This window comes from Trachypithecus francoisi, unplaced genomic scaffold (assembly GCF_009764315.1).
Source record: "Trachypithecus francoisi isolate TF-2019V2 unplaced genomic scaffold, Tfra_2.0 Lachesis_group4, whole genome shotgun sequence".
Lineage (NCBI taxonomy): Eukaryota > Metazoa > Chordata > Mammalia > Primates > Cercopithecidae > Trachypithecus > Trachypithecus francoisi.
The window spans coordinates 29,905,802-30,049,636 of NW_022681469.1; the positions used below are offsets into that span (position 1 = coordinate 29,905,802).

Here is a 143,835-nt window from a genome sequence, read left to right on the forward strand (position 1 = left end):
TGAAACGCAGCAATTTCGTAAGAAAAAGAAACAGTACCAGTGGCTCACACCTGTAATCCTAGCACTTTGGGAGGCCGAGGCAGGCAGATCATGAGGTCAAGAGATTGAGACCATTCTGGCCAACATGGTGAAATCCCATCTCTACTAAAAATATAAAGATTAGTGGGGTGCGGTGGCGTGTTCCTGTAGTCCCAGCTACTTGGGAGGCTGAGACAGGAGAATCACCTGAACCCAGGAGGCAGAGGTTGCAGTGAGTGGAGATTGCGCTACTGCAGTCTAGCCTGGTAACAGAGTGAGATTCTGTCTCAAAAAAAAAAAAAAAAAGAGAGAAAAAAAAAGAAAGAAAGAAAAAGAAACAGCACAAAGAAATGCTTGGTCATCTATCTTACTACAAATGGTCATAATACATTCTATTGTGCACCTGTGGTTGGCAAAATAATAGGTCCTAAAGATATCCATATCCTAATCCCCAGAACCTGTGACTACATTACCTCGTATGGCAAAACTGACTTTACAAATGGTGTGATTAAGGTTACATCCCTTGAGACGGGGAAAGTATCTTGGATTATGCAGATGGGCCCAACCTAATCACAGGAGTGAAGAATCTTTCCTGCCTACAGACAGACAGTAGTGTGAAAAGTACCTGCCCTGCCCTTGCTAACTTGGAAGATGGAGGAAGGGGCCACCAACCAAGGAAAGCAGGTAGCCTCAAGAAGCAGGAAAAGACAAAGAAATGTATTGTCCCTGGAATCTCCAGCAAAGAATTCAACTCTGCTGATGCCTTGGTTTCGACCCAGTGAGACTCATAGCAGACTTCTGACCAACAGAACATTAAGATAAGAAATTTGTGTTATTTGTGTTGCCTTTTTTTTTTTTTTTTTTTTTTTTTTTGATATGGAGTCTCACTCTGTCACCCGGGCTGGAGTGCAGTGGCATGATCTTGGCTCACTGCAACCTCTGCCTCCCACATTCAAGTGGTTCTGCCTCAGCCTCCCAAGTAGTTGGGATTAGAGGCATGTGCCACCATACCTGGCTAACTTTTATACTTTTAGTAGAGACAGGGTTTCGCCATGTTAGCCAGGCTGGTCTTGAACTCCTGACCTTAGGTGATCCACCCGCCTCGGCCTCCCAAAGTGTGAAGATTACAGGCATGAGCCACTGTGCCCAGCCAAATTTGTGTTGTTTTGAGTGCTTAGTTTGTGGAAAGTTGTTACAGCAGCAAAAGAGAACTAATACAGCATCTTACTCTGATTCTAGCTTTTCTATTAGCTCTGCTTGCAAGCAAGAGAAACCAGTTGAGCTTCCCTAAGCAAACAAAACAGGCTTTACTGTAAGCAGACAGGGAAAGCAGTGCCACTGCAGAAAGGTTCTGGGATCACAGAGGAAAGGCACTTCCAGGAGGACTCCTCTTCTTCCTCCTCACCTCACCCCACTCCTTCCTTTTCTTCTTTCTGGGAATAGACTTTCTCCATAATCATTCCCCGGAGCCTAAGAGGGCTGGCACCTCAGCCTCCCTTTGCTTTCTTTCTTTATGAGACCAACCCAGGCTGTGACTAGAACCTCATTCTCAATTCCCAAGTCCCAGGGAAATAACTCTGTTACTGTTTGGGTTAGGTGCCTGTTGTGGGTTGAACTGTGTCTTCTCAAAAAAGACATGTTGAAGCACTAGACTCCTGCACCTCAGATTGGGACCTTATTTGGAGATAGGGTCATTGCAGCAGTAATTAATTAAGATGATGATACAGAGGCCAGGTGCGTGGTGGCTCCCACCTGTAATCCCAGCATTTTGGGAGGCCGAGATGGGCAGATCACCCGAGGTCAGGAGTTCAAGACCATCCTGACAAACATGGTGAAACCCCCGACTCTACTAAAAATACAAAAATTAGCTGGGCGTGGTAGTGTGTGCCTGTAATCCCAGCTACTAGAAGACTGAGGCAGGAGAATCGCTTGAACCCAGGAGGCAGAGGTTGCAGTGAGCCGAGATCGTGACACTGCACTCCAGACAGAGCAAGACTTCATCTCAAAAAAAAAAAAAAAAAAAAAAAAAAAAAAAAAAAGAGATAAGGATACTGGAGTACAGTGGGCCTTGGTCCAATAAGACTGGTATCCTTATGAGAAGAGGCAAATTGGGACACAGACACAGGCGGAAGATGAAGAGGGAGGCAGAGTCTGCATTTACGCTGCCGCAGGCCAAGGAATACCCAGCTACCAGAAGCTGGAAAGGACAAGGAAGGATCTTCCCCTGGAGGCTTCCGGGGAGCATGGCCTGGTCAACACCTCGATTTCAGACTTCCAGCCTCCAAATCTGTGAAACAATAAATATCTGTTGTTTTAAGCGATCTATTTTGTGGCACTTCGTGATGGGAGCCCTAGGAAACGAATAGAGTGACTGAGCTGGATCCAATCAGCTATGCCTAGGGGACCAGGCCTTTAGAGGATAAATATGGCTACTCAAGACTCACCTCTGTGGCTTGAGGGGTGGACACTAGTTTCCAAAGAAGAAGGAACCATTGCAAGTTGGGCAGATACACTGAAAAGCTGTCTACTCTAGCTTCCTAGAGCTAGGACAGATTGATATTCCCATTTTCTTGTTTGTTTTACTTTAAAATCTTAGCTCTTTTACCCTTCTGGAATGCTTTGCAGTGCACAGTGTGAGGTAGAAATCTGTTATTTATTTTCCACACTGTAATAATTCATTTGTCTAATAGCATTTATTAGTGATTACAATCACAGCTTCTTCTCAACATTGCATTGCTTCTTGTTTATTAGACAGTGAGCGCCGATGTCCAAAATATTTCTGGAATCCCTTTGCTATTTCCATTCATTTGATTGATTTTCCAGGTTCCCGATATGGTAGTGAGAAGACTCTGGAGGCTTAATTTCCAACCTGAGTTCTAGACCGTGGTTACCCCTTACTTTATTCCATCCCCTAAGTGCTTTATCTATGATGATTTGAAAGATCTAATTACTTTTATTTTTGGGGGTGGGGTGGGCGTGTTTACAAAATAGAACAGAAGAATTGCTGGTAGAAGAAGCTATGCTGCTTGCTGTTTTTTTTTTTTTTTTTTTTTGAAAGAGTCTTCTTTCTCTGTTGCCCATGGTGGAGTGCAGTGGGGGTGACCACAGCTCTCTGCAGCCTCAACACCCACCTCCCTTCCTCCCACCCCCACCCCTACCCGCCCCCAGGCTCAAGTGATCCTCCCCACCTCAGCTTCTGAAGTAACTGGGACTGACCCAGAAGGCTAGATATCAAGAGACAGTAGAGGCCAACATGTCACCATGCCTGGCTAATTTTCGTGTTTTGTACAGACAGGGTGTTCCTATGTTGCTCAGGCTGGTCTCAAACTCCTGGGCTCAAGTGATCCTCCTGCCTTGGCCTCCCAAAGTGCCAGTATTACAGGCATGAGCCACTGCACCTGGCCTGCTGTCCTTTTTGAACCTGGTCTCTGGCCCTGTTAACATATCTGGTCTTCAGGATGAGGATAAGTCAGAAAATAGCAAAGGTTGCATATTAAACTTCATAATAAATATGTGCCTGGTGCATAGTAAGCACTCGATATATGTTACATAATTATCAGAACAAAGGCCAGAGAACACCTCAAACTCTTGCTAGCATCCAACATCAGCTCATTCCCAAATGCCCTGCACCTGAAGGCATGCATGAGGCTGAAAAGGGGGATGTAATGAGCTAAATCCTGCCACCCCAAAAATGTCCACGTCCTAAATCCTAGAACTGATGCATCTCTTTCCTTACATGGTAAAAGGGACTTTGTAGACGTGGTGAAATTCACGATCTTCATTGGGGAAGGGTGTCATGCGCGTCCGTGTGAAGAGACCACCAAACAGGCTTTGTGTGAGCAATAAAGCTTTTCAATCACCTGGGTGCAGGCGGGCTGAGTCTGAAAAGAGAGTCATCGAAGGGAGATAAGGGTGGGGCTGTTTTATAGGATTTGGGTAGGTAAAGGAAAATTACAGTCAAAGGGGGGTTGTTCTCTGGCGGGCAGGAGTGGGAGTCACAAGGTGCTCAGTGGGGAAGCTTTTAAAGCCCAGAAAAGGACTTTCTCTAGGTAATGTCATCACTTAAGGCAAGGACCGGCATTTTCACTTCTTTTGTGGCGGAATGTCATCAGTTAAGGCAGGGCAGGGCATTTTCACTTCTTTTTTGATTCTTCAGTTACTTCAGGCCATCTGGGCTTATACGTGCAAGTCACAGGGGATGCGATGGCTTGGCTTGGGCTCACAGGCCTGACAAAGGGCATCCTGGATAATCTAGATGAGCCAATACAATCACAAGGGTCCTGTCAGGGGGCAGTATGAGAGTCAGAGAAAAAGGAGATGTGATGACAGAAGTTGGAGAAAGGGGACCACCCAAAGGTATGCATGTGGCCGCTGGGAGCAGGAAGCCCCAGAGAAGGAACACAGCCCTGCTCACACCTTGATCTTAGCTCAATGAGACCCATTTTGAACTTCTTACTTCCAGAATGTGAGATAAATTTGTGTTGCTTTAAACTACTAAATATCTGGTAATTTGTAACAGTAGCAATAAAAAATTGATAGGAGGAAATCAGAATTTCACTGAACATTCTGCAAAATTTGCTCTTCTGGACACAAGTCTTTGTTTAACTGCAGGGCTTAAGGCCCACACAACTTAATGGTGCCTTACTCGGCGTGCCACCCTGCCAGGTTTTCACCATCCTTCAGGCCTTTGTCTCCACCTCTGTCTGCGTACCCAGCCTGATTTCTGCTGTCCCCAAGAATCTCCTGTCATTCAACCACCTTTGTGGCCTGTATTTGATTAGCTATTCTAAAGCAGTGGTGTCAGAGACGTGTGAACCAGAGCAACGCCATCTTCAATAGGGGCTGGGGTGAAATACGGCTGAGACCTACTGGGCTACATTCCCAGGAGATTAAGGCACTCTAAGTCACAGGATGAGATAGGAGGTCTGCACAAGATACAGGTCAGAAAGACCTTGCTGATAAAAACAGATTTCAGGCCGGGCGCAGTGGCTCAAGCCAGTAATCCCAGCACTTTGGGAGGCCGAGACGGGCGGATCATGAGGTCAGGAGATCGAGACCATCCTGGCTAACATGGTGAAACCCCGTCTCTACTAAAAAAAATACAAAAATCTAGCTGGGCGAGGTGGCGGGTGCCTGTAGTCCCAGCTACTCCAGAGGCTGAGGCAGGAGAATGGCATGAACCTGGGAGGTGGAGCTTGCAGTGAGCTGAGATCCGGCCATTGCACTCCAGCCCGGGCGACAGAGCGAGACTCTGTCTCAAAAAAAAAAAAAAAAAAAAAACAGATTTCAGCAAGGAAGCTGGCCAAAGCCCACTACAACCAAAATGGTGACGAGAGTGACCTCTGGTCATCCCCACTGCTATGTTCCCACCAGCACCATGACAGTTTACAAATGCCATGGCAATGTCAGAAAGTTACCTGATATGGTCTAAAAAGATGAGGCATTAATAATCCACCCCTTGTTTAGCATATCATCAAGAAATAACCATAACAATGGGCAACCAGCAGCCCTTGGGGCTGCTCTGTCTGTGGAGTAGCCATTCTTTATTCCTTTACTTTCCTAATAAACTTGCTTTCATTTTATGGACTTGCCCTGAATTCTTTCTTGTGTCAGATCCAAGAACCCTGTCTTGGGTCTGGATCAGGACTCCTGTCTTGTAACAGTGTGTGCTTGGGAGGAGAGTTACTAGAAATAGGTAGAAATTCAAGGAGCAAACATGAAATATAAAACTTCACGCATTTTCTTCCCCAGCATCAGGCCGAAGAGAAAGAAAGCTAGAGACTGAGAATCAGGGACATTGGCAATTTGCAATCTAGCTAGGAACCCTGAACTGCACTATACTGAACATTTGCTCTATGCGTTATAACGTCTGGGGCATGAGCAGAAGTTCCCAGCTTTTTAGTCCAGACCCAGCAGGCTAGATATTGAGAGACAGTAGAGGCCACGGTGAAAGTGTAGTTTTATCCAGATTTGAATGATCATTCTGAGGGTCAGGGTTCCTGGTCTCTTACTTCCTCAAAGGGGCCCCAAACGGAGCCCGCTGCAGGGTAAGCTCCTCAAAGCCGCTGAACCCAGAGGGTGCATCACTCTGGCCTCTAATCCAAGACATCGACTTCTGGGTCCGTGTCACTTAAAGAAGTTTATAAAGTGCACGTCTCTGGCACTAAGCAAGAAAGGCAAGTTAGCAAGAAAGCGCGCTTTTTAACTGTCCTCTCCCAGAATAAAGGACCCTTACTTTTTATTCTAGATTCTAGATGATTTTATTTTTTCTTTCCGTCTGTTACTAGTTGGGAGCTAAACACTGGCCGGGGTCCCAGGCGGCTGCTGGAAAGGCTCCTTCCTAGGAGCAGAAGGCTCGCTTAGGAGACACTGGGGGCAGGGAGCGAACTCGCGGCTCTTTGTCCCCCCAGCAGTTCGGTCGAGGCTTTCCCCCGCCAGGCCGAGCCCCTGGTCTGAGTGCCCCATAGCGGGGTGAGTCGAGAGACTCCGGGAACACTAGGTGGGAAAGCGGCTCGCACAGTCCCCAGCTCCTCCGGGTGGAGAGACCCAGGCGCGGGCAGAGGCCGCCGCGGGGGCGGGGACCACCCACGAAGCCCAGCTCTCCGCCCGGGACGCGCCCGCCCCGCCTGCCTCGCTCGCTCCTCCCGGCGCCAGGAGGTCCAGCGCACCGCGCCGAGCTTCCTCGGAGTCCTCCCTACAGCAGCCTGGGGGAAAGGCGTGGAGGGCCCGGGTAGGGGAAAGGGCCTTCTTCCTCCTCATCCCCCGTCCTGGCCCCAGTGGAGTGCTCATGTCCCTCCTCCCCATCCCCCTCCTGTTTTGGGTGACAAATTAATTTTAATCAATTTTAATTAGAAAAAAACACATCAGGTTTTGGAACAAAATTATGCCGTTCCTAGATCGGAACTGGGACTCTTTCGACCTAATTTAGAGCTGAGGGCGAGGCTGTGGGAGGGTGGCAATGCATCCGTTGAAGGAGACGCGCGTGTAGGGGGCAGCAAGGGGGAGGTGTGTGGCGTTTAGGAGTCTCCAGTGCCGTCCTCTGCAGGGCCCTTCTACTCCTCCCCTTCCAGTTGCCAGAATGGAAAATTCATGGAGTCCAGCGTAGCCCAGGTCAACACGTTTTTTATTGCCACTTCTGGCTCCGCTCGTCCCAGCAAGATTCCTACCTCTTACCCTGCAGGAATACTGAGCTCCGATGCAGGGGAATGGGGTGGGGATGTTACCACTTCTCCTCTGCACACTGCCAAGTTAAAGAAAACCCCACTTGCTGGAGAGGGAGGGCCAGACAGGGAGGAATTCAAGGGCATGTATGGCTCAGTCCCACTTCTGACTGCAGAGTATAGGGACCAGGGTTCCAAACTTTTTTTCAAAGTAGAGGAGGTGGGGAAGAATTTGGCTGCTGCTGTACCCCGTGCCCTAGCTGCTATGTTTCCATGGAAATGAAGGCGGGGCAGGATGTAGCTCACTCTGACTACCTGGGAGGATGGCAGGGCAGGCATTTGGTAAACATATCCCCCTCCACTCCCAGCTAGCACATACGGCTGTCCCCAGCCGGCCCCCAGGCTCGCTCCTCACTGTCTGCTCCACTCCATTCCCTTCTGGAGCTGGTATCATGCCAACTGAACTCCAGGCAGGGCTGCCAGTGCAACTCTCCACAGCCAGGTCTCACTGGCACGTTAGGATCTAAGTATGTCCGCCAAGCTCAGGAGCATCCCTGATAGAGCTGGTGGTGGCAGTGCCTCGGTGAAACGGCAGCAGCACTACACCGTAACTCTCTGTGCAACTGCTGTTTCCCAAACAAAACTAAAAACATAAACCCAAACACTTAAGGGTATCACTATCCCACAATGCTGAGGGCTGGGATGGGGGAGAGGGGGCACATCCTCCTGAGACCGGAGCCACCTGTGCACCCTGCCTTCTGTCCATCTGGAGTTTGCTTCTTCCCACTGGGCTGTCACTGGGGGGCTGGAATCCAAATCTCCATTTGGTGCTGTTCTTAGCACCCGCTGCTGTTGGTTGATGAGGCTTGCCAGTTGCCATGGTGAGGAGGTGCAGGATGGATTCTCAATACCATGGGTCAGCCCGGTGCTGCTGGTTGTAGAGCTGTAGCTTGATCTGATCTTTGATCTGATTCACTAGGATCTGGGACAGCAGAATTCCCACCAGCTGGGAGAGGCAAGAAGGAATTGGGCCCTCAGCAGTGAGTGATGGTTTTGTTTTCCCTGGCTCGATCTTTCCAGTGCGGCCAGCACTATCCCTTTCCCCACCCTCAGCCATGTCAGTGCCTGACACCCTCACTGATCCCCGAGGGCCTTCCCCAAAACAAAGGAGTCTTTACAGAGTGTGTGGGACCCACAAGTCTCACAGGGTAAGTTACCTGGGGGATGGCCAGGCCTAGAGCCACACCACCAAGTAAGAATAAGTTGCTGTGTATCCAGTTGACCAACTTGTCAATACAGCCATTGGTGTAGATGACTTTGCTAGCTTCCAAGTAGTCAAAGGCCTGCATACCTTGGCCACACATAGTGTTGATCACTGCCTGGGGAAAGAGTTGAAAAGCCAGTTGGGACTCTAATTCCAATAACTTTTTGTTTGGGGCCTTAGCTGATGGGCTTCCGGAACACCCTTCCTAAACTCCTAAATTGTCAGGGAATATATGTGGAGGATGTTGGGATGGAAGTTGCCAAATGCAGACTTCCCTTCCTCTGAGAGGTCAGGGTCCAGGTCTATTTGCTCTGGGTGGTGAAATAATCTGTGCAACAAACCCCCAAGACACAAGTTTACTTGTATAACAAATCTGCACAGGTACTGAACCTGAACTTAAAAGTTAAATCTGTATCTTCTGAACTCCATGTGGGCTACAGGAGTGCGAGTTTAACAGAAGCATCAAGCTGGGGTGAATGGGAACACCTGACACCTGTCCCACATGACTGGTTAAGCTGGGGGATGGATATTCCCAATAGAAGCTGCCCCCATCAGAAAGTGACTCAGCTCGCTGCCCAGGAGGAAGTGAGGTGGGATGCTGGCTTACCTGGTCAGGGGTAGGCAAGCAACAGGAGTAAGGCACAGAGCAGCGCTCTCGACTGGGGTTGTCTTCCGAGCAGTTGAAATACATGTTCTGGGACCAGTCCTTGTAGGAAATCCCTCCACAGCAGCTAAACTGCAACAAAAGCCACCAGAGGTTAACAATTACCCACCCCTCACACTGAGGTGACAAGGGGAATTCTCAGAGCCACCAAAAGTCTATAGGAAGCTCCCACTGGGAACTTTGGCTTCCCAGTCGCCTTCGCCTGAAGATATTCTCACTTCTTAATTTCTATTACTTTGTATATCTGGTTATAACTTACCACTGTGCTTGTTGGTATTACAGTTGTACATATATTTTGTTTTACATAGTCAGCTATAATCTTCTTAAGAGAAGTTTTTGGCTTTGCAGGCAAATGGAAGTGATCAAAAGTATTGACTGATATAATTAAAGGATCAGTGCTGAAAAACTTCTCCTTAAGATAGAGAAAACACAGGAGAGGAATCTTCAATATTGTGAGTCCATCATTATTCCATGAGAGCAAACTGGATCTCAAAGTCAAGTGTCTATTGCACCAGAGAAAGGGGAACTCAGGACTTGTCTCAAAGCACTTTTACTTAAAAGTTAACTTTTTTGGCCAGGTGCTTGGCTCACGCCTGTAATCCCAGCACTTTGGGAGGCCGAGGCGGGCGGATCACCTGAGGTCAGGAGTTCAAGACCAGCCTGGCCAATATGGCAAAACCCCATATTTACTAAAAATACAAGAATTAGCTGGGTGTGATTTGGGGGGCACCTATAATCCCAGCTACTCAGGAGGCGGAGACAGGGAGAATCACTTGAACTCAGGAGGCGGATGTTGTAGTGAGCCAAGATCATGCCATTGCACTCCAGCCTAGGTGACAGAGCAAGACTCTTTCTGGGGGGGGGGGAAGTTAGCTTTTTATTTTTTACTTATTTATTTTTGAGACGGAGTCTCTTTCTGTCACCGAGGCTGGAGTTCAATGGCACGATCTCGGCTCACTGCAACCTCCACCTCCCAAATTCAAACTGTTCTCATACCTCAGCCTCCTGAGTAGCTGGGACTACAGGTGTGCGCCACCAAACCCGGCTAAGTTTTGTATTTTTGGTGGAGACAGGGTTTCATCATGTTGGCCAGGCTAGTCTCAAACTCCTGACCTCAAATGATCTGCCTGCCTTGGCCTCCCAAAGTGCTGGGATTACAGGTGTAAGCTACCATGCCTGGCCTAAATGTTAACTTTTGATTCATAGCAGCCTTGTTCACAATAGCCAAAAGGTGGAAGCAACCCCTGTCTCCACTGGTGAAGGAATAGATAAACAAAATGTGGCATATACATACAGTGGAGTATTATTCAGCCTTCAAAAGGAAGGAAGTTGTGGCACATGCTACAATAGAGATGAAACTTGAAGACACGCTAAGTGAAATAAGCCACTCAAAAAAGCATTAACACTGTAAGTCCACTCATTTGAGGTACCTAGAGTTGTAAAATTTACTGACAGAAAGTAGAATAGTGGTTGCTGGGGGATAGGAAAATGGAAAGTTAGCGTTCAATGGATACAGAGTTTCAGGAGAGGAAAATGGGGAGTTAGTGTTTAATGGATACAAAGTTGCAAGAGAGGAAAATGGGGAGTTAGTGTTTGATGGATACAGAGTTTCAAGAGAGGAAAATGGGGAGTTAGTGTTTGATGGATACAGAGTTTCAAGAGAGGAAAATGGGGAGTTTGTGTTTGATGGATACAGAGTTTCAAGAGAGGAAAATGGGGAGTTTGTGTTTGATGGATACAGAGTTTCAGCTGGAGAAGATGAGCGTTTGTTCAGGTGATGGTGGTGATGGCTGCACAACAATTGAAGGTACTTCATGCCACAGATCTGCATGCTTAAAAATGGTAAATTTTACATTATGTAAATTTTATCACAATTTTTAAAATGTAACTTTCTTTTTTTTAGTTTAGTCAAGTGCAGAAGTGGAATGGGGAGAGGGCGGAAGAGTAGAACAAGGAGTTCAATCTGTAGCTGACAGTGAACAATCAAATGAGATAACTCACTCCCTTCGGACCAGCCAAAAATGTCACTTTCGAAGAGGTAATATTCAAGAATCTGCGCAGTTCCTCATCCCCCTGTAGGTAACCACTTATAACACAGTAGATTACAATATATACTGTTCCGTGTCTTTAAAAGTACGTTTAAAGCACTCTGCTACGTATGTTTTTTTGCCAAACCCCTTCCCAGAAGCCATTACCTGGCAGGTAACGAAGAGCTCCACAGGCATAGAGGGTGAGGCAACTCTTGGGAAGACGTTCACTTTTACCCACAGTCCCCCAGACCACTTGGCTGACCCATACCTTTTTCTGGCCAAAATCAATGAGGTTCTGCAGATCCAAGTCATCACGGTAGTGCACAATGGCATTGTTGATGATCTCACTCACTTTCCCTCGAGCCTGCCGGAGACATGGGCAAGGAATCAGAACAGAGGACTAATCCCTAACTTGCTCCTTCCTGCAAAAATAACAGTAGACAGGGGTCATCCTTCTTAATTGAGTCTGCCTTGAAATCAGAACTGAGTCCTAATGGTGGAAGACAGCCAGTTCAGTTCCAAAGCCCATCCATCCCAAGGCCCTCAGGTACCAGTGGGCAGGAGAAATGCTGGACCTGCTGTTGAAGCTTTTCAGAGACACATTTCAAGATATTCCAATGCATATCTATCTCTGAATGCTACTATCACAAAATACTTGTTGACTGATGAAAACAAATTGATTTTTAATTTTTTAGCAGAAAGTAGCTTACTGAGCTGAGGCACTGCCCTCTAGTGGACACGAGATAATTGCATCTCTTTAGACTCAGCTATTAAATACATCATTTCAGGATCTTTCTAAGCCAGGAAGACTAGGAAATTCGGAATTAACTCAGCGGCTCTCGATTTCATAATTTTCTCTTCTCCCCTCCCCTCCCCTCCCCTCCCCTCCCGTCCCTCCCCTCCCCTCCCCTCCCTACCCCTCCCCTCTTCTTTTCTCTTTTCTTTTCTTTTCTTTTTTTTCTTCTCTAGAACACAGTTTTACTGTCGTCCAGACTGGAGTGTAGTGGCGCGATCTCAGCTTACTGCACCTTCCTTCTCCTGGGTTCAAGCGATTCTTATGCCTCAGTCTCCTGACACCCAGCTAATTTTTTTGGTGTGTTTTGGTAGAGACAGGGATTTGACATGTTGGCCAGGCTAGACTCAAACTCCTGGCCTCAAGTCATCTGCCCGCCTCAGCCTCCCAAAATGCTGGGTTTACAGGCATGAGCCACTGCGCCTGGCCCAATTTCATAATTTTCTACCATAGTCTCTTCCTTCCTGCCCCACTACTTTTCTCAAATTTTCTTTCCATAGTTTTGTACTCTGCCCTTGGCAATCATTTGCCTTTTGGGAAAGGCATTCTGGTTCTTAAAAAGGAATGTCACTGAGTGGCAGACCATTTCCAGATATGGCAAGCATTGTTCAAAACATTTTCGTGGCCAGGCGCGGTGGCTCACACCTGTAATCCCAGCACCCGAGGCAGGTGAATCAGGAGGTCAGGAGTTCGAGACTATCCTGGCTAACATGGTGAAACCCCGTCTTTACTAAAAATACAAAAAATTAGCTGGGTGTGGTGGTGGGTGCCTGTAGTCCCAGCTACTCGGGAGGCTGAGACAGGAGAATGGCATGAACCCGGGAGGCAGAGCTTGCAGTGAGTCGAGATTGCACCACTGCACTCCAGCCTGGGCAACAGAGAGACTTCGTCTTAAAAAAAAAAACAAAAAAAAACTTTTCTTAAGCCAAGCGTGGTGGCACATAACTGTAATCCCAGATACTTAGGAGATGGAGGCAGGAGGATCACTTAAGCCCAGGAGTTCAAGGCCAGCCTGGGCAACCTAGTGAGACTCCCATCTCTCAAAAAACAAAAACAACAACCGCCCCCCTCTGCACAAAAAAAAAAGAAGAAAGAAAAAAGAAAAAAACCTCAAAACAAAATCTTGTTCTCTTCCCCCTTCCTTCCTTCCTTCCTTCTGTTTATCTCAATAAACAATTTTTAAAAGAAGTAAGAGTGGCCCACTTGATTATTGAGTTTGATTCTGTCATTTGCCATTAAAGTTTCTAAATTATTTTAACTTTGTGTTTGTATAATTTACTTCCCTGTTAGCTTCTCAGATTGTCAGAGGAAAGCACCTTATGATCTTAAAATTCTCTTCAAATATGATGAGCTTACAGGCTATTCATTCACCCTTAACGAACTTTTCGATGGCTGATGTTTCTCAAGGAAGGAGCACTGTGGTTATTAACCAGGCTAAATATGGGCAGGAACTTTCCTTCCTCCCTCTGGGTCACACCTGAGGAGGCCTCCTGGCTCCCAGCATTACCTTGTCTGAGAAGACGAAGCCCAGGATCCCAGCGGCCAGCTGCAGCAGGAACACGGCGGTGAGGCAGAGGGAGAACTGTGGAGCAGCAGGAAGAGGAGGTGTCTGGGACCACTCAGGGCAGCGGCCCTTCCCAGGGCCATGAGGATGCTGGGAGCTGCCAGGCAATTCTCCCAGATGCCCCACACGTGAGAAAGGCAGCTGCCTCTGGGACACTGTCCTGGGGGTGGCCACCCTGTGCTGGGTCACCTGGGCTGAGCTCTGCACTGAGGAGTGGACAGCACAGGCCTGGGGGTAGGGTGGGACAAGGAAACCAAAGGGCCCTAGGAGGCTAAGAGGCATGATGGGGAGAGGGCCAGGGTCTTTCCTGTGGGGCCTTGACCACTCACCGTCTGCAGGAGGCAGATGTTCTCGCGGAGGGACCCAATGCAGCCACAGAAGGTGAGCAGGAACATGAGGACACCCACCACGACCAGCAGGATGGCAGGGTCCACCGCCAGGCAGGCTAGGGCTGCTTCTGGAGAAGGAGCCGGACCTCAGCCTGAGCCCGGTGCCCACTGAGGAACCCATGGAGGGGGTGGGAGGGTGCCCCAAACTGTTCTCCTTCCCCTGGTGGGGGAATCTCCAGTATGGTTGGATGAAGGTTAAGGGGAGGCAGCACCCCTGTCCCAGGGGGAGAACCAAAAAGGGGCCAGAAGGGTTGTGGCATTTAATTTGAGAAACTAACGAAATAAAAGCCTTCATTCCTGGGCTTAAGAGAGGAGGGGCTGCTTTCCCTCTAGAAAAGAATTAGAATGGCATTAGCCTTACCAGCTTTGCAGATTCTATTTCCTGGAGACTTGTGTGGTGAAATAGGAATGGTGGCTGGGTTTCTCCAGAACAGAGCTAGGGACGGGCTAAAGCCCTTGATGACTGTCTGCTCCCAGGGGCCTAGCTTCTTTCTCAGACACTTCCTAAGTCTCAAATGTAGGCATATCCTGGAAGACTCAGAGGGGCTCAGGGAAATCCAGGGGCACTGGTATGGAGGGGGTCTCACACCTAAGTAGACCATGAAGATTTGGCTCCAGGGAGGCTGCCTCCTTCAGCACCATAGCTAATGTGTGAGGGCCAGGCTGAAGGAGGCAGAGGGGGAAGGGGCATGGCACAAGGTGGGGCAGGGAGGGAGAGCTACAGCTCACCTGCATGCTTCATCAGTCGAGCGTAGACACCCACAGCCACCATCACCATGGAAATCACCTGTGGAGACAGGGAAAGAACCAGACCCTGAGATTCTGGAAACCACAGAGCCCTGAATGCCGTGAGTAACCGAGGAGAGCAGAAGGACAACTTTCCTAGGACTCAAAGGTGAGCATCTTTCACCTCCCCAGTGATTCTGCTGATAGAATCTGCCAGGGCTTTACCTCCATGAGACTTTTTTTTTTTTTTTTTTTTTTTTTGAGATGGAGTCTCACTGTGCTGCCCAGGCTGGAGTGCAGTGGCGTGATCTCAGCTCACTGCAGGCTCTGTCTCCCAGGTTCATGCCATTCTCCTGCCTCAGCCTCCCAAGTAGCTGGGACTACAGGCGCCCGCCACCATGCCCGGCTAATTTTTTTTTGTATTTTTAGTAGAGACAGAGTTTCACTGTGTTAGCCAGGATGGTCTTGATATCCTGACCTTGTGATCCGCCCGCCTCAGCCTCCCAAACTGCTGGGATTACAGGCGTGAGCCACCACACCCAGCCTCCATGAGACACTTTTACTCATATTATATTTTTCATTATTCATTCAGTCCTCACAACACAATTAGGTTGTGAGGCAGATATTATGCCCATTTTACGGATGAGGACATTAAGGCAATCCAGGGTTAATACTAAACAGTGATTAGGAATATGGGCTTCAGGCTGGGCATTTTGGGAGGCCAAGGTAGGAGAATCAACGTGAGGCCAGGAGTTTGAGACCAGCGTGGATAACATAGTGAGAGCTTGTCTCTAGATGCAGACACAAAATAATAATTAGCTGGGTGCAGTGGTGTGCACCTGTAGTCCCAGCTACTCAGGAGGCTAAGGCAGAAGGATGGTTTGAGCCCAGGAGTGCAAAGCTGCAGTGAGCCATGACTGTGCCATGGCACTCCAGCCTGGGTGACAGAGTGAGACCCCGTCTCTAAAAAATTTAAGTTAAAAATTAAAAAGAACACAGTCTTCAGAGCGAGTCAAACTTGGGTACATAAAGGGTAAATTTCTGAGCCTCAGTTTCTGTATCTGAGGATGGGAAGTAAGAACAAACAACTGATAAGATTACTGTAAGAATCAAATAAAATAATGCATAGAAAGCATTTAACACAATGCCTGACAATAAATATTACCTATCATTATTTATAGTTAACTTGCCCAGGGTCACATAGAAATGGAAAAGTTTTGAATTCAAATCTATCTGCATCAAAGGGCAGGTTTTATACCTAAAGCAGGCTTGGGTGGTTGCATATTCCCAGCTCTCTAGCCCTCTTAGATGTCAATATCGTGTCAAGTACAAAAAGAAAGTGCACTCCAATGTGAAGGACTGTGTGTGAGTGTATGTGTGTAAGCACTGGAACTGCCTTGGCAAAGGAACCTTTATCTTCACAAACTCTGATTCCATTGTGGAGGAATAGAGAGGAGTTTAGATCTTTCAAATTTTGTGGCTTCTCCCTGAGAGAACAAACCCATCAGAGACTAATAGGAGACCCCAAAGGGGCCTTATCTGCCCCCTAACCCCCAGGTCTCCAGGGGTGCAGGGCAGCCCCAGTGCCTACTTCCCTTGGCTACCCTTTTTTGTGCCCAGTCTCCAGGCTGGTGCTAAGCAGCAGCTGGCTGTTGCCATGGCAACAGATGGGGCCAAGCTCTGGCAGGAGAGAGTTCTCAGCAACAGGGTCTTGACCAACTCAGTGGGGAAGGAGATGGCTGGCTAGACACCACTGTCCTGCAAGACAGAAAGTAGCTGGAAAGAGCCACCATGGGGCTTTGGTGGAAGAAGGGAGCTAGGCCCCCAGAACAGGTAATAGGGTCAGATGAGTCCCTCGGTACAAAGACATTTTTTCCTGTAGGACTCCTTGTTGAAGGTTCTCTGCTATCTGGCAGGGGATGGCAGGTGCCTTCAGCAGTAAATGGCAATCATTATCCAAAACCACATCTTCCAGAACTCTTCTCTGCCTGTATGTACAGCCCCCTCTTTTTTGCAGGGTGGGGGAGCAGGGTCTTGTGCTATTGCTCAGGCTGGAGTGCAGTGGCATGATAATAGCTCATTTCAGCCTTGACCTCCTGGGCTCAATTGATCCTCCCACCCTAGCCTCCCAAAGTGCTGGGATTACAGGTGTGAGTCACGGCACCCGGCTAGCCCCGGTCTCTTCCCACCTCACATCATTTGACCATGCCTCTAACTCAGGGCCCAAAGTGTTATTGCCAGCCTTCATACTCTTTGTCCAGGAGGGAGGAAGCTGCTAGTAGAGCTGCAGGTGCCAGCTGGCGCCTTGTCCCACAGCACTGCCAGGCTCACAGAGCATGGGGGAGGCAGGGAAACTACACGACAGAGATGCCAGTCATTCCCCAGGCCTGGTGGCCAGTCCACCGCCACAGTGAGTGAGCATCTCTGTCAGCCATTTAAAACCCACCACAGGCCGGGCGCCGTGGCTCACGCCTGTAATCCCAGCACTTTGGGAGGCTGAGGCGGGCGGATCATGAGGTCAGGAGACTGAGACCATCCTGGCTAACACAGTGAAACCCTGTCTCTACTAAAACTTCAAAAAATTAGCCAGGCGAGGTGGCGGGCGCCTGTAGTCCCAGCTACTTGGGAGGCTGAGGCAGGAGAATGGCATGAACCCGGGAGGCAGAGCTTGCAGTGAGCCGAGATTGCGCCACTGCACTCCAGCCCGGGAGACTCTGACTCAAAAAATAAAATAAAATAAAATAAAATAAAATAAAATAAACCCATCACAGCCAATTACAGTTCTGAGTGTCATTTAACTGAACTATTGAAAAATGTGTATCTGCTCTTGATTTCTGTTGCTCCCAGGTTCTCATTGTTTTTCACGTTAAATTTTCACCAGGGTGTATAATTTTCCACAAAGATGTTCTCTGATTAAATCGTAGTATAGATAAAACAACAAAGGCCAAACAAGCACTCTTCACAATAGCAAAGGCATGGAATCAACCCAAATGCCCACCAACAGTACGGGATAAAGAAAATGTGGGGCCGGGCCAAACGTGGTGGCTCACGCCTATAATCCCAGCACTTAGGCCAAAGTGGGTGGATCATGAGGTCAGGAGTTTGAGACCAGCCTGGCCAACATGGTGAAACCCCATCTCTACTAAAAACACAAAAATTAGCCGGACATGGCGGCACATGCCTGTAGTCCCAGCTACTCCGGAGGGCGAGGCAGGAGAATCACTTGAACCTTGGAGGCGGAGGTTGCAGCGAGCCGAGATCGCGCCATTGCACTCCAGCCTGGGTGACACAGTGAGACTTCGTCTCAAAAAAAAAAAAAGAAAAGAAAATGTGGGACCGGGCACAGTGGCTCACACCTGTAGTCTCAACACTTTGGGAGGCTCAGGCAGGTGGATCATGAGGTCAAGAGATCGAGACCATCCTGGTCAACATGGTGAAACCCCATCTCTACTAAAAATACAAAAATTAGCGGGGCATGGTGGCACGTGCCTGTAGTCTCAGCTACTCAGGAGACTAAGGCAGGAGAATCACTTGAACCCAGGAGGCGGAGGTTGCAGTCAGCCAAGATCATGCCACTGCACTCCAGCCTAGAGAAAGAGCAAGACTCTGTCTAAAAAAAAAGAAAAGAAAAAAGAAAATGTGGTCCATATACACCATGGAATACTATGCAGCCATAAAAACCAATGAAGTCCTGTCCTTGCAGCAACATGGATACAGCTGGAGGCCATTATCCTAAGCAGATTAACCCAGGAACAGAAAACCAAATTCCACGTGTTCTCACTTGTAAGTGGGAGCTAAACATTGAGTACACATGGACACATGTACTTGAGAGTGAAGGGCAGGAGGAAGGAGAAGATGGAAAACTACTTATGCTTATTACCTGGCTTATGAAATATCACCCTATGACACACAATTTACCTATATAGCAAAACTGCACATGTACCTCTGAACCTAAAATAAAAGTTGAAAAAACGGGCAAAGTAAAGAGATGCCACACATCATAGAGTAAGTTAACTCTATTTATGGGCCTGTAATTACAGCAGCTGCTCTGTCTCTATCTATGGTAGAGAGAATAATGTCCCCTCAAAGATGTCCATGTCCTAATTCCTGGAACCTGTGAATGTGTTACTTTTCACGGCCAAAGGAACTTTGCAAATGTGATTAACAATTCTGAGCTAGGGAGATTATCCCCGAGGACTCAATACAATCACAAAAGACCTTCCAAGAAGGAGGCAAGAGGGCCGGAGTCAGAGAAGGAGATGACAATGCAGGCAGAGGCTGGACTGCTGTGGTGCTATGGATGCAGGAATGAGGGCTGCCTCTAAAAGCTGGAGCAAGCGAGGAGGCGGGTCCCTCCTAGCACTTCCTGAAGGAATGCAGTGCTGCCATATTTTAGCCTGGTGAGACCTGTTTGATTTTAGCCCGGTGAGACCCGTTTTGGACTTCTGGCCACCAGAAATATAAGAAAATTAGTTTGTGTTGTTTTAAGCCACTGAGTTTGTGGTCATTTGTTACAGCAGCAACAGGAAACTAATACATTATCCAAATCCAATTCATCTGCTGCTATTCAGACAGTACACTGAGGACCCTTAATCCATGTGCTATATGGTGGAGGGGCAAGAGCATTTATAGCTGAAAGCATATGCTCAACTTTGGCTGCCATTAGAGTCGCCTGGGACTTAGGGTTGTTGGGAGAGAGGCTTAAAAAACTGCTAATGCCTAGGCTGCATCCCAAACCAAGTGGATCAGAATCTTTGGCATTGGGACCCAGGCAACAGTATTTCTGAATGTGTTCTCGGTTATTTCAATGTGCAGCCAAGTCTGAGAACCTACAAGCCTAAAGAACAATCAGCCAGGGATCTAGAGCCACAGATGCAGGCTACATTAAAATCAAGATTAAGTCGGCCGGGCTCAGTGGCTCACGCCTGTAATCCCAGCACTTTGGGAGGCCGAGGCGGGTGGATCACAAGGTCGGGAGATCAGGACCATCCTGGCTGACACAGTGAAACCCCGTCTCTACTAAAAATACAAAAAAATTGGCTGGGCATGGTGGCAGGCACCTCCCAGCTTCTCGGGAGGCTGAGGCAGGAGAATGGCATGAACCCAGAAGGCGGTGGAGCTTGCAGTGAGAGGAGATCACACCACTGCACTCCAGCCTGGGCGACAGAGCAAGACTTCGTCTCAAAAAAAAAAAAAAGTCTTTAATATTATTAATATTTAATACGATCATTAATGATATCTCTCCCCTGAGCTCTCAAATTCTGCATTTCACAGCTTGACCTTGCACACCCGCATTCCTGCCCCCACTTCCCACCCTGGATTCCTCAAAGCTACTGCCTTTCCAAAGTTAGTGCTGCTGCTGCTGTTCATAGCATCACATTTGGAGGTGAACAGAAATTTAGAAGTGGGTTTGGCCACTCACCTCTTTTTATAGATGAGGCCAAAAGAGTGGAAGTAACACTTAATCAAGTGCATATGGGTGCAGTGCACCATCTGGACCAAATCCAACCTCCCAATCTCATTCTGGAACTCTTTCCGCTAGGTCAGAATTTTCTGTAAAATCCTTATAGCACCTCACAATATCATGAATGACCTCCTTTTGCGACGAGTATGGAGATAAAGACATTTCTCTTCTTTCGATAGCTTTTCACATTCTGACTAGAATGAAGCCTAGCTGGAAACTTTTAAGAGCTAGATACAACTTTTAAAATGGCTGAGTCTAGCTTTTAGCAAAATATATGTTCCTGAAAAGTTGTCAGTCAAATTACATAAAATAATTTGCACACACCAGTACCATTATCTCTATGTAAGGTGAGTAATCACCTTGTAATGAAAATAGCCATCCCCTGGGCTCCTTGGAGAAGTGGCTGGTTCTAGGATGGGGGCAGGAGAGGCACAAGATGAGCCTAGGGCATCTTGTAGTGCCCCAAAGAAAGGAAATGCTCACGAAGAAACAAACATGAATTCCCCACATCACTATCCCCATCAATGTGAGCACCCCAAAGGGACACAGAAGGGAACTGAAAGAGTTCCCAATGGCCAAGGCTAGAATGATTTGAGTGTCAAAATAAAGAAATATTGAATTATTACCCAAAATAAAAAATACACATCTGTGGGCCCATGCTGATATAAATAAATGACTTAATGAATAGTGCAGAAAAGACAAATCTCCCACGTAGAAGAATTTCAAATAATTCTCAAGGAGGTAGAGCTTAACTCCTTACTCCTTCAGTGCAGACTGTGCATAGTGACTTTCTTCCAAAGAGCACAGTGCGGAACACAGGGGGAAAGGCTAACTCTACAGCGGAGGAACCTGATAAACACTACTTCATCGAGGCCATCAAGGCCAACATCGACAATGATCATGTTGCCAAATCACTTGTGTGATGTGATGTGATGTGATGAAAGTGGCACTTTACTTCTCTGGTCTTTCTCCCAAAAGCCATAACCCCAGTATTATAATGATGAGAAAAACAGCAGGCAAGTTCCGATAAAGGGACATTCTACAAAATACCTGACCTTGGCCGGGCGCGGTGGCTCAAGCCTGTAATCCCAGCACTTTGGGAGGCCGAGACGGGTGGATCACGAGGTCAGGAGATCGAGACCATCCTGGCTAACACGGTGAAACCCCGTCTCTACTAAAAAATGCAAAAAACTAGCCGGGCGAGGTGGCGGGCGCCTGTAGTCCCAGCTACTCAGGAGGCTGAGGCAGGAGAATGGCGTAAACCCGGGAGGCGGAGCTTGCAGTGAGCTGAGATCTGGCCACTGCACTCCAGTCCGGGCGACAGAGCGAGACTCCGCCTCAAAAAAAAAAAAAAAAAAACCTGACCAGCACTCCCCAAAATGGTCAAGGTCATTAAAAACAAAGTAAGTCTAGGAAACTGTCACAGCCAAGAGGAACCTAAGGAGGCATGACAATTAAATGTAATGTAGGGCAGAACATGGTGGGCCACACCTGGAATCCCAGAACTTTTCGATGGCAGAGGATGGTTTGAGCTCAGGAGTTTGAGACCAGCCTAGGCAACATAGACTTTGTCTCTACAAAATATAAAAATAAAAATAATCTGGCCATAGTGGTGTGCACCTGCAGTCCCAGCTACTTGGGAGGCTAAGGCAGGAGGATCACTTGACCCCAGGAGGTTGAGGCTGCAGTGAGCCATGATTGTGCCACTGCACTCCAGCCTGGGCAACACAGCAAAATCCTGTCTCAAAAAGAAAGAAAGAAAGAAAAAAGTAATGTAGTATCCTGAATAGGATTCTGGAACAGAAGGATATTAAATAAAAATGAAAAAAAAAAAAAAAAAATAAAGTGTAGACCACAATGATAATACTATTAATTACAACAAATTTATCATACTAATATGTTAATAGGCCGGGCGCGGTGGCTCAAGCCTGTAATCCCAGCACTTTGGGAGGCCGAGACGGGCGGATCACGAGGTCAGGAGATCGAGACCATCCTGGCTAACACGGTGAAACCCCGTCTCTACTAAAAAATGCAAAAAACTAGCCGGGCGAGGTGGCGGGCGCCTGTGGTCCCAGCTACTCGGGAGGCTGAGGCAGGAGAATGGCGGGAACCCGGGAGGCGGAGCTTGCAGTGAGCTGAGATCCGGCCACTGCACTCCAGCCCCGGCGACAGAGCGAGACTCCGTCTCAAAAAAAAAAAAAAAAAAAAAAAAATATGTTAATAACAGGGAAAACTGAGTATGGGATATATGGGAACTCTCAATACTATCTTAACATGTTTTTAGTTGATATACGTAAATTGTATGTATTTATGGGAAACGTATGATATTTTGATACATGAGTACAGTGTTTAATGATCAAATCAGGGTATTTAGAACATCCACCACCTTGAACATTTATCATTTCTTTGTGTTAGAAACATTTTAAATCTATTTTGAAAACTACAATATATTGTTCTCAACTATAGTCACCCTACTGTGCTGTTGAACTCTAGAACTTATTCCTTCTATGTAACCATATGTTGGTACCTATGAACCAGCCTCTTTTCATCCTCCTGACCCTGGATCCCAGTCTCTGGTAACTACTATTATATTCTCTACCTCTATGAGTTTCACTTTTTTAGCTCTCAAATATGAGTGAGAACATGCAATATTTGTCTTTGTGTGCCCAGCTTATTTCACTTAACATAATGACCTCCAGTTCTATCTATGTTGTGAATGACAGGATTTCGTGCTTTTTTATGGCTGAATAATATCCCATTATGTATATGAATCATATTTTCCATATCCATTCATTTGTAGATGGACACTTAAGGTGATTCCATTTCTTGGCTATTGTGAATAGTGCTGCAGTAACATGGGATTGCAGATGTCTCTTCAATATATTCATTTATTTTCCTTTGGATAAACACTCAGTAGTGGGATTGCTGGATTGTCTAGTAGTTTTAATTTTTGTTTTTTTGAGAAATGTCCATCTCTGTGCTATCTTCTCAATTTTTCTGTAAAACTGTTCTTAAAAAATAGTCTATTACCACCCCCCACCCAATTTATTAGTTCACACTTTTTATTTTTATTTATTTTTTTTGAGACAGTTTCGCTCTTGTTGCCCAGGCTGGAGTGCAACGGCAAGATCTCGGCTTACTGCAACCTCCGCCTCCCAGGTTCAAGCGATTCTCCTGCCTCAGCCTCCCAAGTAGCTGGGATTACGGGCATGAGCCACCACACCCAGCTAATTTTGTATTTTTAGTAGAGACTGGGTTTCATCCTGTTGGCCAGGCTAGTTTCAAACTCCTGACCTCAGGTGATTCACCTGCCTCAGCCTCCAAAAGTGCTGGGATTACAGGTGTGAGCCATCACACCCAGCCTATACATTTTTTAATATCAGATTTTCATAAACTAGGGTTAACTTGCATACAGTTTTACAAACTTTAATCTGGGTGATTTCCCATCAATCACACCAAAACTTAAGGCAGTGGATCTTCCCCCCTCCCCCACCCCCACCCAACAGACAAGGTCTCACTCTTGCGTTGCCCAGGCTGGAGGGCAGTGGTACAATCATAGCTCATTGCAGCCTCAACCTCTTGGGCTCAAGAGATTATCTTGCCTCAGCCTCCTGAGTACAGGCACATGCCACGATGTTCACCTAATTTTTAAATTTTTTGTAGAGATTGGATCTTGCTAGATTGCCCAGGCTGGTCTTAAACTCCTGGCACATGGTCATCCTCCTGCATTGGTCTCCCAAAGTGCTGGGATTACAGGCATGAGCCACCAGGCTTGGCTAAGGTAGTGGATCTTAAAATTGTTCAAGTGACAGAACACTGGGAAGTCACAGTGCTCTACTGGTGCACATTATAGATTTTGTCATATTCTTCTTTTTTTTTTTTTTTGAGGCAGGGTCTCGCTTTGTCACCCAGGTGGGAGTACAGTGGCACAATCAAGGGCTCACTGTAGTCTCGACCTCCTGGGCTCAAGCAATCCTCCTGCCTCAGCCTCCTGAGTAGCTGGGGCTACAGACATGTGCTACCAACTGGGCTAATTTTTAAATTTTTTTTAGAGACAAGGTTTCACAATATTGCCCAGGCTGGTCTTGAACCCCTGGGCTCAAGTGATCCACCCGCCATGGCCTCCAAAAGTGCTGGGATTCCAGACGTGAGCCACTGCACCTGACCTCTTTTTTAAACTTTAATACACTATTACTGTGACCTAGTTTACAGTCCATATGTAACTTTCTGCAATTATCCCCAAAATGTCTTTTGTAACCTTTTTTTTGTTTCTTATCCAGGATCCAATCAAGGATCATGCATTTAGAGATTAAATCTCCTTCAGCCTGGAACAGTCTCTTGGCTTTCTTTCCTCTTTAATTTTCTTCCTTTGTTTTTGGTCTTTAAGACACTGACTAAAATTTATGGTAAAATACACGTGACACAAAATGTACCATTTTAGACATTTTAAAGTAAACAGTTCAATGACCTTCAGTACATTCACATGACTGTGCAACCATCACCACCATCAGGGTGCAGTGCTTTATCACCACCCCAAATAGAAACTCTGTACCCATTAAACCATCACTCCCCATTTCCATCACCCCGTCCTCTGACCCCAGCCCCTGGTAACCACAAATCTGCTTTCAGTATCTATGGGTTTGCCTATTCTGGACATTTCCTGTCATTGGAATCACACACTATGTGACCCTCTGTGTCTGGCTTCTTTCACTTAGCAGAATGCTTTCTTTTTTCTTTTTTTGAGACGGAGTTTCACTCTTGTTGCCCAGGCTGGAGTGCAATGGCGCAATCTCTGGCTCACTGCAACCTCCGCCTCCCGGGTTCAAGACATTCTCCTGCCTCAGCCTCCTGAGTAGCTGGGATTACAGGTATGTGCCACCAAACCTGGCTAATTTTGTATTTTTAGTAGAGATGGGGTTTCTCCATATTGGTCAGGGTGGTCTTGAACTCCCAACCTCAGATGATCTGCCCGCCTCGGCCTCCCAAAGTGCTGGGATTATAGGCATGAGCTACTGCACCTAGCTCACTTAGCAGAATGTTTTCAAGATTCATCTGTGTTGCAGCATGTGTTACAACTTCATTTCCTGTTTGTTTGTTTGTTTTTTGAGATGGCGTCTCGCTCTGTTACCCAGGCTGGAGTGTAGTGGTGCAATCTCAGCTCACTGCAACTTCTGCCTCTCAGGTTCAAGCAATTTTTGTGCCTTAGCCTCCTGTGCAGCTGGGATTACAGGTGTGTGCCACCATGCCCAGCTAATTTTTGTAGTTTTAGTAGAGGCGGGGTTTCACTATGTTGGCCAGGCCACTCCTGACCTCAAGTGATCCGCCCGCCTCAGCCTCCAAAAGATCACAGGCGTGAGCCACCGTGCCCTGCCAACTTCATTTCCTTTTATTGCTGAGTAATACTTGGTTGTGTGACTATAACACAATTGTTTCTCCATTCCTCCATTGGTGGACATTTGTGTTGTTTCCACCTTTTGCCTGCTGTGGATAGTATTGCTATGAACACTTGTGTAAAAGTTCTTGTTTGAACATCTGTTTTCAAAGTTCTCTATACCTAGGAATTGCTGAGTCACATGGTAATTCTATGTTTAATTTTTTAAGGATCTGCCAAACTGTTTTCCACAGCGACTGTGCCTTTTTAGTTCCCCACTAGCCATGTGTGAGGGTTCCAATGTCTTCTCATCCTTCCCAACACTTGTTCTGACACTTCTTTGGACACTGACAGTTTTTATGTTTCGGCCAATTGTTTTGCAGAACGTCCCTTGATTTGGATTTATTTGGCTGTTTCCTCACAGTTATATTCAGATTACACATATTTGACAGGAATATTACACAGATACTGCAATGTCCAACTCACTGTATCATGTGAGGAGACAAACATTAATTTCTATTACAGAACTAAGGAACAATTTTACTAAGAGATGTGGCTGCTAGGTGTATGTCTCTGCGTTTCATAAAACAACACAGGCAATACTCTAAATAAATCGTTTCCTAGTTTTCCATAATAGTTGCTACTTGTCCTCTTCTGTTTGCCTTTTGTTAGGACTTGCAGGCAGATAAACAGCTGCAGGTACTAATGTTCATGGAAGAAAGGAGAAGATGAAGAAAATTTTCTCATCTTGACTTTTTTTCTTGCAAATTTGGAAAAAATAGTCATGATTTAATGTTTAAAAGGAGAAACCCTTATTCCATCCCGTAAGACAGTACTTCAGAGAGGAAAGGTTGCAGGGCCTCAACTTGAGGTCCTGAACAAAGGTTGTTCTCCTGGTTCTTATGCCCGAATGCCAATAATTACAGGCAAATTCGTTCCCAGAGTCCATCTCTACTGGATTGCATTTTAAGACCAAGGTAGGGCCGGGCATGGTGGCTCATGCCTATAATCCCACCACTTTGGGAGGCCAAAGTGGGGAAGATCGTTTGAGGCCAGGATTTGAAGACCAGTCTGGGCAACATAGTGAGACCAGTCTCTAAAAAAAAAAAAAAAAAAAAAAGTAGCCGGGCATGGTGATGCATGCCTGCAGTCTGAGCTACTCAACAGGATGGGGTGGGACATTTGCTTGAACCCAGGCAGTTGAGGCTACAGTGAGCTGTGATCCCATCACTGCACTCCAGCCTGGGTTAAAGAGCAAGACCATGTCTAAACAAACAAACAAATGAACAAATAAATACGTAAATAAAAATGTTAAAAGACCAAGGTGGTGGACAAGCCTTGAGAAGCAGATGTTTCCTCACAGTTAGATTCAGTTAGATTCCTAGGGAAGGCCCCCGGAGACAACAGTGTGGCTCTGTTCATGGGATAAATAGGAAATTTCTCCATAAACTAAAAAATATAAAGCTACCAATAATGATTGTCTCCTGCTGAGCTTTTTTTCTTTTCTCTTTAATTTTCTTCCTTTGTTTTTAGTCTTCCTTTGTTATGGTAAGAACGTGAGCAAAGAGGGCTGAGCAAAGGCTGGCCCTTCCCTAGCCAGTCCCTGTCTGCTTGCCAGTCTTTCATCCTCCCTGGAGGAGCACTCAGCCTCACCCTCCACGTCCACCCCCAGCAGGTGACCTCTAGGAGCGTTTACAGGGACAGCAGTGGCATTACTTTTTGTTGAGTGCCAAGGACCAGGTGCTGGGCTAAACACTGTCTCATTTAATTCTGGCCACAAATCCAAGAGGGCATTAGGATCTCAATTTTATAGAGATGATGTTCAGAGAATTCCAGCAACTTTCCTCAGTTCACTTGGCTAGTGAGCGGCTGAAGTGGGACTGGAACCTAGGTCTGGATGTCCCCAAAGCCTCATGAGCTTGGCCACTTGGTTGCTTTCCTATCTCTGCCTCTCAGCACCCCCAGGATTTTGCATATTCACCTCAGCCGTCATGGGAGATAAGAAGCAGCTGCTTGTGGTTCCCTTGGGGGAACAGCTGATAATCTCCAAATGGGCTAGGGCTCAGGCAGGGGAAGGAAGATTGCAGCTGGTGGGGAGGGATAGGGTGCCAGCAGGGCCCAGGAGGTGGCTCAGAGGGAAGTCTCTGGAACAGCACTCTGAAAAGGGAAGGCATGGCATTGCCACAGGGGGGCCACTCCCAGGTGCAGCTTCCAGGGAAAGCCCTAGCCTTGTCTGTCTTCCATAGTCCAAAGCCCAGGCTACAAGAAGCAGTGGCACCCGACTGTCTCAGGGTCCACACCCCCTCCTTAGAATCTCTTTTCCTCCTCTTTTGAAGGTGATGGTGGAGACAGCTGAGGGTAAAGTGGTTCCCTGTGTGGCAATCAAAACCCTGTCCCTGCTCAGAGGGAAGTGGGTAAGGCAGTGGTCTCCACCTCTGGTTTCTCGGTCCTCCCTACCCTTATATCTGGATGAAGCCAAAGAACTTTCAGCCTGTGGCCCCAGAGCAGGGCCACTTCTCTCCCTGCCCATGACCTTCACATACTGGTCTTTCTGTGCTCTCCATGGCGCTGCTGTTACAGGTGTCTGAGGTGGCGGCTGTCCATGTGAGGCTGGCTCTCAGCGCTCTCCCTCCGGATTGGGGGACATTGTCTCTCTGAAGTGGAGGAGTTCACAGGGCTTCTTCCTCAACAATGTCTGGGGCCAAGCCTTTGGCATCTTCCTCAGGCCATGGCTGACTTTGTTCTTCCAAGGTTAAGAAAGAGGAAGGGAGGTCTAGCAAGGGCTTGCAGTAAATAAGCATTCAAACTCACAGCCCTGGAGGGACGGCCTTGCACTAGCCTCCTACCAAGATCTGAGAGGCATTCTATGTTTTCTTTTTCCTTTTTTTTTTTTTTTTCGAGATGGAGTTTCGCTTATGTCGCCCAGCCTGGAGTGCAATGGCGTGATCTTGGCTCACTGCAATCTCCGCCTCCCGGGTTCAGGTGATTCTCCTGCCTCAGCCTCCCAAGTAGCTGGGATTACAGGTGTGCACCACCATGCCCAGTTAATTTTTGCATTTTTAGTAGAGATGGGGTTTCACCATGTTCATCAGGCTGGTGTTGAACTCCTTACCTCAGGTGATCCACCTGCCCCGGCCTCCCAAAGTGCTGGGATTACAGGCATGAGCCACTGTGCCCAGCCTTCTTTTTTTCTTTTTAAAGGCTGCTTTAAGTTTATGGTTTTCCACCTGGTACAAGGCAAACAAAGCTGCTGGGGAGTTAAGAAGGTGTGCATGCGACCTGCATAGCAAAGGAGATTGTTCTTGTCTTCATTTCCCATATTTTGTAATTTTTGTTGTTTTTATAAAAAGCATCTGACTATCTTCAGTTATTGAAGCCAGCCAAGTCTACGGGGAAGATGGGGGGTGGGGGGAAGGAGGTGATGGGCTCTACCTCCTAGTGTATTTGGAAGTATAGGATGAGGAGGTTGGATGGCAGAAAGGGCCCCTGCCACTTAGAAGAGGTTTTTGCCTGGCTTGATGCCTGGTTATATCCTCATGATTTTTGAGCCAGATGAAAAGAGATGGTGCTGAGAGTGGTCTGGGTGATTCTGAGTGCCCAAGGACTTCAATACAGTAGTCCTGCATGGGAGAGTGGATTTCTTGAAGAAGATGCCCTACCGATGGCTCGGCTCAGCCTATAGAAGACCTGAATGGAGGTCCATATATATAGCAGTGGAAGTGAGAAAATCCACATGCTGTAGACAGTAGGTACGTGTGGCTCTGAGGAGGGGATGGCTGCCATGTTTCTGACCTAGCTTAAGGGAAGGGATGCCAGGCCACCAAACCCATCACAGAGGAGAACACAGTTGGGTACCTCATCACCAAGAGTGCTCAAGGACCCCAGGTTGAGCTGCATCTTTACAGGCCAGTGTCCATGAGGGAGGGAGGATGGGCACCATGCCTCTACCCTGTGGGGTTTGCCCTCTCACTCGCCATCCAATAAACATTTAATAAGCACCCAATGTATGCCAAACGCAGCTGGGTGCCGGGGATCCAGAGGTGAACAGGGCTGTGCTCAGCCTCGAGATCCCGAAATCTAGAGGGGGAGACGGAGAAGTAAACACAATTGCAGCACAGGTAAGGGATGTGACAATCGAAGAATACAGAAGGTGCCATGGGAGTCCTGAGGCATAGCTGCTAGGGAAGCCTGGGCTGAGACACAGGAACTGGAGGTCTGAGCTTCTGGGCTCTGCCTGACTCAAAAGCCAGCCAACTGCTGCCCTCAGTGGGAAAAGGACCAGTGAGGAAGGAGGTGGGTGGCACTGAATGTTCCTGACAACACATGGCCAAACTGATAAAGCAGGCACCACCCCAATGTCTTTCTCTGCAAGAAGCTGTCCCACAGAGGGAGGTGAGGAGAGGCAGCTGCTCATTAGCTGCCCTAACTGATTTAAATACAACATTTAGGATCTTAGAGCAGCTACTCCAGGCCATGGAATCCCCATAGTCAGTAACCCAGCAACACGATTCCGGGAAGAAAATCAGAACTCCCAGGTCAAAGGGGAAGTGAGATTTGAAACACAAACAGTAGGAACTGGTCCCCGTTCCCCAAAATTAATTAGCTTTCTGAGTCGGACTCCAAATGCCCCAAGAGTCAGGCCTTCAAGAGCAAGAGCAGACATAGCCACCATCACCACCAGCACCACTGAATGTGAGCCCAGAGGATGCAGACACCTTCCTAGTGGGTTCCAGGCACAGACACAATAACCACTGCCACGTGGCCACTCCAGAAGCTGGCCAGAGCATGCACTCTGCCTGCAAAGGGTGTGGGCTGACCATCGTCTCATCCATAGGTGCTTCCTGGGCAGAAGAGCGGAATTTGATTAGGATGATAGAAGTCTACAAAAAAGAAAGCATGGGAACCAGTCCCTGAAGAGGGGCTAGGAAGAAAGATGGCCCCCAGATCTGGGGAAGCAGCCCTTTCTCTCCAGCTGCTCTTGTATGGAATATACCTGTATAGCACTGGGTTTGGGGGAGAAGGGACATTCAATAAGACCTGAAAAGTACTGTCCCCTAGGAAGGGCAATCAGGACACAGGGAGATTCATCCTTAGATCCAGCTCCAGGTCTTGAAGAAAGAAAACAGTCGGCCAGGCGCAGTGGCTCAAGCCTATAATCCCAGCACTTTGGGAGGCCAAGATGGGCGGATCATGAGGTCGGGAGATCGAGACCATCCTGGCTAACACGGTGAAACCCCGTCTCTACTAAAAGATATAAAAAACTAGCCGGGCGAGGTGGCGGGCGCCTGTAGTCCCAGCTACTCGGGAGGCTGAGGCAGGAGAATGGTGTAAACCTGGGAGGCCGAGCTTGCAGTGAGCTGAGATCCGGCCACTGCACTCCAGCCTGGGTGACAGAGCGAGACTCTGTCTCAAAAAAAAAAAGATAGCAGTCCCCCAAATGATTCATTCATCCTTAAATAGTTCACTAAGGCAGAAATTGTTTCTCCTTTAGAAGAGAAAGATTAAGGTCAGAGAGACAGATACATTGGCTTAGGGTCACACAGTAAGTTGGTGCCAAAAAGATGCTGAGCCTCTTGTCCTTCAGTGTGCTATTTCTAGAGCCTCCGATTTTTTATGAGTCTACTGTAGGGCCAAGAAAGGGCTCTATTCTAATTTGGGGTGGTGTTAGCTTGGCCACCTGGGTCTTCTGACCTTGAATGTACCATTTTTACCAAGGTAAATGGGTCTGTGGAGCCAAACTCTTTCCTGGCTGAGATCTCTCAAAGTCATTTATCTGATAAAAGGGGGGTAGGGTGGAGGTAAGGGGTAGGGAAGCTCGAGAAAAAAAAGAAGACCAGGAACACAAGTGTAACAGATGCACCCAGCTGTTGTCACCGGCAAGCACAGACAAGGGTGAGGTGCCGACGGCTCCAATGGAGACAGTCTCGGCAGATAAAGGAAGTCAGAGTGATGACCTAAAGTCCCTGAGATGCTAGTGCTGGCTCCGAGGATGGCACGTCACTGGCCTGGCACACTCAGTGAGCACAGAGGAGACGTCACTGATACTTGCCCATAGGTGGGGAGTCTCTTAGCACACTCTCAGCACTGGCAGAGTGGTAAGGGATTTTCTTGTTCTTTCCTAACCTCCAGCTGAAGCAGAACTTAGACTATGGGAACTTGGGTTGACTGGTTGACTACTAAAACTGCCAATACCCCAGCTATAGCAGCAGCCATCTGCGCTGAGGACTTCCCCCAGAGGCACTGTGGTTCAGTAGAAAGGTCACCAGACCAAGCCTGCTAACCAGCTGTTGGACCTTGGACAAAACATTTAACATCTCTGTGCTTTAGTTTTCTACATTTTATAGACATAAACACAGATGCTGGACAAGATGTCTTCTAAAATGTTTTTCCAGTTCTAAAACTGAGCATTTGATAGGAGCCCAAGTTTCATTTTCCCCAGGAGTATGATGGCTGAGTGCGCTGTCATCATCACCCTCGGAAATTTCTCTCATTTGTCCCAACAGGCCAGCACTTATGTGCTTTGTGTCTGCACTTCACCCCACGGGCCCTGTGAAACCTTTACAGCAAAGGGCTCAGATGTCTGTTTTGCTCCCTCCCCTAGGAAATATATTTTAGACTCAATTCTTCCCTCCTGTAAGTCTGAACTTTAGGTCTCCAGCTGAAATGGGGAAGGATGGTGGGCTCTAGAAGCAGCAGCTCTGGTGTAGTAGGAGCCAGAAGAGGAGGTGAATGGAGGAAGGACGGCCCTATGTTCTCACACCCCAGAACCTCCAGGACTCTCTAGCCAGGAAACAGGGTCGAGCTGGCATTGCATGATCTGGTTCAGCTCAGTTCTCAGCTTCAGCAGTCTTTCTGCCACCCCTGATCACACTAGGTTGGATTTGTGGGGGAGGGAGCCAAGACCTGCAGACATGAACATACATGCTTAGGTCGGTCAAGTCAACAATGAACGGCAGAGTGGCATGGGAATCCAGGTGTCCCGAGTCCCAGCCCAATACTTTGTCCACCCCAAGCAGAAGATTCTGAAAGAACTCCTGGCCCTCCAGCCCAACACGGGGTCCTGTTTAAAGACACTGGGGACTGTCAGGCTTCAGGGGTGAAGTCTGGCCCTGAGAAGGGTGGCGGGGAGGGGGCAAAGTTTGGGGCAGTGCTGGGAAAGGCAAGACATCTGCGCCTGGAGGTGATTCTTCCCAGACTTTGGGCGGGTGTAGGTGGGGGTAGGCGAGGCCTGCAAAAGGAAGAGATGATGTCCATAACCCATCTTCTCTGAAGTGGTGGGGAGAGAGGTTTGGGTTTTTCCTTCCTCTTCTTTGCCAGCCAGGCCTCCAGGCCTCCAGGCCCCCAGGCCTGAAAGTCACCTGCCGCCGCCGACCCCCTTCATGAATGTGCCAGTGGGTCCGCCTTGGGCCAACAGGCTGCCTCAAACCTACATTTCTAGCCTGACACAGACCCTCCTCCGACACCCCGACAATACCCATCAGTCTTCACTGATTCCCTGGTATACCCTCCTCCCTACAACGCCCCCTGCAGACGCGGCGTCCCCGGGATGTCCCTCCCCAGGATGAATTCCCCCGAAGTGCTGTCAGCCCAGAAAACTCGGCAGTGCGGCTCCCGCGCGTGGGGCACTCCGGGACACCCCTCCACCCCGCGGGTGGACCCCGCCGCCCAGGTGCCCTCGACCCCGAGACTCACCCAGAAGAGCATGTTGAAGAAGAAGAGCAGGTATTTCACCAGCGGGCTGACGAAGGAGAACTCCTCCCCGGAGGCGGCCGGCGCCCGGGGTCTCCGCGCCATGGCCCCGCCGCCGCCGCCCCCGGGGGCCTATTTCCCAGCGGCGGCCGGCCGGCCTGTGCGCCCCGCGCCCGGGGGCATGAGCCGCGCCGCGCAGGAGCCCGGCCGGCGGGGGAGCTGCGCTGCGGCGGGAGGCGCTCGAGCCGGGGGGCCAGGAGCCTCGCGGGCCGGGGAACTGCGCCTGGACCCGCCGGAGCCGCGGTGGGCAGCGCGAGCGGCGGAGACTCAGCCGCGGCCGCAGGACCAGCCCGGCCAGCCCGGCGCCCAGGAAACCCGGCCCGCCCCCGGACGCCCATTGGCGCGACGGCTGGAGCCCGACTTCCCATTGGCTCGTGGCTGATGTCACTAAGTATCCAGCCATCCCTCTCCACGGAGAATCGGGGGAGACACCTGTTTTGTGAGGGACAACTTGTTAAAGGGTCAGCGGTTCTGCCTCTCCCCTATCCCGAAGGGAAAGCATTCAGGCTGCAGCTGCTCACAGGAACAAGAATGAGGAGAAGGAATGCACAGTGCATCCCACACCCACGTCCGCTGCCCAGTTGCTGTGCACATATGCAAACACACATACATTAAAATCAACAAGTACGCACACCGTGTGTTGAGCAATGCGCCGAAAGCTCTGGGAACACGGGAGAACAGAAACAATCCCTGGGGGATGACAATAAAATCAGGGAGACAAAACTAACCTACACATAGCAATTAGACTAAGAGTAGATGCAATCCTGTTTAGTAACTATACATTTTAAATGCTTATTTCAAAAGCTGTACAACCCAACAGTGGAAATTTGGAAACATCACCGCCAATCCCGCCATCCTAATTCATTGCTGTGTCACTTCCCGCCCCCGCAGCCCCTCTTCCCTTGGTCTACTTGGAGACACCGTTTTTAACATGCTGATCCGGCACACACAGGTTGAGTGCAGTGTAGCTGGCGAATGTACTGTGCTGACTACCCTAAGTAATACAAGCGTGAACCTCGGGGAGGGATCTGATTCCACCATAATTAGCTGCGTGAAAGCTGCAAGCTACTTAATCTCTCGGAGCCTCAGTTTGTTTAATGTTAAATGGGAGAGTCGATGTGAGGATTAAATGAGATAATGCATGTAGCTCACTTAACACATGGCTGGCACATGGAAAGGCTCATCAAAGGCAGTACAGTATTTCGTTTTAGCAGAATTTAGAATCCAGTGTGGAAAATAACTGCACAAATAATTATAAAACATTTGGTAGAAGGTTAGTGAAGATAGCATGACAAGTGAAATTAGGGGAGGATGAGATTTAGAATAGCAGAGATGGAGGGGAAACATAATCCAGGTGGATTAAAAAAAAAACGGGTGAACCAAAGCCTGGAGGTGCAGAAGCAGGCCATGTGTTTCGTGCAAAATAAGCAGACTGCTGTGACTGGAGCACAGGGTATGCTTGGAATAGCAGCGGGACGTAATGCTGACCGATGCCGTTACATGTGGAATTGTGTTAAAATTGTGGAAGTAATTGAACATCAGATTGGGGAGTTAGTGCTTAATTGACTTGGAAATAAGAGTTTTGAAGAAAGGGATGATGAAAAACCCACGTTTTCAGTTAGAGTGGGAAAGAAGCTGGAGAGATAAAGATTTGTTAGAAACATGCTGCTTATCATCCAGATAATCAGAAACAAGGAAGTGATTAGGAGTAATAGAATAATAGATGGTTAGGAGAGGATAGAAGGGAAGGCATTGGCAAGATAGAATCTCTAGGGGTTAGGCTGTGGTGACAAGCAGGCATAACAGGAGCAGCAAGAGTGGAGGTTAAAGAAGGCAGTCACTTAGCCAGGTTACTGGGTGATTACTGGCCATTAACACTGATCTCCACACTGGAGATCAGTTTTAGTATGAAGAGGGTAGGGTGGGCAGAAGACATTTTACAAGAGGTTAGTGAGTGAATGAGTAGGTGCTCATTTTCAGATATTAGAGTGGGGAGGATAGAGAAATAGAAAAAGATGCTGAATGTTTCTATTAGATGATCTTCCAGAAATCAGTTTTTTTTGGGGGGGGGGATGGAGTCTAGCTCTGTCGCCCCGGGTGGAGTGCAGTGGATCTCAGGTCACTGCAACCTCCGCCTCCCTGGTTCAAGCGATTCTCCTGCCTCAGCCTCCCAAGTAGCTAGGATTACAGGCGCCAGCCATCATGCCTGGCTAGTTTTTGTATTTTTAGTAGAGACAGGGTCTCACCACGTTGGCCAGGATGGTCTGAACTCCTGACCTCAGGTGATCCACCCGCATGGGCCTCCCAAAGTGCTGGCATTACAGGCATAAGCCACTGTACCCAGTCAAGAGATCGTTTTTTAACTGAGACAGGAAGAAGGAAGATCACAAAGTGTCAAGGAAAGAATGGGTGGTGAAATGCAAGCTGTGAACGAAGACTGTGGACATCCCTATCTGGAGCTTTGAAGGTTATGGGAGCCTTAAGGGACCTCAGAGTGAAGGGAAAGTTCTCTGTTAGCATATAAGAGACCTAACATGTTTGTAGGAAGAAACAAAACGAAACAAAACAGTAAAGAGGGATTACTGTGGATAATGGCTGGAATGAGGTTTTGGAATTAACAGGTAGAGACGGAATCAGGATTCAAAGTGACGACCACAGTGTTCCTCATGTGGAAGTCATAGACGGCACCACAAAGTAGGAAGCCATGCAGCTATAGAACAAAGAATTAGGAAACTCTCTCTGTACTGAGTTGGAACGATCTCCAAGTTAGGTCACTATGTTTAAAAAGCAAAATGAGGCTGGGCGCGGTGGCTCAAGCCTGTAATCCCAGCACTTTAGGAGGCCGAGGCGGGCGGATCACGAGGTCAGGAAATCGAGACCATCCTGGCTAACACGGTGAAACCCCGTCTCTACTAAAAATACAAAAAAAAAAATTAGCCAGGCGCGGTGGCGGGCGCTTGTAGTCCTAGCTACTCGGTAGGCTGAGGCAGGAGAATGATGTGAACCTGGGAGGTGTAGGTTGCAGTGAGCCGAGATCGCGCCACTGCACTCCAGGCTGGGCGGCAGAGCGAGACTCAGCCTCAAAAAAAAAAAAAAAAAAAAAAAAGGCAAAACGAGGGACAGTGGATACAATATATTACATTCTGGTTAAAGTGAAAGAGAGAAAACAAAAATAAGGAATAACGTTTGTGTTTGCTTCCCTCTGCCTAAATAAACTCTGGAAGGAAATGTAAGACATCAAGTAAGAAAGGAGGTTACAAACTGGGATGGTGATGAGAACTGAAAAGAGCAGAGAGGCTTTTCACTGTGTGTCATTTTATTCTTTCTGTTTTTTTTTTCTTTTTTTGCAGCATAGAATGTATTAATGATTCAAAATGAAAAAGTTACACAAATTGAAAAATCAAAAAGAATTTACAAATTGAAAAAATATATCTTTACTATAGAATGCTATGCAGTCATTTAAAATAACATAGAAAATATATGTACTGACTTGCAAAAAGGTCCATGACATATGAGGTGCAAAAATCAGGTTGTAGAATAAAGTATACAGAGTATCTGATAATCAGTGAATAGTTTCAATTTATTTCGAGTCCTTGGAAAAGATATTCAGTTCTTTGGAATACATAATGTGGCCATTTAAAATGGAATTCAATGGAAAAGGTATTTCAGTTATTTGGAATATATATAATATATAATGTGGCCATTTAAAATGGAATTCAAAGCGAGTGTGGTGGCTCATGCCTGTAATTCCAGCACTTTGGGAGGCCAAGGTGGGCGGCTGACTTGAGGCCAGGAGTTTGAGACCAGCCTGGCCAACATGGCAAAACTCTATCTCTACTAAAAATACAAAAATTAGCTGGGCGTGGTGGCATGCACCTGTAATCCCAGCTACTTGGAAGGCGGAGGCATGAGAACTGCTTGAACCCAAGAGGTGGAGGTTGCAGTGAGCCAAGATTGCACCACTGCCCTCCAGCCTGGGTGACAGAAATTTTGTTTTTCTGTCTCCAAAAAAACAAAAAACAAAACAAAAGAAAACAAACAAAAAATGGAACCCCCCCAAAATATGTAATAGTATGTAAGATTTTAACAATATAAAAATATCTACAGTAAGAAATATGGGCAAATTTCAACAGAGATGAAAAAATATAAAAGTAAAATCAGCTGTGTTGTTGTGACAGGATGTGTAGCAATTTTTTACTTAAATATATATTTAATATTATTACATGTGATTATGAAAATAATTAAAATATTTGAATGATATCTCTGTAAAGAAAGAGGGTCATGTTGCTGGAGCTAATATTGGCAAGAAGGCATGCGAAGAGAGGAGCAGTGACACGGTGTAGATGAGGAACTTTAGGAGAGGGGAGTTCTGGGTAGAGCAAGGCAGGAGACTCCGGGCAAGATGGGTCAGCAGCAGTGATGGCCCAGGTGGCATGGCTGATGACTGTGGTGATCCCAGTTGGCCAGGCTGGTGATTCCCTTCAAAAAGCATGTAGGCCGGGTGTGGTGGTTCACGCCTGTAATCCCAGCACTTTGAGAGGCTGAGGTGGGTGAATCAGGAGGTCAGGAGTTCGAGACCAACCAGACCAATGTGGTGAAACCCTGTCTCTACCAAAAATAGAAAACTTAGCTGGACGTGGTGGCATGTGCCTGTAATCCCAGCTACTCAGGAGGCTGAGGCAGAAGAATCGCTTGAACCCAGGAGGCGGAGGTTGCAGTGAGCTGAGATCAGGCCACTGCGCTCTGGCATGGGTGACAGAGCAAGACTCTGTCTCAGAAAAAAAGGAAAAAAGAAAAAAGCATGTAGTAGCCTGGAGAGCCCACGGTGAGAACTACAAATGCTGGAAACTGCAAAGAGGCAAGTGATTCTGGGATGCACCATTTGAAATGCACCATTGAAAAGCCCATCTGTGGGATCTAGGATTATTAGAGAACTAACTGCTGGTATGTAACTCTGGAAGGATTGGAAGGTTTGTCTGCACCATTCTCTTGGTTTAGCAAGTTTTCCTTCTTTTTTTTTTTTTTTTGTATTTTAACTTTTTATTTACATATAACATATCTACAAAATGCAGCATTCTCTTTTATGTGTGTGTGTGTGTGTTTGAGACGGAGTCTCGCTCTGTCACCCAGGCTGGAGTGCAGTGGTGCGATCTCGGCTCACTGCAAGCTCCGCATCCCCGGTTCACGCTATTCTCCCGCCCCAGCCTCCTGAGTAGCCAGGATGGTCTTGATCTCCTGACCTCGTGAACTGCCCTCCTCAGCCTCCCAAAATGTTGGGATTACAGGCGTGAGCCATTGAGCCCGGTTTTATGTGCTTCTTTCTATCTTTTGTATATATCCTTTTAAAATCTGAGATCAGTACAAAACTGTATGTCCAGAGCCATAACAATTTTGTAAAATAAAAATAATTATATATTTTAAAACACCATGCTATATACCATAGATATATATAATTTTTATGTGTCAATAAAAATAAATAAAGAAAAGAATTAGGTTTATAAATGTATAGAAGGAAAGGCATCATAATATAAATGATTATCTCTGTGGTAGGATATTCGTTTCTCTCTATTTGTGTTGCTTTTCCTTTTCCCCAGATTTTCTTTAGTGAATATGTTTTATTTTTATTGGCAAGAAAAATTTTTGGAGCTCCTGTTTTCTCCTTTGGTTAGAAATATTTTCAAATGCACAGAAAAGTAGAAAGAATAATCCAGAAACATCTACAGTATTCCCATTACCAAATTTTCCCATTTTCTTATGTTTCCTTCATCCATTTTTGAGCTATCATGTCATTTAACCTGTTAATTTCATTTTCATGTCTAAAAATAATGACTTTTTATATAACTATGATAACGTTATCATTCCTGGTAAGTTTAACAATAATTTCCTAATATAATTTTGTGCCCAGTTCATACTCAAATTTCCCCAGTTGACCCCAAAATATCTTACAGCTGGTTTGTTCAAACCAGGATTTAATTAAGAACTAGTCATTGCATTTGGTATTATGTGGGGTTCTTTTTGAGAAACTTTACTTAATTAGAACTTCGTAAGCAATATAATGTTTCACGAAGAAGGTGGCATTTGAAATCTGAGTCCTCAAGGATATGTCAGAATTGACGTGAGTAGAGAAGTGAGGTCACTTTAGGAGCAGAGATCAAAGTGAGCAAATTCAGAGAGACAGAAAGGGGGCAGGTATGTTTGTCTAGTGGCAAGTAGCCCCATGTATTTTGGATCAAAGGGGAGAGAATAAGGGGGGGATACAATTAGTAAAATAAATTAGAAACAGATCATGGAGGGCCATGAGGATTGTTTCCAGTTCAAGTTCATTCTGTAGACAACATGAGAATTCTAGTGAGCCCCAGTGATAATAACCCATCAGTCCATAATGCCTGTAAGACTCTGGCTGTGTTGCATTAGTATATGTACCCCTAGCACCTAGCAAAGCATGGGACATAGGATGTATTCAGTGTTGAAAACATGGTGCTCGGCCAGGTGCAGTGGCTCTCGCCTGCAATCCCAGAACTTTGGGAGGCCAAGGCGGGAGGATCACCTGAGGTCAGGAGTTCGAGATAGCCTGACCAACATGGTGAAACCCCATCTCTACTAAAAATACAAAAACTAGCTGGGCATGATGGTGTGCCTGTAATCCCAGCTACTCGGGAGGCTGAGGCAGGAGAATTGCTTGTACTCGGGAGGTGGATGTTGCAGTGAGCTGAGATCGTGCCACTGAACTCCAGCCTGGGCGACAGAGCAAGACTCTATTTTAAAAGAAAAGAAAAGAAAAGAAAGAAAGAAAGAAGGAAGGAAGGAAGGAGGAAGGAAGGAAGGAAAGAAAGAAAGAAAGAAAGAAAGAAAGAAAGAAAGAAAGAAAGAAAGAAAGAAAAGGAAAGAAAGAAAAGAAAATACGGTGCTATTGAAGGATTCTTAGTTGGAGACTGACATGTCAAAATCTCCTCTGGGAAGATTTTAAAAATTAGGTGGTAATGATGGTGACTAGAATAAGAATTTAGAGAACAGAGCTAGCAGAATGGGTTGCAGTAATTGAAGAGGAGGTGAGGTTGGGCTTCCCTAGGTGGGGACACAGCCTGAGCAAAGATGAACAGTTGAGAATGAGTTCAGGGTGGCATAATGACTAGAGAGGAGAAAAAGCTTTGTGATGTTTTGAGAAATAAGACTCCAGAAGACAGGGTCATGATAGTTTAGGGGGTCTAATATTGGTCATTTGCCTCTGGTGTTACTTAATAAATGACCTCTGATCTATTCAAATTCAAGATTTGGGGTTTTAAAAATTGTTTCTACTTATGTTTTTTTCACATAAGAGTAACTTTTAGTTCAATAAGAAAGGCAAAATTAGATAAGAGTATTCTGAGTCTAGAAAGAATTAATAACTCAGGAGAGCCTAAACTAAGGGAATATTAAATCAGAAATATATTGGATTATGTTGATTTCAAATGTATTAGACAATTAGAATATGACACTGAGCACAATTGCATATGTGAAATGAGACTGTGATTGGCAGTGCTCAAAAAAGGAAGGGGGTAAGGATATTATGACACATTTAGAGGAAGCTTAGCAAATTTAGTTAAAATAAACTTAATAAAGAAAGCAGAACATTTGCTTCAACCTCACAGGAAACTGTGTGCTCTTATTGAAGCTTGACAGTTTGTTTGCTCTTCAAAAAGAGGTTGGACCCTTCTTGATGATAATCAAGTTAAGTTGGTAGGTGTGAGGATTAGTGTTGAACTGAAGAGGAAACAAAACAAAACAAAACAAAACAAACAAACAAAAAAACAAAACCCAACTAGTTACATTTACCTTGCTGTCCAGTAAATGATTCAAACTTGTTTGAATTATTTATTGGTGGTTCTTAAGATTTTCTGAGCTCAGGGATTGTTCGGTGAGTTTGTTGAAAGAGCAGATTTCCAGCCCCTGGCCCCAGTGATTCTGATTCTCGGTTGAGAGGTTAGGTTGAGCAAACAAGCACATTGAAAATTTACCTTCTCTAACAAGCAGACTGTGTAATTCTGATGTGGATCATCTATGGACAATACTTTTTTAAAACATCTCTAAAGGATCTAGTATCTTTCCTCAGGTAAGCATAGGGCTTGCACAATTTAAAAAAATAAGTTCTAGTTTAGTTTTGTTTTGTTTTGTTTTGCTTTTTTTAGACAGGTCTCACTCTGTTGCCCTGGCTGGAGTGCAGTGGCACAATCTTGGCTCACTGCAACCTCCTCCTTCCAGGCTCAAGTGATCCTCCTGCCTCAGCCTCCTAAGTAGCTGGGACTACAGGCATATATTTATATTTATATTTATATAAAAAACACATATATTATATACAATATACATAACACATATATTATATATAATATATACATATAAATATATATAATATATGAATATATTATTATATTTTTTTTTAATAGAGGTGGAGTTTCGTCATGTTGCCCAGGCTGGTCTTGAACTCCTGGGCTCAAGCAATCGGCACCCTCTCAGGCTCCCAAAGTGCTGGGATTACTAGTGTGAGCCAGTGCACCTGGCCAATTTTTTTTTTTTTTTTTTAAAGCTTGTTAGGACTACGTTCAGATGCAAATAACAGAAAAGCAACCAACCATGGCTTAAATCAGTAATTTTTGTTTTGTTTTTATTTGCTTTTAGTCTCAGGCAACAAGAAGTCTGGGGATGGACTGTTCAGGGCTGGTCCTTCGCACTCAAAGATTTACTAACATCCTCAAGGAGCCAGGCTCCTTCTATTTTTCTGCTGCCCATCTTAGGGAGCAACCTTTATTCTCACGGTCATAAGGTAGCTGCTGCACATCCAAACATCACACTCACATTCCAGGCAGGGAAAATTAGAAGCAAAAGTTACAAGCCAGACACATTTGTCCCTTGTACAAAATATTCACAGATGCTTTACCAGTAACTTGTGCTAATATCTCATTGGCTACAACTGGGCCACATCACCACTTCTGAGTAAATATTGCTAACTGAGTGTATTACTCTCCTGAAGGAAAAAAAAGTGGGGTTCTATTAAGAAAAAAGGCCATCGGGCGCGGTGGCTCAAGCCTGTAATCCCAGCACTTTGGGAGGCCGAGACGGGCGGATCACGAGGTCAGGAGATCGAGACCATCCTGGCTAACACGGTGAAACCCCGTCTCTACTAAAAAATACAAAAAACTAGCCGGGCGTCATGGCGGGCGCCTGTAGTCCCAGCTACCCGGGAGGCTGAGGCAGGAGAATGGCATAAACCCGGGAGGCGGAGCTTGCAGTGAGCTGAGATCCTGGCAACTGCACTCCAGCCTGGGTGACAGAGCGAGACTCCGTCTCAGAAAAAAAAAAAAAAAAAGAAGGCCAGAAAGGATATGAGAAGGAAGCTAGAATGTTTGCCACAAAGTGTTTATTTTATTTATTTTTTTGAGACGGAGTCTCTCTCTGTCACCCGGGCTAGAGTGCAGTGGCACGATCTGGGCTCACTGCTACTTCTGTCTCCAGGGTTCAAGTGATTCTCCTGCCTTAGCCTCCCTAGTAGCTGGGACTACAGGTATGCGCCACCATGCCCAACTAATTTTTGTATTTTTAATAGAGACGGGGTTGCACCACATTAGCCAGGCTGGTCTCAAACTCCTGACCTCAGACAATCCATCTGCCTCAGCCTCCCAAAGTGCTGGGATTACAGGCATGAGCCACCACGCCCGGCCCACAAAGTGTTTATTATATGTTAAAATGTCTATCAGAATATCTGTATGCATTATTTCAGATGCTTGGGTGAGCCTAATGTGTAAGTTAAGGTCCACGGACTTGGTTATAAATTCATTTAATAAATATGTATTTCTTGGCAAAGGCTCACAAAGGTGAAGGAGCCACTGTCAGTGCCCTTGAGCAGCTCACGATCTAACTGGGGAATTAGACATGTGTATAACTGTAATGGAAGCTTTTGGATGGTCTACTGTGTCCCTATGGACCCATAACTGCTCCATTCCCATCCATAGAGGTGGTGGTTATTTTGTACCATGTGATCCTGCCCACTCAACCATCCACTCCCCGCAGATAAGTCCTGACTAAACTGGGCCAATCAGTTCCTTCTCTTTCAAAACACAGAGATACTCACTCACTCTGTGTGTGGCTAAACCTCTAACATATACACTTGGTAGTGGAGGGACACCCATTTTTTTTTTTACCATAGGGGCTAAAGAGCGAAATAGTTGATTTACTGCAGGAGAATGAACCAGTCACCCAGGGAAGAGCACCAAGGAGAGAGACTTGGAGAGAAGAGTGTTTAATTCCTGGATTAATCCTTCAGGCCCAGCTGGCCACATGCAGTTTAGTCTGAAGAGTTTCCTTGATATTTTTTTAACAGACTTCCTGTTAATCTAGTGTAGGTTAGTTTCTCTTTCTTTCAACCAAATAATTCTTATTTTTACAATGGCAAACTATATGATGCAATAAATAGTATAAAGAAAATATAAGCGAAGCTCTTTTGGAGCAGGAGAAAAAGAGAAGTTGACATGGCTAGAAGGGAAGTGGGCTGGAATGAAAGGGAAGCGAAGCGCTGAAGAGGAGGGAGCAGTGGCATTTGAGCTGAGCTAGAGGAAGGAGGAGGATTTTGCTAAACAGAGAAGACAGGAAAGTGCATGATGATCCGGAGGGTTGCAAATGTATGGTCAATGGGAGGCAGCCAGTGGTCCCTGCGTAAGGCCTGTGAAAGGAGTGGCAGACGAGGCTACCCAACCAGGCCTGAGGATAAGATTAAGCATGTCTGTTCTTGTCATCATGGTTATACCTGTTTAAGTATGTCATATAGCAAAAGTTATGCTAAAAAAGGCAGCAAAATAAAAGATCAGAGGAACTTGAAATAATAGTCAGCATCAACATGAAACAATGGAAACAAGTGATTTAAACAGAAGAATGGGCTTAAGTAGGAAAAGATGATTTTTAAAAAACTTTACAGGTCAGGCATGGTGGCTCACACCTGTAATCCCAGCACTTTCGACGTCAGAAGTTCAAGTCCAGCCTGGCCAACATGGCAAAACCCCGTCTCTACTAAAAATACAAAAATTATTCGGGCGTGATGGTGCATGCCTGTAGTCCTAGCTACTCAGGAGGCTGAGGCTGGAGAATCGCCTGAACCCGACAGGCGGAGGTTGTAGTGAGCTGAGATGGTGCCACTGCACTCCAGCCTGGGTGACAGAGCGAGACTCCATCTCAAAAACAAAAACAAAAAATTTATATCATGGAATCAAATATATATGAGGTAAAGATAAGAATAGTACAACAAAGGCCCATGAGCCCAACTCCAAGCTACAACAGCCATCGACTTGTAGCCATTTTTATTTCATCACCACTCCCACTTACTGCCCCCACCACAGGACTATTTTGAAGTAAATCCGTGGCATATCATTTCCAAAGTGATGATATTTTTGAATTATGTATTTACTAGTCATCATTATTACATTCTTTTTTTTTTTTTTTTTTTTTTGAGACGGAGCCTGTATCTGTCGCCCAGGCTGGAGTGCAGTGGTGCGATCTCGACTCACTGCAACCTCCACCTCCCGGGTTCACTCCATTCTCCTGCCGAGTAGCTGGGACTACAGGCGCCCACCACAACGCCCGCCTAATTTTTTGTGTTTTTGGTAGAGACGGAGTTTCACCGGGTTAGCCAGGATGGTCTCGATCTCCTGATCTCGTGATCCGCCCGCCTCGGCCTCCCAAAGTGCTGGGATTACAGGCGTGAGCCACTGCGCCCAGCCCATTATTACATTCTTATAAGTATACATCCAGGCAGAATTCCAGGCATTTTCCTTGCACTGCAAGTTTTCATAACACATATTACACATGATAGAAACAATGAATGGCCGGGCGCGGTGGCTCAAGCCTGTAATCCTAGCACTTTGGGAGGCCGAGACGGGCGGATCGCGAGGTCAGGAGATCAAGACCATCCTGGCTAACATGGTGAAACCCCGTCTCTACTAAAAACTACAAAAAACTAGCCGGGCGAGGTGGCGGCGCCTGTAGTCCCAGCTACCTGGGAGGCTGAGGCAGGAGAATGGCGTGAACCCGGGAGGCGGAGCTTGCAGTGAGCTGAGATCCGGCCACTGCACTCCAGCCTGGGTGACAGAGCGAGACTCCGTCTCAAAAAAAAAAAAAAAAAAAAAAAAGAAACAATGAATTATGAAAACTTTGGAAACTTTCCTCTATAGCAGTGGTTCCCTACTAAAGGTGATTTTATCCCTTAGAGACATTTGGCAATGTCTGGAAACATCTTTGATTGTCACAGCTAGCTGGGTGCTACTGGTACTTAACGTCTAGGAGCCAGAGCTATGGCTAAATGAAGCCAGGACAAGGATTAGGTGAGTGAGGTACCCAGGGCCCAAAGCTAGCTGTCTCGCTCAACTCACCCTAGTCTCAGCACTGCTGCTAAACATCCTACAATGCACAGGACAGTCCCCCACCACAAAGTCTTATGCTATGTCAACCTAAATAGCAAACAGAAAGGGAGACTCTCTAAAATAAAATGATTTTATTCGGGAAGAGGCATTGCAACAGGAATACGCGTGCCATAGTAACCGAGGCATATTCAGGGAGGTAAAGGAAGATAAAGGTTTTTAAAGGAAAAATGAGAAGGATTACAGAGTTGTTTTGAGATAATTATTCTCAGCTACATGGATCAATAACAAGGGAGGTTGGATGGGTGGTTGCTGTGCAGATGTACATCTCTGCAGAAGTATTTTTCTGTGTCAAGTTGAGATGACCTTTGTGCGAGATTGTGGTTTTGTGGAGTTTTTTGTAATAGTTCTTATTATCAGGCATTCATGCATGAGAACCCTCTCTTCATGGACTTTGCCACTCTATTTGCCAGAGTTTTTAACATAAGTGGCTCCATTTTGATTCTTTCATAGTTAATAACGCCAAGACTGAGAAATTCTGCTCCAGAGTATACCAAGGAAACTTTATTCAGCCTAAGCCACCTTTGGGTCCAGACTTCAAGTTAACTAACCAAACAAACTATCAGAACCATTTCTAGCAACTTGAGCTAACAATATGAAATCCAGAATCTCTGCTTAGTGAGCTCATAGCAATCCACTTAGCCTAACCCGACTTTATATTTCTTTCATCCTGATCCCATACTCTGAGGACCCAATCCCACACATATTCTCCAGATTGATACAAACTGGTTAATATAAATTGGTATATGCGAGAGGTTCTGCATCTGTGAACTGTTTTCAGTCTGGGAATTGGTTGATATAAATTGGTAAAACAATGTAAGTCTTCAGTGTGTGTTCTGTCACTTCACAGGTTACACTTTGTACCTCATTCTGAGGGACCTGCTATAAGCTATATTGCATATGTCTAGGAGAAATGAAAGTAGTAGCGATGAGTCCTAAGGTGACCCGCAGCCCCTTGCAAAGCGTCTACCTCTGAGGAAGACCATTAAGGGTTCTTCAGGCAAGGGGAGTCCGTCACAAACTCTTAATGTAATGACATGAGAAAAAGAAATAAAAATATTAAAGTATAATTGAATTTTGCATTTCAAGTATGATTGGTTCATTACAGATATGATTTTGTTAAATAAAAATAGATGAAATTGGCTGGGCGCAGTGGCTCATGCCTGTAATCCCAGCACTTTGGGAGGCTAAGGTGGGCAGATCACGAGGTCAGGAGATCAAGACCATCCTAGCCAACGTGGTGAAACCCTGTCTCTACTAAAAACACAAAAATTAGCCGGGCGTGGCAGCAGGTGCCGGTAATCCCAGCTACTTGGGAGGCTGAGGCAGGAGAATTGCTTGAACCTGGGAGGTGGAGATTGCAATGAGCTGAGATCGTGCCACTGCACTCCAGCCTGGAGACAGAGCTAGACTCTGTCTTAAAAAAAAGAAAAAGATGAAATGTGTCTCTTGTTGAAAGAGGTCGGATATAATTGGGTTTCATAGACTACATTACCTCTATTATTAAATTCATGTATTTGTGATAGCACTTGCAGGGGGGAGAAATTATCTCTGGCAATTTTGACTAAGATTAGTCTTGGATTTTATGTCACCTTGATTGTAGGAGAATTGTGACTCACCTTTTCAAGGTGATGTACTTGTAATAGGATACTATTCTTGGTGGTACTGTGTGTGGATACTCACCATGGATGAAAACCTGGGATAATAGATTTAAACTGTTTAATCTGTGAAAATAATTTGGATCCTTGCATCCAGAATGAAGTTATGCTTACAGGAGTGTTCAAACGCAGCACAGCAAGCAAGCTGTGAGCACCCATTTCATGTCAGGCATTGTACCAAGGGCCGGGGTGCAAACATGAATGAGGCAGCCCGTGCTCACTTCCGCAGCACATACACTGAAATTGAACGACACAGCCTTAGCCCTGACTTAAGGAGCATGCGTTCTAGCCACAAGCCTAGCTACAGAGTTTGGATTTAAAACATAAGTGACTTCTGCTTTACCAATAATGACACAATGTAAATTTGAAAAGAATCATGATAATTCCGGAAATAACCTACCAGCACCTTTTTAAATAGAAAAAAAATTACTTCAAACTATTATACAATTAGGACATATTCATTATAAAAATATATAAACAAGAAAAAAGAAGAAAATAAAAATCACTGTCACTGCCTTCCAGAGTTTTCTCTGGGCACATGCACACACATATACAAACATGTATTTTTCACAAAAAGTAAGCCTGACATTTAGTGTTTCCAGAGACCTAAACAACATCATGAACAATGTCTGAAGTTTTTACTTTTTATTTAATTTATTTATATTTTTTGAGACAGTCTTGCTCTGTCACCCAGACTGGAGTGCATGGCACAATCTCAGCTCACTGCAGCCTCTGCCTCCTGAGTTCAAACGATTCTTTTGCCTCAGCCTCCTGAGTAGCTGGGATTACAGGTGCCCACCATGACACCCGGCTAATTTTTGTATGTTTAATAGAAATGGGGGTTTCACCATATTGGCCAGGCTGGTCTTGAGCTCCTGAACTTAGGTGATCTGCTGGTCTCAGCCACCCAAAGTACTGGTATTACAGGCATGACGCACTGTGCCCGGCCAATCTCTGGAGTTTTTAAAGAACAGGGAAAGAATCCTGTGATTGCTATTTGAACAATTCTCTGATAATCCTGCTAATTTTATTTATGTAGCTATTTTGAGGTGAATTTGTAGTGAGCATTAAAGTTGTAACTGTCCACTTTGATGCTGAATTTGATATGTTCATCAGAGTATGTTTTGCCTGATGGTTTGAAAGAGAGGGCAAGCCTGAAAACCAAAGGAAAAGGAAGAATAAAGTGATCTTAAAACAATCTTGAGTAGATACTAAGAAGCAGCAAAGATAAAGAAGTCATTCACAAAAACTTGGTTAGACTAAAAAGCGGTCAAATCAGCTTGGTTTGTCTGATAGTGCTAAAGCTGGGGCAGTCTGGGACAAACTGGGGTAATTGGCCATCCTAGACAGAACCTGGGGTGTTGTGGAATACATGCTGTATGCACCTTATTACTGCCTAAACCTGAAACGTTCTGGATTCTGAAACCCATGTCTCCAAGGGACCTGGATGTACATAGGCTATCTCTGGAAGGAGACAAAAGTCCCGGCCACAGCCTCTGGGGAAGGAAACTGGTGGCTGGAAAGCAGGGATAGGAGGGAGAGTTTTCACTGCATATCCTTTTGCCTCTTTTGACTGTAAACCATGTGACTGTACCAGCTACTCAAAAAACAAATACAGGCCGGGCGCGGTGGCTCATGCCTGTAATCCCAGCACTTTGGGAAGCCGAGGCAGGTGGATTACCTGAGGTCAGGAGTTCGAGACCAGCCTGGCCAACCTGGTGAAACCCTGTCTCTATTAAAAATACAAAAATTAGCTGAGCACGGTGGCAGGCACCTGTAATCCCAGCTACTCGGGAGGCTGAGGCAGGAGAATCACTTGAACCCTGGAGGTGGAGGTTGCAGTGAGCCTAGATTGCGCCATTGCACTCCAGCCTCGGTGACAGAACGAGACTCCGTGTTGACAACAACAACAAAACAAAAAACAAAAAGTACAGAAATTATTAGGGAAAAAAAGTGGTAAACATTCATTTGGTGTCTTTATGCATCTAATATCATTAAGTTTCCTGGCTATTTATTTATTTTGAGATGAAGTCTTGCTCTGATGCCCAGGCTGGAGCACAGTGGCATGATCTCAGCTCACTGCAAGCTCCCCCTCCCGGGTTCACGCCATTCTCCTGCCTCAGCCTCCCAAGTAGCTGGGACTACAGGTGCCCACCACCGTGCCCGCCTACTTTTTTTTGTATTTTTAGTAGAGACAGGGTTTCACCATGTTAGCCAGGATGATCTTGATCTCCCGACCTCGTGATCTGCCCACCTCAGCCTCCCAAAGTGCTGGGATTACAGGTGTGAGCTGCTGCTCCTGGCCTTTCCTGGCTATTTATCATATAAGATCACTGGTTTCCAGTATCACTTTAAGTTGCTCCCCTACCTTCTTGGGCAGGTATATAATATCACTATGAGCGGAATCACCCCTTCTACCAAATACGTAACCCGAGTGAGATGGTATTTGGAGACGGGCCTTTGGGAGAGAAATGGGTTTAGATGAGGTCTTGAGGGTAGGACGCTTATGATGGAATTAGTGTCTTTATAAGAAGAGGCTGGTGCAATGGCTCATGCCTGTAATCCCAGCAATTTGGGAGGCTGAGACTGGAGGATCACTTGAGGCCAGGAATTCGAGACCAGCCTGGGTAACATGGTGAGACCCTGTCTCTGCAAAAAGTAAAATAAAAAATTAGTTGGGTGTGGTGGCATGTGTCTGTAGTCCTAGTTACTCAGGAGGCTGAAGTGGGGGGATCACTAGAGCCCAGGATTCGAGGCTGCAGTGAGCTACGCTGCGCTCCAGCTTGGGCAACAGTGAAACCCTATAGTAGGCCAGGAGTTCGAGACCAGCCTGGGCAACATGGCAAAACCCTGTCTCTACTACAAAAACTAGTCAGATGTGGTGGCTCACACCTGTAGTCCCAGCTACTCCAGAGGCTGAAGCACAAGAATTGCTTGAACCCAGGAGGCAGAGGTTGCAGTGAGCCAAGATTGCACCACTGCACTCCAGCCTGAGACACTGTCTGAAAAAAAAAAAAATCAAATATTAAAAAAAAGTGCAGAAAATGCAAATATTTCTGGTAGGGATACCCAGCCCAATATCTGCACTTCAAACCTTAGAAGCTAAACATTTATCAAGACATGATTCTCTACACCCTCCATTCAAGCCACCAGAAATCTGAGACAGAATCTCATGTTTCTGAGACTCAATCACTCTGATTTTGAGGTGAAATTATTTCAAATGCTTAAATGGGTAGCATTGCTTGTCTGTTATTTTTTCAAGCCCAGCACCTATTCCCCATTCTGGTACCAGCATGGTAGATTTCCTTTGGGAAGCAACTCCACCTTCTATCTCAGGCTCAGTGCGCCTGGGAGAGATCTACCCTTAGGCCTGGCAGGTGGAGCACTGGACTCTGTTCTGGTCAATCAGAGCCCAGGGATGGTTATGTGCTCTAACTTGGTCCAATCAGAATGAAGCCTAGAATTTAGTTGGGGAGTGGGACCATTACTGAAACAGATTCCCCCTCTCTTTTGCTGGGACCCCCTGGGATTACAGATGTCCTGCAGACACTGGGGGCTACCCCAGGGCTCCCGAGAGAGAAGGTAACACGGAGGAAAGGCAGAGCTGAGACGGGGTTAAACCAAGTCCCAGGGACATAGTTTGAGTCACAAGATCAGTGGTGCCTGAAACAAGTCCTAACCTTAGACTTCTCAGTTACGTGAAGCAGTGAAATTGTGTGGTTGTTGTTTGTTGGTTTGGTGCTTTGTTTCGTTTTGTCTAAGTCAGATAAAAATGGATTTTCAGTTACCTTGGAACTGAAAATCTACTGACTGGCATGCCATCCCACCAGCTTGTGTGCTGTGCACATTAACAAGACTTACCTTTTCTTAGGATTCATCCTATATGCAAGATCACCAGGATGTAGCCAGATCCAGGACGCCTGTTTTTATAGTTTAGCTACAGACTTTTTCTTCACCTCTAGCAATTGCCTATGCCCTCCTTTCAGCGGCCCCAGCAGGGAGAAGCACAGCGGGACTCCTTGAAAGGCAGATCCAGAAGGCTGGTTATGTGCATAGCTCACAACAGTTAACTGGGGTAACCACAGTTGGCCTGGGCAGTCCTGAAGCAGATGACCCACCCCCATACTGTGGGCAGCTCTTCCTGCAGTGCTTAACTCCAGAAAAAACCCTCCACCAGTTCCTTACTAAGGTGGTAAACAATCCTGAGAAATCTGGCTCTCTAAGCTTGGGACAGCCAAGAAATGAGTCAGCCTTCTGGAGAAACCCCCCTTGCCACAGCCTGTGCTTCCCCATTTCTGCCAGGGCTCCAGCCCCAGCCCCCACGTCAGTAAAGCCTATGCATTTCTTTCAAGAGCATGATAAAACCTCATATCTGAAAAGCACTGAAGTGCTGTACCTCTTTCAAAGTACTTGTGCATTCATTATCTCATTAGGATACCAGATTTGCTATTTTTTTCTTCAGATTCTTTTTTTTTTAAAACTCAAATCCAGCAGAGAAGTTTTTTCATGTGGTTCTCAATGAGACTTGAGAAGAGAAAATCAGAATTCAATCCAAGAGTGCAGCTTTTCTAGAGGCACAAATATAATCCTTCTTTCTCATGCCAAAAATAACAAGGGGGCAGAGGCTAGATTCTAGAGGAAAGAACGTTGAGTATGAATTGAAACCTTTCTAGTTACAGATCTGCTACTAAGTAGCTGTGTGACTTGGACAAGCCCCTTAATCTCTCTGCACTTCAGTTTCCTCCTTTGTAAAATGGCAGCATTGAGGCTTCCTGGGAACATTGGCCTTGATATTTTCTAAAGATCTTTGAAGCTCTGAGGTTTTATGGCTCGGTGAATTGTAGAATCTGAAGAGACTGATTTATAAGCAAGTTGGCACGTTTTTCAAGCCTGATCATTCTTTTGGTGTGTGCCCTTTGCCAGGCTGTCAGGAGCCATAGCACATTGGGATGTAGACTGAGCATGGCCCACTTCCCGAAGACCTCAAGGCCCTCCTTAGGCCCACCTCTGATGGTGGTGGTTGGTTGGTGGTGGTTAGTTGGTTAAATGAAGGGTGAGATTCTGACCACTCACAAAATGCTGAACTCTTGATAGATTAGGAAGTGTGGTATCTGTGGGATGAGGCACAGCAGATGATGTGGTTTGGCTGTGTTCCCACCCAAATGTCATCTTGAATTCCCATGTGTTGTGGGAGGGACCTGGTGGGAGATAATTGAATCATGAGGACAGGTCTTTCCCATGCTGTTCTCATGATAGTGAATAAGTCTCATGAGATCTGATGGTTTTAAAAACAGGAGTTTCCCTACATAAGCTCTCTCTGTGTCTGCTGCCATCCATGTAAGATGTGACTTGCTCCTCCTTGCCTTCCGCCATGATTGTGAAGTCTCCCGAGCCATGTGGAACTGTAAGTCCATTAAATCTCTTTCTTTTGTAAATTAGCCAGTCTCAGTTATGTCTTTATCAGCAGTATGAAAACAGACTAACACAACAGACGTCAGATTGGTTCTTGGAATGGAAGGTAAGTGAACTCTAGTGTTTATTGAAGACAGGGCCTACGTAGGGATTGGCAGGCTGGGGTGGTAGGTCCTACTTAGCAGTACAGAGACTGGTCCAAGGCACTTTTCTTGCTGAGTTCAACCTTCTTTTGCAACCCTTTCTTCTGGCAAGTGCCTTCTGCCCAGTGGGGGAGGTGAAAGGGTCCCTCACCTTCAGGAACCCCTTCTGTGTGACTATACCCTCCAATAAATCCTGACTCTTGTTTCCATTTCCAATGACTACTTTGAGAAATTAGGATGTCAGTGGTTCATCTTGTCTCATGCAAACCTGAATTATGTATTCTTTTTTTTTTTTTTTTTTTTTGAGACAGAGTCGCACTCTGTCACCCAGGCTGGAGTGCAGTGGCCGGATCTCAGCTCACTGCAAGCTCCGCCTCCCGGTTTACGCCATTCTCCTGCCTCAGCCTCCCGAGTAGCTGGGATTACAGGCGCCCGCCACCTTGCCCGGCTAGTTTTTTGTATTTTTTTAGTAGAGACGGGGTTTCACCGTGTTCACCAGGATAGTCTCGATCTCCTGCCCTCGTGATCCGCCCGTCTCGGCCTCCCAAAGTGCTGGGATTACAGGCTTGAGCCACCGTGCCCGGCCTGAATTATGTATTCTTTAAGAACAGTGACTATGATCCATCAGACTGTCTTCCACCTGTCACTCAGCATGACTTTGGCTCTGAACTCTCCACCAACTTTTTCCTTCCCTGCAACATACACATTCAAAATTAAAATAACCCATTATCACCACCACTAACAACCCGCTCCCAACCATCCCACTATAGATCATATCCTCCTAGGAAGTTTTTCTTTGTTCCTAAATTAATTCATACTAATGTGCTGATGGCCGCTCAGGCTTGTTACTTGTCTACCTGCCCTACCACCACTCCAAATATGTATTTCCATTTTAACAGGAGACATTGGATCCAATCTGTCAAAAACTATATCATTAAAGGAACAAACTTGTTTCAGCATCAGACCTATGATGTGACATTTTTGTCTTAATCCCTCAAAGTACTGAGAGAAGATTGGGAACTAGTGAAATCAGAGCTATTAGGGGGGCACCCTGGCCAATCAGATCTTCCTCTGAGCCAGCAGTGCCATCCTATTTATACCTGCAGTTTTAGCATTCAGAACAAAATCTGACTACACAAAGAAATTTATAGATTTAATGCAATTCATATCAAAATACCATACCAATGACATTCTTCATAGAAATGGAAAAAAGAAATCTTAAAATGTATATGGAACCACAAAAGACCCCAGATAGTCAAAGCAAAAACAAAGCTGGAGGCATCACACTACCAGACTTTAAAATATCCTACAAAGCTGTAGTAAGCAAAACAGCATGACACTGGCATAAAAACAGACACACAGAACACTGGAACAATAGAGAACCCAGAAATTAATCCATGTATCTACAGCTAACTGATTTTTGACAACGGTGCCAAGAACCCTCAATGGCACCCTCAAGGGTGCCAAGAACCCTTATTGATAGTCTCATCAATAAATGGTTGAGGGAAAACTGGATATTCATATGTAAAAGCATGAAACTAGATTCCTGACTCTCATCCTATACAAAAATCAACTTAAAGTGGATCAGAGACCTACATGTAAGACCCAACACTATAGAACTACTAGAAGAAAACATGGGGAAATGCCTCAGGAGATGGGTCTGGGAAAAGATTTTATAAGACTTCAAAAGCATAGGCAACAAAAGTAACAATAAACAAATGGGATTATATCAAATAAAAAACTTCTACACAGCAAAGGGAACAATCAATAGAGTGAAAATACAATCAACAGAATGAGAGAAAATATTTGGAAACTATTCATCCAACAAGGGATTATTATCTAGAACATACAAGGAATTCAAACACCTCAACAGCAAAAAAGCAAACAATTCAATTTAAAAATGGGCAAATGGGCCAGCACTTTGGGAGGCCAAGGCAGGCAGATCATTTGAGGTCAGGAGGGTGGAGACGAGCCTGGCCAACATGGTGAAACCCCCTCTCTACCAAAAATATAAAAAATTAGCTGGGTGTGGTGGCATGTGGGTGTAATCCCAGCTACTCAGGAGGCTGAGGCAGGAGAATTGCTTCAACCTGGGAGGCAGAGGTTGTAGTGAGCCATGATCATGCCACTGTACTCCAGCGCGGGTGACAGAGCAAGACTTGGTCTCAAAAAAAAAAAAAAAAAAAAAAGGCAAATGATCTGAACAGATATTTCTCAAAAGAAGACATACAAATGGATGGTCAACAAATATACAAGATAATGCTCAACATTGCTAATCATCAGGGAAATGCAAATCAAACCCACCATGAAGTATCATCTCACTCCAGTTAGGATGCTATTATCAGAAACACACAAAAAAAATAACAAATGCTGGTGAGGATGTGGAAAAACGGAACTCTTATCCACTGTTGGTGGGAATGTAAACTAGTACAGCCACTATGGAGAAGAGTTGGAGGTTCCTCAAAAAACTACAAATAGAACTACCATATGATACAGCAATCCCACTACTGGGCATTTATTCAAAGGGAAAGAAATCAGTGTATCAAAGAGACATCTGTGCCCCTATGTTTATTGCATCACTATTCACATAGCCAAAATATAGACTCAGCCTAGGTGTTCAAGAACAGATGAACGGATAAAGGGAATGTGGTATGCATACACAACAGAACACTATTCGGCTATTAAAAAAAGAATGAAATCCAGTTATTTGAAGTAATATGGATAGAACTGAAGCATGTTGTGTTAGTGAATTAAGCCAGGAACAGAAAGTTAAATACTGCATGTTCTCACTCCTATGTGGAAGCTAAGAAAAGTTGATTTCATAAAAGTAAAAAGTAAAACAGAGGATACTAGAGGCTGGAAGGACAGAGGGAAGTGGGAGATAGAGAGATGTTTATTAAATGATACAAAATTACAGCTAGATAGAAGGAATCAGTTCTAGTGTTCTATACAAGCCGTCCCCAACCTTTTTGGCACCAGGGACCAGTTTCAAGGAAGACAATTTTTCCACAGACCAGGGTGTAGGGGATGGTTTCAGGATGATGCAAGTGCATTACATTGATTGTGCACTTTATTGCTATTATTATTGCATCATAATATTAATATGTAATGAAATAATCATACAACTCACCATAATGTAGAATCAGTGGGAGCCCTAAGTTTGTTTTCCTGCAACGAGATGGTCCCATCTGGGGGTGATGGGAGACAGTGACAGATCATCAAGCATTAGACTGTCATAAGGAGCCTGGCATGTGCAGTTCACAATAGGGTTTACGCTCCTGTGAGAATCTAATGCTGCCACTGCTCTGACAGGAGGCGGAGCTCAGGCGGTAATGTGAGCAACAGGGAGCAGCTGTAAATACAGATAAAGCTTCTGTAGCCTGTTTCTGACCTCCTGCTGCGTGGCCCAGGTCCTAACAGGCCACAGACCGTTACGCGACCATGGCTCAGGGGTTGGGGACCCCTGTTCTATACCACTGTAGAATGACTGGATGTAGCAATAATATATTATATAGTTTCAATTAGCTAAAACGAACCAGGTGCAGTGGCTCACGCCTGTAATCCCAGGACTTTGGGAGGCTAAGGCGGGCGGATAACTTTAGGTCAGGAGTCCGAGACCAGCCTGGCCAACATGGTGAAACCCCATCTCTACTGAAAATACAAAACTTAGCTAGGTGGAGTGACATGCACCTGTAATCCCAGCTACTAGGGAGGCTGAGGCAGGAGGATCACTTGAACCCGGGAGGCAGAGGTTGCAGTGAGCCGAGATTGTGCCTGGCAACAGAGCAAGACTCCATCTCAAAAAAAAAAAAAAAAAAGAAACAAAACAGTAGCTAAAAAATAGATATAGAATGTTCTCCACACAAAGAAATGATAAATGAAAGAGTGGGACATCTGGTTTCTAAGGGGGAACCTTCACAGTGCCAGCGACGAAAGAGAGAATTAAATATGAGTGATGTCGAGAAAAGCAAGAATATTTGTGTTCAGAAGTGTGCCCAGTGCCACACCACGGAAAATGGAGGCAAGCACAAGACTGAGCCTAATCTCCACAGTCTCTTTGGGTGGAAGACAGGTCAGGCCATTGGATTCTGCTACAGAGACACCAGTAAGAACAAAGACATCACCTGAGGAGAGGACACACTGATAGAGTATTTGGAGAATCCAAAGAATTACATCCCTGGAACAAAAATGATCTTTGGTGGCATTAAGAAAAAGGGAGAAAGGGCGGACTTGCTAGCTTATCTGAAAAAAGCTACTCATGAGTGATAATTGGTCACTGCGTTGTTTATTACAAAAGAGAAATATCTCATGAATTTTTTATGTGTACCATAATTTAATAGATTTCATACACCAGAATTAAAAAACAGAGAGAAATGATAAATGTTTGAGATGATGGATATGCTAATTACCCTTATCTAATCACTACATATTGTATGTATCAAAACATCGCTATGTACCCCATGAATATATATAGTTATTATATGTCAATTAAAAAAAAGAACAAAATGTCACATTGCATTTGCCAGCCCCTCAGCTTTCATAATGTTATTTTGTTGTTTTGTTTCTGGGATCTTCTCTCTTTCTCCTTAAATCCTGACCCGGCCTCAGATGCTCCTAGCTCTGTACAGGCCCGAAACTGGAACATGGAATCTTGACACCCTCTGAAAACTCTTCTGGATTTACCTGCCCTGTGCCCCTTCACACACCATTTCTGTTCCCCTTACAGAGGCTCCTGCTCCTCACCCTCAAGCCCCAGGACATCATGGCCCAAGCTTAAAACAGGACTAGAGAAAGGGACCAGAATCCATTAAGTAAAACCAAATTCAGGTTAATAGCAGGAAACAAGCTGACTCTCAGGAGCTTCTGGATATATACCACAAAGGGACAACTTTCTTTTTTTTTTTTTTTTTTTTTGAGACGGAGTCTCGCTCTGTCGCCCAGGCTGGAGTGCAGTGGCCGGATCTCAGCTCACTGCAAGCTCTGCCTCCCAGGTTCACGCCATTCTCCTGCCTCAGCCTCCCGAGTAGCTGGGACTACAGGCGCCCGCCACCTCGCCCGGCTAGTTTTTTTGTATTTTTTAGTAGAGACGGGGTTTCACTGTGTTAGTCAGGATGGTCTCGATCTCCTGACCTCGTGATCCGCCCGTCTCGGCCTCCCAAAGTGCTGGGATTACAGGCTTGAGCCACCGCGCCCGGCCAACAAAGGGACAACTTTCTATTCCAGGAGTTTGCCAGCTCTGAATTTGGTCCCAGGCCAGTACTATTTGCCACTCCCCTATTTTCTTTTATTTTAAAATTATTATTATTATTTTATTATACTTAAAGTTCTGGGATACATGTGCAGAATGTGCAGGTTACATAGGTATACATGTGCCATGGTGGTTTGCTGCACCCATCAACCGATCATCTAGGTTTTAAGCCCGGCATGCATTAGGTATTTGTCCTAATGCTATCCCTCTGCATGTTCCTCCACCCACTGGCAGGCCCTGGTGTGTGATGTTCCCCTCCCTGTGTCCATGTGTTCCCATTGCCATCCTATTCTCTTACACAAGGTTGAGAATGTCTCTGTGAACAGGAACATTCCTCAATTCCCCCATCTTGGAAGTTAGCTTGATTCTTTGAATGGAAGGGTTAGAAGGGTCAGACTGACCGGGCGTGGTGGCTCACACCTGTAATCCCAGCACTTTGGGAGGCCAAGGCGGGCAGATCACCTGAGGTTGGGAGTTCAGGGCCAGCCTGACCAACATGGAGAAACCCTGTTTCTGCTAAAAATACAAAATTAGCCAGGTGTGGTGGCACATTCCTGTAATCCCAGCACTTGGGAGGCTGAGGCAGGAGAATCACTTGAACCCTGGAGGCAGAGGTGGTAGTGAACCGAGATTGTGTCATTGCACTCCAGCCTGGGTAACTAGAGTGAAACTCTGTCTCAAAAAAAAAAAAAAAAAAAAAAAAAGAGAAGGACCAGATCCAGCCCTGGACATCCTCAGATGTTGAGATGCTGTGGGTTTTGATGGCCTGTACTGGCCTTAACACACAACCATAGCCAAACTATGAAGCAATTTGCACTGGTGTACAAAATATGGTGGCTGAGCTGAAGTAACAACATGAATAAACAAATAATATAAGGCAATATCTCTTAAGCTTGGAATATTCCTTGGAGAGTCCCATGGGAAAATCAATACCACTCTTAACTATATTATTCCTACTCCCACAGATTGGGGCTGAATCTTGGTGCTGGAGAGAAAGGAAAGAGCTGGCTTTCTTTTAGTCCCTCATTCATCTTACCTGGCTCTGCCTGGTCCACACTTAAACTTGTTTGTTAGAAATATGGTCACTTTAGTCATCTTCTACCCAGTCATCAACTCACCCTTTCTGCTCCCTGATATGGATTTGGTAAAAGCCATGGCAAGTGCTCAGGAGAGGGAATCACGAGACACCTTTGTTAGTTCAGAGTTTAGAGATTAAGGGTAAGCCTCATAGAGATTGGGAGTCTTATGGGGACTATGTAAGAGATTACTAAGGAAAGGAGAAAGAGGCATATGAGGGCTGAGGCTGAAGGGAATCTGCTAACAGCAATCCAAGGTCATCCCTGCAGCTAGATCTGTGGCTGAGTAGATTCCTGTAGAATAGGTTCAGGTGGACTATGTTCAGCAACACTAGAGCAGTCAAGCAGGCTTTGATCCTAACTTCGCTTCTCTTATCAAGGAGCTTTGTCACCATCTCTAGGCTTCTAAAACCTCGTTGCTATTTCCCAGCTTATTACCCCAGAACCAGACTTGGGCCAGCATGGATGACAGAAAATGTTCTTTGCTCAGCTCTCTGATTCCTATACTTGCCAGCAGCAATCACGACTACCAGCACCAAAAGAACAGAGGGAGTCTGGGTCAGCCCTGCCTTATGCACAACCGAGGTGTGGAAATCCAGATGTTTTTCCCAAAATAACACATTTGGGAGGAGAGTATGTATTTATTTGCTTATTTCATTTAAAGTTCGCTTTCCAAAAACATCTCTGAAGGATTTCTTTAGCTTTTATACAGTTCTATTTTTAAAAAATTATATTTGGTATAAAATTATATCATCAGTTTACCAAAAAATTTGGGAAAAAATTGAAAAAAGAAAACAATCATTGTCTTTTTTTTTTTTTTTTTTTAAGATGGAGTCTTGCTCTGTCGCCCAGGCTGGAGTGCAGTAGCACATCTTGGCTCACTGCGAGCTCTGCCTCCTGGGTCCACACCATTCTCCTGCCTCAGCCTCCCAAATAGCTGGGACTACAGGTGCCTGCCACCACATCTGCTAATTTTTTCTATTTTTTTTAGTAGAGACGGGGTTTCACCGCCTTAGCCAGGGTGGTCTCCATTTCCTGACCTCGTGATCCACCCGCCTCGGCCTCCCAAAGTGCTGGGATTACAAGTGTGAGCCACCACGCCTGACTGACTTCATTGTCTTAATACATCTGTCACTTGCTAGCGTTTGGAATATTTCTTTCCTATCTTTTCTCCCATACACATTTTTTTCTTATAAACATTAAAGATTCACTTTGTTTTAAAAAAATTTTAAGTAATTCATGCACATAATAAAAAGTGTAAAAAGTGACAATCCCTCTCCTCCACCCTTATCCCCAGTGACCACTTTAAGTCTTGTACATCTTTCCAGAAAATAGTTTCCCTTCTCTTCCCCTCCCCTCCTCTCCCCTCCCCTCCCTTTCTTTTCCTTTCCTTTCCTTTCTTTCCTTTCCTTTCCTTTCCTTCCTTTCCTTTCCTTTCCTTTCCTTTCCTTTCTTTTCCTTTCCTTTCTTTCTTTCCTTTCCTTTCTTTTTCTGAGATGAGGTCTCGCTCTGTTGCCCAGTCTGGAGTGTAGTGGTGTGATCTCAGCTCACTGCAGCCTCCACCTCCTGGGTTCGAACTATTCTCCTCCCTCAGCCTCCTGAGTAACTGGGATTACAGGCATCTGCTACCACGCCTAGCTAATATTTGTATTTTTAGTAGACATAGGGTTTTGCCATGTTGGCCAGGCTGGTCCTGAACTCCTAACCTCAGGTGATCTGCCTGCCTCAGCCTCCCAAAGTGTTGGGATTACAGGCATGAGCCACTGTGTCCAGCCAAATAGCTTTGCATATAAGGTGTCTTGCGGGGGATGGGGGTTGGCATGTACTGTGAGGGGCAGGAGGCAGGCAGCAGATCTGCTTCTGCTAGGAACGTGGACACATGAACCACATGAACAATCCTTCCATGGCGTCAGAATTGTGAGATGTAAATTTGGAGCTCCCAGGGATGGTGTTTCTGGCTATGTGACTAGAATAAGTGAGGGGAGAGCTGGAGATAGCACTCTGGTGCTATTAGAGATTATGAATCTAGCTCTTTGCTTAAGTATATGTCCTTGGCCTTCCATGGATTAGTGTTGCTCAAACATCCTCAGAATTTATGAGCAATAATTTTTTTTTTTTTCTGTTAAAATTTGTTTGGCCGGGTGCAGGGTCTCACACCTGTAATTCTAGCACTTTGGGAGGCTGAGACCGGCAGATCACTCGAACCCAGGAGTTCAAGACCAGCCTGGGCAACATGGCAAGATCCTGTTTTTATAAAAAAAAAAAAATACAAAAAATTAGCTGGGATTGGTGGTGCGCATCTGTAGTCCCACCTACCAGGGAGGCTGAGGTGGGAGGATCACCTGAGCCTGGGAGGTCAAGGCTGCAACGAGCCGTGATTCTACCACTGTACTCCAGGCTGGGTGGCAGAACAAGACCCTGTCTCAGAAAAAAACACTTTTTTTTTGGTTTGAATTAGATATATATCATGTTCTAACAAATTAACACATTCATCATAAGCATTTTCTTTCTCTGTATCATCTTCATATCCACAATTTTTAAGGATAAAGAAGAGCAACAAACAACAAAGCATTAGATGAACTAGATGTCATCAAAATAAACTTCTGTGCTTCAAAAGACACTGTCACAAAAGTGAAAAAACCCATAGAATGAGAGAAACGTGCAAATCATATATCTGATAAGGGACTTATATCTGGAATATATTAAATATTTTAACAACTAAGTAATAAAAAGACAAACAGGCTAATCTAAAAATGGGGAAAAGGATTTGAATAGACATTTCTCCAAAGAAGATGTCCAATGAGCACAAGAAAGATGCTCAACATCATTAGCCACCAGGAAATACAAATCAAAGCCAAAATGAACTACTACCTTACTGCCACCAGGATGGCTATATCAAAAAGGCAAGTAACAAGTGTTGGTGAGGATGAAGAGAAACTGGAACCCTCATATACTGCTGGTGAGAATGTAAAATGGTGCAGCCGCTTTGGCAAACAGTCTAGTATTTCCTCAAAAGCTTAATCATAAAGTTACCATATAACCCAGCAGTTCCATTCCTGTGTATATCTCCAAGAGAAGTGAAAACATATCCATATAAACACTTGCACATGAATGTCCATAGCATCATTATTCGTAATAGTCAAAAAAGGGTGGAAACAACTCAAATGTTCATCAACTGATGAGTAGATAAGATATGGTATGTATATACCACAAAATATTATTCAGCAATAAAAAGAAAGGAATAGCTGGGTGTGGTGGCTCACGCTTGTAATCCCAGCACTTTTCGAGGCTGAGGTGGGAGGATACCTTGAATCCAGGTGTTCTAGACCAGCCTGGGCAACAAAGCAAGACCTTGTCTTTACAAAAAAACAAAAATTAGCCTAGCATAGTGGTGTGTGCCTGTAGTCCCAGCTACTCGGGAAGCTGAAGCCGGAGGATCACTTGAGCCCAGGAGTTGGAGGCTACGGTGAGCTATGATCACACTGTGTTCCAGCCTGGGCCACAAAGTAAGACCCCCATCCCCCAATAAATAAACAAAATTGGCAGGGCATGATGGCTCACGCCTATAATCCCAGCACTTTGGGAGGCTGAGGCGGGCAGATCACCTGAGGTCAGGAGTTCAAGATCAGCCTGGTCAACATGGTGAAACCCCGTCTCTACTAAAATACAAAAATTAGCCCGGTGTGGTGGTGCACACCTGTAATCACAGCTACTCAGGAGCCTGAGGCAGGAGAATTGCTTGAACCCGGGAGGTGGAAGTTGCAGTGAGCCGAAATCGTGCCATTGCACTCCAGCCTGGGCAACAGAGCTCTGTCTCAAAATAAATAAAATAATAAATAAAATAATAAATAAATAAATAAAGGTATTACCAAAACATGCTACAACTTGGATGAGACTTGAATACATTACGCTAAGTGAAAGAAGCCAGTCACAAAGAAGCACATAGTGTGTGATTCCATTTGTATAAAATGAAATGTAGAATAGGCAAATCCACATAAACACAGAAAGTAGATTTTCTTAGGGGTGGGAGCTTGGGGTAAGATGGGGAAAAATTAGTAATGGGGGTGATGAAAATGTTCTAGAATTATGGTAATTGTTGTGAAATTCCATGTATTTATTTATTTATTTTTTTGTCTTTTTTTTTTTTTTTTTTTTTTTCCTTTTTGTGGAGAACGGGGTCTCGCTGTATTACCCAGGCAGGTCTCGAACTCCTGGGCTCAAGCTATCCTCCCACCTCTGCCTCCCTGAGAGCTGGGATTACAGGCGTGAGCCACCGCGCCCGGCTATTCCATGTATTTATTAAAGCCATTGCCTTTATACTTTAAATGGGTTAATTGTATGGTATATGAATTATATCTCAATAAAACTGTTATAAAAATGAATAGTATATTGGGTGGATGTATCACTGAGATTAGTTACGTGGATGTCCGGTACAAGTTATTCTTCTGTTGTTCATGCTGCTTTGGGTTTCATATCATTTAACAGATATTTACTGAGTATCCAGGGTACAGGAGTTATAAAAAAGCATAAGAACATCTCATGGCCCAGCCAGGGAGGTGACACCCATGCACAGAAGGTAGCTAACTGGGCAAAGCACACATAACAAATGCTACCGGGTTCAGAGGCACGCTTGCCATCATGGGCTGTGCACCCAAAAAGAGGTTTCCCTGATGAGTGAAGAATATTAAAGAATAAATGAGCAGGGCATAGTGACTTACACCTGTAATCCCAGCACTTCAGGAGGCTGAGGTGAGAGGATTGCTTGAATCCAGGAGTTCAAGACTAGCCTAGGCAACTTGGTGAGACCATATCTCTACAAAAACAATTAAAAAAAAAAAATTAGCCAGGCATGGTGGTGCACACCTGTGGCCCTAGCTACTCGGGAGGCTGAGATGGGAAGATCATTTGAGCCTGGGAAACAGAGGCTGTAGTGAGCTGTGACGGTACTACTGGAGTCCAGCTTGGGTGACAGAGGGAGATCCTATCTCAAAGACAATTAAAAAAATTTTTTTGTTTAAATTGTAAAACAGAACGCAATCATATAAAATCTGGAAATTGTTCTAAGGGCATAGAGCAAATGGAGAAATATTATTGAAGTTCTTACTAAATCTTAGTAAGAACAATCTGTCTATGGCATTTAAGGCATGACCCACTCTTTTACTCCTCCTCCCTACTCCCTGTTACGGAAACTCTACCTGAGAGCTCTATTCTCGGTAAGGTTTTTCCCAGCCCCCAGTCTGTGGCTACAAGTTTTACCCAGGTAGGGGCATGCTGCCAGGGTTTCTAGTTCCCTCCCCAGTCCTCTGCTGCAGAAGCTGTATTCCAGGCAGGATCTGGTCCCTCCCCTTACCCAACCCCAACTGTAGGGGAGAAATTCTGTTCAAGGCATGGCAGGCTGAGAATACTGGGACCGGATCACTTCACCTTTCTCCTCCCAGCCAGTTTGTAGAGTGGAGGAGATTCTACACCAGGAGGGGCAAGCAGAGAGGATCAGTGACTTCCCCTGCTTCCTCCACTGCCCACTCACAGAGCCAGGTGTCACTACAGGCAACACTGGGCCCCACCCCCAGCTCTGATGCAGTGTCCTGGGGTTCTCCCAGCAAGAAAAGCAGCCCATAATGACAAAGAGCTTTAGAGCTCTACTTGAGGACACAGTCTGTATTGGAACAGAGCCTGGAGAACGCTGCCTAAGGGTGTTGTGGAAAACAACAGAGACCTTGAAAGACAGCAGTTAAGGAGGCTGGTAGCTCCATGACACAGCACAATGGCAGAACAGCTAAAAATTTCATATAGAGAGCCAGGGAAAAAGAAATCAAAGCACGCTGGAAGCACATTCAGCTCTAGGGGTCAGGAAAGGGTGTGCACATGTTTCTGGTTGCATGGGGCAGATTTGAAAATATTCTCTAAACCACACACAGGCCTGTTAACAAAGGGCAGAAGCCTCATTGGCACAGAGGCCTTAAACAGAACCTCTGGACAAACACTGATCGAACAATAAACTACTCTGACCAGGGCAACTCCTAGGAAGCCAGGCTTGGAAGTAAAATCATGCTCTTCTCTATTAGTCGAGAACATCCTGGGCACCCCCAAGGCTGCACCCTATCATGAGCCATCAGAGAGGGAAGCTCCATGCTACTAGGCCCTGGCTAACAATGGTGCAAAAAGATGTAAAGGGAGATAGGATGACAATGTCTCATCAAACAGAGAATATCAAGTACTATGAACAAAGTGAAAAATTCACTACAGGGACTTAACAATAGATTTGTTCTGTCAAAAATAAGAATCAGGCCAGGTGCACTGGCTTATGCCTGTAATCCCAGTATTTTGGGAGGCCAAGGCAGGAGGATCACTTAAGTTCAAGACCAGCCTGTGCAACATAGTGAGATGATCCCATTTCTACAAAAAATAAAAAGATTAACTTGGCATGGTGGTGCATACCTGTAGTCCCAGCAACTTGGGAGGTTGAAGTGGGAAGATCATTTGAGTCCAGGAGGTCAAGGCTGCAGTGAGCTGTGACTGCACCACTGCACTCCAGCCTGGGCAACAGGGTGAGACCCTGTCTCAATAAATAAACAAACAAACAAACAAAGAGAATCAGTGAATTTAAAGACTGATCAATAGAGGTTATACAATCATAAGAGGAAAACAATGGATAAAAACAAACAGAGCATTAGAGAAAAGTGAGAAGACACCATTAGATGCACCAACATACACATAATGGTAGTACCAGAAGGAGAGGAGAGAGAAAGAGACAGAAAAAAATATTCAAAGAAATAGTTGAATACATAGACCCAGGGAGGGGAACACCACACATTGGGGCCTGTCGGTGGGGGATGGGGGAGGGAGAGCATCAGGAAAAATAGCTAATGCATGTGGAGCTTAATACCTAGGTGATGGGTTGATAGGTGCAGCAAACCGCCATGGCACATGTTTACCTATGTAACAAATCTGCATAGCCTGCACATGTACCCTGGAACTTAAAATAAAAAATTAAAATAAGAAATAATGGCTGAAAACTTCCCAAAGTTGATGGAAAATACTAATCTACACATTCAAGACATGGCCTACTTTCTCCTTGTTGCTGATAGTAAAATGCAAACGAAAGAAACAGAGGAAGGAACTGTTAAGTGAAAAGTAATCAGAACTTCATGGTTTAGAATGCTCTCAGTTTATTCACATGACAAAAGTTGAGAAAGTGTGCTCTGGAGAAAGCACCAAGGCTGAGGCTCAGCAACCATTTGCTAAGGAGATCAGGCCTGTGATTCATGGATCCAACCATCTCAGCAGAAAGCAGGCATGTAACTCTCCAGGAAGAATCTATGACGAACCCTCGTGTCTACTGGCATAGATTCCCTTGACATCACAGATGGCAAGGTTTTTGAGAATTTTATACCAACACAAACACTGCCAGTCTAGACTGATTGAGACAGAGACGAAATAAAATGGAGGAAGAATGACTCTGAAGGCAGAGCCATGGAGGCAGAGGCCTGAAAGTGTAAAGCCAGGGCTACCATAAAGGCCCAGAAGACACAGCATCGAGTCACAGAGGATTACTCTCAGGCTTTGAAACCTAATGGAATTGACTCCGTTAGATTGCAAACTAGCTTTAGACCAATAACCCCCTTTTTTCCTTCCATTTATCTCCCTTTTGGAATGGAAATATGTCCATCCTATGTCTGTTCCGCCATTGCATTTAGAAAACAGATCACTTGTTTTCTAGGTTTAACAGGTCTATGAACAGAGAGGAATTTTGTCTCAAGATGGATCATTCCCAGAGTCTCGCTCATACCTTTTAAGATAATGTAGATGAGGAGATTTGGGACTTCTTGAGTTGACATTTAAATGAGATTTAGGATTTAGAGTTGATACTGGAAGGATTAAGACTTTGGGGAGTCTTGGGGTAAGGTGAACATATTGTGTACATGGCGTGGGTGTGAATTTTGGGCACCAGTGAGTAGACTGTACTAGGTTGAACAGTGTCAACTCAAAATTCATGTCCATGCGGAACCTCAGAATGTAGCCCGGTTTGGAAACAGGGTCTTTGAAGACGTAATTAGTTAAGTTAGGATGAGGTCCTGAGATCAGGATGGGTCCTGACTCCAATATGACAGGTGTCCTAGGAGAAAGGACACACAGAGAGAGACACAGGGAGAATGCCACATGACGAAGGCAGAGATTGGAGTCCTGCATCTACAAGCCAATGAATGCCCAGGGTTGCCAGCAGCTACGAGAAGCATTAGAGAGGGGTAGGATGGTTTACCTTTCGGGGCCTCCAGAAGAACCAACCTTGATGACATCTTGATTTTGGACTTCTGTCCTCTTGAACTGTGACGTGTAAAAAAGTTCTGTTGTTTTAAGGCACCCAGTCTGTGGTCATCTGCTACAGTGGCCCTAGGAAATAAGTACAACGGTCAAGCCCGTTCAGCAAAGGAAGAATCATCTTTTGAAAAGTGATGCTGAGACAACTGGGTATCTGCATATAAAGGAAGGGAGTTGGACCCATATCTTACACCACACACAAAAATTAACTCAACATGGTTTCCAATACCTAAGTGTAAGAACTAAAATTGGCCAGGCGCAGTGGCTCATGCCTGTAATCCCAGCACTTTGGGAGGCTGAGGCGGGTGGATCACCTGAGGTCGGGAGTTTGAGACCAGCCTGACCAACATGAAGAAACACCGTCTCTATTAAAAATACAAAATTAGGTGGGCGTGGTGGTGCATGTCTGTAATCCCAGCTACTCGAGAGGCTGAGGCAGGAGAATTGCTTGAAGCCAGGAGGTGGAGGTTGCGGTGAGCCGAGATTGAGCCATTGCATGCCAGCCTGGGCAACAAGAGTAAAACTCTGTCTCAAAAAAAAAAAAAAAAAAAAAAAGAACTAAAATTATAAAATAAAACTTTCATAAGAAAACCATATAGGTAAATCTTCGTGACCTTGGATTAGGCAATGGTTTCTTAAACATGACACCAGAAGCAAAAGCAACTAAAGAAAAAACAGATAAATTGGAATTTATCAAAATTAAAACCTTATTTTTTATTTAAAAAATTTTGTAGTCTGGGCGCAGTAGCTCATGCCTGTAATCCCAGCACTTTGGGAGACTGAGGTGGGTGGATCATGAGGTTAAGAGTTCAAGACCAGCCTGGCCAAGATGGTGAAACCCCATCTCTACTAAAAATACAAAAATTATCTGGGTGCGGTGGCAAGCCCCTGCAATCCCAGCTACCGTGGAGGCAGAAGAATACTTGAACCTCAGCTGCAGAGGCTGCAGTGTGCCGAGATCTCACCACTTCACTCCAGCCTGCGGGGTAGAGTGAGACTCCATTTAAAAAAAAAATTGTGCTGTAAGGGACACCATTAAGAAAGTGATGGCCGGGGGCGGTGGCTCAAGCCTGTAATCCCAGCACTTTGGGAGGCCGAGATGGGTGGATCACGAGGTCAGGAGATTGAGACCATCCTGGCTAACACGGTAAAACCCCGTCTCTACAAAAAAATACAAAAAACTAGCCGGGCGAGGTGGCGGGCACCTGTAGTCCCAGCTACTCGTGAGGCTGAGGCAGAGAATGGCGTAAACCTGGGAGGTGAAGCTTCCAGTGAGCTGAGATTCGGCCACTGCACTCCAGCCTGGGCGACAGAGCGAGACTCCGTCTCAAAAAAAAAAGAAAAAAAGAAAGTGAAAGGACAACCCACACGATCAGAGAAAACATTTCCAAATCACTTATCTGATAGATGACTTATATCAAGAAAATACAAAAAGTAACTCCTAGGTCAGGCATGGTGCCTCATGCCTGTAATACCAGGACTTTGGGAGGTCAAGGTAGCCAGGAGGTCAGGAGCTCAAGACCAGCCTGGGCAACACGGTGAAACCCCAGCTCTCCAAAAAAAGAAAAAGAAAAAACAAAAAAAGAGAAAAATTATGTGGGCATGGTGGTGCACACTTGTGGTCCCAGCTACTCAGGAGGCTGAGGTGGGAGGATCTCTTGAACCTGGGATGTGGAGGCTGCAGTGAGCCAAGATGGCGCCACTGTTACACAGAGTACACAGGTTAGGTGTACTCTAACCTGGGCAACAGAGTAAGATTCTGTCTCAACAAGAAAAAACAAAAAAAACAAAAACCAAAGACAGATTAAAAAAAAAAAATAACCCCTACAACTCAACAATAAGAAGACAATCCAATTTAAAAATGGGCAAACGATCTAAATAAACATTTCTCCAAAGAAGAGATAAAAATGGCCAAAAAGCACACAAAAAGATGCTCATCATTAGTCACCAATAATCATTGAGGGGTGAATTTAATGGTTTTCGAGTTAGAGTACACATAAAAAGCAGCTGCGTAAAATAATATATATGGAATTATATTTTTAGGCCTATGACATGTACAAATGTAGTATACTTGACAATAACAGCACAAAGGAGGCAGGTGGGAGCAAAGCTATATTGGAGTGAGGAAATAACAGCAGATGGGAACTGAAATCCATAGGAAGAAATCAAGAGGAACACAAAGGATAAATAAGAAGATTAATATAACTAACTCTATAAATATGTACTTGGTCTTCTCTCAGGTTCTTTCAAAGTAATAGTTATAGCCAGGTACAGTGGCTCACACCTGTAATCCCAGCACTTTGGGAGGTCAAGATGAGCCAGGTGTTTGAGATGAGCCTGGGCAAAATAGTGAGACCTCGTCTCAATTAAAAAAACTTTTTAAAATAAAAATATAAAAGTAATAATTATAACATTGCACTGTTGGATTTATGATACAAAGAAGTAATATGTGTAACAATAATATCACAAAAAGAGGGAGAAAGGAACACCACTACTTAAGAGTAAAGTTTATATATCTCACTGAACTATTTAAAATATAAATGACTACATCTGCTGAATCAGAATTTCAGGGAACTGGCCACTTACAGTGCCTTTGTATGAGTTCAAAAGGCTTCTTTTTCTCCAGTCGGAGGTAGCTACATGCCAGGGCCAAAGGCATAGCAAGCAGAGCATGAGCTGGAACAACCCCCTCACCCTAGTGCAGTGAATAACCCACACAGCTGTCTGAGGGAGGTGGCCCCAGGCATGACCCACATATTTATTTTAAAATGGCTCCTCTAACAATTCTAATGGACAACCAGGGTTGAGAACTATTGGGTCAGGGACGTATTCAAAAAGAATCTATTCTAAAGTATCAGAAAACTGATTAAATATGAGAGAGAATTGTTAGACAGGATTTAGGGGGAAGACTTTCAGGTTTTTTAATTCCAGGGACTGAGAAATTGGTAACAGAAATAGAGGAGATGGAAGGAAAAATCTGATTTGGAGGGAATGAATTCACTTTTAATTATGTTGAATTTGGTCCAGGTGCGGTGGCTCATGCCTATAATCCCAGTGCTTTGGGAGGCTAAAGTTGGAGGACCACTTGAGACCAGGAGTTCGAGACCAGGAGTTCGAGACCAGCCAGCCCAACGTGGTGAAACCCCATCTCTACTAAAAACACAAAAATTATCCGGGCATGGTGGTGATGCACATCTGTAGCTACTCAGAAGGCTGAGGCACGAGAATTGCTTGAACCTGGGAGGCGGAGGTTGTAGTGAGCCAAGACTGCGCCATTGCACTCCAGCCTGGGTGACAAAGCAAGATTCTCAAAACAAAAACAAGTAATTATGTTGAATTTGAGGCCATGGCAAGATGTTACATTACAGTTGGAATGCCACACTGACAATTGAAAGATAGATGGTTCTGAACTCAAAAACTGTGTATTTAGGAAGCACCACATAGCACAGTGATAATGAAAATAGATACCCCGTATAAAGAGCCTACTCAGTGCTTTACCCAGTGCTGGACAGTGTGTGTAAATACGAGCAGCAGTTGGCATGAGGCTGATGGAAGATGGTCACTCATAAGCAATTATTTACCCTAAAAACACATGTGTTTGGCCAGTGGCCTGGGCTGGACTGGATGAAGGCCCGGGTCAGAAAGTGAGGTGTGACTGCGAGGATGGAAGTGGCCTGTAAGTGATGCCAGCAGGTGGCTGAGGAGGATGCCACCACTTGAGGTTCTAGGGCACCACCCTCGGATCTTGAAACAAGTGAGTCTCAGTATTATTGTGACAAATGGGTGATAAAAATGGCAATGGCTTCCCAAGTTCCATGGCCAGCTGTCAGGGGGTCTCATGTGGGACAAACCCCTTCCCCACTAGAGTGTGTCTGGATTGACATTCACCAAAACCGGAAGCCTGGATGTGTTTGTATCTGGGTTCATTGTGCTGGCCCTGGTTGATGAATTGGCTCAAGACTCAAAACTTTTGTGGTTTGGCCCATGGATAGATTCCTGCAGAAAAAAAAAAAAAAAAAAAATGGCCAGAGCTTTGCACAGTGGCAGTATTGTAGCCAATGAGGTTTATCCAAGGCATGATTATTGCTAATCGAAATTCAAAAAAAGCTGGGGGGAGAAAAATGCCAGCATGAAGAAAAAGAGGAAGGTACACATGGATTGGAACTGGCAGGTTATTGGAGGAGGGGGACGCAGCGAGTCCCACCCCATAGCATAAATGATACTTACCTGTATGGGCATGCACACAGCTATAGTTGACCCCATAGGCCTCAGTGCTGTGGACGGGCCCAGCCAGTCTCAGGGCTTGGCCAGACTGGTGAGCAGGTGTAGACAGGTAGCCAGCCTACATTTGTGCCGTACCACAAGGCTACCATTTCTGTATAAGGCCACCTCCTAGGGCATCTGAGCTGATTGATAGCATCGTTATGCTCAAGCCGCCCTGGAAGTTTGCACACAGGTCAAATCCAGAGCCAGGAAGCAGAATGCTATGAAAGAGAGGCTCACTCTTCCTTCCTTAGCTGAAATGGCAGGTGATTGATGCCTGCTGGGGTCTTTTGTATTCCAAATTGTCCCATGAGGAATCCAGCAGAATGGATCCTGTTTGGGGTCTCTCTGACTACATGAGTGGCACAGACCATTTCAGAGTTTCTCAATAGGTCAGGAAAACAGAAATTGTTCTATGATTTTCCTTGCCCCAAAGTATGAGGCTGGGAGGGTCAAAAAATGATGCCGACAAAGCAGACTAGCATGAAACAGCAGAGGCTTTGGTGCAGTGCTGGGGAGGAGGAAGAAGACTGTGGCCTTGGCAAGCACTAGGGGAGGATGGGAATGGCGCTGCAGGCTCAGAACTTTGGCTCCTCTCACTATAAAAGCTGGAATTCACCTCTAGAAGGAGAAAGTTTCTTCACAACGCCAAGTTAGCCAAGCGGAGCGAATGCGGAGCCCCTGCAAGCTCTTCCTTCTCGCCTGATTGGGAATCTCAGAGCTTGTGAGTTAGTTACTGAATAACTGGTAGCAGCAGTGGATGTGACCCAAAGGCCTTTCATAGAATCAGCAGTTTAAAGGACACTGCAGCCAGACAGTGAGTCCAAGGTCAAAAGTCGGGAGAAACCAGATCTTGGACTTCACTGCAGAACTTCAGGGCAGGGAGAAACCAGCCCAATGCATGTAATGCAGGAGGAAGTACATGTAGCAGAAGGGAAGAAAGGAATGTGTGCAGGACTGAAATCTGCCCTCAGGTCAGGCACAATGGCTCACACCTGTAATCCCAGCACTTTGAGAGGCCAAGGCAGGCAGATCACCTGAGGTGGGGAATTGGAGACCATCCTGACCACCACGGAGAAACCCCGTCTCTACTAAAAATACAAAATTAGCTGGGTGTGGTGGCGCATGCCTGTAATCCCAGCTAACTCAGGAAGCTGAAGCAGGAGAATCACTTGAACCCAGGAGGTGGAAATTGCAGTGAGCCGAGATAGTGCCATTGTACTCCAGCCTGGGTAACAAGAGTGAAACTCCATCTCAAAAAAAAAAAAGAAAAGAAAAAGAAAAAAAAAAGAAATCTGCCCTCAGATTGTCTTGATGCAGTGGGTACTGAGCCATCAACTACCCAACTGAGCTGGACGTGATGAGTTTTGTGCCTTTAGAGTATCTATAAACATAGACCCTTGGAGTAGATCATGAGTTGTCATCCCCTAATTCCTCCTGTCTTCTACTTCTAACACGCCAAGAGGCATGTTACTAATTATATGGCTCCTTTGCAAAACCTCCCAAGGGGCCTGCCTTCCTCTCCCTATTCCTGTGGGCAGAGTTTGCTTAGCACTTAAGCACATCTATTTTTTCACTTAACTTGCTCTACTGAAAGTATTTCATAGCTCTTTCTCTTCACTAGATTGTGATTTATTGAGGGTAGAGCCATTTCGTATTCAGTTGTATTTATGTTAGCAGGGCTTGAGTCAGTATTGGGTGCATAGGAAGTACTCAACAAACACCTAGCAAATGAAGGACTCGTTGAACCCCAGTTTCAAGGCATGCTTACATTAGCCTGGCCCTCCTCTCCTTCTGCAGTCTCACCTCCCATTCACTCTTAGCTCCAGCCACTTCTTTCTACCTGAAGTTCCCAGCCAAGAACACAGCCCTTTGTGTCTACATCTTCGTGCTTTCTCTCCTGCTCTCCCAACATTCTGAAATTCTCTTCTTCCCTCTCTTTGCTTTTGGACATGCAAATTCACTCTTACCTCTCCACCCACTGGACTGGGAGCTCCTTGAAGGCAGGACTGTGGGCTTCTTTTTATTTCCCACGGAGTCAGTCTAGTGGCTAGCACTCAGCAGAGGCTCAGTTGGTGTTTGTTCAGGGAAGGAATGAATTACTCTGGCTTTGACTGAAACTATGTTCTGGCCTCCATCAGGCAGCTCCTCATTATGTCTTAGTTAATTGCCATTTGTTTAGGAGGATTTGCTCAGCAAGGGGGAGATGAGTAACTAACCAGCGGGAAAAGTCAGTGTTAAATGGAGCTTTGAGCAGGAGTAGTTTCAAAATTGTTGGCTTAATCAAGAGTGGCTAGTTACTTCTGTTTCACCATGTCCACACAGTTAATAGGGTGAAGCCATCTTGGATTTGTTATAGGGGATGTCCTGGCTCCCCCTTATTCCACAAGAGCCAAATGGGTTCAGGAAAGAGGTCAGTGTGGAGAGACATCTCCACCCCACTCTCTGTTGCCTCTACTTGCTGCCCCAGCCCTGGAACAACATCAGATCTACACAAAATTATGAAGTGGATAAGGTCTGGCTTTGTCCGTGTCCTATTAATACTTGTATGTCTCTTTTCCCTCGTTGTCTCCTTCTAACTCTTTCCCGGTTTGTAGACTAAATGTTTCTGCTCTGTTTTCATTCCTCCAGGATGCAGGGAAGGGAATATAATGTGATTAATCAGTAACTAGGGGTGAAAAACTCTAACCCTTGCAGAGGCCAAGGGAAACAAGCCAAGTTGGCTGGGTAGGAACAAAGTGACCATGTCCTGGTGAAAGGGGCAACTGTTCCCCTGCTCAGGTGGTTGGTTGTTCACAGGGACCATGGGCCCAGGGCTATGTGATCTTGTGTTTTGCAAAATCGCCCTTGCTATGAGCCTTGACATTGCCAGGAAAAACTGTTAAAGACTAGGAAAAGGACAAAAGAGATTATTGGGTGTCCTTTCAGTGGATTGTAGGGTGTAGTCTGCACTCCAGCCTGGGTGACAGAGAAAGACTCCCTCTCAAAAAAAAAAAAAAAAGGTAGAAAAAGTGAAGAAACGGGTTTCCCCTAGAGCCTCTGGAAGGAACACAGCCCCACCAACACCTTGATTTCAGCCAAGTAAACCCATTTAGGGCTTCTGTCCTCCAACTGTCAGATACTCCAACTGAATTGTAAGATAAATTTGTATTGCTTTAAGCTGTGGAGTTTATGGGCAATCCTCTACAGCAGCAATAGGAGGCCAGATTGTTTTACAGCCTTTAGGGTAGAAGTTAAGTTGTAGAAATTGGTAGTGATACAAATGCTTCTTGTCCATAGTAATGCAAATGATTCCTGTTCATAGAACTTTAAAAATACTTTGTCCAGCCGGGCGCAGTGGTTCATGCCTATAATCCTGGCACTTTGGGAGGCCGAGGCAGGCAGATCGCTTGAGCTCAGGAGTTTGAGATCAGCCTGAGCAACATGGTGAAACCCCATGTCTAAAAGAAATACAAAAAAATTAGCCCGGCATGGTGGCGCATGTTTGTAATCCCAGCTACTCAAGACACTGAGGCAGGAGGATTGCTTCAACTTGGGAGGTTGAGCTGCAGTGAGCCGAGATCATGCCACTGCACTCTAGCCTGGGTGACAGAGCGAGAGCTTGTCTCAAAAAACAAACAAACAAACACACCTTGCCCAGTGGAGAATATAAACCTCTGTAGGTAAAATTCTCACTCAAATTTGTTGTAACATCTTATTGGTTCCTTTATTAATTGAGTTGAATAAAATGTTTGATGCATGTTAATTTGATATTCGTATATGTTCATGTTATCAACTTTTTAAAAAAACTGTACTTTAACAATGATATGTTCATATTCTATACCCTATACCCGTGTGCCTTTGAATTTAAGCTGTAGTCATACTTTTGAATCCACTGTGACATCAGTCACTAATTTGATTTCTATTTTTTCAAGCAGTTAATTATCACACATTTCAAGAAGGCATGTGCTAGCAAGGCCTGCAGTTGGAATCCCAATGGGAAGGTGTTCTATTTACCAAGATTTTGGTTATGATGAGCTACTGCATTTGGACTTGAGAAAGTGTCAAACGGTATATTTTTTCAACAGCTAAAGCCTTAAGGAGTATTTTCTACTGAGCCAATAGATACTCATTTTAACACCTTTTTCCTAATGGTGATAGTTCATACTAATATCTACCATGTTACTGCTGAACACATTTATCAACAGGGAGTGGGAAGATCAAAAGCACTATGTGCGTGAGTAACTAACTGGTCAACTTTGCAAATCGCTGCCAACGTGGGGCAGGGCTGGGTGGTTGATCGAGCAGCTAAGCGATGGAGTGGGAAGGACAGAGACTTGCTCCAAGCAGCTTGCAGCAGGTGCAGTGAGACATAGTAAATGCTGCCGCTGCTACAAAATGCAGAGGCCAGCCTCATAGTTGGGACACCAAGGCTCAGAGATGTGAAGTGGCTTACTCGGGGTCTCATTGAGAGTGAATGACTGAGTGCCAAACCCAGGTCTTTCTCAGCCAAACCTTGGCTTTTTGGTTACATTGCATATTTCAGGCTGGACATTTGCTGGACAGTGCGTGTAGTGTAGTGTTGTCAGTAGGAGAAGTACCGCCCCAAGGAGTAGTGGGTTGTCACAATGATTACAGGACCCTACCGCCATTTAGGAGGCATGGGGCCAGGGCTGCTATGTTGTTCTGCAATGAATGTGACAATCCTGTAAAATAAAGACTTGTCCAGCTTTCAAATGTATCCTCAGATATTCATGTAGGTGAAAAACTGTCCATAATTATCTGAGCCTAAAACTCAGATAATGATTTAAAAAACATGTCAAAAATTAACAGTTAATTTCCCGGGAATACAACTACCATATAAAAGATGACTGTACTTTGTTTTGTTCACAGTTTTACCTAGAGCTGTTCCCCAATGTGGAAAATTATGTCAGGGACAGCAGGGGCAGTCTGTTTGTAGAGGAAACTATCTATCGTTCCATTACATGTTCTAATACAGCTGTGCCCAGAATTTATTATTTTCCTTATAATTATTTAGTTATTAATTATTCTATTTGTAATCATTGTAATTATTATTTTATTTTGAGACAGAGTCTCTCTCTGTTGCCCAGGCTGGAGGGCAGTAGTGTGATCACGGCTCAATGCAGCCTCCACCTCCCAGGCCCAAGCAATCCTGAATGATCCTCCCGCTTCAGCCTCCCAAGTCACTGGGACCACAGGCATGTTCCACCACACCTGGCTATTATTTTTTTTAATTTTCGTAGAGAGGATCTCCCTGTGTTGCTCAGGCTGTTCTTGAACTCCTGGGTTCAAGCGATCTTCCCACCTTGGCCTCCCAAAGTTCTGGGATTACAGGCATGAGTTACTGTGCCAGGCCAGTAATTATTTATTATAAAGTACTACCCTTTTATTTCTCCTTTATAACATAGAGGCAATATATTGATTATCTTTTTCTTTTTTTTTTTGAAATAGGGTCTCACTCTGTTGCCCAGGCTGGAGGGCAGTGGCTATTCACCGGTATGAGTATAGCATATTACAGCCTCAGACTCCAGGGACTTGAGCAGATCCTCTTGCCTCAGCCTCCTGAGTATCTGGGAGTACAGGTGGGCATCACCGTGTTTGGCTTGATTTTCTTTTGAAAGTATACATTTAATTTCATTGTAGTAAAGGGGAAGATATAAAATATTTATTATAAAGGAATTAAATGGAGTTAAGAACTACTATGGTGAAATGAGTATTTGGTCAGGAAGTTGCAAAACCTTGAGAATCTTGGTTCTGCCACTTATTTTGAGCATGTCACAACCCCTCCAAGACAGCTTCCTTCCAGGTAAAACATAATCTCAGCCTTCTGCTTTCCGGAGTACTTGCTGTATTAGCCAAATGAGATCACGCAAATACCATACAGGTGTAAGGATTATCTCTCAATGTCACTCATGAATAGAACTTGCTTGTTTGGGATTAAATTGAATTCTTAACAATGCTCTTATCACATTCATGGTGGATAAATTCAGACTTTAAATTGTTTGCCTAAAAGCCTTAAATAGGCACTTGACAAAAGATATCCAAACCAAATGGCTGATAAGTTCCTGAAAATGTGCTTTAGTCATCAAGGAAATGTAACTTAAAAGAACAAGGCAATAAATACCATTACCCCCATACCAGGATAACTAAATGAAAAATAACATACCAATTGTTGTAAAGAACATGAAACTCTTATATATTGCTGATGGGAGTGTAAATTAATACACCACTTTGGAAAGCTGGCAGTATCAGTGAAAGCAATCCTATGACCCAGCAATTTCACTCCTAGTTATGAAGCCAACAGAAAAGTGTGCACATATTTCCCAAAAACTAACACAAAAATGGGCTGTGTTCGGCAGACCTGTGATCTGCAGGTACTCAGAGATCCGTAGGGAGAACACCACCCTAGAAGCTGGCAAGTGAGTCTGTTGACATTCAGGGATGTGACTGTATTCTCTCCAGAGGAGTGGGGATGCCTGGACCCTGCACAGCAGAATTTGTATAGGGATGTGATGTTAGAGAACTACAGAAACCTGGCCTCCCTGGGTTTTGCTATATCTAAGCCAGACGTGATCACCTGCCTGGAGCAAAGGAAAGAGCCCTGGAATATGAAGAGACAGGAGACAGAATCCAAACACCCAGTTACGTCTTCTCATTTCACGCAAGACCTTTTGCCAGAGCAGGGCATAAAAGATTCATTCCAGGCCGGGCACGGTGGCTCACACCTGTAATCCCAGCACTTCGGGAGGCTAAGGTGGGCAGATCATGAGGTCAGGAGTTTGAGACCAGCCAGTTCGAGACCAGTCTGACCAACATGGTGAAAATCTCTATTAAAAACACAAAAATTAGCTGGGCATGGTGGTGCGCATCTGTAATTCCACTATTCAGGAGACTGAAGCAGGAGAATTGCTTCAACCCGGGAGACGGAGGTTGCAGTGAGTGGAGATTGCACCACTACACTCCAGCCTAGGCAACAGAGCAAGACTCCGTCTCAGAAAAAAAAAAAAAAAAAGATTCATTCCGAAAAATGATACTGGGAAGATATGGAAGCTGTAGCCTTGAGAATTTACATTTAAGGAAAGACAGGAAAAGTTTGGGAGGACATCATTCATATACACTTTTCTATGGAAGATTAAGAACTCTGAAATGTAAGAGGCATGAAGAAAATATAAGTGGACAGGCCATTTGTGGTTTACTTATAAGTTTTGTAAGTGATGCATGAGAGACAGGGTTTTACAATGTTACCTAGGCTGGTCTTGAACTCCTGGTCTCAAGTGATCCTCCTGCCTTGGCTTCCCATAGTGTTGGGATTTCAGGCGTTAGCCACTGCGCCTGGCCTATTTCTCACTTTCATATATGATGTCTTCCTTTATTTTAATGGGTGCAGTTCACAGTCTACAGTTTTTATTCTTAGTTACCTAACTATAACCAAGTCCTTGGTCATTCTAGAAAATTCTCAGAGACTGTGGAAGCTTTTGTTTTTGTTTTGTTTTGTTTGTTTTGTAGCGATGGGGTCTCACTATGTTGCCCAGGCTGGTCTCAAACTCCTGTGCTTGAGCCATCCTTCCACCTCAGCCTCCCAAAATGCTGAGATTACAGGTGTGAGCCACTGTGCCTGGCCTGCGGAAGCTTGTGGTTTGAAACATTTCTTCAGTGATTTTGGATGCAAATTTTATTCTGTATTCAGAGTGGCCAGAAATGGAACTGTTACCACTTCCTGCCTCTGCAGTGTCTTCCACGCCATCACCATCAGCACTAGAAACTCCAGGTGCACGAGGTTAAAGTCAAAGTCCTAAAGTACTTCAGTGGCTTCCGTGTTGTGTGCTGTGTGTTAAACATGCTGGTAATCATCAGAGTTTGTATGCTTAGGACTAAGTAGTGGAACAACAAAAAGACCACAAGAACTATATATTTTTGATAATTTCAGCTAAGGTTATGACAAAGACACAGACTCAGTATTTGGAATATGGCTATCCTTTCTTCCTTTTTTTTTTTCCTGAGACTCGCTCTGTTGCCCAGGCTAGAGAGCAATAGCGCGTGATCTCGGCTCACTGCAACCTCCGCCTGCGGGGTTCAAGTGATTCTCCTGCCTCAGCCTCCCGAGTAGCTGGGATAACAGGCATGTGCCACTACGCCCAGCTAATTTTTGTCCTTTTAGTAGAGACAAGGTTTCCCCATGTTGGCCAGGCTGGTCTCGAACTCCTGATCTCAGGTGATCCACCCACCTCGGCCTCCCAAAGTGCTGGGATTACAGGCGTGAGCCAACCGTGCCCAGCCTACTGCTGTCCTTTCATAACGTGTTCTAAAATTTTATTTAGTTTTTTTTGGCCAGGCATAGTGGCTCACACCTCTAATCCCAGCACTTTGGGAGGCCGAGGCGAGGGGAGTGCTTGAGCCCAGGAATTCAAGACCCAGCCAGTACAACATAGTGAGACCCTGTCTCTACACACACCCTCCAAACAGCCAGGCATGATGGTGCACACCTCTAGTTCCACCTAGCTGGGAGGCTGAGGTGGGAGGATCACTTGAGCACAGGAGGTAGAGACTTCAGTGAGCCATAATTTCACCACTGCACTCCAACCTGGGTGGCAGCGTGAGACCCTGACTCAAGGGAAAAAAAAGATATATATATATACACACACACACACACACACACACACACATATATATGTGTAGATAGATATATATAGGTAGATAGATATAGATATCGATATATAATTTATTTAATTTTTAAATTGTCAGATAAAATTTTTTGCATTTATCATTTACAACATGATGTTTTGTAGTATATATACATTGTTGAATGCTTAATCCTAGCCAATTAAGTACTTTACCTCACAGACTTATCATTTTTGTAGTGAGAGCACTTAACATTCTTCAAAGATGGAATATATCATCATTAACTACGGTCATCATGCTGTGTGACAGATCTCTTGAGCTTATTCCTCCTATCTAACTGTAATTAGGTGTGCTTTGACAGACATCTCCCCAAACCTTCTCCCCGTAAAACCCCAGCCTCTGGTAACCACCATTCTGCTCTCTGATTCAATGAGGTCAACTTGTTTAGATTCCACATATGAGTGAGATTATGAGGTATTTGTTTTTCTGTGTCTGCTTATTTCAGTTAACATAATGTACTCCAGGTTCGTCCACATGATTGAAAATGACAAGATTTTCTTTTCTTATGGCTGAATAATACTACATTGTGTATATACACCACATTTTCTTTACCCGTTCGTTTGATTGTAGACACTTGTAGGTTGATTTTATATCTTGGCTATTGTCAATAGTGCTGCAATAAACATGGAAGTTCAATAAATAAATAGGATTCATAATGCCTGTTGTTTTCTTATATCTATATATATAAATCATGTTTCTAGGTACATAAATGTCCCATTAATCCCTTTGATCACTCTAGAAAATGCTGTTTTTTCATGAATACAAGAATGTTCAAAGAAGCACTCTTGTAATGGCCCTAAACTGTAAATACCCGAAATGTCTACCATGTATAAAATGGATACATTGTGGTATATTTCTACAATGGCATACTAGCACAATAGGAAAGAAGGGTGTACAACAACATCGATTAATTCACAGTGTTCAGCAAAAGGCATATATGTGAGTACATATTGTGTGATTCCTTCTATATGAAATTCAAAAGCAGAGAAAATCAATCTATGATGTTAAAAATCATAATAGGAGTTACGGTGGGGGTGATTGGTGACTGGAAGGAACGTGAAGGGGGGCATTAGGGGATGCTGGTAATGTTCTCTTTTTTGATCTGGAGGCTTAGTTACACAAGTGTACTCTGTGAAAATTATTTGAATGGTACATTTATGATTTGCACATTTTTCTATTTTGTTACAGTTTGATTAAAAAAATTTTTTTTTTTTTGAGATGGAGTCTTGCTCTGTCACTCAGTCTGGAGTGCAGTGGCACATCTCTGCCCGGTGCAACCTCTGCCTCCTGGGTTTAAGCGATTCTCCTGCCTCAGCCTCTTGAGTAGCTGGGACTACAGGTGCATGCCACCATGCCCAGCTAACTTTTGTGTTGTCAGTGGAGATGGGGTTTCACCATGTTGGCCGGGCTGGTCTGGGACTCCTGACCTCAAGTGATCCACTTGCCTCGGCCTCCCAAAGTGCTGGGACTACAGGCATGAGCCACCACACCTGGCCCATAATTTGATTATTATTATTATTATTATTATTATTATTTTTTTTTTGAGGCGGAGTCTCGCTCTGTCGCCCGGACTGGAGTGCAGTGGCCAGATCTCAGCTCACTGCAAGCTCCGCCTCCTGGGTTTATGCCATTCTCCTGCCTCAGCCTCCTGAGTAGCTGGGACTACAGGCGCCCGCCACCTCGCCCGGCTCGTTTTTGTATTTTTAGTAGAGATGGGGTTTCACCGTGTTAGGCAGGATGGTCTCGATCTCCTGACCTCGTGATCCGCCCATCTCGGCCTCCCAAAGTGCTGGGATTACAGGCTTGAGCCACCGCGCCCGGCCTGATTATTATTTTTTAAAGTTAATTAACTAGCTGGGTGTGGTGGTACATGCCTGTAATCCCAGCTGTTCGGGAGGCTGAGGCAAGAGAATCGCTTAAACCCTGGAGGCAGTGGGTGTAGTGAGCCAAGATCAGTACCACTGCACTCCAGCCTGGGTGACAGAGTGAGACTCTATCTCAAAAAAATAGGCCTGGCGCGGTGGCTCATGCCTGTAATCCCAGCACTTTGGGAGGCTGAGGCTGGTAGATCACGAGGTCAGGAGATCAAAACCATCCTGGCTAGCACGGTGAAACCCCATCTCTACTAAAAATACAAAAATTAGCTGGGCGTAGTGGCACTCGCCTGTAGTCTCACCTATTCGGTAGGCTGAGGCAAGAGAATCGCTTGAACCCGGGAGGCGGAGGTTGTAGTGACCCGAGATGGAGCCACTGCCTGGGCGACAGAGGGAGACTCCATCTCAAAATTAAATTAAATTAAAAATTAATTAGCCAGACTAGTTACACTAGGTACACCAGTGTGTACCTGTAATCCCAGCTACTTGGGAAGCCGAGGTGGGAGGATTGCTTGAGTCCAGGAGTTCAAGTCCAGCCTGGGCAACACACTGAGACCCCTGCCTCTTAAAAAAAAAAAAAGTTGATGAAACAAAAAACAATTGTTTAGCGGCCTTGTGCCGCTTTGGTCATATGCTTTGCTCTCTCTTCTTGTGACCAAGCCCTGGCAAGTTTAAGACTCTATTTGTGACCACAAAGCTAAGGGGTCTTTACAGGGGTGAAGGTTATGATCTCAGCGCCAAGATAACTGGTCCTGGAACCTAAACCAAGGGTGTGGGTGAGCCTACCCTTATGCAACATACAAGAAAGGCATTTGTAAATTTTTTTCAGTTTTTTTTGTTTGTTTTTTGTTTTTTCCAGTTTTTTTCTTCTCATTCTGGAAGAGGAAGAGAAGTGAGAAAAGGCAGTGAGAGTGTCTCACATGAGACGAAGTTTGTGAAAACACCTTGTAAACTGCAGGTTTTCTCATGACAAAACAGTTTTTAATAGTGGGCAAGGATAAGTGGGAGAACTGGGTTTGAGAAGCAGAAAGGGAGAGGAAAAAATAGAAAAAGTCATAATGAAGAGCGTCTGTCTGGTAATACCTTTTTTCCCTCCTCGCACCTGCCTGGGATCCAAGAAGAGCTTCTTTGCTACAGTCAGCCCCTGGCGTCTGTTCCCCTCGCCAGGCGGAGTCCCGCTCCCTACCCCAAGAGGGCGATATGGCCACACTGAGCTGGGACCCAGTGGCCGACTCGAGAGGAATCGGAGTGCATGAGCTGTAGCCTGGGTTTAATCTGGCTTCGAGGGCTAGATCCCGGACTGGCCAAACCCTCCTCTGTCCCCTCTTGCCCTAAGTCAAGCTATGGAGAAACCGTGGAACAGAAGAGCAGGGAGGCATTTCGCAAGTTGCGTTTCATCTCTGGCGCTTTGAAATTTAGGGCATGGTGTTGGGAAATTTGAGGGTGCTTTTTTTTTTTCTTCCTATGGTCTCACGGAGAATAAAATGTGAATTGCCTCTACAAAGGGCTTGAAGATCAGGGCCAGGAATCCAAGTCCTTCTGGACCAGGGTCATGGGGGCTTTCAAAAGTGGAATGTTGGCTGGGAGTGGTAGCTCACACCTGTAATCCCAGCACTTTGGGAGGTCCACGTGGGCCCATCACTTGACATCGGGAGTTCAAGACCAGCCTGGCCAACATGGGGAAACCCTGTCTCTACTAAAAATACAAAACTTGACCAGGAGTGGTGGTGGACACCTGTAATCCCACTTACTTGGGAGGCTGAGGCAGGAGAATCGCTTGAACCCGGGAGGCGGAGGTTGCAGTGAGCAAAGATCGCACCACTGCACTCCAGCCTGGGCGACAGAGTGAGACTCCATCTCAAAAAAAAAAAAAAGAAAAGAAAAAAGAAATAAAGTAGAATATTGACACAATAGGCTTAAAAACAAACAAACAAACAAACACCCTTTTCCCCACTGTTTAATGGTTTTCTCCTTCACTTTTCCTCTCCCAGTGTTGCAGCCCAGTGACTTCTCTTCAACAATCCCACCTGAATCACACACATCAGAGCCAGAAGGGACCTAAAAGACCATTTGCTCCTGTGCTGCTCAAATTATGCCCAGTTGTCACCAGCATCAGAATCAGCTGTGCTTGTTAAAATGCATATTCCAGGGCCCTGACTCAGAAGCCATTGGGTGGGTCAGAAATCTACATTTTAAATGGGCACACCCCCTCCTCCAGTATATACATGTGGTTATCCATGCACACTAAATTTTGAGAAGTTCTTTAGTTCAGCTCTTTCCATGTACAAGGTAGAAACAAATCTCAGAGGTCAAGGGTCATGCCTAAGGTTACCCAGCAGATTGGCAGCATCACTAGGACTGAAATCAAGACCCTGTACCCTGACCTCACATCAGGGTAAGTTTTTACTCCATGTTTCTGAGAGCCTTAGAGTTTTCAAGAGGTGCTTCAGAGGCTCCACAAATATTTAATTGCAAAGTGACCTGTTTAAAAGAAAACAGAAATTTGGCATTTGCAACTTCCTATGATGTGAATCAGGATTTTAAAAAATCTTGGGGTTGCAAGTATCAGCCATCATGTTCATTTAATGTTATTGAGATCACTGCAAAAGTCCTACCTTTATTATTGACTGACTTAGATAAAATAAATGATTGAAATGCCACTTTTATTTGTTTTATCTATTGGAATTCTGTTTAAAGTTTCATTTGACAAAACAATTCTACTGATCTATATAAAAGGTATTGGGCAATCACTAACTCTGAAAGCACAGTGTTAAGCACTGTGGAAATAAACAAAAACCACTCAAGTGAGAAGAAACAGAAGCTGTTCATTCAGAGCTTGCTTTAGCCAGGGACTCAGCCACCGTTACTCGCATTTGTCAGAGACTCAGGCAGGCAGGGCTGTGCAGTTTTATAGTGAAACATGGAAGTCTTCAGCTATGCCTTGCTTGGAACTTGTTGGCCTGGGAAAGCTAGAGGTAGACTGACTAGAAATGGAGCATCCAGTGTGATTGGATTGGGGACCATATTTGGCTTTCTGTGCTTGGTCCTGAGTTGGAAGTGGGGGCAGAAATTAGGACAGCTGCACTTACTGACTTGGTCAAGTTCTGACTTTTCTGGGCTGAATGCTGCAGAGGCTGTGGTTTGGCTTCCTGGACGGGTTGCTGCAGAGGTTGTGGGCCAGAGTTCTATTGTCATATATGATCTGGCCATTGTCTGTTTGTATTTTCAGTCTCTCAGCCTTATCTGCATTACTTCATCTAAGCCCTTTCACAGCCCCATGAGAGTGATAATATTATTATTTCAGCTTTATGAATGAGAAATGGAATTGCAGAGAAGTTAGGTAACTTGGCCAAAGTCAGACAGTTATGAAGAGGTAAAGACGAAGCTTGAACCTAGGCCGACTGACCTCAGAGGCCTGGGTTTCTGTCTCAGCTTTACAGGAAAAAAAAAAAAAAATTATAGAAACTGACAGGCTGTCTAAAAACTCCCAAGAAAATGCAAAGGATCTAGATTAGCCAAAACATATTTGAAAGAGAATAACAAAGTTGGAGGGCTAACACCACCTGATTTCAAGGCTTCATATAAAATAATAGTCATCAAGATGAGGTGCTATTAACATCATGATAGACAGATCAATGGAACAGAATAGAAAGTTCAGACACACATACACACACATACACAATTGATTTTTACAAATACCCTAAGGCAATTAGAAAGGATCATTTCTAATGAATAGCTTCAGTGAGTTGGGCTAGAACAATTGGATAGCTATGTGCGAAAAAAGAACTTCAATTCATACCTCATACCATGTTATAAAAATTAAGCCAAAATCGATTATGCACCTAAGTGTCAAATCTAAAACTACAAAACCTCTAGAGAACATAGAAGTAAAATCTTTGTGACCTTGAATTAGATAATATGTCTTGGATACTACACTAAAAGCATAGTCAATAGAAAATAAATGTGATAAACTGGACTTCATCAAAATTAAAAACTACTTTTCCTGAAAAGACACTATGAGAAGAATGAAAAGACCAGCCACTGACTGGGAGAAAATATCGGCAAAGCCCGTATCTGATAAAGGACTTGTATCCAGAATATATAAAGAACTTTGGAAATCAAATAAGAGCAAACAATTCAATTTTTTTCAAAAAGTAGGTGACAGATCTAAACAGATATTTCATTAAAAAAAAATGGATGGCAAATCACATGAAAAGATGTTCAACATTATTACACATTAAGGAAATATAAATTAAAATCACAATCAGAAACTACTGCATACCTATTAGACGTCTAATTAAAAAGACTGATCGTACCATGTGTTAATAAGAGTGCGGAGGAACTAGAACTCTCATACACTGTTGATGGGAATGTAAAATGATAAAACCACTTTGGGAAACAGCTGATCTGTTTCTTAAAAAGTTAAACATACTTACCATATGATCTAGCCTTTCTACCTCTGTGTATTTACCCAATAAAAAGCACATGTTCATACAAAGACTTGTACACAAATGTTCATAGTAGCTTTATTGTTTTTTCCTCAGCTTTATTGAGGCATGAGTGACAAATAAAAAATCATAGCAGCTATTTTTTTAAGAGATAGGGTCTTGTATTGTTGCCCAGGCTGGACTCAAACTCCAGGACTCTAGTGATCTTCCTGCCTCAACCTCTCAAGTAACTGGGATTACAGGCAGGTGCCACCACACCTGGCTTGAAGCTTTATTTTTTAATTGTATTTTATTTTATTTTATTTTATTTTTGAGACGGAGTCTCGCTCTGTCGCCTAGGCTGGAGTGCAGTGGCATGATCTCAGCTCACTGCAAGCTCCGCCTCCTAGGTTCATGCCATTCTCCTGCCTCGGCTTCCCAAGTAACTGGGACTACAGGTGCCCACCACTATGCCCAGCTAATTTTTTTGTAAGTTTTAGTAGAGACGGGGTTTCACTGTGTTAACCAGGATGGTCTCTATCTCCTGACCTTGTGATCCGCCCGCCTCAGCCTCCCAAAGTGTTGGGATTACAGGTGTGAGCCACCGCACCCAGCCTGAATTTTATTTTTTTAGAGATAGAGTCTTGCTCTGTTGCTTAGGTTGGAGTACAATGGCATGATCATAGCTCACTGCAGCCTCAAACTCCTGGGCTTAAGCGATCTTCCCACCTCAGCCTCCTGTGTAGCTGGGATTACAGGTGCAAGCCACCATGCTGGGCTAATTTTTTAATTTTTTGAAGAGATGGGGTCTTGCTATATTGCCCAGGCTGGTCTCGAATTTCTGGCCTCAAGCCATCTTCCCACATTGGCCTCCCAAAGTGCTGGGATTACAGGTGTGAGCACCTCACTGGCCTGCAGCTTTATTTTTAGTAGCCAAAAGCAGGAACCAATCCAATGACTATCAATAAGTGAATGGCTAGACAAACCGAAGTATATTCATATAATGGAATAACCTCAGTAAGTGAACATTTTTTCAGTAACAGCTTTATTGAGATATAACTCACATATGTAAAAATTAGCCATTTAAAAATATAATTTTATAGTTTTTAGTATATGTACGGGGTTGTGCAACCATCATCACAATCAATTTGAGAATATTTGTATTATCTCACAAAGAAATTCTGTACCCTTTAGCAGTCACCTTCATTGCCCCCAACCACCCTCACTCTGACCTGGTCAACCACTAATCCACTTTCTGTCTCTATTTGCCAGTTCTGGACATTTCATATAAAAATGGAATCAGGCTAGGCATGGCGGCTCACGCCTACAATCCCAGCACTTTGGGAGGCCAAAGTGGGCGGATCACTTGAGGCTGGGAGTTCAAGCCCAGCCTGCCCAACATGGCAAAACCCCATTTCCACTAAAAATACAAAAATTAGCTGGCCGTGGTAGCGCACACCTGTGATCCCAACTATTTGGGAGGCTGAGGCAACGGATCGCTTAAAACCGGGAGGTGGAGGTTACAGTGAGCCGAGATTGTGCCACTGCACTCCAGCCTAGGTGACAGAGTGAGATCTGTCTCAAGAAATAAAAAATAAAAATAAAAATAAATAAAAATGGAATCATACAATATGTGGGGCTTGTATGTGTGTGTTTGGCTTCTTTCAGTTGGCTGAATGTTTTCAAGGTTAATCTATGTTGTGGCACGTATCAGTGTTTCATTCGCTTTTATGGCTGAATAATATTTCACTGTATGGATAGACCATATTTTGTTTGCCCATTCCTCAGTTGATGGACATTGGAGTTCTTTTCACATGTTGACTATTATAAATAATGCTGCCATTGGCCAGCAGCGGTGCCTTACACCTGTAATCCCAGCACTTTGGGAGGCCAAGGCGGGAAGATCCTTTGAGGGCAGAAGTTTGCGACCAGCCTGGCCAACATGGTAAAACCCCATCTCTAATAAAAAAAAAAAATACAAAAATTAGCTGGGCATGCTGGTGGGCACGTTATCCTAGCTACTCCAGAGGCTGAGGCAGGAGAATTGCTTGAACCCGGAGGCAGAGGTTGCAGTGAGCAGAGATCGCACCCCTGCACTCCAGCCTGGGTGACAGAGTGAGACTCTGTCTCAAAAACTAATAATAATAGGCCAGGCGCAGTGGCTCACGCCTGTAATCCCAGCACTTTGGTAGGCTGAGATGGGTGCATCACGAGGTCGAGAGATGGAGACCATCCTGGCCAGCATGGTGAAACACCATCTCTACTAAAATATAAAAAATTAGTCAGGTGTGGTGGCGGGCACCTGTAGTCCCAGCTACTTGGGAGGCTGGGGCAGGGGAATCACTTGAACCCAGGAGGTGGAGGTTGTAGTGAGTGGAGATAACACCACTGAACTCCAGCCTGGCAACACAGCAAGACTCCACCTAAAAAATGTATAATAATAAATAATAAATAATGCTGCTATGAACATTCATATACTGGCTTTTGTGTTGACACATGTTCTCATTTCTTTTGGGTATATATACTTAGGAGTGAAATTTTGGGGTCAAAGGGTACCTCTATGTTTAAATGTTTGAGGAACTGCCAGACTGTTTTCCAAAGTGGCTGCATCATCATACAATCCACTCACCAGCAGGGTATGAGAGTTCCAATTTCTCCTTCTCCTCACTGACACTTGCTTTTGTCTGTTTTTTTAAATTTTTGTCATGTGAATGGGTATGCAGTGGTATCTCATTGTGGTTTGTTTTTAGTAACAGCTTTATTGAGAGATAATTCAAATAGCGTATGACTCTTCCACTTAAAGTACATGCAGTAATGTGGAAAGATCTTAAAATAATTAGACCAAGTAAAATAAACCAGACAAGAAAAGAGTATGAACTTTTGAATAAAAGCTATTTTAACTGGAAATAAAAGAATAAATATTGTACGATTGTATTCCTATAAAATTCTAGAAAATATAAACCAATCCATAATTACAGAAAACAGATAAAGGACAATGGGAGGTTGGGGAGATAGTTTGGGGGAAGTTTCTGGGAAGAAGGGATCATAGGAGGACACAAGGAAACTTTTGGGGCTGATATTTATTTTCATTATCTTTCTTTTCTTTTCTTTTTCTTGAGACAGAGTCTCACCCTATCGCCCAGGCTGGAGTGCGGTGGCATGATCTCAGTTCACTGCAGTATCCACCTACCAGGTTCAAGTGATTCCCATGCACCACTGTGCCTGGCCTATTTTCATTATCTTGACTGTGGTCATGGTTTCACGGGTGTATATGTATGTCAAATCTTATCCAATTACACTATAAACATGTAGTTTATTGTATGTCAATTATACCTCAATAAAGCTATTTTGAAAGAATACAAAGGACTACAATATTCTGTTACCTACCCTTTGTCATGTCACTATCCTTTTACCCTGAAAGCTCCCTCCAAACCATACTCCCTAAAATTTATTTTGCTTTCTACCCTCACCAGTGTCCTCCAACTTCTCCCATGCCACATGGCTCCATTCCAAGGCATCCCCTATTTCCAGGCACATTGATTGGTGTTCCTATTCCTCAGCTTCCTGGGTCCCCAGGCTTCCTGGGTTCAAGCACAAACTCTGGAGTTGGTTGCTTGGGTTCCAATCCTGGTTTTTCTGTTCTGACCTTAAGCAAGTTCATTATCCTTTTTATGCCTCACTTTCCTCATCTATAAAATGGGCATAATCCTCATACCGTTGGTGCGAAGATTAAATGAGTTAATAATATATGTAAATGAGTGAATGGAAAAACTGGGGGAGTCAAAAGTGAGCAGAGGCTCTTCATTTCTACTTTTGTCACAAACCACATTAAATTGTAAATAAGGCCCTTCTCTACTTGACTTGAGGCAGCAGATTGTCAGAAGCCTACGGACAGCAATTTCTCTGACAAGACAAAGTAGATATTTTATACCAGGGGTTGGCAAACGATTGCCCACAGGCCAAATTTGGCCCAGTCTGTTTTTGTATGGTGCAAACTAAAAATGGTTTTTAAATTTTTAAAGAGTTATAAAAGAAAAAATACATGGTCTGTAAAACCTAAAATATTTACTACTTGGCCTGTTGGAGGAAGAGTTTGCTGAACTTTGGCTTTTTTTTTTTTTTTCCCGAGACGGAATCTTACTCTGTCGCCCAGGCTGGAGTGCAGTGGCATGATCTCGGCTCAGTGCAGTCTCTGCTTCCCGGGTTCAAGTGATTCTCCTGCCTTAGCCTCCCAAGTAACTGGGATTACAGGCGCCTGCCACCGCGCCCAGCTAATTTTTTTTTTTTGTAGTTTTTAGTAGAGATGGGGTTTCACCATCTTGGCCAGGCTGGTCTTGAACTCCTGACCTCGTGATCCACCCACCTCAGCCTCCCAAAGTTACAGGCGTGAGCCACTGCACCCAGCCATGACCTGTGTTTTATACCGTTAACTATGGGATTAATAAAAAATTTTACCTTTGTGCAGAAGGTTAAAAAAAAAAAAAGTATGTTCAAGGAGAAGGAGATGTGTTACCTCTTCATACACTCCTACAACCATGGTATTGCAAAAAATAAAAATAACCACCTTAAAAAAAATAAACCTTATTTAAATTGCTATTAAAAATAACAATATATGTAAGATGATTAGATCAGTTCTTGGCACATGATAAACATAGGTAAGGGTTCGCTGTTATTTTTGAAGCAAAAATGAGGATTTGCCAAAAATTGGGTGAGCAGCTTCTTATGGAGGATAAAAGACCTTTCGGGCTGTTCGGGAAAAGCTTCATTCTAAGTTTCTTCTTTGTAAGGGGACCTATTGCTGCCAGCGCTTCTCTTGCTAACAGTTCTGGTGGGTGATTTGTCTTCGTTCCGCATTTCTTTCCGTGGCTCCTGTAGACATTGAGGGTTGGGTTATTTTTTCTTTTATAACTCTTTAAAAATTTAAAAACCATTTTTAGTTTGTACCATACATAAACAGACTGGGCCAAATTTGGCCTGTGGGCAATCGTTTGCCAACCCCTTGTATAAAATATCTACTTTGTCTTGTCAGAGAAATTGCTGTCCGTAGGCTTCTAGACAATCTGCTGCCTCAAGTCAAGTAGAGAAGGGCCTTATTTACAATTTAATGTGGTTTGTGACAAAAGTAGAAATGAAGAGCCTCTGCTCACTTTTGACTCTCCCAGTTTTTCCATTCACCCACATTTACATATATTATTCACTCATTTAATCATCGCACCAACTGTATGAGGATTATGCCCATACAGTTACTGAGGAGAGATACAAAAGTGGTGCCGGGGGTAAGATTAATCACATGAAATGAAATATGCTCTGAGCTTTTGAACCTTTGTTACGTTAACCCGAGGAATGAAATGATATACTGAGCATTCCATAAGCTGTTTTTTCCAGTCAGTTGTCTGGTCAGAAATTCGTTAACTCACTCCTCCCTGATTCATCACACTGTCAGAAAGCTTATATAACATGGAGTCTGAAGCATTCCAGAATCTTTCTTTTTTTTAATAGAAATGAGGTCTCCCTATGTTACCCAGGCTGGTCTCAAACTCCTGGGCTGAAGCGATCCTCCCACCTTGGCTTCCCAAAGTGCTAAGGCTACAGGCGTGAGTCAACACACCCAGCCCAGAATCTTAAATTTACTATTGTACTTTGGGACTGCAGGAACTTAAAAGTAAGAGGAATAAAATTATCATGAATATTTGTTAGAATTCAGTTTGGTAATAACAGAAAAAAACCTAAAACACTAGCTGGGTGTGGTAGCTCATGGCTACAATCCCAGCACTTTGGGAGGCCAAGGCGGGCACATTACGAGGTCAGGAGATTGACACCATCCTGGCCCACATGGTGAAACCCCATCTCTATTAAATTACAAAAAAAGTTAGCCGGGCGTGGTGGTGCAGGCATATAGTCTCAGCTACTCGGGAGGCTGAGGTGGGGGAATCGCTTGAACTCAGGAGGCAGAGGTTGCAGTGAGCTGAGATTGCACCACTGCACTCCAGCCTAGCAACAGAGGGAGACACCCTTTCAACAAAGTGTATTGCTTTCTCTTGTAAAGTTCCAGAGGTAGGTGGTCCAGGGTTAGTGAGCACTGCACAGTGTCAGGCACCCAGGCTTCGTGAAGAGCAGAGGCCATAATCTTGTTGGTGCCATAGACCCCTTTGGCAATCTGGTGAGCCTATAGACCCTTTCTCAGAGTAATGATTTAAAGCAAATAGACTAAAACACATAAGACTATAACAAAAGCCAATTATTTCAAAACATAGTTATTAAAGTATATTTTTAAATTTTGATAGTTAATATATATGCTTCTATGTTAATACATTAAACAAGTTCTAGTGGCAGATCTAATAACTACCATAATTTTCAAGTGGTGACGAGTATAATGATACATCATGATACCCACAATTATACTGTAATATGAACACATCAAATGTATTGGTAATACACTATGATCTTTTGACTACATTCATGACTGAAGGACATGGTAAATTTCTATTAGAGGTTAGTGAAAGTAATCCCACGCAAGTTCACAGATCTCTTTATTTTTTATTTTTTATTTTTTTTGAGACAGAGTCTTGCTCTGTCGCCCAGGCTGGAGTGCAGTGGCCGGATCTCAGCTCACTGCAAGCTCCGCCTCCTGGGTTTACGCCATTCTCCTGCCTCAGCCTCCAGAGTAGCTGGGACTACAGGCGCCCGCCACCTCGCCCGGCTAGTTTTTTGTATTTTTTAGTAGAGACGGGTTTTCACCCTGTTAGCCAGGATGGTCTCGATCTCCTGACCTCGTGATCCGCCCGTCTTGGCCTCCCAAAGTGCTGGGATTACAGGCTTGAGCCACCGCGCCCGGCCCAGATGTCTTTATTCTATCCATGGTCTCCAGGTGTAGAATCCCTGTTCTAAATCACTGTTCTGTCATGCATCCCTCCATTCCTAGAGTCAACACATTGTCTAAGGGGGTGGCCATTATATCTGCTTTCCAGGGAGCAAGATGGAAGAAGGGATGAAGAAGGGAAAGGGATGAACCATGCCAGGTGTCTTTTAAAGAAGGTTTCTAGAAGCTGCTGCAGAACACTTTCACTTACATCCCTTGGCTAGAACTTAGTCCCTGTCACCATAGCTAGCTGCAAAGGAGGCTGGAAATGTAGTTTTTATTCTTAGTAATATGCCAGCTAACAGCTCTGTTACTGTGTTAGAAGGAGGGATTGGCCAGGAGCAGTGGCTCATGCCTGTAATCCCAGCACTTTGGGAGGCAAAGGTGGAAGGATCACTTGAGCCCAAGAGTTTGAGCCGAGCCTGGGCAACAAAATGAGACTCTGTCTCTACAAAAAAATTTAAAAATTAGCTGGGCATGGCGGCATGTGCCTGTAATCCCAGCTACTCAGGAGGCTGAGGCAGAAGAATAGCTTGAATCGGGGAGGCAGAGGTTGCAGTGAGCTGAGATAGTGCTATTGCGCTCCAACCTGGGCAACAGAGCAGACTCCATTTCAAAAAAAAAAAAAAGTGATTGCCCTGAAGAAATCTTTCCCAGCTCCAAACCACTTCTCTTAGATGACATTAATCAGCTCTCTGCTGGTTCAAAGAATATGTTGAAAAGAGTGTCAGAGTTAGCTATTTTCATCTTAGTATAGTTCTTTGAGAACTGGGAAGAGATAGTGGGAGTGTCCTGGAATACATACTAGGTTTGGTATCAAGAGACTGGTCTAAATTCTGTCATTGCCAGTAACTACCTCTCTAAACCTCAGTTTCCTCATTCATTTGTAAAGTGGGGCAAACTCATAGCTGTCCTGCTTGCCTTAAAACTTTTAATGCAAATAGTAAAACTCCTTTCTAAGGTAGATTATTATTCTATGAACACCTGTGGTATTCAGAGTTTAATATAAAGAAATACAATCAATATCCATTATAGTTACACCTTGTCTATAACTTTCAAGCAAAATGTCTTACTCGGTAGAATACTCAGCACCTGTACCATGTCCGATAGTTTATAGTACCCAAAGGCACTCAAACATGGTTTTCATCCTCTGTGAGCTTATGGTTTTTCCTCTAATATGTTCTCTTTTTTTTCCAAAATGAAAATAGCTTTTAAAAATTGTAAATATCATCTATTCTGGCAGAGAAAATAGAAAAGTATAAGAAGAAAGTAAAAATCTCCTTAAGGCTGGGCACAATGACTCACACCTGTAATCCCAGCATTTTGGAAGGCCGAGGTGGGAGGATTGCTTGAGCCCAGGAGTTCCAGACCAGCCTGGGCAACATATTTGTCTTATAAATTAACATAGTGAGACCCTGCTTCTACAAAAAATACAACAATTGGCCTTGGCTACAGGTGGTGCTTGCCTGTCGTTCCAGCTACTTGGGATGCTGAGGTGGGTGTATCACCTGAGCTAGGGAGGTGGAGGCTGCAGTGATCTGTGATTGCGCCACTCCACTCCAACCTGGATGACAGAGTGAGACCCTGTCTCACACAAAAGAAACTCCTTCAGTCCCATTGCTCAGAGGTAATCACTGCAAATTTTGTTTGTTTGGTTTTTTTTGAGACAGAGCTTTGCTCTTGTCATCCAGGCTGGAGTGCAATGGCACCATCTCGTCTTGCTGCAACCTCTGCCTCCCAGGTTCAAGCAATTCTCCAGCCTCAGCCTCCTGAGTATCTGGGACTACAGGCTTGTGCCACCACGCCCGGCTAATTTTTGTATTTTTAGTAGAGACAGGGTTTCATGATGTTGGCCAGACTGGTCTCAAACTCCTGAACTCAGGTGATCCGCTCACCTCAGCCAAAGTACTGGGATTACAGGCATGAGCCACCGTGCCCGGCTGGTCACTAAACATTTTGGTGCTCTCCCTAGCTAGTCCCATTTATAGATGTGTACAAATGTAATTAGAGGGGGAAACTGTAATCACCAGAATGTAAAAGGGGAAGTGTTTCAATATGATTTTTTTTTTTTTTTGCAGAAGGGAAAGGTAACATTCATGCATGATATATGATTCAAAGAGTTAAAAAGTATATAATCCTGTAAAAGGATGTCTTTCTTCTTTCCTTGATTTACAGTATCCTTCCCCAGAAGAAACTTGTTACCACTATCTTGTGTTTGTTTTTTGAGAATTCTTTGCTTAGCTCTGTATTCCTTTGGATGAAGTTTTAAAATTTTTGTCTTATAAATTAACACACAGAACAGGCAAGGTGGCTCACACTTGTAATTCCAGTGCTTTGGGAGGCTGAGGATTTGGGAGGATTGCTTGAGGCCAGGAGTTTGAGACGAGCCTGGGCAACATAGCAAGATCCTATTTCTATTAAAAAATTAGCAAAGAAGTCTGGGGGTGATGGTTCACGCCTGTCATCCCAGTACTTGAGATGCCAAGGCAGGCAGATCACTTGAGGTCAGGAGTTTGAGACCAGCCTGGCCAACATGGTGAAACCCTGTATCTACTAAAAATACAAAAATTAGCTGGGCATGGTGGTGCATGCCTGTAGTCCCAGCTACTCGGAGAATTGAGGTGAGGGGATTACTTGAGCCCAGGAGGTCAAGGCTGCCAGTGAGCTGTGATCACACGCCCCTGCACTCCAGCTTAGGTGACAAAGCAAGACTCTGTGTCCAAAAAGTAAAACAAAAAAAAAGTTTTTAATTAACAAAGAAATTAACATACAGCAATATTGACCCTCTTTTGAAAGAACTACAAGTTTTAATACGTGCAGATTCTTTTAACCACCTCCACAATCAAGATACAGAATGGCTTCATCACCCCTCTAAACTCTCTTAGGCTGTCTTCTTTGGAGACAAGGTCTCATTCTGTTACACAGGCTGGAGTGGCATAATCATGGTTCACTGCAGCCTTGACCTCCCTGGACTCAGGTGATCCTCCCACTTCAGTCTTCCAAGGAGCTAGGACTACAGGTGCACACCACCACACACAGCTAATTTTTTAAGGTTTTTGCGGAGACACGGTCTCCTGTTGCCCAGGCTTGTCTTGAACTCCTGGGCTCAATCAGTCCTCCCATCTTGGCCTCCAAAAGTGCTAGGATTACAGGTGTGAGCCATTGTGGTTGGCTTTATGCTATCTTTCTGTAATTATATCCACCCCTCAATTCCACATCCCTAGAAATCACTAATATGTCCTTCAACACTATAGTTTTGTCTTTTTGAGAATGTCATATAATGAAATCATACAGTATGTAACTTTTTTTTTTTTGGAGACATGATCTTGCTCTGTTGACCAAGCTGGAGTGCATTGGCACAAACATGGCTCACTGCAGCTTCGACTTCCTGGCCTCAAGTGATCCTTTCACCTTAGCCTCCAGAGTGGTTGGGACTATAGGCATGTGCCACCACAACTGGCTAATTTTTGCATATTTTGTAGAGATAGGGTCCCACTCTGTTGCCCAGGCTGGTTCAAACTCCTGGTCTCAAGCGATCCTCCTGCCTTGGCCTCCCAAAGTGCTGGGATTACAGGTGTCAGCCACTGCATCCAGTCAATATGTAAGTCTTGAGACTGGCTTCTCACACTCACTGTAATGCCTCTGAGGATCATCCCAGTTATTACCAGTGTCGATAATTCATTTCTTTCCATTGTTGACTGGTATCTCATTGTATGAATGTACCAATGAAAAAAGTTTCTTGGCTGGACACGGTGGCTTACACCTGTAATCCCAGCACTGTGAGAGGCCAAGGCAGGCGGATTACGAGATCAGGAGTTTGAGACCAGCCTGGCCCACATGGTGAAAGCCCATCTCTGCAAAAAATATGAAAATTAACCAGGCGTGGTGGCACACGCCTGTAATCCCAGCTACTCTCAAGGCTGAAGCAGGAGAATCACTTGAACCGGGAGGCAGAGCTTGCAGTGAGCCATCATGCCACTGCACTCCAGCCTGGGCCACAGAACGAGACTCCATCTCAAAAAAAAAAAAAAAAAAAGTTTCTTTATAGTTTCAGCCACTGAAGAACATCTGGATAATTTCTAGTTGGGGGTAACTATGAACAGTGCTGCTATAAACATTCACGTGCAGAATTTTGTGTGCACATATGTTTTCATTTCTGTAAATACCTAAGAGTGGGGTTGCTGGGTCATGTGGTAGGTATATGTCTAACTTTATAAGTTGCCCAACTGTTTTCCAAGTGGCTGTACCATTTTGCATTCCTACCAGAAATGTGTGAGAGTTGAAGCTGTTTCACATTCTCGTCAGCACTAGGTGTTCCCAGTATCTTTCTTTTTTTTTCTTTTGAGACACAGTCTTGTCCTATTGCCCTAGCTGGAGTCTTGGCTCATGGCAACCTCCACTTCCCAGGTTCAAATGATTTTTTCGTTGTTTTTTTGAGATGGAGTCTTGCTCTGTCACCCAGACTAGAGTACGGTGGCGCGATCTCAGCTCACTGCAAGCTCCACCTCCCGGGTTCACCATTCTCCTGCCTCAGCCTCCCGAGTAGCTGGGGCTACAGGCGCCCGCCACCACGCCTGGCTAACTTTTTTGTATTTTTAGTAGAGTCGGGGTTTCCCGGTGTTAGCCAGGATGGTCTCGATCTCGACCTCATGATCCACCTGCCTTGGCCTCCCAAGTTGCTGGGATTACAGGCGTGAGTCACCGCGCCTGGCCTGAAGTGATTCTTATGCCTCAGCCACCTGAGTAGCTGGGATTACAGGTGTGCACTATGAGGCCCAGCTAATTTTTGTATTTTTAGTAGAGAGGGGTTTCACCATGTTGGCCAGGTTGGTCTTGAACTCCTGGCCTCAAGTGATCTTCCCACCTCAGCCTCCAAAAGTGCCAGGATTACAGATGTGAGCTGCCATGCCTGGCCTGTTATTTTTTATTTTTATTATTCTATTAAGTGTGTAGTGATGTCTCAATTTGTATTTCCCTGATGGCCAATAATGTTGAAAATCTTTTCATGTACTTATTTGTCTTCTATATATTTTCTTTGGTGAATTGTCTCTTCAAGTTTTTTGCCCATTTTTAAATTGGGTTGTTTGTCCATTTCTTACTACTGAATTTTGAGAGTTCTTTATATATTCCAGATGCAAATTGTTTGCCATGTGTGTGATTTGCAATATTATGCCTCATCTGTAGTTTATTATTTCATTCTCTTAACAGTCTTTTTTACAGAGCAACAGTTTAAGTTTGATGAAAACTGGAAGAAAATATTTTAATAGGCCGGGCGCGGTGGCTCAAGCCTGTAATCCCAGCACTTTGGGAGGCCGAGACGGGTGGATCGCGAGGTCAGGAGATCGAGACCATCCTGGCTAACACGGCGAAACCCCGTCTCTACTAAAAAATAGAAAAAACTAGCCGGGCGAGTTGGCAGGCGCCTGTAGTCCCAGCTACTCGGGAGGCTGAGGCAGGAGAATGGCGTAAACCCGGGAGGCGGAGCTTGCAGTGAGCTGAGATCTGGCCACTGCACTCCAGCCTGGGCGACTGCGAGACTCCGTCTCAAAAAAAAAAAAAAAAAAAAGAAAATATTTTAATAAACGTTTGGGTTAGAGGTAAAAATTAATGGTCAGTAGAATACCCAAGAAAGGAAACAGTCTCTCTGCACTGTTTGGTGATGGTAGCTGGCAAGCACCTAAAAACACCCATTTTTGAGCACTTCTCTAGCTTTCTCACTGTGTTATTTTCACACTGTGTTATGGTTTGAATGCTTGTGTCCACCCAAAATTGATACATTGAAACCTCATCTCCAATATGATGACATGAGCAAGTTGGAGTTTTAAGAGATAAGGTCATGAGGGCAGAGACTTAATCAATAAAATTAGTAACTTTGTAAAAGAGGCCCCAGAGAATGGCACAGCCACTTCTACCATGTGAAGACACAGCAAGATGCTGTAATCTATGAACCAAGAAATGGGCCCTCACCAGACACTGCATCTGCCTGTACCTTGATCTTGGACTTCCCAGCTTCTAGAACTGTGAGAAATCAATTTCTGTTGTGTGTCAGCCACCCAGTTTGTGGTATCGTAGCCCAAATGGACTAAGACACACTGCTTTCTCAAACATTCTTTCTCGCAGTCTCAACAACCATTCTGTCAATGTATTGCCTTCAAACACTTTGAAATGTTGACATTTTCGGAGACTGTGCCAAAAAGGAGCAAATATCCCTTAAGCCAGGCTTCCATCCCGAATTCTACACACAAGATGAAGAGAAGAAATTCTTTTACTCCTTCTAGAAAGGGGTGAAAGAAGGAAAGAGGAAGCTAATAGGGACAGAAAAGCTGTGACCTGCCCGCGTGACTATTCCCTGCCGTCTCCAAATGGTCACCAAGCATTTCCAGCAATAACTCATGAATGCTCTGAGTGGCTCCATCTACATGACGGGGAGTTCTAGATGGAATTCCCTGTAAGCAGCTCTGATGGCAGGAGGGGAGACCATGGGAAAAGGAGTGCTGGGGCTGGCGGAAATCTACAGGGATGATTTTGGATTTCAGCAGCCTGTGGCCTGAGCAGGGAATCTATGTAAACTCTGCCGGGAATCCCAAGAAATGAGGCAGGGAAGGGGTGGGGATGGGGTCTCTGCTAACTTCTGGTATGTGCATGCATGTATAAATATAAAAATATCTTTTTTTTTTTTTTTCTGAGACAGAGTCTCATTCTGTCAGCCAGGCTGCAGTGCAGTGGCACGATCTCGGCTCACTGCAACCTCTGCCTCCTGGGTTCAAGTGATCCTCCTGCCTCAGCCTCTCAAGTAGCTGGGACTACAGGCGCGAGCCACCATGCCTGGCTAATTTTTGTATTTTTAGTAGAGATGGGATTTCACCATATTGGCCAGGCTGGTCTCGAACTCCTGACCTCGTGATCCAGTTCCCCCCCAGATTCCCAAAGTGTTGGGATTACAGGCGTGAACCACCGCACCTGGGCAATATAAACATATCTTAAAATTTACATGTAACTGGAACCACATTACATATGGTTAGATAGTCCATTTTCCACTCAACCATAGGTCAGCGAATATACAATATTTCATCAAACATAATATACTATCACCTGTTAAATGCCCTGTAAGTTTAGGTGCTATTAAGAAAGAAAAAAAAATGCTGCCAATTAAACTGTGATATGCCATGGACTGTAATAACTGTGAAAATGCATAAAATAATCATTTTAGAATTGGTGGCATATGGTAGTATGCATCATTCTTTGTCGTGACTGCCTAGTATTTCACTCTGTGGATGTTTCAGAATTTAACTACCTGTCCATAGGTGTATACAGTGTTTCCATTTTTTACTTTGTAGGCAATACATTGTCAAATAATCTTGTACATCTATCATTGCTCACTTGTCAGATTACCTAGTTAGAATAAATTCCTAGGAATGTAGTTTTGTGGGTCAGAGGTTGCAGATATTCAACATTTTGGCATAGATTGCTAGAATGCCCCTCAGCACTCCAAGATGACACCCTTTACCCCAGAACCTTGATAATATAGATAAACATTTTTCAATATGTAAACTGTTTCCAATATGGTAATTGAAAAGTGCTACCTTATTGCTCTTTACTTGCATTTCATTGACTACTGGTGAGGCTTAATATATTTTCATGTACCTATTAGTCTTTTGTGTTTCTTTAGAAGCCTGTTCATATCCCTCATAAGAGCTGCTTTTTACTCATCTATGTATTTATTGACACAGGATCTTGCCCTGTCACCCAGGCTGGAATGCAGTGGCGCAATCACAGCTCACTGTAGCCTGGACCTCCCAGGCTCAAGCAATCCTAGAGCTGCTTCTTGAAAAGGAGACCACACATAGGCAATTATAGTAGGCAAATTCGTGATTCTTCTAGAGGAAAGCAGCAGAGTCATAGAAAACAAAGAACACCAGATAGGACAAATATGTTTTTCATTTATTTTTGAATTCAGAAACTGTGGTGAAATGAGCAGAATTGCCTGGAAGCTACTCTGGAAGCTCTTTCAAGGTTACCTGGGCCAGCCAGTTGGAACTGCAAGTAGGCCTATTCCTGGTGGAAGGAACTGTCCCAAACTCAGCCTCCACAGCATGGGCAGACTCCTTTCTCACACAGGGTGACTGCACCTTCCCACGGCACGAGGTCTCTAAATACTGGGAAGCTGGAGTTCCTGCCATCTCCTCTGAACCCCTGGCACCCTCCATCCAAGCTGCCCAGTACCCAAATAACTCATTGTTCCCCACTCACAGACTGGTTTCTTACATTTACTGCCTAACAAGTACAGCAGGACATGGACCTATCCTGTAGATCCACCCGAGACCCTGACCTTTGCATACTTCTCTATGGGATGACAGAAGAATGGGAGACTCCTGCTTCCCCTTTGCTTGTTGACCCAGCCTTTCCCTAATGAAACGCAATCCTTAGCCCACGCAGAGTGACATATTAAAATTCATCCTAAATCCTGGAACACATGGGCAATGACCCATAAAGGCCAATGTGCCATGACAGAAACACTGAGAGTCATACCGTCCATCACTCTGTCTCAGTTCCTGTTTATAGTTGGCCAGAGAACTAGGATGGTCCTCTGAGCAGACAAGTCCTTGGAGGACGATTAAATGGGAATTATATAAATATTTCCGTAAATTAAACCAAGGAGGTATATTAAGTTCAGCTGAATCTGGATACCAACTGCTTCCTTTGACCACATCAGGAGGTCTCCTTTTAAAAGACATTAAAAAAAATTTAAATAACTTTTGCCAGGCGCAGTGGCTCATGCCTGTAATCCCAGCTACTTGGCAAGCTGAGGTGGGAGGATGGCTTGAGCCCAGGCGTTCAAGGCTGCTATGAGCTATGACTGCACCACTACACTCCAGCCTGGGTGACAGAGACCATATGTCTTTAAAAGAAAAAAGAGAGAGAGAATTACTTTTTATTGTGGTTAAAAAAAAAAGGTATAATATAAAATTCACTATCTTCACAATTTCTTTTTTTTTTTTTTTTTTTTTTTTGAGGCGGAGTCTCGCTCTGTCGCCCAGGCTGGAGTGCAGTGGCGCAATCTCGGCTCACTGCAAGCTCCGCCTCCCGGGTTCACGCCATTCTCCTGCCTCAGCCTCCCGAGTAGCTGGGACTACAGGCGCCCGCCACCTCGCCCGGCTAGTTTTTTGTATTTTTAGTAGAGACGGGGTTTCACCATGTTAGCCAGGATGGTCTCGATCTCCTGACCTCGCGATCCGCCCGTCTCGGCCTCCCAAAGTGCTGGGATTACAGGCTTGAGCCACCGCGCCCGGCCTATCTTCACAATTTCTAAGTGTACAGTTCAGTGTTAAGTATATTCACATTGTCACCAAACCAAAACTGGGTCCATTTGCCAGCATGCAACAGAAAGCCAAACACCAAAACACACAGTTTTTGCAGTGAGAAACATTTGTGAGTTGACAGACAAATAGGAAGAAATGGTCAAATCTGTCTCCTGGAGCTGGAGGCTGGGTTGGGTTTTATTAGCATAGGGTAATGAGGTGTGATCTGACTAGATCCTGCCGTATGGTCACCCCAGAGCTCAGTCTGATTGGACTGTGGGCCTGCCATGGTGTCTGCTTTTATTTTTATTTTTGTTTTTTATTTTAGAGATGGGATCTCACCATGTTGCCCAGGCTGGTCTCGAACTCCTGGGCTCAAGCAATCCTTCTGCCTCAGTCTCCCAAACTGCTGGGGTTACTGACGTGTACCACCAGCACCAGCCTGGTGTCTGCTTCTTAATTCAGCCCGGTTCCTTGGTCCAAGCACTTAGTTCCCACGCGTCGTTTCACACGACGTTCATTTGGGCATTGCCCCCTCCAACCTGCAGGGCCATGACCACTGAAAAACAGCTCACAACTTTGCTACATAAAAGTTGAACCAGATTGGTGTAATGTGGTTACAAGATTGCTGTGCAACCAGTCCCCAGAACCTCCTCATCTTGCAAAACTCAAACTCTGCCCATCGAACAACTCTCCATTTTCCCTCCCTGCGGCCCCTGGCAACCGCCATTCTACTTTGTTTTTGTGAATTTGGCTGCGCTAGATACCTCGTATGAGTGGAACCGAATAATATTTGTCTTTTTGCAACGGGTTTATTTCACTAGTATAATGTCCTCTTGGTTCATCTGTGTTGTTGCATGTGTCAACATTTCCTTCCTTTTTAAATGGACTGTGGTGATGGTTGTACATTTCTGTGAATATACTAGAAACCACTGAGTTGTAATACTTTAAGTGGGTGAATTGTATGGTATGTGAATTATACCACAATTAAGCTGTTTAGGGGGAAAAAGGGGGAATTTGTTAGAAGGATACAGGCTCATATAACCCAAAGACAGGGACTGGGCCTGCTGGATGCTCACAGGCTTGGGACTCCGGAGGATACTGAACTAAGCCCTCTGGTTCAGCCCTCTGGCCCAGAGCAGGGGTCCTCACCGTGAGTCAAGCCCCTAACCTGTAGTGTCGGCACCACCTGGGAATTCCTTAGAAAAGCAGATCCTTGGGTCACACCTCATGACTCAAAAATTCTAGCGGCGGGACTCAGCAGACTGTGGGTTCTCTTTTCTTTTCTTCCTTTTTTCTCTCTCTCTTTCTTTCTTTCCTTTCTGACAGTGTCTCACTCTGTCGCCCAGGCTACAGTGTAGTGGTGCAATCTCAGCTCACTGCAACCTCCTCTGCCTCCCAGGTTCAAGCGATTCTCCTGCCTCAGCCTCCCAAGTAACTGGGATTACAGGTGCCTGCCACCATGCCCAGCTAATTTTTGTTTAGTAGAGATGGGGTTTTGCCATGTTGGCCAGGCTGGTCTCAAACTCCTGACCTTAGGTGATACACCCACCTCGGCCTCTTAAAGCGCTAGGATTACAGGGCTGAGCCATCGTGCCCAGTTTAGCAATCTGTGTTTTGACAAACTCTCTAGGTGCTGGTGACAGAGGCTCACATTTGAGAATTCCTGGCCTAGACCACTGCGGGAAAGTGGGGAAAGTTTCCATCTCGCCTCTGCTCTGCATGTGCGCTTCCTCTCCCACTGACCATTCACCTCCACATCCCTGCAAAAGTCTTCATAGTAGAAAATGACCACTGACAATTCCTAAGTTGAAATCTCTTTTGGGGCCGGGCACAGTGGCTCACACCTATAATCCCAGCACTTTGGGAGGCCGAAGCAGATGGCTCACTTGAGGCCAGGAGTTTGAGACCAGCCTGGCCAACATGGTGAAACCCCATGTCTACTAAAAATATAAAAATGAGCCAGGCGTGGTGGCAGACACCTGTAATTCCAGCTACGCAAGAGGCTGAGGCAGAGAATCACTTGAACCTGGGAGACGGAGGCTGTGGTGAGCCGAGATCTCACCTCTGTACTCCAGCCTGGGCGACAGAGCAGGACTCCATCTCAAAAAAAAAAAAAAAAAAAAAACCTCTTTTGGAGCACAAGCCAACCTGAGATGGGCATCCGGTTCCAGTTGCAAATTCCCAGGAACTCAGGTGATCCGGCTTGCATCAGCAACTTCCTCCAGGCTTTTCCCAGTATATCCCTAAATGGAGTAAGGCTGGGCTTGGAAAGTCTAGTTCCCAGAAAAGGCATGAGGGAAACAGAAAAAAAAAAAAAAAAATTGGTATCTCTTAGGGAAGACAATAGAAGAAAATCTAGAGTGAGCAATCACCTGTGTTTGCCTGGGACTTTCCTGCATTTGGCACTGAAAATCTCATGTCCTGGGAAACCCCTCAGTCCTAAGCAAATAACAATTGGTTACACAAGAACTGAAAAGCTGGATGGGTGTGGTGGCTCACGCCTGTAATCCCAGCGCTTTGAGAGGCTGAGGTGGGTGAATCACTTGAGGTCAGGAGTTCGACACCAGCCTGGCCAACATGATGAAACCCCGTCTCTACTAAAAATACAAAAATTAGCTAGGTATGGTGGTGGGCACCTGTAGTCTCAGCTGCTCCAGAGGCTAAGGCAGGAGAATCACTTGAACTCAGGAGGCAGAGGTTGCAATGAGCTAAGATCACGCCATTACACTCCAGCCTGGGGTGACAAGAGCAAGACTCCATCTCAAAAAAAAAAAAAGAAAAAGAAAAAAGAAAAAAAGAACTGAAGAGCCAGCTGGGCATGGTGCCTCATGCCTGTACTCCCAGTACTTTGGGAGGTTGAGGTGGGAAGATCGCTTGAGTTCAATTCAAGACCAGCCTGGGTAACATAGGAAGATTTTGTCTCTTCAAAAAATTGAAAAATAAGCCAGGCATAGGGGCATGCACCTGTGGTCCCAGCTACTTGGGAGGCTGAGGTGGAGGATTGCTTGAACCCAGAAAGTTGAAGCTTCAGTGAGCTGAGAGCTTACCACTGCCCAGCTTGGGTGACAGAGCAAGACCCTGTCTCAAAAAAGCAACCAAAAACCTGAAGAGCTGTGGGGGTATGTATGCTTTGACTCTTAGGAAGTGCACAAAAGGAAGAAGAGTTGATGAGATTCTCAGCAAGGGCATGTGGAGATGTTTAATGTATTTTTGGCTACCACTATGACTGGGAAGTGTTAGTGACAGGCTGTAGAGCTTCCTTGCACAAGGAAGAATTCCCCCTAATGCCAGTGGCTCTCCCACTGAGAAACTCTTCTGTAACAAAATGAAGGCATTTCTAGCAACACAATTGCACATTAGAATCACCTGGGAGCTTTAAAAGACCTAGATTGGCACTCCAGACCTAGCCCCAGAGTTTCCAATTTGATTGCTCTAGGAAGGCACCCAGGCATTGGTATTTTTAAAAGTCCTCCAGGTGATTTCACGTGCAATGGGTTGATAGCCATGATTAAGAATCAGAGCGACAACCAGGGAGGAATGAGTCCTGGAAGATGGAGTCCTGGAAGGTAAAGGATTTGGGCATTGGAGAAAGAGGGCAATTGGAACTTCAGAGGCTGCAGAGAGATCTCGAACGCTGGAGGACAACGATGAGGGCTTTGAGTTTGTTCAGGGAAAGAGCCTTTGGGGTCTAAATGCAGCGGTGTGGAACCAGAGCAGGTACGTACTCAGTACCCGCTAAGCAGAGTGACAGGGAAGGGGAGAGTTATGAGTGGATGTAAATATCTAAATTCTTCAGGAAGCAAGAACTGGCTGGCAAGTCGTTTGTTCCCAGGAAGCAGGAAGCTGCAGGCAGTGTGGTAATGTGACAGTGGTCTAGGGTGCTTGGCTCGTGGGGTAGCCAAGACTTTGTCTTGTTTCCTCACTTGGTAACTCATTAAATACACGATTCCTCTGGTGTTTCACAGGGCTATTGGGGTTTTGGTAAAAAAAAAAATCTGTAAATTATTTCCTTTTTTTTTTTTTTGAGACAGAGTCTCGCTTTATCGCCCAGGCTGGAGTGCAGGGGCCAGATCTCAGCTCACTGCAAGCTCCGCCTTCCGCGTTTACGCCATTCTCCTGCCTCAGCCTCCGAGTAGCTGGGACTACAGGCGCCCACCACCTCGCCCGGCTAGTTTTTTTTTTTTTTTTTTTTTTAAAGTAGAGACGGGGTTTCACCGTGTTAGCCAGGATGGTCTCGATCTCCTGACCTCATGATCCTCCTGTCTCGGCCTCCCAAAGTGCTGGGATTACAGGCTTGAGCCACCGCGCCCGGCCCCCTTTTTTTTTTTTTTTTTTTGAGACTGCGTTTTGCTCTTGTCACTCAGGCTGGTGTTCAGTGGTGCTATCTCGGCTCACTGCAACTTCTGCCTCCTAGGTTCAAGCAATTCTCCAGCCTTAGCATCCCTAGTAGCTGGGATTACAGGCATCTGCCACCATGCCCGACTAATTTTTGTATTTTTAGTAGAGACGGGGTTTCACCATGTTGGCCAGGCTGGCCTCAAACTCCTGGCCTCAAGTGATCCTCCTGCCTCAGCCTCCCAAAGTGCTGGGATTGCAGGCGTGAGTCATGGTGCCCGGCTTCTGTGAATTATTTTTAAATATTATTTCTAAGACCAGAAACTGACTCCACATATTTGTAAAATGGTGTTTAATCATTTTATGGTTGTTTACAGTGAACCAATTCCAAGGCGCTTTCACATCATCTGGTTCTCCTGTGCGTCGGGTGGGTAGGTATTTAAGCACCCGCCCCCCGATGCCCCACTTTTTTTTTTTTGGAGGGGCATCTAACTGTCGCCCAGGCTGGCGTGCAGTGGCATGATCACAGCTCAGCTCACTGAAGCCTTGACCTCCCAGGCTCAAGGATCCTCCCACCTCAGCCTCCAGAGTAGCTGGGACTACAGGCTCGTGCCATATCGCCTGGCTAATTTTTTTTATTTTTTCAGGGATGGGGTCTCACCATGTTGACCAGGCTGGTCTTCAAGTCTTGGGCTCAAGCCATCCTCCCGCCTTGGCTTCCCCAAGTGCAGGGATTACAAGTATGAGTCACTGTGTCTGGTTCCCCTTTTTGTAGGGGAATCCAGCTTAGGAAGCTGGTTATTTGGCTCGAGTCACCTGGCTGGAAAGAAGTGGTGTTGGGATTGGCACCAAGGAGTCTGGTTTTTAGGACGGCTCTCTTCCTAGTGCTGTACGAGAGAGTTACTTTTCCCCTTACAGTCAGTGGAGCTTTTTGTATTTGTGGGAGAAGAGCATTCATCCATCAGCCTAGTTGTCCAGCAGTTCAGCCAGATCACACCAGCACCAGTGCATTGCTCACCACCCTGAAGTATACTTCAGGGCTGGGTATCAGTAAACTGGATATAATATGAATTATACAAATTAATCTTTTTGGGTGAAAGCTGCTTTTCCCCCTCCTCTACATCTGGATTCCAAAGAGAAAACTGTTGAGGAAAGACTTTGAGTGTGATAAGGGAGATGGGGTCGGGGGTAGTTTGGTGCTCCTTTTACTGAATTAGGGTTTTTTGTTTTTTTTTCTATTCTCTTTCCCCGGGGTTCTCTGTACCATATTTCCTTTTTTGAAATGAATTTCACTCTGTTTGTGTTCAGAAAAATGTAGACCTACTTAGTACTTTCTCACCCCAGCATGTCACAACTGTCCCTCAGAAAATCTTTGAGTAAGGCTCCTTGTGGCTGTAGGCAGTTAATTTGTGCTGTCATTGAAATGGGAATTAAAAGAAATTAAAGAGTGTGGAAGCAGAAACTCAGCTGTATGTAAGAAAACCCAGTTCCCCCTGAGAAAGAAAAAGAGCTGGAGTCCTTTAAAAATTAATTGCCTATTTTTCTGTGGCTAGTAAGCCTTATCTCTCCTCCTTTCCCTGGCATTGTGCAGACCCTGTTTCCCTAGCTGTGCAGCTGCAAGGTCACTAGACAGATAAACTCAAGTCGTAAAACATGTTTTTCCTTGAAAAGTAAGAAATGACATAATGCATGTCTCAATTAGTTGAATAACTGTCTTTGTTTCTCACTTCTGTAATATGCTTTCCCCTGCACAGATCTCCCCCTGCCCCATGAAATGCTTAAAAGGTAACTTAACTCTTTCTTCAGGGCTCAATCCTTTGGATGTTAATCCAACTGAGCCGGTGCACCTAAATAATAAATATCCTTCTGAACACTCTCTGATTCCTTAAAAATCCTGCAACATCATGATTCATGGAAGTTCGAGATCTCGGTTCAACATCCTCCACTTCCAGCCCCTCCCACCAGTTTGCATTTGCTTTGCAGTTGAAATCCAGTGAAATGCTGGCTATGACTCAGGGTGGTTCTGAGCTGCAGAGCCAGACAAAGGCAGATGCTGTCCTCAGCATGCAAACCCTGAATTGGGTTTAATTGAGGGAAAAGAAATGTGTTTGGTGCTGGATTTGTGGCTGTCTCAGGTTGTGCAGCTGCAGGAATTTGGTCTAGAATATGTGCCCTGAGGGCTGATAAGTCAGGAGAAGTTGAGTCAGGAGAGGATGATGCCATGTGGCCTTTTCTCTGCAAACAGCCACCAACATTCAGCCAACACTGGCCCCTGACAATTACAACTTCAAGTTTATAGTGTCATTGTTTTGGGGGGGGCAGGGGAACTCCAGCTGTGTTGTTTTTGATAAAATATGCTTGTTAAGAATGTAAATTATCACTGAATGTGGTGGCCTGTGCCTGTAGTCCCAGCTACTTGAGAGGCTGAGGCAGGAGGATCACTCGAGCTCAGGCATTCAAGGCTAGCCTGGGCAACATAGCCAGACTCTATTGTTAGCTGTGCAATGGAACAGGCTTGGCTGCAGGCGTCGCCTCACTGGGAGCAGAGCTGAGCCCAAGTGGCTGAGCAGTCGCCGCCATGGTGATCAAATTTCTGGAAGTCATCAAGCCCTTCTGTGTCATCCTCCTGGAAATTCAGAAGCCTGAGAGGAGGATTCAGATTAAGGAGAAAGTGCTGTGGACCGCTGTCACCCTCTTTATCTTCTTAGTGTGCTGCCAGATTCCCCTATTTGGTATCATGTCTTCAGATTCAGTTGACCCTTTCTATTGGATGAGAGTGATTCTAGCCTCTAACAGAGGCACCTTGATGGAGCTGGGGATCTCTCCCATTGTCACGTCTGGCCTTATAATGCAACTCTTGTTTGGCGCCAAGATAACTGAAGTTAGTGGCACCCCAAAAGACCAAGCTCTCTTCAATGAAGCCCGAAAGTTACTTCACGTGATCATTACTATCGGCCAGTCTATCATGTATGTGATGACAGGGATGTACAGGGACCCTTCTAAAATGGGTGCTGGAATTTAAAAAATTAATTTAAAAAACTATAATAAATGTAAACAATCACTATAAAGAAAAAATTCAGGCTGGGCACAATGGCTCACGCCTGTAATCCTAGAATTTTGGGAGGCTGAGGCAGGAGGATCACTTGAGGCCAGGAGTTTGAGACTAGCCTGGGCAACATAGCGAGATCTCATCTCTACAGAAAATTTTAAAAATTAGCATGAAGGCACAGGCCTGTAGTTCCAGCTACTTGGGAGGCTGAGGTGAGAGGATCACTTGAATCCAGAAGTTTGAGGCTGTAGTGAGCTATGATCCCACCACTGCACTCCAGCCTGGGCAACAGAGCAAGAACCTGTCTATAAAAAAAGATTCAAATGATGTGAGCCTTATTAATGCATCCAACAACTATTTATTTTCTGTCTACCATATGCCAGCCACTGTTCAAAGCATTGGAGATATGGCAGTGATCAACACAGAGTTTCTGTTAGCATTGTTGACCTAAATGAAAGAGGCAGAGACACAAAATACAATTTGAAGAGTTTACTAGAGGCCAGGCAAAGTGGCTCAGGGCTGTAATCCCAGAGCTTTGGGAGGCTGAAGTGGGAGGATGGCTTGAGGTGAGAAATTCAAGACCAACCCTGGCAACAAAACAATATTGCATCTTAACAACAATGACAACAACAAATTTAAAAATTAGCTGGGCATGGTGGTGCACAACTGTAGTCCCAGCTACTTGGTAGGAGCTACTCAGCAGGAGTATTACTTGAGTCCAGGAGTTTGAGGCTGCAGTGAGCCATGATTGCACCGCTGCACTCTAGCCTGGGTGACAGAGAAAGACCCTGTCTCAAAAAGAATTTGTTTGAGCCAAAGTGAGAACAGCTGCCCAGAAGACTCAGACCCCAGTACCCTTGGATATGAACTTCATTTGGCCTTTATTATAGCAGGTTTTTAAAGTCAAAAAAGGGGGAAGCTAGTAGACTGATACAAAGTTATCTGTCAAAAATTCTAATTGGTTTATAGAAATAACATTGACTATTGATTGCCATACACTGTTAAGCTACAGAATGTGGGTTATGGTGTCTGGTATGGAATTATTAGGTTAATTTTAATTAATTTTTAGCTACCTGTGGCAATAGCAAGCAGTTTCAAGAGACGAATACATAGTTCAAAAGTAGGGGAGTAGGGCGTGATTGTTTTCTCATTTTCATGCCTCTCTGGGCCCGATAATTTAAAAGAACTCTCATTCCTCAGATAAAAGCTATTTTCTTTTCTCATCAAGGAACTTACACTTTAATGAAGGGAGTAGCTAAAAACAACAAAAGTATGGAATGTGTCAAGTGGTGATAGTGCTATGAAGAAAAACACAAAAAAGAAAATATAAACCGTCTGGGCGCAGTAGCTCATGCCTGTAATCCCAGCACTCTGGGAGGCTGAGGCGGGTGGATCACTCAAGGTCAGGAGACTGAGACCAGCCTGGCCAACATAGTGAAACCCCATCTCTACTAAAAATACAAAATTAGCCAGGTGTGGTGGTGGGCACCTGTAATCCCAGCTTGAGAGGCTGAGGCAGGAGAATCGCTTGAACCTCTGAGGTGGAGATGGCAGTGAGCCAAGATGGTGCCACTGCACTCCAGCATGGGTGACAGAGGGAGACTCTGTCTTAAAAAAAAAAAAAAAGAAAGAAAGAAAGAAAGAAAATATAAACCACTCAAAATCTCATCACCAGAGATAATCATTGTAAGCATCTCGTTGTCTATTCTTCCAAACACCTCTCTTTGCCAATATACAAATATGTTTTTGTATCAACAAGCATTTTTACAGGCTGATTCATAACCTGTTTCCAGTAATATTTCTGAGATATCTTTTTATGTCAATAAACAAAAACTGATATGATTTTATTTCTAGCTTTGATTTTTTTTCTATATCATGAGTCATCAAGCAATTTTTTAACACAGAAAATTTTAAACATATAGAAAAGTAGAGAGAATGGTAAACACATTTATCCCCTATAACAATTATTATTTTGCCATATTTACTTTACCTTTTTTTTGTTTATATATGTTAAACTCAATTATAGACATGATGAACAGCTTACCTGTTCTGTTTCCACCCCAACTGGGTGAGCTATAATTCAATTCAAAGGGCTGTTGGTTTTTTAAAAACAACTTTTTTTTTTTTTTTTTGAGACAGGGTCTCACTCTTGTTCAGGCTGGAGTGCAGTGGCACGATCTTGGCTCATTGCAACCTCTGCCTCCCAGGCTCAGGTGACCTCCCACCTCAGCCTCCCCAGTAGTTGGGACCACAGGTGCTCATCACCACACCTGGATAATTTTTTAATTTTTAATTTTTTAATTTTTTTTGTAGAGATGGGTTTTGCCATGTTGCCCAGGCTGGTCTCAAACTCCTAAGCTCAAATGACCCACCTGTCTAGGCCTCCCAAAGTGCTGGGATTATAAGCATGTGCCACCATGCCCAGCCCAATTCTGATGTTATTTACCCAGAGTTAGTGTCAGACTCCACAGGGTTAAGGGCTCAGTCTTTTATAAGATGCTCTCATTTCAGACATCAGCCTCACATTGGGATGTCCCTAAGCCCTTGCACTTTTGACCAACTGGCTGTAAACTCAGGGGTTCCCACAGTCCCCACATGCTTGATAATTTGCTAGAACAACTCACAGAACTCAGGAAAGCATAATACTTATGATTAAAGTTTTATTATAAAACAAGGCCAGGAGCAGTGGTTCATGCCTGTAATCGCAGCACTTTGGGAGGCAGAGGTGGGTGGATCACTTGAGGTCAGGAGTTTGAAACTAGCTTGACTAACATGGTGAAACCCTGTTTCTACTAAAAATACAAAAAAGTTAGCTGAGTGCGTTGGTGTGTACCTGTAATCCCAGCCACTTGAGAGGCTGAAGCAGGAGAATTGCTTGAACCCAGGAGGCGGAGGTTGCAGTGAGCCAAGATCATGGCACTGTACTCCAGCCTGGGTGATGGAGAGAGACTCCATCTCAAACAACAACAACAACAACAACAACAAAACATTGTTAGAGGCCTGGGAGGAAGACAGAGTTTCCATGTCCTCTCCTGGAATCACGGGGCATCATCCTTTCAGCACACCAATGTGTTAAACTAGGAAGAGCCGCTGAACTTTGGTGTTCAAAGTTTTTGCTGGGGTTTCAAGGTGTAGGCATGATTGGTTAAACAATTGGCCACATAATTGAACTCATCTTTTTTTTTTTTTGAGACGGAGTCTCGCTCTGTCGCCCAGGCTGGAGTGCAGTGGCCGGATCTCAGCTCACTGCAAGTTCCGCCTCCCGGGTTTAAGCCATTCTCCTGCCTCAGCCTCCCAAGTAGCTGGGACTACAGGCACCCGCCACCTCGCCCGGCTAGTTTTTTTTTTTTTTTTTTTTGTATTTTTTAGTAGAGACAGGGTTTCACCGTGTTAGCCAGGATGGTCTCGATCTGCTGACCTCGTGATCCGCCCGTCTCGGCCTCCCAAAGTGCTGGGATTACAGGCTTGAGCCACCGTGCCCGGCCAATTGAACTCATCTTAAGCTCCTCTCTCTCCTGGAGTTCCTACCAGAGTTCTAACCTTCTAAACACATGGTTGGTCTTTCTGGTCACCAAACCCCATCCTGAAGTTATCTAGGGGTCTGCACAGTCACTTCATTACTGTAATGAAGGCATTGCCATCACATGGAAAATTCCAAGAGCATTTGAAGCACTGTGACAGGAATGGGGGATGAAGACTTGATATATTCTTTATTGTACTACGTTGTGCCTAAATACTTTAGTATATGCAAACCCATAGTACATTGAAGGTATTGTAAGTCAAAAGTGCAGACCAGGTGCAGTGGCTCACACCTGTAATCCCAGCACTTTGGGAGGCCAAAGCAGGTGGATTGCTTGAGCCCAGGAGTTTGAGACCAGCCTGGGTGACATGATGAAACCTCGTCTCTACCAAAAGTAAAAAGAAATTAGCTGGATGTGGTGGTGCATGCCTGTGGTCCCAGCCACTTGAGGGGCTGAGGCAGGAGAATCACTTGAGCCTGGGAGGTCGAGGCTGCAGTGAGCTGAGATGGCGCTCCTTTACTCCAGGCTGGGTGACAGAGTGAGACCCTATCTCACACACAAAGTGCATTTTCCTCTTTCTTTCTTTCTCTCTGTCTCTCTCTCTCTCTTTCTTTCTTTTAGAGATGGGGTCTCCTGGAGTGCAGTGGTGCGATCTCCACTCACTGCGGCCTCGACCTCCCTAGCTCAAGTGATTCTTCTGCCTCAGCCCCCACAAGCAGTTGTACTGTATATATATCACTTTTGCACCACTGTAAAGTCTAAAAATCATGTTGGGGACTGTCTGCACCTCTAAATAAGTAAGGACATATTCCTTTATAGCCACAATGTCATTACCATATGTAACAAAGTTAATGAGAGTTCTTTCTGCTTGATTTTCAATGGCTGCCTACTATCCAATGCATGCATATATCCTAAAGTTCTTGATGGACATCAAGATGCCTATTGATGGACATTGAGGATATTTCTACTTTTTCATTAGGGGAAACCACACTAGGATGAACATTCTTTTTTTTTTTTTTGAGATGGAGTCTTGCTCTGTCGCCTGGGCTGGAGTGCAATGGCCGGATCTCAGCTCACTGCAAGCTCCGCCTCCCGGGTTTACGCCATTCTCCTGCCTCAGCCTCCCGAGGCGCCCACCACCTCGCCTGGTTAGTTTTTTTTTTGTATTTTTTAGTAGAAACGGGGTTTCACTATGTTAGCCAGGATGGTCTCGATCTCCTGACCTCGTGATCCGCCTGTCTCGGCCTCCCAAAGTGCTGGGATTACAGGCTTGAGCCACCGTGTCCGGCCTGGATGAACATTCTTATGCATACATCTTTTTATCCTGTAAGTATCCTGTGTTACTACCTGAGAAAATTGTGACTGCTTGTTTTTCTAGCAGGGAGCTGTGAAATCCATTCTGTCTTTAAAAAAAATTTTTTTTCTTCTCTTTTTTTCACATCAGGCAGGTAATGTGCAGATGTGGTAACAAGGTTGGAGGGAGGTACATCTCACACATGCACGTGAAACTCCAATCATCATGCTTATCAACTACAAAAGAATCAAGGTATTGTCTTTCAGTGAAGCACAGCATATCCCTGTCCCTGATGCAGTCAGCATGGCTTTGCCTGAACTTTTGCTATAATCTGTGTACCAAAGAAATCTGATGTTATCGTATTCTTTTGGGCAAGGATGAGGGTCTTCTACTAACTCTCCAAGGCCAGTGGGCATAATGACAGATGCTATGTACTGAGTTGTGTCCCCCCAAAATTCATATGTTGATGCCCTAGCCCCCAATGTGACTGTATCCAGACATAGTGTCTTTAGGAGGTAATTAAGGTCACATGAGGTCATAAGGTAGAGCCCTAATCCGAGAAGACTGTGGCCTTACAAGAAGAGGAGCAAGAAAGTGGTGATCTGCAAGCCAGTAAGAGGGCCCTCTCTAGAACCTGATCAGGCTGGTACCCTGATCTCGACCTTCCAGCTTCCAAAACTGTGAGAAAATAAATATCCCTTCTTCAAGCTGGTGTTTTGTTATGGTAGGTCGAGCTAAGATTTCAATTAAGTTTGACTTCAAAATTCTTGGTGGAAGTGACAGAAACTTAATTTGAATTAGCTTAGGAAAAAAAGAATATTTCTTCAAAGAACTCTAGGAAAGAAAACAATGGGTATTAGAGCAAAACCACTGGCCTCTGCCACACTGCCTTTGCAATTTCTCCCCAAAGTGCAGAGGCTCACTTTACTCTGAGGTTGGAGAATGATGTGGGGGGGTGGGGTGGGGTGGGTGTCAAGAGGCTAGAAGAGAATTAAGGAGGCCTCTGTGGGGCCACAACCTATGCTTATTATTGTAACCTGAGGTTCACCACAAATCATGGCTGCCGTCTCATGGTAGATCAAAGCTTTTTTTTGGTGGGGGGGTAGGGGGTACAGAATCTTGCTCTGTTGCCCAGTCTGGAGTGTAGTGGTGTGATCTTGGCTCACTGCAACCTCTACCTCCCGGGTTCAAGTGATTCTCCTGCCTCAGCCTCCTGAGTAGCTGGGATTATGGGTGCACGTCACCACACCTGGCTAATTTTTGTATTTTTAGTAGAGATGGGGTTTTGCCATGTTGACCAGGCTGCTCTTGAACTCCTGACCTCGGGTGATCCACTCACCTCAGCCTCCCAAAGTGCTGGGATTACAGGCGTGAGCCACGGTGCCTGGCCAGATCAAAGCTTTTACGGAAGGCTTCATGGTATTGCCTGTAGAGAACTGGAGTGCTTGAGGTACAGCCCTCGATCTTTGGATAATCTCACCCCGAGTCAGTAAAAGAAACAGTCGTTATATCTTTCCTTCTTTCCTTCAGAGAATCCATATTTAGCTTGCTTGCAGAAGGAAGGAGTGGGTTTGGTCTCATTAAACTTTGCATTAGAGTCCAGTTTTCCTAGGGTTACCATTGTGCCTAATGACAAAAGTTATAGGACTTTTGGTATTTTAAATATTTCATGTATTTCTAATATTTTATTTCAAATATATTATTCTAACAATATTCGACATCTCTGGTGCATTTATTTGGTGCTTAAAGATGCTCATCTCAATCACTCCTTTGTCTTTAGCCACGAATTAGAAACTGACAACTCTCAAATCTGGATTTTCAACCCACCCCCTGGGCTTCAGTCCCACACACGCTACAGCCTGCTGGTCTTGGCTGTCTGTTAAGTGCCTCAATATTCAACATGGCTAAGATTAAACTCATCTGCATCCTCATATCCTTTTCTGTTTCCATAAAAACCATTTCTTCCTTTAGGTTCCATATCTCAAAAGCCTGGGTTCTCTTCCCTCGTCACACCTTGCAGCTCAAATAATCACCATATCAAGATTCTTCCTCCCAAGTTCCTAAATACCTCTCTATCTCCATGCCCACCACCAACACTTTACTCCAGGCTACCATTACTCCTTACCAAGATTATTACAATAATTTCTTATTTCTGTTCTTGCCACCTTCCCTGCCCAAGCCATTTCACGTTAAACTAGACTGTTTTTTTTTTTTTTTTTTTTAAAGACTAAAGAACTAAGAAACACGTCACTTAAGACGTTTGCTAAGCACCCACTCTGTATCAGGTAAGGGCATGAGGTCATCAAGATGGGTTAAACACTGTTTAGCTTCATTTCTTACTCCTACCCAACGCCAACTCTATCCTTCAGCTAGTTTCAGTCTTCAGAACATAATTTTTTCCCTTGCCTCCAGGCTTTCATACTGTTGCCTCTGCCTACAATACTAAAGCCTTTGCCTAATTGCTTCCTATTTATCTATCAGTCTGGTCTCAGTTTAGACATACTTTCTCCAGATGGTGTTCCCAATCTCTCTACTCTGGGTTAGGTATCACTTCTATTTTTTTTCTCTTTTCTCCAACTGTTAGCTAAATATCCATGTGGTGTTTTAATAATTCCTAACCAGAGAACTTTTAAAAATAAGTTTTATTGAAATACAGTTCACATTGCCATAAAATTCATCCTTTTAAAACATATAAGTCAATGGTTTTTAGTATATTCATGTGGTTTTTCTGAACATCACCACTAATTCCAGAGTATTTATTTCCATCAATACAAAAAAAAGAAAAAAAAAAAAACCCAAAACAGAAAACCAACCCTAAGGATCAGCAGTCTCTCCCTACTCATCCTTCTCACGGAAACGACCAATCTACTTTCTATATTTAGAACTTTACTTACTCTGAACATTTTATGTCAATGGACTCATGTAATTAATGTGCTTTTTGTGTCTGGCCACTTTCACTTAGCATAATTTTTCAAGTTTATCTACATTGTAGCATCTATCAGTACTTCATTCCTTTTAAGGGTCAAATAACATTTCATTGTATGGATATAGCACACTTTGTTTATCCATGTATCAAATGACGGATATCGGGGCTGTTTCTGCTATTATGAATAATGCTGCTATGAATATGCATGTGGAAGTGTTTATATGCACACACATTTTCATTTCTCTTGAGTATATACCTAAGTGTAGAACTGCTGGTTCATATGATAATTCTATGTTTAACATTTTTTTGAAGAGCTGCCAAACTGTTTTTCAACATGGCTGCACCATGATACAATCCCATGAATAGTGTATGAGAGTTCCGATTTTTCCACATTCTCACCAGCACTTAACATTTTTTAATTTTAGTTATTCTAGTGGGTGTGAAGTTGTATCTCATTGCAATTTTGATTTGTATTTCCCTGATGGCTAATGATGAGCATCTTTTCATGTGCATTTGTGTATCTTCTTTGAAGAAATGTCTATTCAAATTAATTGCCCATTTAAAGAACTGAGCTGTCTGAGGCCAGGCATGGTGGCTCATGCCTGTAATCCCAGCACTTTGGAAGGCTGAGGCGGGTGGATCACTTGAGGTCAGGAGTTCAAGACCAGCCTGGCCAACATGGTGAAGCCCTGTCTCTACTAAAAACACAAAAATCAGCTGGGCATGGTTGTGGGCACCTGTAATCCCAGCTACATGGTAGGCTGAGGCACGAGAATTGCTTGAACCCAGGACGTGGAGATTTCAGTGAGCTGAGATTATGCCATTGTACTCTAGCCTGGGCAACAGAGCGAGACTCCATCTCAAAACAAAAAAGCAAAACACACACACACACACACACAGACACCTAAAAACTGAGTTGTCTTTTCATTGCTGAATTCTAAGAGTTTTTACATACTCTGGATACTAATCAGTTATCAGATATGTGATTTGCACATTCCCTTCCATGTTGTGGACTATCACTTCACTTTCTTGATAGTATCCTTTGATAAACACAAAAAAATTTGTTTTGAGATATGGTCTCACCATTTCCCAGGCTGGAGTGCAGTGGCACAATCTCTGCTCACTACAACCCCCACCTCCCGGGCTAAAGCAATACTCCCACCTCAGCCTCCTGAGTAGCTGGGATTAGAGGCACCCACCACCATGCCCTGCTAATTTTTAAAATTTTTTTGTTGAGACAGAGTCTCATTTCATTACCCAGACTGGTCTTGAACTCTTGGCCTCAAGCAATCCTCTTGCCTCGGCCTCTCAAAATGCTGGGATTACAGTTGTGAGCCACCAAGCCCAACACTAAATCTTTTTTTAACGAATGAATGGATTGGGTAACTAAAATATCAAGTTTCTTTTCTCTGTCTAAAATTATATCAACTCTGTGCAGTAACAGTGTTTTCATCATGTTGTTGGCAGTCAAAAATTCCTTGAGGAACAAATCAGAAGCAAACAGCAAACGAACATATGAGATGATAGGGATTGTGTGATTTAACAGGTTTTGGAGCAACACTGATCTGGATTCAAATCCTAACTTTAAGAACTGTATCCCTGGGCAAATTACATTACTATTTCTCTTTCTTTAAAATGGTTTTTTTTGTTTGTTTGTTTTTTAAGTGCCAGGTGTTTATTTCCCTCACATGTGGGGTGGCTCACATATACAACACACACAGGCGTTGGCCCTGTGGGAGAGGGCAGCACCCCTGGCTTCTGAGGGGAGGATCTTGGCCTCACAGTGTAAAAAGGGAGAAGATGGTTTCTCTCTCCTCCCCTCACTAGGGCCTATGGAACCCAGGAGCAAATTCCACGACTTTCACCTCTCAGCCAAGGAGAAGCCACCTTGGTGACATTTAGTTCCAACCATCATAGTAAGTGGAGAAGGGATTGGCCTGGTCTTTCAACCATTACAAGGTGAAGGTATACATAGTAAAGGAAGATACAGTTCGGATGAGGCCACAATAGGGGGCAGATGACACCATCAGAACCATGTGCAGGGGAGGGGCAGTCACTTGGCTTCTGGGCTGCTTAGTTCCTGGATTGGCAGGAAGAGTAGGGAAGACGGATGGGGCTCATTGTTTGGCATTGATGATGTCCACGAATTCGGGCTTGAGGGAAACATCACTCATGAGGAAGCCACCCATGTGAGGCTGCCTGGCCAGCTCCTTGCAGGTTGCCCTGGTCACAGAGCCTCCATAAATGATACCAGTGCTCTGAGCCACTGCATCAGAGACGTTGGACTTAAGCCATCCTCGGAGCTTCTTGTGTACCTCCTGGGCCTGTTGGGGTGTTGCAGTCTTGCCAGTACCAGTGGCCCACACGGGCTCATAGGCCAAGATGACCTTGCTCTAGTCCTTCACATTATCTGCAATGATCTTTGCCTGTTCAAAAACAACCTTCTCAAGGATGCCAGCTTCCCTTTCACCTAGCTTCTCCCCAATGCAGGCGATTACTCCGAGTCCCTCTGCCAGAGCATGGGCCACTTTCTGCCCAATCAGCTCATCTGACTCCCCAAAGACATGTCTTCTGAGTGCCCCAGGACCACACCACCTATGTGACTCCTAAGTCTTTGACCATGCCAGGGCTGATTTCCCCAGTAAAGGCCCCATTAGTTACTTTGTAGCAGTTCTGCGCAGCCACAGCAATCTTGGGATCTAGCTTCTGCCAGGCCAAGTCGATACAGGCAGTGGGGAGAGCACAAATCACCTCGGTGTGGGCAGGCACTGTGGCCGCGTTCTGAGTGCCAATGAGCTCCCCCAGACACTTCTTCCGCCCGTTATCTTCCAGTTCCTCTCCACGAAGAACTTCCTGGAGGGTGCCATGGCACCGGAGCTGAGGTGCCGTAGGTCAGTGTCAGCGCCTAAAACAGGTTTTAATAATACTTGGCAAGGTTGTTAGGCGGATTAAATGAGATCTTGTAACTACAGTGTTTTACACATTCTGAGCATTTATCAAATAGCAGTTATTTACTAGTGCAAAGGACTAGCAGCAATGTTAATATTAATATACTGTTAACCTTTTGTCCCCAATTTCTCCAGAGTACAGTTTCCAAGATTTCTGTTTTCTTTTGTGAATTGTTAGACCACTGGTATTGGATTTGGACAGAAAGGCGTTCACAAAAATACGGTTCAATGTGAGAATAATACTAAAGATGTAATGCAAAACGCTCTGGAGTTAGAGCACCAGGAGCTGTAAGCGGAATGAAAGACCTCTTTTAGGCTTAAGAACTAAATAAAGGGGAGCTGAACAGAGATTCTAGGCATTTTGGATTTATCTCAATGTCGCACATATTTCAGGTTTGTAAAATAGTTCAGTTGACTACATGTCTGTCTCCTCCACTAGAGCCAGCGTAGGCACCATGTCTTAAGTCATTTTGGATCTCCAGTACTGTGGCCACTATAGGGAGAGTTGATTTGACGCGCCTTGATCACCAGGGCAGAAAAGGATTCTCTGAAGAGGGATAGGGAAGTCGGAAGGGGGAGGAAAAACCTGGATCCATTCCAAGGAGCTGAAGGCAGCTTAGATATGGGACACATCTCGGTGCTAAAGCCCCAAGCTGGAAGCGAGAAACCGAGAAAACACCACCCGCTCTTCTTCCCGGCTCCTGGCCCGGAAGGGCCACTTCCGGGAGGGGGCGGGGAGACAAGAGGAGGCGTGCCGGGAAGGAGGCCGTTTGTAGTGTACCAGGCGGAAGTGTGCCAAAGGTATCGGTGCGGTCGCTTCCGGTCCGGGTAAACGCACCTTAGATACACGCTGGTGTGTGGCGTGCGACGATAGGCTTCTGAGGGCAAGTCAGCGAGTGAAGACGGGAGCGCCAGAATCTGTGGACTCAGAAGTCTGGGGTCTAGTGGAAAAACCGGAAAAAAGGCCAGGAACCTGAATACGACCTAATAGCTGTTTCCGAGGGGGCAACTTCCACGGGGAACCTTCTGCCCTGGTAACGGCCAAAGAGGAGGAGATGGCGCCAGTCAGGGAGCGGCCGTGGCCCAGACAGTGAGGAAGCGCGAAGGCGGAGCAACCGTGGAAGCCTCGGGAGAAGAATCAGAGCCGTCGCTACCGTCACTGCCGCCACCACCATGGAAGGAGCAAAGCCAACATTGCAGCTCGTGTACCAGGCAGTGCAGGCGCTTTACCACGACCCAGATCCCAGCGGAAAGGAGCGCGCCTCGTTTTGGCTTGGGGAGCTGCAGCGTTCGGTGAGGGGCCCAGAGAGGCAGTTCTGTGCCGCGGGGCCGGGGCGGGGTGGAACCTAGGCTCCAGGGGAGAACCTGAGCCCGGCGGTTGACCTCGTGAGGTCCTCCTTGGGGAGGAGCTGCTGTCGTGGGGTGGGGCTGCGAAGCTACATCTTTGCCGCTTTTGGGAAACTAGTCGCACCTGATCGGTCGCGAACTGGCCCTTTCCCCACCCGGTGGAATCTGATTTGTAGGTCTTATACTTTTCGATTGTGGCATCGATCTAGTCTTGTTTAAGTTCTGCCTTTGCCGTTGCTTCTTGGGCCGTGCTTTTCCGTTTTGTCTTCCTCCCACCAAATCCAACCCCAGTGTTTCTCCACCTTCCGCTTAAGAATGCTTTATTGGTCTCTTCTCCGTGTCTAAGACTTGCATCCGGCAATTTCCTCCCAGCCTTATGCCTCACTCTTTTTGCCTGTTTTCACTCCAGTTTGAGTCTGTTCTTCTCGAAACTTCTCAGGTTTCTAGATTCTTACTCGTGCGAGTTTTCCCCTTGCTTTGGAATGGCAACAGAGTATGAAGAAAAAATATTAATTCTGCGTTCAGAAAATCTTTGGAGTTCTCATTTTATTTCATATTAATCCTCTAACCTTGTTATTTCTCTGGCTTTTAGATTTTTTTATTTGTAAGATGGGTATCACTGCTGCTTTGATTATTCCATATAAAACTGTATGTGCATCCAGTGAGATATTTAATTGTAGCTTATATCTATTGTATTTCTGCATTCTTTGATTCATGTTTTATGCTTCCTTTCCTAATTTTCACACCTTTGCTGTGCTTCATTTCTGTGTGAGTGTGTATTCTTGGTGATCTGGCCGACTTAGGTCCTAATGTAGTATGCACTTTAAAAATTAAGTACTTTGAAAACAACTAAAGAGGCTTTTTTACAGGCTGACAAAATACTCACCTTTACCTTTATTTTTGCATTTTATACTAACAAGCATATTTTTTTGCCCCCCTTCCCTGTAACTCATAACTGATACTTAAAGGTGCTCTGCCTTATTAAATCAGCTCCTAGATTGCAAGTTCATGATATTTAAAAATTTGCAACTTTGACTTTTTAAAAATCTAGTCTTGGTATGGAGCAACTTTGCCTTTTTTTTTTTTTAGACAGAGTCTGGCTCTGTTGCCCATGCTGGAGTGCAGTGGTGTGATCTCGGCTCACTGCAACCTCCTCCTCCCAGGTTCAGGTGATTCTCCTGTCTCAGCCTCCCGAGTAGTTGGAATTACAGGCGCATGCCACCACGCCCAGCTAATTTTTGTATTTTTTAGTAGAGACGGGGTTTCACCATGTTGGCCAAGCTGGTCTCGAACTCCTGACCTCAGGTGATCTGCCCACCTCGGCCTCCCAAAGTGCTGGCACTAGAGGTGTGAGCCACCGCGCCTGGCTGCAACTTTGACTTTGAATATTATGCTTAAAAAATTGGCGCCCAAGTCCTCGTCAGAAAATAAAGGAATACAACTCACTGTAGGCTACACAAGAAAATCATTCACATATGGTCTCATTTAGTGTTTCTGTGATCTCTGGAGAGTCACAATTCCCTGATCTTCGTATAGTTTTCTAAAGTATAAATAGGAGAAATGCTACACTACACTGCAAAAGTCATATCTTTCTAATTAAACCTGCTTGTTGTGTGTATTTTAAATCAATATTTGAGTGCTTACCATGTGCCAGCAACTATGCTGGGTGTTTGGATTTGGAAATGAACTAGAAAAAAATCTCTGCTTACCACAGAAGGTGGTTGTGATTAAATGAGTTAATATTCTACGAAGAGCTTAGAAAAATTCTTGGAACATAGAGATTAAAATGTTAGCAATTGTTATTTAAATATTAGTCACTTTTCTCTCCTTACTTTCCACTACTCTATTACAACCTTACATCATCTTCACAGATGGGATTTCCCATTGGCCAAACCCAGCCGGAAGCCAGGCAACACAGTGACCTGTTGGTAAAGTCTATACAGGTCAGCCTATTGGAGCAGAAAACATGACAGAAGAGTGTGGAAAAGTGGATCTGGAAAATGTCCAGCAGTCACACATCATGTTTAGGCAACTTCAGCATCTGGATTGACAGTTCAGCTAACACTTTGGCCTTTTGATTCCTTTACCTCTTCATTTTCTTCAGTCACCTGGTCACACAATCACACCCTGGATCTTGTCTTTACTAAAAAGCCACCACCCAGGCTGTCATGCCTGTAATCCCAACACTTTGGGAGGCTGAGGCGGGTGGATCGCTTGAGGTCAGGAGTTCAAGACCAGCCTGGCCAATATGGTGAAAACCCGTATCTACTAAAAATACAAAAATTAGCTGGGCGTGGTGGTGTGCACCTGTAGTCTCAGCTACTCAGGAGGCTGAGGCAGGAGAATCTCTTGAACCCAGGAGGTGGAGGTTGCAGTGAGCTGAGACTGTGTCACTGCACTCCAGCCTGGGTGACAGAGCCCGACTCTATCTCAAAAAAACAAAGTTACCAGCCAGGCCCATTGGCTCACGCCTATAATCCTAGCACTTTGGGAGGCCAAGGTGGAGGATCCCTTGAGCCCAGGAGTTCAAGACCAGCCTGGGCAACATAATGAGACCTCATTTCTACAAAAAAATAGGAAAATTAGTTGGATATGGTGACATTCACCTATAGTCCCAGCTACTCGGGAGGATCCCTTGAGCCGAGGAGTTCAAGACTGAGTGAGCTATGATTTCGCTACTGCACTCCAGCCTGGGAGACAGCAAGATGGTAAAAAAAAAATAAAATAAAGTCACCACACCTCCAAATAGCTAATTCAGACATTGTGCTTTGATAATAACCCACTGTTTTCCAGTTTGCTGGCTCAAAAATCTCAAATAACGTCACCCAGGTTTTTTGAAATCTTTATGTAATTTTACTAATATTGAAGTTTTATTTTTAAAACAAAATTTTGTGGAACCTCTTTTTTCCTGTTGGTAATCAAATACCTCTTTTTTTTTTTCATTTTGTTTTCTGTATATCCACAATAAGTCATCCCCAAATCTCAGTAGTGTAAGTATCCTCTTTGTTCAGACTGGTGATTTGTTTTCTTTTTTGGCTGAAGGAAATATCTATCCCAAGAACCCTCCATTTTCCTGCTCCAGTCTGGCCTGGTTCGCTAGGTCTGTTGATAATTATCGTTATGGGATTCCATAAACACTGTCCTAGGGAATTCCCTTTGCCTCTTTGTTGTGCTGAATCCACGGATTCTTGGATTCCATGATGTTTTCTTGGGTTACTCTTCCATTTAATGGATCATCGAGAAGGGAACCTTCATCCTTTCTCTCATTGCTTTTCTGTTGGTCTGTTTCTCTTGGGTTGCTTTTACCTTGAATTCTCTAGTCAGCCTGGGAGTTGTAAGCTAGACTGCCAGTGTTCTAAAGCCAGGTCAGGGAATGAAGCTAGGGGATGGATCTCACAACTGAGTATGTAGGTTTTAATTTAATCTCTTGTTTTCAGCATGATACTCCTGTCTTTAGCTGAGTCTGTTGTCTAAGAGTCCAGAGACCACCTACTTCAATCTTTCCAAAGTAAACCTTGAGTCTTCCATTATGGTGGGAGAGCAGTAGCCTGATTGCTCAGAGTCAGAGAGGAAATTTAGGAGGCTACTGCTTCTTACACAGATTTTGACCCTTTTATTTATTTAAACTTTTTTCTTTTTTCTTTTTTTTTTTTTTTTTTTTTTTTTTTGAGACGGAGTCTCGCTCTATCGCCCAGGCTGGAGTGCAGTGGCCGGATCTCAGCTCACTGCAAGCTCCGCCTCCCGGGTTTAGGCCATTCTCCTGCCTCAGCCTCCTGAGTAGCTGGGACTACAGGCACCCACCACCACGCCTGGCTAGTTTTTTGTATTTTTTTTTTAGTAGAGGTAGGGTTTCATCATGTTAGCAAGGATGGTCTCAATCTCCTGACCTTGTGATCCACCCGCCTTGGCCTCCCAAAGTGCTGGGATTACATGCGTGAGCCACCTCTCTCGGTCCACCCCACCGTTCAAAAAAAAAGAAAATAAAAGATGGGGTCTCGCTATATTGCCCAGGTTGGACCCAGACTCTTGGTCTCAGGCAATCCTGTCTCCTCAGCCTCCTACGTAGCTGAAATTACAGGTGCACACCACCACACCCAGCTCCACTCTTTTGTTTTTTGTTCCGCCTGTGCATCTGCCTTCAGATGTACCTGTGCTTCCAATTCCCTAGTCTTCCTGGGTTTTGCAGCATGAGTAGTTTGTCCCTTGCTTTCCCCATTCTCATCTCATCCTCCCTCCCCACCCCCAGGCAAATTTCAGCCTTTTCGGATCTGCTTAGACAGTTAACACTGTCCTTTAGCTTTCCAGTTTCCACAGTTGTATTGATATCTGTCATCTGTTTCCATTTTCTTTGTCTTTATGTGTTTTTGCCTTTTTAAAAAAAGATCTTTACTCTGATGTTTAGTGGATTTTTGGAAGGACCTGAGAGCAAACAGCTGTGTTCAATCAGTTAGTTTAGTCATTTTAAACAGAAGTCCCTGCATTAGTTCTTGAATTTTATCAAAACCTCAGTTCATTGACTGTCCCTTCCTTTTTCTATCTTCGTGTCTTTATTTCTCTCCTTATCAAATGTGGATTCCAAGATCTATCTTTCTAGTTATTTTATAAATATACCATCACCTTTCCCCTCTAATTTGGTCAAACTTCAGCATGGTTGTATGCAGCTGCTTCTCCTCTTGTCAGATCTAGGTGCTTTGCATCTCTCAATCTTCTGAAATCTCTGGGACCTTAATCTTTTGGTTTATCCTATGTCTTGTCTGCATCTTTAGACTCCTTTACTGAGTCTTTCCCATCAGTATCCAAATAGCTGAAATATTTCTCATAGTACACAGATATTTTGTGGTAGAGTGGATGCCGCCTTTGCCCAACTTTACTTTCTTCTCTGCTTTTACTCTTTCCCGACCCTGTCTTCAAATGCAGAAACTAACTCACCTTTTGAAAGCCCAAACTAAATTCTACTTTCTCCTTGAAGGCTTACCTGCTTCTCTTCAGCCAAAAGTGATTTCAGCCCCCACTGAATGCCTAGAGAACTTTATTTCATTGTGTTTGCCTTTTTATACACCTTTTTGAAAATAAGTGTTTTGCCTCCCCTACTAGACTGGGATTCTTGTCACATTTGTTTATGTAGTCCAATACCCATAGTTGAAGAAATAAACCATGGTTATTAAGATAAACAATGAAGATGCTTCACACACAGGTTCTTAAAAACATTGATTGTCATAGTGCATACATGCAGATACTCAGTTGGATTAACTCACATTTTTCTTTATCTGCGAGTTTTATTTTTGCTGTCACTGTTAACCATATACATGGTTAAAAATAAACAATATTCAACTCCTTTAATGCTCTTCAGTCTTTCCAGTCTTTTTTTTCTTTTTCTTTCTTTTTTTTTTTTTTTTAAAAAAAACCCTTTATGAGATATATATGTTGCCATCATTTTATACTTGCAGATATTCAGGTGCAGAAAGGGAGAGGAACTTTTGGACTCAATAAGGCTCTCTTTACTTACTTTTTGAGACAGAGTCTCACTCTGTTGCCCAGGTGGGAGTGCAGTGGCACCACCTTGGCTCACTGCAACCTCCGCCTCCTGGGTTCAAGCAATTCTCTTGCCTCAGCCTCCCAAGTAGCTGGGACTACAGGCATGTGCCACTAGGCCCGGCTAATTTTTGTGTTTTTAGTAGAGATGGGGTTTCACCGTGTTGGCCAGGTTTGTCTCAAACTCTAGCCTTAAGTGATCTGGTCGCCTTGGCCTCCCAAAGTGCTGGGATTACAGGTGTGAGCCACTGCGCCTGGCCTATTTATTTAGTTTTTTGAGACAGGGTCTCACTCTGTTGCCCAGGCTGTGGAGTGCAGGGGTGTGATTACTGCTCACTGCAGCCTTGCTCACCTGAGCCTGGTGTCCAGGCTGGTCTCGAACCCCAGGGCTCAAGCACTTCTCTCACCCCAGCCTCCGAAAGTGCTGGGATTACAGCCATGAGCCACTGTGCCTGGCCAAGGCTCTCTTTAAGTGGTCACTGAGTGGCATTTGTAATCAAAAGTAATGTGTGTGGTGGTTTTTTTCTTTCCAGAAAATTTTGTCTACTGAAACAAAAGCACATTTTAACTGTAGTAATAAGTATAGCATTTTAACATCCATTTGAAATTGGTAAGGCATAGAATTTGTGTGGTGAGCTAAAAAACTACTTTCAAGAATATGTATTTGTGAAACTGTTATCCTTATTCCTCCCCACCACCCCAACTAATTAATCTGAGAGTAATTTAGTATAGTTCTAATGACCTGGTAACAGTAGACTTGGTATAGAGGTGTAATTTGAATAGGCTTTAGCCTGTGCTGTGACTTAGCATCTTTTCTCTTTCTCTAATATTTGTATAAAACAGCCATTTTCTGAAGAATCTGTATTCATTGCTCTAAACTTTTTCCACCAAAATTCTTGGAGATGTACAGCCGTGGTTGTTTTATGTGATGGGTAAATATCACTGATAACTTCAAAGTGTTCTAAAAGAGTATTTGGAGGCACATCTTAAAGGAATCTTAGTAGCCTGTCCTGTACATTTAGTAGTTTCATTTGTCCACCCCTAGTAACCAAAATTAGTGGAGAGCTATTGAAGGAAAGAGCATCTCTTCATAGGGCCAATTACTTAAGCTATTCAGTTATAAGTTTGTAATTTAAGTTGTAAGTAGGAGGTAACTTTTACAGACAATCTTTGGATTAGATGTTACCTCAAAAGTTGTATAGTTCAGTCTGGAAACTGAAAAGGCATGCTTCAGCATGGGTGTATGCAGCTTTTTGATGAAAAGCATCAAAAGCATAAAGCAGATGAAGTAAATCATGCTTTGATAGACCAAGTTGGCATTGTCATGTTTGGTTTATCACATGTCCATAGGAATTTTCTTCTTAGATATGATATCAGAAACGTCATGGGTTGATATGGTTTGGCTATGTCCCCACCCACATCTCACCTTGAGCTGTAATAATACCCCCCCACTTGTGTCGGGGTGGGGCAAGATGGAAGTAATTGAATCATGATGGGGGGTTCCCCCATCTGTTCTTCTGGTAGTGAATAAGTCTCACAAGTTCTGATGGATTTATAAATGGGAGTTCCCCTCCACAAGCTCTCTCTTGCCTGCCGCCATGTAGGACATTGCTTTGCTCTTCCTTCATCTTCCGCTATGAATGTGAGGCCTCCCCAGCCGTGTGAAACTGAGTCAGTTAAACCCCTTTCCTTTATAAATTACCCAGGCTTGGGTATGTCTTTATTAGCAGCGTGAGAACCGATTAATACATGGGTCATGGAATATCAGCTTCAAACTTCTTTCCTAGTACTTTTCCCTTTTGGAATTTATTGATTCTTTAGCCTAGTTATAAAACGTAGGGTTTTTGGCTTTTCTCTGGTTGTTACTGATTTATCTTGAAAGTTTAGGCATTTTTTGTGTGTGCTTATGCTCACACCTTCCAATCAAAACATGCTTTTGAAAGGAAAGCCTTCTAGAAAATAGATAATGTTCCTATACAACTTCAGTAGATGAGTTCAGTCTAGGAATACGCTATGCCTCGCACTGGTAGAAACTGGGAGTATGTAAATAATGAAAACCAAAGATCTTTCTCCCAGAGAGTTTACCAGTGTAGCTGTGTCATCCAGTGTAGCAGCCACCAGTCCAGTGTGACTATTTAAACTTAAAATTAAGTAAAAGTTAAAATCAGTTTCTTTTTTTTGAGACGGAGTCTTGCTCTTATCGCCTGGACTGAAGTGCAGTGGCGCGATCTCGGCTCACTACAACCTTCGCCTGCCTGGTTCAAGTAATTCTGCCTCAGGCTCCTGAGTAGCTGAGATTACAGGTGCATGCCACCATGCCCGGTTAATTTTTTGTACTGTTAGTAGAGATGGGATTTCACTGTGTTGGCCAGGGTGGTCTTGATCTCCTGATCTCGTGATCCACCCACCTCAGCCTCCACCCACCTCAGCCTCCCAAAGTGCTGGGATTACAGGCATGAGCCACTGCACCCAGCCTAAAATCAGTTTATTTGCACTTACCCAAATTCCAAGTGCTGTACAGTGCAAATATAGAACATTTCATGTCTTTGAAGTATTGGAGTCTATGTTTGTGATTTTGTGACAGTATTTCTGTTGCCATGGTAGTCTGTTATGTGGTGGCATTTCTCCATATTTTGATTAGTTTCTCATCTTGTCAGGCCTTGGGCCAAAGTTGATTGTTTGATTTAGGATGTAAAATTATCAGTGTACTGCTGTATTTTCTAATTACAATAATTTTTCCAGCTTTTCAGATACTTCTTCAGCATTCTTTTATAGTGATTGCACTGATGTTTATAGAGGAAATGGAAAGTAAGTTTTATAGATTTTTTTTTTGTGGTAAAACATTCAAAACATAAATTTACCATTTTAACTTTTTTTTTTTTTTTTGAAGACAGGGTCTCATTCTGTTGCCCAGGCTGGAGTGCAGTGGTGTGATCATAGCTCACTACAGCCTTAAACTCCCAGGCTTAAGCTATATTGCCACCTCACCCTCCCAAGTAGCTGGGATTACAGGCATAAGCTACCGTGTCCAGGCATTTTAACCATTTTCAAGTGTGCAGTTCAGTGGTATTACATACGTTCACATTGTTGTGCAACCATCACCATCATCCATCTTCAAAACTTTTTCATCTTGTAAAACTAAATCTATGCCCACTAAACACAATAGGTGCCCATTTGCCCCTCCCCCTAGTCCCTGGCAACCACCATTCTACTTTCTGTCTCTATGAATGTGACTGTTCTTGGTACCTCATGTAAGTGGAATCATACAGTATGTAGCCTTTTTGTGATGGGCTATTCTCACTTAGCATAATATCTTCAGGGTTCATTCGCGTGCGTAGTACGTGTCAGAAGTTCCTTCCTTTTTAAGGCTGAATAATATTCCGTTGTATGTATATATACCACATTTGGCTTATCCATTCATCCATCAATGGACACTTGCTTGCACCTTTGTGAATAATGCTGCTATGAACATGGGTGTACACATACTTGTGGGAGTACCTGCTTTCAGTTCTTTCGAATATACGGTATACCCAGAAGTGGAATTGCTGGATCATGTGGTAATTCTATATTTATTTACTTACTTATTCGGGGAACTGTCATACTGTTTCCCAGATTTTTAAGCTCTGTTGAACTTAAAAACAAATTTATTTCATAGGAAGTTGAGATTACTCAGACTACCTGTCCTGTATTTCCCTCGCTTGTACCATGGTGCTGAAATATTACCAGAGAATATTTTTCCACCTGTACAGGTGAAGTCTCTAAGATAAACCTTATTTCTCTTTATTGGAAGTTAACAGTATTGCTACAGGGGATAGTTTTGTAGTGTTTGGTATGTACATACTCTTAAAAGTACTAATTTAATTTTCGTCTTCTGGTAGAGTATCCAAAATGAAATTAGAAAACAAGTATTTTTCCTTTTGTTGGGTTTTCTGTTGACAGAGTTTGCATAATGGTTTTTACTTATTTTTTTCTCAAGCCCACAGCACAATTCTTTTTTCTATTTTGTATTCATTGCTTCCTAGTTGTATTTTCTGTCTCAGTCATAGTGTAATATTTTAACAGTTATCTTCAAAGCAAGAGAATATATTTGGAACTAGACATGAAAACATAGATTTTTGGGCAAGACTCCATCTCAAAAACAAAAAAATTTAAAAAGGCCATGCGTGGTGGCTCATGCCTGTAATACCAGCACTTTGGGAGGCCAAGGCAGGCAGATCACTTGAGGTCAGGAGTTCAAGAAAATATACATGCTTTTATATAAATAAGCATTCAGAGATTTAAAAATCACTTTAATACATTATTACAATAAGTTAGACATCTTACATTTATATTAAGTTTGAAAAATTTGAGTCTTAAGCACTGTTAACATATGCTTTGTATGTACGATAGAATTCTCATCTGGTTTATATGAGTTATTATAAAACTGAGCAGGTAGGCAGAAATAGAGACCAGTGTTGAAAGAAGATAAATTTTCTGTATTTTGGCTTTCAGGAAGCCCTTGCATGGGCTAACCATTTGTTTCAAATGAAATGGTTTCAAGCTTGGCATTTTCTATTTTTAAAGCAAGACTGCCTAGTATAAATAAGGCCCACAGGGAAAAGATTATCGAGTAATGCTTGCCTTGGTCATTCCCAACTGAAGTTGGTTTTATGGATCTAAATTTATTTATCTTTTTCAGGGCCATTCTTGAGATTAATACCGACATTCATAGGTAATTGAGGATTATTATTTTGGGTAGGGATTCTTGTCATGAAAAAATTGGGGCAGGATATCTTAGTACCATCTTATGTGTGACCAACAACTACATAGTTCAGCCAAAATTCATTTGTCAAAGGTCATTATGATAGGGGATCATTTGAAAGTGCTTGTCTCAGAACTTCTGGGATTTCGGGAGAATCTAGGAAGACCACAGTGTGCGGTGCTGTCATTGGCCTCATTGATTCCTTTCTTTTATTTTGATTAAATTTCAATGTATTTTAGAGATAGGGTTTCACGGCCGGGCACGGTGGCTCAAGCCTGTAATCCCAGCACTTTGGGAGGCCGAGACGGGCAGATCACGAGGTCAGGAGATCGAGACCATCCTGGCTAACACAGTGAAACCCCGTCTCTACTAAAAAATACAAAAAAACTAGCCGGGCGAGGTGGTGGGCGCCTGTAGTCCCAGCTACTTGGGAGGCTGAGGCAGGAGAATGGCAGAAACCCAGGAGGTGGAGCTTGCAGTGAGCTGAGATCCGGCCACTGCAGTCCAGCCTGGGAGACAGAGCTAGACTCTGTCTCAAAAAAAAAAAAAAAAAAAGGAGATAGGATTTCACTCTGTCACCCAGTCTGGAGTGCAGTGGCAGGATCACAGTTCACTGTAACTAGGGCTTCAGTGATCCTCCCACCTCAGTCCCCTACCCCTACCCCCAGAAGCTAGGCCCAAAGGTGCGCACCATCACATCCTGCTAATTTTTTTTTTTTTTTTCCTTTAAAGACTGGGTCTTGCTATGTTACCCGGGTTGGTGTAGAATTTCTGGTCTCAGGTGATTCTCCCAAAGTGCTTAGATGACAGGTGTGAGCCACTGCACCTGGCCCTTCCTTTTAAGTAATTGTTTTTAGCTACGAATATCTTTCCTCCTGAGGAAAATACTTTTTTTCCTTTTGATTATATATTTAGCTCTTATGGAGATGGCTGTGAAAATGTACGTTGACTGAACTTACCTCTGTAAGGGAAATTTTTTGCTTCTAGAAAATGTGTTTATGTATACCCAAGTGTATTTTGTGAATCTGGGAGCTTGCTAGGGGATTTATGATTACTTTACTTTTACAACTTTTTTTTGGAGGATGGGAGTTGCTTTATCACTGCTTTGGTGAAGATATTAGTTAAGTTTGATTTCATCTTGGTTTCTGTGTTGCAGGCCATCTTGCAAAATAAGTTATATTGAAAAATATTTTTAGATAGTGATGGTTATCTTATGTGCCCCTCAGTTTATTTTTTTCTTAATTGGTATCCTTTCAAACCATTTTTCTTCCCACTGTCCGAGAAAATTATCAGGAAGTAATTTGTTGTAACAAATCTAGCAATTTATCTCGTTTTGTAAAATTCTCATAAAGGATTATGTAAAAGAACTTAAGGTAGTTCATGACTTAAAAAATTACTTTTTCTGTTTCAGGTAAATTAGACTTGTTCTTTCTTTACCTGTCTCATGAAAATGATTTTTTCTTGATTTGGGAAATTCTGACTTTTCTAGCGCTATACCACATGGTTGCAGGGCATATACCTAAAATATTGTTTTGTTTGACTGATCTATGGTTTTCTTTTTGAGTCCTTTTTACTCTGTGTTCTGATGTAGTCTTCCTTCCCAGAACTTTCCCCAATATACTATAAATCTTTGAAAATCGTCATTTAATAAATAATATCATTCACTCATTGAAATGCTTAAAAAATGCAGCAACCTGATACTTATGTTACTTCTCAAGTCTTATTGAATTATCTGTATTTCCAGAGCTTTATTTTCTATTTGCCAGAGCTCTTTGGTACTCAGTGAAGTATTTTAGGTAATTCTGCTTAATTTGAGGAGTTTTTGTGTGGAATTAACTAGCAGCTGTAATCTGCTTCTAATTCTTGGCAGCTAATGAGTCCTTAGGCGTCTGTCTGGGTGTGTGCTTGCATTGTTGAGGGCCCGCTCAGTGATTTTGGTTGATTCGGCAGTTTTAGAAATGCTAGTTTAGAAGTGAGTCTTGGAGCAACAGTGCACCATTAAAGAAAAAAGGGAGCAAGTACTTGAGGATCTGCTGTGAAGTATAATGAAGGGCTTAGCGCATGTTAGTGAAAGGATTGCTGGGCCACAGCCTGCCTCATATTCATCACATAGTCATGGAAATATCTTTTGAAAAGACTGATATAAAGGCCTGTTCTGCTACTGCTTTGTGAAATGGAAGATTGGAATTAGATGCTTAAATAGAAAATGTTCTCTTGTTGCAGCCTCTTTGAAATGTGCTGCTAGTGGGAGCTGCAGCTTCCTCCTGCTGACTCTGAGCCCCAGGCTTCAGTTGAGATGGTCCTTTCAGAAATGTGGAGCTTAGTCCAAGCCTGGATTTCAGTGGGTAGCACCTGGCATCTGTGGCTAGAAAGTCCTATGAAGTGTAAGTGCTTTATTCTCTCCTTATAAAGAATCCCTTTTCTTTCACTGATTCTCTTCCTTCCCTTCCTTTTTTCTGCTGTTTAGCAGAGGGGAAGAACAATAAGCAATGTACTGTAGTGTGTAGGGTATCAGGATTTGGTTGAATTTTCTTTATGACTCAGTGGCCAAAACGAGATTTCATTTTGTTTTCTTTTTTGAGACAGCATCTCACTCTATCACCTAGGCTGGGGGGCAGTGGTGTGATCGTAGCTCGCTGCTGCCTCCAGCTACTGGGCTCAACCAATCCTCCTGCCTCAGCCTCCTGAGTAGCTAGGGCTACAAATACTCCATGCCTAGCTGATTTTTAAATTTTTTTTTTAGAGACAGGATCTCGCTGGTTTCTTTCTTTTTTTTTTTTTTTTTGAGACGGAGTCTCGCTCTGTCGCCCAGGCTGGAGTGCAGTGGCCGGATCTCAGCTCACTGCAAGCTCCGCCTCCCGGGTTCACGCCATTCTCCTGCCTCAGCCTCCGGAGTAGCTGGGACTACAGGCGCCCGCCACCGCGCCCGGCTAGTTTTTTGTATTTTTTTAGTAGAGACGGGGTTTCACCGTATTAGCCAGGATGGTCTCGATCTCCTGACCTCGTGATCCGCCTGTCTCGGCCTCCCAAAGTGCTGGGATTACAGGCTTGAGCCACCGCGCCCGGCCTCGCTGGTTTCTAACACCTGGCCTTAAGCAAGCCTAGGCCTCCGAAAGCTCTGGGATTACAGGTGTAAGCCACCATGCCTGACTGGATGTCAACAATTGTTAAACTCTCCTGGAATTCAAAATAAAGTGATAATTATGACCCTTAACATTTAATATGGGCAGTGTCATCATGGGTGATTTTTGATTGGCAATGTACTTAGTAGCCTTGATACCCAAGTTTGCCAAGTGATTCTTTAGGAGTCACTTTCATATTTAGTTATTATTTTGAAAAAAACCAATACAGTATTTGAAAGGAGAAGTACATTTGACCAGAGGGTAAGACAGTATCAAAGTAAATAAGGGTGCTTGAATTTAGAAGATAGTGCTTTGCTTCTACTTGATACATTTGCACAAGAGTAAGTCAGTGATTTTCTAACTTCCCATAGCATTGTTCTGGGAAATTCATATAGCTGCTATCCATAGTTTAGTTTAAAAAAACCCCAAACTAGATAATAATATAATGAGCATTAAAAGGTGCAATTTTCAACTTGCAGAAAAATAATTTTTTTTTTTTAGATGGAGTCTCACTTTGTCGCCCAGACTGGAGTGCAGTGGCGCAAACTTGGCTCACTGTAAACTCTGCCTCCCAGGTTCATGCCATTCTCCTGTCTCAGCTTCCCAAGTAGCTGGGACTACAGGTGCCTGCCACATGCCCGGCTAATTTTTTGTATTTTTAGTAAAGATGGGGTTTCACCATGTTAGCCAGGATGGTCTCGATCTCCTGACCTTGTGATCCGCCTGCCTCGGCCTCTCAAAGTTCTGGGATTACAGGCGTGAGCCACTGTGTCCGGCCACAGAAAAATAATTTTTTTAAGGAGAGGTAATTTTCTTACATAAAGTGTATCATCTTAAGTGTATAACTCAATGTTTTTTTCTTATGTGTACATTTTAAGTAATCACAAATAACTTCAAGGCATAGCACATTCTATTACTCTAGCAGATACCTGAATGCATCTTCCCAGTAAATCATTCCCCTCCCAAAACCACTATTCTGACTTACATCACCACAGATTTGTTTTGCCTGTTTTTTAAAAAATAGCTTTAGTGAAATATAATTCACACAACTACATTTCGCTCATTTAAAGTATACCGTTTAATGGTTTTTAATATAGAGATTTCTTTATCAAGTTTTGGACATTTTCTTTTTTTTAATTTTTTTGAGATGGAGTTTCGCTCTGTTGCCCAGGCTGAAGTGCAGTGGTGTGACCTTGGCTCACTGCAACCTCTGCCTCCCGGGTTCAAGCAGTTCTCCTGCCTCAGCCTCCCGAGTAGCTGGGATTACAGGTGTGCACCACTATGCCTGGCTAATTTTTGTATTTTTAGTGGAGATGGGGTTTTGCCATCTTGGCCAGGCTGGTCTTGAACTCCTGACCTCAAGTGATGCACCTGCCTTGGCCTCCCAAAGTGCTGGGATTACAGGCGAGAGCCACCGTGCCCAGCTAGACATTTTCATCATACTAAAAAGAGACTTGTACCCCTTGGCCTGCCACCTCCTACCTCATTCCTAGGCAACTACTAATCTACTTTCTGTCTCTAGCGATTTGCCTATTCTGGATATTTCATATAAATGGAATCATATAGTTCATGACCCTTTGTGACTAGTCTTCTTTCAGTTAATACGATGTTTTCAAGGTTCATCCATGTTATAGTACATATTATTACTTCATTCCTTTTTATGGCTGAGCAGTATTCCATTCAACATATATACCACATCTTATCCATTCATTGGGCAGTGGACATTGGGACTGTTTCCACTTTTTGGCTATCGTTTGTGAATAGTGCTCTAAGGCATTCATATACAAGTGTTGTTGAAATTTTTGGATTATATGATAACTCTATTTTTTTTTTTTTTTTTTTTTAGACAGAATCTTGCTCTGTCACCCAGGATGGAGTGCAGGGGTGATTTCTGCTCACTGCAACCTCTGCCTCTCCAGCTCAAGCAATCCTCCCGCCTTAGCCTCCTGAGTAGCTGGGACTACAGGTGCACACCACTGTGCCCAGCTAATTTTTGTATTTTTTCTAGAGATGGGGTTTCACCATGTTGCCCACGCTGGTTTCAAACTCTTGGGCTCAAGTGATCCTCCCGTCTTGGCCTCCCAAAGTGCTGGGATTATAGGTATGAGCCACTGTGCCTGGCTGATAACACTCTATTTTCAACCTTTCAAGGAATGGCTTCCTGTTTTCAAAATGGCTGTACCGTTTTACACACCTACCAGCAGGGTATACAGGTTCCTGTTTTTCCACATATTCACTAACACTTCTTGTTGTCTTTTTGATTATAGCCATCCTGTGGTTTTGATTTGCACTAATGGCTAATCATGTTGAGCATTTTTTCATATGCTTTTTGACCATTCGTGTATCTTTGGAGAAATGTCTATTCAAGTTCTTTGTCCATTTTTAAAACTTTTAGGTTCAGGGATACACATGCAGGTTTGTTGTATAGGTAAACCTGTGTCATAGGGGTTTATTGTACAGATTATTTTGTCATCTAGATGTTAAGCCTAGGACCCATTAATTATTTTTCTGATCCTTTCCCTCCTCTCAACCTCTTACCTCCAGTTAATCCCAGTGTGTGTTGTCCCTCTTTGTGTTCATGTATTCTCATCATTTAACTCCCACTTATAAATAAGAACATGCGGTATTTGGTTTTCTGATCCTGTGTTAGTTTGCTAAGGATAATGGCCTCCAGCTCCATCCATGTTCCTGCAGAGGACATTATTTCATTCTTTTTATGGCTGCATAGTATTCCATGGTGCATATCTACCACATTTTCTTTATCCAGTCCACCGTTGTTAGATATTTAAGTTGATTCCATGTCTTTGCTATTGTGAATAGTGCTGCAGTGAACATTTGCATGCATGTGTCACTATGATGGAACAATTTATATTCCTTCGGGTATACACCCAGTAGTGGGATTGCTGGGTCAAATGGTAGTTCTGTTTTTAGCTCTTCAAGGAATCACCACATTGCTTTCCACAATGGTTGAACTAATTTACACTCCCACCAACAGTGTGTAAGCATTTCTTTCTCTCTGCAACCTCACCAGCATCTGTTATTTTTTGCTTTGTCCATTTTTTTTTTTTTTTTTTTTTTTTTGAGACGGAGTCTTGCTCTGTCACCCAGGCTGGAGTGCAGTGGCCGGATCTCAGCTCACTGCAAGCTCCGCCTCCCGGGTTTACACCATTCTCCTGCCTCAGCCTCCCGAGTAGCTGGGACTACAGGCGCCCGCCACCTCACCCGGCTAGTTTTTTGTATTTTTTAGTAGAGACGGGGTTTCACCCTGTTAGCCAGGATGGATGGTCTCGATCTCCTGACCTCGTGATCCGCCCGTCTCGGCCTCCCAAAGTGCTGGGATTACAGGCTTGAGCCACCGCGCCCGGCCCTGCTTTGTCCATTTTTAAATTGGGTTCTTTGTGTTGAATGCTTTCATTTTAGAAATACAGTTTCATTGACTTTAGAATTCTTTCCTTTTTTTCTTCCCATTTTTTAAATCTACCTCTCCATGTCTTCCGGCGTCCTCATTCTTGACAAGAAGTCTACTCTTGCTTTTTACTTTTGTTCCTCTGTATTTAATGTGTCCTTTTTCTCTGCTTGCCTTCAGTATTTCTCTTTATCTCTGGTTTTCAGGAGTTTGAGTATGATATATTTAGAATTTGTTCGCTTATTTGGGGGAGGAGGAAACAGTAACGTTCTCTGTTGCCCTGGTCTACCCTAGTGTTTAGCATTTCTGTTGTCTGCCATTCTCACTGGTAGGGTGGCCTCAATGATCCTAGTTTTCCTTGTGGCATTCATTCTTTGCCTTGCATCTGGCAGGTATTGTGCAAAATAGTTTTTTTTCCCTTCTTTCAGTGGTAGGAGACCTCTCGTGGTGTTGGTAGTATTATTATAGGCTCAAGACTGTTTTATGCCTGTCCCCTAGGGGTAGATGTTTTTCTTTTACGCTTAGTGCAACTGCAGTGAGTCTTAACCTGTGCTTTGAGGGGTGACATGCTTTGCTGCCCCTTCCCCATAGCCTAAGGCTTTTGTTCAGAAAAGAAGGGTTCGGAGATTTTTGTGCTTTTCCGCAACAGAGGCTGTTCCCCTCCTCCAGGACTGCACCACCAAAGGAGGTGGTCTTCTGCCCTACCCCCAGTCTTTCTCTTGAGTATCTGGTCTGCGGAGGTGATCCTGCTGGTTGACTGAGTTTCCCTTGTGTCTGAGTCCCAGGGGTTCTGTATGCTCATGCTAGCCTACATGCAGCCTTTCTCAATTTGTTAGAAGTGTTAGCTGAATTTTCATGAGCTGGTTGCCAGGTGCCGTTAGTTTCTTCCTCTGTCCTGTCGTAGATGAGCCAGTGCTTGCCTTCGTTTTCCTTGTTAGAGGTCTGTCCTTAGATTTCAGTCAACTTGGTTGCCCTAAGACCTCAGCTTTCTGATGCATTTGAGCAAGGTTATTTTATAGTTTATTTGCTTTTGTGTATTATTAACTTGTGGAAAGCAGTATTGTTTCTGTCATTATATATCTTAGGTGGATGTGGAACTCTTCTGAGGCATTTTTATTCTTCATGTATTTTAAATCCCACAAGATATTATTGCTTTATATAATCAGTGTTAATTGGATTTACGCATATATTTAACTGCTTTTTCATTATTCTTCATTTGTTCCTGATTTCCGTTTTCTCTTTTCCTACTAGGATTTCAGTTATATATGTCTTAGCCTTTTTTACCGTGTTCCACATGTCGCTTGCATTCTTCTCATTGTTTACCTTCTATCCTTTTTTTGACTTTGTGCTTCAGTCTTTCTGTTTTTTATTGACCTGTTATCAAGCATAGTAATCTATAATTCTTCATTTGTCTGATTTGCTGTTTGGCCCTTTCTAATGGTTCTTAATTTCAGGCTCTTTCTAAAGGTTCTTAATTTCAGTTACCGTATTTTTTACTTCTAGAATTTCCTTTTAATTCTTTTTAATATATTCCATTTATTAATGGAATTTGTCGTTTTGTCTTCTAAGTCTTTGCATATATTAATCAGCTATTCATTTTTTCCAACTGTTTCTTTTAACCTTTTAGAAGTAAACCTTATAATGCCCTACTCCTTAAACAAGGACATTTTTCTAAAGTAAACTAAAACTGTTGTCACTCGCAAGAAATTTAACATTGATATGATGATATTATCAGTCTGTATTCAAATTTTCCTAATTGCTCTAGTGACAGATTTCTAGCTTTCTAAAATTTTATTTTCCCTAATCTAGGATCCTTCAAGGGTAATGCTTTTCTTTTGGTTGTTGTGTCTCTTTAATTACCTGGGTATTTTTTTTCTTTTATGATAATGATATTAAAACGCAAATCCATGGCTGGGCGCGGTGGCTCAAGCCTGTAATCCCAGCACTTTGGGAGGCCGAGACGGGCGGATCACGAGGTCAGGAGATCGAGACCATCCTGGCTAACACGGTGAAACCCCGTCTCTACTAAAAAATACAAAAAAATTAGCCGGGCGAGGTGGCGGGCGCCTGTAGTCCCAGCGACTCGGGAGGCTGAGGCAGGAGAATGGCGTGAACCCGGGAGGCGGAGCTTGCAGTGAGCTGAGATCCGGCCACTGCACTCCAGCCTGGGCGGCAGAGCCAGACTCCGCCTCAAAAAAAAAAAAAAAAAAAAAAAAAAAAAAAAAAACATACACACATGGCTGGGTGCGATGGCTCACGCCTGTAATCCCAGTGCTTTGGGAGGCCGAGGCGGGCAGATCATGAGGTCAGGAGTTCAAGACCAGCCTGGCCAATATGGTGAAACCCCGTCTCTATTAAAAATACAAAATTAGCCGGGTGTGGTGGCAGACGCCTGGAGTCCCAGCTACTCGGGAGGCTGAGGCAGGAGAATCGCTTGAACCTGGGAGGCGGTGGTTGCAGTGAGCTGAGATCGCACCACTGCATTTCAGCCTGGGTGACAGAGCGAGATTCCATCTCAAAAAAAAAAGAAGAAAAAACACACACACCCCACACAAATCCAGAGTGGGCCATTTTGTCTTAGTTTTTAGTATGCCTTGCTATTTAGATTTGTCTGGTTCTTTTCTTATGATTGCATTTAGGTCAAACCTTTTTTGGAAGAATACTGCATAGACGATAATTTGTCGTTTTTACTGAATCACATCAGGAGTCACCATAAAAGCTATTGGTGATGTTTTATTACTTTGGTTAAGACATCAGTTATTTTAGTCTTTGATAATTCATTATCTAGATAATGGTTATTTTCTATTGTCTGTTTCTTTCTAATTGTTGTCACTTGGTTTTGCTTTTCTCCCCCCTCCGACGTGGTCTCGCTCTGTCACCTAGGCTGGAGTCCAGTGGTGTGATCACGGCTCACTGCAGCCTTGACCTCCTGGGCTCAAATAAATGGACCTTCCACCACAGCCTCCAGAGTAGCTGGTATTACAAGCATGTACCACCACATCTGGTTAATTTATTTATTTCTTTTTTGTGTAGAGATGATGTGATGTCTCACTTTGTTGCCCAGGTTGGTCTTAAGCCCCTGGCTTCAAGTGATCCTCCCACCTCAGCCTCCCAAAGTGCTAGGATTATAGGTGTGAGCCAGTGTTCCTGGCCTGGCTTTGCTTTTGTTTGGTAGATGCTTGATATGTTGTTTAAGAAAAGTTGAAGAGATAAATGATGTTTTCTTCCTGAAATGATTTTCTTTTGCATCTGGCAGGTCTTTATGACAGGAACAGATCTCTTTGAAATTCAAAAAGGAATTGAGCAGATTCTAAACTGTGTTTCAACCGTTTTTTTGTTTTGTTTTCCTAGACGGGGCCTTGCTCTGTCGTCCAGGCTGGATTGCGGTGGCGTGATCATGGCTCACCGCAACCTCTGCATCCTGGGCTCAAGCAATACTCCCACCTCAGCATTCCTGCCCACACCCCCCCAGTAGCTGGGACTACAGACACGCCATCATGCCAAGCTAATTTCACCTTGTTGCCCAGACTGGTCCTGAGCTCCTAGGGCTCAAGCAGTCTTCCTGCTTCGGTTTCCCAAAGTGTTGGGATTACAGGCATGAGCCCCTGGGCCTGGCCTACTTTCTGTTTCTATGAGTCTTGCTACTTTAGATATCTTATGTAAGTTAGAATCATTCAGTATTTATCTTTTAGTGATAAATGTATTTTCACTTAGTGTAATGTCCTTGAGGTTCATCCATGTTGTAGTGTGTGTCAGAATTTCCTTCTTGAAGGCTTAGTAACATTCCACTGCATATATATACATTTGTTTATCCATTTATCCATAGTTGGGCATTTAGGTTGCTTCTGTCTCTTGGTTATTGTGAATAATGCTGCAGTTGGCTGCAGTTGGACATGGGTGTGCAAATATCTTATCTATTCGAGATCTTTTTTTTTTTTTTTTTGAGTTTAGCTCTATTGCCCAGGCTGGAGTGCAGTGGCATGATCTTGGTTCACTACAATCTCCGCCTCCCGAGTTCAAGTGATTCTCATGCCTCAGCCTCCCAAGTAGCTGAGATTAACAGTCGTGTGCCACCATGTCTGGCTAATTTTTGTATTTTTGGTAGAGATGGGGTTTTGCCATGTTGGCCAGACTGGTCTTGAACTCCTGGCCTCAAGTGATCACCCGCCTCCCAAACTGCTGGGATTACAGGTGTGAGCCACTGTGCCTGGCCCTGTTTGAGATTTTATATTCAGTTCTTTTAGATATATAGCTAGAACTGGGATTTTTGGAACATATGGTAGTTCTATTTTTAATTTTTTGGGAGCTTCCATCCCCATTCCCACCAATGATGCAAAGGTTCCAATTTTTCCACATCCTTGTTAACACTTATTATTTTCTGAGGTTTTTTGCTTTGTTTTTTTGGATAGTGGTCATTCTCTTGGGTGTGAGGTAATATTTTGTTGTGGCTTTGATTTGCCTTTCCCTATGGTTGGTGATGTTGAGCATCTTTTCATATGCCTGTTAACCATTTGTGTATCTTCTTGGGAGAAATATTTGTTCCAGAAATGCCATCCAAGAAATCATTGTCAATTGCAATGATTATGAAACTTTTCTCCTAGGCTTTCTTCTAAGAGTTTTATAGTTTCAGGTCTTACGTTTAGGTCTTTAGCCCTTTTTGAGTTAGCTTTTATATGTGATGTAAGGGACTAACTTTGTTCTTTTTCATGTGAATATTCAGTTTTC

The 143,835-nt window shown here is 44.4% G+C and overlaps 3 protein-coding genes, 1 non-coding gene and 3 pseudogenes across 8 annotated transcripts in view; 4 read left to right on the forward strand and 3 right to left on the reverse strand.

Annotated features, from left to right (window-relative positions):
- Window positions 1–7,120: 7,120 nt before the first annotated feature.
- On the reverse strand, window positions 7,121–33,502 carry TSPAN33 (tetraspanin 33). 2 transcript variants are annotated; one of them, XM_033191945.1, is made up of 8 exons: window positions 33,136–33,502; window positions 14,612–14,669; window positions 13,823–13,950; window positions 13,437–13,511; window positions 11,405–11,500; window positions 9,050–9,178; window positions 8,396–8,557; window positions 7,121–8,184 (listed from the first exon to the last, which is right to left on the reverse strand). In XM_033191945.1, the coding sequence occupies exons 1-8, from the start codon at window positions 33,235–33,237 to the stop codon at window positions 8,083–8,085; spliced, it is 852 nt and encodes a 283-aa protein (XP_033047836.1). In that variant the 5' UTR covers window positions 33,238–33,502; the 3' UTR covers window positions 7,121–8,082. The 2 variants fall into 2 exon arrangements, with proteins under 2 accessions (XP_033047836.1, XP_033047837.1); XM_033191946.1 differs by having other exon boundaries at window positions 13,823–13,947; window positions 33,136–33,377.
- A 23,288-nt stretch (window positions 33,503–56,790) lies between these two features.
- LOC117072619 lies at window positions 56,791–57,108 on the forward strand (annotated as a pseudogene).
- A 20,499-nt stretch (window positions 57,109–77,607) lies between these two features.
- On the forward strand, window positions 77,608–79,964 carry LOC117072125 (annotated as a pseudogene).
- Window positions 79,965–109,795: 29,831 nt separating this feature from the next.
- On the forward strand, window positions 109,796–110,246 carry LOC117072126 (protein transport protein Sec61 subunit alpha-like). Its single transcript, XM_033192090.1, has one exon. The coding sequence runs from the start codon at window positions 109,803–109,805 to the stop codon at window positions 110,244–110,246; it is 444 nt and encodes a 147-aa protein (XP_033047981.1). The 5' UTR covers window positions 109,796–109,802.
- A 4,986-nt stretch (window positions 110,247–115,232) lies between these two features.
- Window positions 115,233–115,336, reverse strand: LOC117073892. The gene has a single exon (XR_004433439.1). It is a non-coding gene; the product is annotated as a small nucleolar RNA U13 (small nucleolar RNA).
- A 3,982-nt stretch (window positions 115,337–119,318) lies between these two features.
- On the reverse strand, window positions 119,319–121,809 carry LOC117073258 (annotated as a pseudogene). The gene has a single exon (XR_004433186.1). The product of XR_004433186.1 is annotated as a triosephosphate isomerase-like (transcript).
- Window positions 121,719–143,835, forward strand: part of TNPO3 (transportin 3) — a 102,986-nt gene continuing 80,869 nt past the window's right edge. For 2 of the 3 annotated variants that reach the window (XM_033193887.1, XM_033193888.1), the window contains exon 1: window positions 121,719–122,255. In XM_033193887.1, the coding sequence (XP_033049778.1) occupies window positions 122,136–122,255 (120 nt within the window). In that variant the 5' untranslated portion in view covers window positions 121,719–122,135. Of the gene's footprint in view, window positions 122,256–134,805; window positions 134,967–143,835 lie in introns of all 3 variants that reach the window. The other variant, XM_033193890.1, reaches the window with a different exon arrangement.

Bases quoted from the DNA above. Each gene is read 5' to 3' on its own strand.
- LOC117072126 (XM_033192090.1), top strand. From the start codon at position 109,803: ATGGTGATCAAATTTCTGGAAGTCATCAAGCCCTTCTGTGTCATCCTC.
- TSPAN33 (XM_033191945.1), bottom strand. From the start codon at position 33,237: ATGGCGCGGAGACCCCGGGCGCCGGCCGCCTCCGGGGAGGAGTTCTCC. The intron at 13,512-13,822 runs GTGAGTGGTCAA...GCTGCTCCACAG, and splicing joins ACATCTGCCTCCTGCAGACG to TTCTCCCTCTGCCTCACCGC. The intron at 9,179-11,404 runs GTATGGGTCAGC...CTTTTGTTGCAG, and splicing joins TTGATTTTGGCCAGAAAAAG to TTTAGCTGCTGTGGAGGGAT.